General features: G+C 41.2%; 3 protein-coding genes across 4 annotated transcripts; 2 read left to right on the top strand and 1 right to left on the bottom strand.

Annotated features, from left to right (window-relative positions):
- The first annotated feature begins 11,180 nt into the window (after positions 1 to 11,180).
- ECHDC3 (enoyl-CoA hydratase domain containing 3) lies at positions 11,181 to 17,523 on the top strand. Its single transcript, XM_082280616.1, has 5 exons — positions 11,181 to 11,325; positions 11,412 to 11,533; positions 14,381 to 14,478; positions 15,331 to 15,531; positions 17,041 to 17,523. The coding sequence occupies exons 1-5, from the start codon at positions 11,198 to 11,200 to the stop codon at positions 17,365 to 17,367; spliced, it is 876 nt and encodes a 291-aa protein (XP_082136742.1). The 5' UTR covers positions 11,181 to 11,197; the 3' UTR covers positions 17,368 to 17,523.
- An 18,488-nt stretch (positions 17,524 to 36,011) lies between these two features.
- On the top strand, positions 36,012 to 61,918 carry PROSER2 (proline and serine rich 2). Its single transcript, XM_082280854.1, has 4 exons — positions 36,012 to 36,123; positions 45,317 to 45,532; positions 55,536 to 55,788; positions 56,681 to 61,918. Exons 2-4 carry the CDS (start codon positions 45,353 to 45,355, stop codon positions 57,664 to 57,666), a joined length of 1,419 nt encoding a protein of 472 aa, XP_082136980.1. The 5' UTR covers positions 36,012 to 36,123; positions 45,317 to 45,352; the 3' UTR covers positions 57,667 to 61,918.
- Positions 61,919 to 69,687: 7,769 nt separating this feature from the next.
- Positions 69,688 to 122,675, bottom strand: UPF2 (UPF2 regulator of nonsense mediated mRNA decay; the record flags this gene model as incomplete). 2 transcript variants are annotated; one of them, XM_082280395.1, is made up of 22 exons in its annotated part: positions 122,547 to 122,675; positions 117,385 to 117,764; positions 114,974 to 115,753; positions 111,005 to 111,165; positions 109,795 to 109,992; positions 108,400 to 108,549; positions 107,397 to 107,500; positions 106,991 to 107,076; positions 101,716 to 101,824; positions 100,411 to 100,524; positions 99,038 to 99,154; positions 93,907 to 94,092; positions 93,170 to 93,373; positions 92,276 to 92,551; positions 90,703 to 90,886; positions 88,469 to 88,608; positions 87,307 to 87,411; positions 86,318 to 86,416; positions 85,476 to 85,643; positions 80,864 to 81,005; positions 77,042 to 77,162; positions 69,688 to 70,864 (listed from the first exon to the last, which is right to left on the bottom strand). In XM_082280395.1, the coding sequence occupies exons 2-22, from the start codon at positions 117,744 to 117,746 to the stop codon at positions 70,855 to 70,857; spliced, it is 3,816 nt and encodes a 1,271-aa protein (XP_082136521.1). In that variant the 5' UTR covers positions 117,747 to 117,764; positions 122,547 to 122,675. The 2 variants fall into 2 exon arrangements, with proteins under 2 accessions (XP_082136521.1, XP_082136522.1); XM_082280396.1 differs by lacking the exon at positions 69,688 to 70,864 and having other exon boundaries at positions 77,038 to 77,162.
- Positions 122,676 to 127,422: the final 4,747 nt, after the last annotated feature.

Raw genomic sequence — 127,422 nt, 5'->3', positions numbered from 1 at the left:
GAGGCTGGAGGGCACTCAAAGGGCTGGAGGGCACAAGACAGTTCATTATACAACACTTAGAGGTGACTGGATCAATGCCACCCTAAGCCCCACTGTCCAGACTTTCATTGATTACACTGGAAAATTGTTCCATAAGTCCTTGCTCAGATCTGATCACCAGTGAGTTAGTCTGGAGCCCTCCCAAGCTAACAAGCCCCGGTGCCTCCTGGCCGCACCGGAGCTTCCACAGCCACCTCACAGGTCAGCACCTACATGCAGACACCTAAATTTAGGTGTCTTAATCTGCGTGCTGAGTCTAACCTTTACATTAGGTAAATGAATCTGCTTCCAGACAACTTGCTAGAAACACAGGTTTAAAATCCAGATTTGAATGACTTTGATGAAGTAAATGGAGAGAAGTGTTTGGAAAATATAATCTCAAGTGCACTGAGAACTGAATATAAACCAGTACAAAAACCAAACAGGAATCTGCTCTGTCTGTGTGGTATCGAGTCTTTAAATATACACTTGCCTCCTACTCAGCTGATCAGGTGCCAGAACTGGATCTGCATTTGTAGAAAAAGATCAGACTCATTAGTCCTTTTCAGGATTATAAAGTTGTTATCTATTTTTGAGTAGAAAAAAAAACACTTTGTTCATCCATACTCATAAGAAAGTGTTTACATTAAAGATTCTTAAAGAATCTTTAAACTGAAAGATTCTTGGTATTTCTGTTGCAAATAAGTATTGAGGATTTACAGATTGTAGTGTTTTCAGGTGGTAGCATTGTGTGTCCATGTGCTAAACACTTGGCATTTATACAGAGCACAAAACATTAGACAGTCTATTTTTGCCAGAGATGGGCCATGTAACTGCATGTTTTCAATGCTTATTAAAGCATTGTCATACAAGGACAATGAGTGTCAGCCAAATACCTTGCAATCAGGCAGCACTCCAAATCTGCTCCTGTGTTCACACTGGATATTGCTGATAATTATCCTCTTCCCAATCATATTATCATAGGAAACATAACTGGAAGGGACACTGAGATGGGCTCATCCACTCCTACCTATGCATTCTCCTACCCTCAGCTGGATCAGCTGCACCTAAAGTTTTTAAGTTAGTACACTTTTTAAAACTGTATTAAAATAATACCTTGTTCTTTATGGGTTTTGTTGCAGGATTGGACATTGCTTGATTTCCTTTTGGGGGATGGGAATTGGATCAAAGAAATAGGTCAAAAAAACCTCCACATTTTTTGGTATAGTTGTAATCTTGGACAGAATGCAGCTACAAATTACCTGCATATACAAAGAAAGGAGACTGTTTTTTTTGTTCCAGCTGTCATGTTTGAACATAACTGGAAAGGGAACAGTAGAACTTGAGGATATGGAGAGGAGAATTATTCTTCATCTAAAGCCTGCCTCTTCCTACAAAGAGTAATAAAGTCTTCTAATGATAATAACAGGTGTCCAAAAGCCAGAATCTATTTCTATGACTTGACAGAGTAATGTCAAGTCATGCAGGTCTAATAACAGGAACAGAACCAAATTACCCCCTTGGATGCATGTTAGTCTTTTTTTACAAATGAGTGGAAGCTGTAGGTGTGCAGCTGAGCAGGATGTAGTTCAGAGCCTGCAACATTCCTCATAACTGAACTCCTTCCCATGGTGAATCAGTGTGAAGCTATAAAAAGAAAATGGGGATTCCTCGAGACAAATTCTAATCCCTGCTTGAGCAGATGGAAGAAACTGACAGAGAGCTCAGTGTGTTACAGGAGAACTCCCTCAGCACAGGTCAGATCCTAAGGTGGCCTAGAGCTGATATAGTGAAGAAACAAGAGGGCATCAAAACATCTCATCAATGAGGCTGTGAGCAGCATTAAAACCAGCATTAGACTTGCTCCAGTTTAGCATGTGGATACCCACCTTTAGTTCCTAAACCTGAGATCTGGGGCAATATTTTCAACATAATATTGCAAATGTCCCTCTGTGTACTCTGTCTGTTTTACTCCTTAAATCTGCTTTAAAAGGAAGTTCAGAAAAAAGAAATTAACTATAGATGCTCTGGCTCACACCTATACTGAGAGCAATCCCCATTTCTTGGGGAACCAGGTCTCAGATGGGGAAGAAGCAAGCCATGAAAGCAGCTGCCAAGGCAGGAGTGACAGCCACCCCCACTCTGCAGTGCTGGCTCAACAGTCACCCATGTTCACTGGTTGGTTGTTCCAGCCCCTGTGCTCAGAATCTCTTACATCAGCTTCATTCCACTCCTGGGACTGTTACTCCAACAATCCTCTTTTCAGTGTCTCTTCTCATTTCTCTCTTCTTTCTGTTTTTATTCTCAAACTGACTCTTATATGACCAAGGTACTGCATAGCCTACGTGCTTGCTCTCAAATTGCAACCTGCACTTTACAAACACATTCAGCTGCTTTTCTCCAGCTCTGAGCTTTTTTTGGAGCAGGGAGTACAGTGTCTTCTGGGGAGAGCCTTGTACTTTCTCAGCCTTAGGCACTGGTGTAATAAACATGATTTACCTTCCTAATGTCTCTGTAATTTCACTTCTGTAGATTGGTCCAGATCTAGACAACTGATTAGTACTAATGTGCACTGAAGAAAAGTAGTTGGTCTTCCAGTATCAAAAAGCTGTGCGATTATGTACCTCTGTAATTTTGGGAGCATTGGGGACCCAACATGCTGTCTGAATTCCTTTTTGTACTTCCATGGCTCTGAGATTGCACAGATGATATTATCACAGAATCACAGAATGAGTTGGTTGGAAAGGACCTTAAAGATCATCTAGTTCCAACCCAGTTTGGATGGCACTGCATATCCTAAAGCTGAAAGTAGGTCTTCATGAACTGTCATGAGTTGCCACCAGCGTCAGTGCTGGAGAATTGCTGTGCCAGGTCCAGCAAACCGGCAGATGGAATCCTGATGACAGTGAAATCCATAAGAACCCAGCCACCAGCTTCAAATAGAACTGGGATTCAGCTGTGTCTTGGGGTGCCTTGCAAAGTCAGAAACTCTTCCATCCTCAGCAATTCAAATGAAACATTGTGCCACTGTCAACAACCAAATCTGTATGTTCATGAAAAACGTGAAGAACTTGAAAAACTTCACAGCCACAATTAATTCATATAATCATATTTCATTTGTCGCAGATGTCCAAATACATGCTGTTCATCTCCCTGAAGGTTTCCTGCTGGGAATAGTAGTGCCAGCTGAGGCACCCAGGTTCCTAGAGCTTAACATGCCAAGCACAAAAGGTACTCCTGCAACAAGAAGAAATTTAAAAAAAAATCACAGAATATCCTGAGTTCAAAGGGACCCACAAGGACCACTGAAGTCCAAATTTAAATGAATTTACTACTTAGGAATGGCCTTCTTTTGCCTCCTCCAAAACTACACATATAAACACTGATGAAGGAGAAATGCAGGTGGCCATGTTTAAAAATAAGTGATAAATTAAACTACATTATTTCAAAGAGACCTAACCAAACCCTCGTATTTTGCATACTGTTCAGATCTAATTGAACAAATCATGTACCCAGATTTAAGTAAATTAATGTCAGAGGGATTAAGCAGGATGTAAATTGAGGAAGCATTTGATTTCCTTGCCTCTGATGAGAAGAGAGGGGAAAATCAGCATGCACGTCTCTCCTGCTGTCTTGTGAAGCCCAAGCCTAAATTTCTCATACAAGTGGAGTGAAAAACTGAAAATAAAAACAAAGATAATCGAGTCAGTCAGCTGTTTAAAATAAATGAAACTCTAAAAATTCACTAATAGGATTAGTTCATTGAAATATTCATTGATAATTGGTAAGTCCATTGCCATATTAAGAACCTTTCCAGTACTAATTGGTTCAGCTTTCAATAAAACAGATGGATAATGATGAAAATCTCTAGTTCACTGTAGTGTTGCTGTTGTGCAGGAGGCTGTTCATGAAAACAATGGTGTAATTTTAAATGTAGGAGTTTAACATGATCGTGAAGGTTATTTTAGCCTGGTTTCCTGTGGAAATGTGATCAGACTGTCTGTCTCCTGCTACATTTAACAGCAGGCTGGGGTTCTCAGTGATCTTAAGTATCCACCTCTCCTAAACTCACTGATGGCCGGACAGCGACTGGAGACACAAATTACCACCTCAAATTAGAGAAGAACCACAGAGTTCACTGGGCACTGCTTTGTCTGTGCCCAGACTGTCAAAAGCCCGCATTCTTCCCACGGCAGCACATCTGCTTAGGGAACGGTCAAGAGGACTAAAGGAACAGAGGTGAAGTGGGAGGGCAGGCAACATGGAGTGTTAGGGATTTTTATCCAGTCAACTCGGTTCTTTCTTCAACTACAGGACTAGTAAACACTGTTGACAGCTAATTTTAATTCTGTCATGTACTGTCACAGTAACCTGAAGTTCCCCACATATGTAAATCCTCTCTCTCAGTGTCTCTGTGTGGCACAAACACCCCATGTCTCAGCTCCCTTGCACAGCCCATAGCTCCTGGCTGGGTGAGAACAGGGCTGGCTCTGAGCGCCGTGTATCGATTGGCACACTCGTGCCCATGGATTGGTCAGGAGGTCACACCAGAGAGAGCATCACTGAGCCTGTGCTGCAGCCTCTTCCTCAGGGCAAGCACTCATTTCTGTCTTTTTGTTCTGCTCAGCAATAATTTTCCTGCAACTTTTAACATCTCTTCCAATCTCTTTGACAGATCCAGGGGACTGGCAGACATAATTTCCTGAAGCTTTTTCTTTTTCCTTCAAAACTAAAATAATTCTTTATTATAAAAATGCCCCTTTCAATTTGTGCGTATTTCCTAAACACAGAATAATTTTCTGTGCTCATTATGTATTACTGCTTCCTCTGCTTGGAAACAGGAACCACGAGCACTTTGACACAGAGAGCTACAGGATGTTTCTCCACTGTATCAGACAGCTGTGTTGGATCAGGCCATCGCCCTTTCCTTTGTGCCAACACACTGTGAATTTAACATGTGTGGCCTTGATAAGATGAAAGTGCGTGGTGAGAGTATCGGGGCCAGCTGGATGGTCTGAGCCCAACCTGCTGCCTGGCATTTCCTTCCATAAAGAAAATGCACATGAGCAGTTGGCAGCTTTCCTGGTGACTCCTTGTCCTGCCTCCTGGCTGCCATGTCTGACACAGCACAGGGGAGACAAGATGTAAGATAAGGTAAAATATACACCATTAAGATATGTAAGTCACCACCAACCCGGTAATGAGCAGCATTCTGTGCCAAGCCCCTTGCAAGAAATGTTGCAAGGACACATAAAAGCCTCCTCCTCCTCCTCTTCCTCCTGCGCCAGTCTGGTGTGGACATGACTGGCTTCAGCTTCTGACTGAACTAATTTTTTCTGGGACTTTGTAAACTTTTCTTCTCAAGGTGGATGTTATTGTCTGTGTCATCCCTGTGCACCTCTGATGTTGGTGGTGCCAAGGAACAACTATTAGGATTCTGTCATTCTTGTGCTCATTTGTAAGATTCTGGTTTTCTTATTGGATAAAAATCCAGTTAAACTGGAAAATGAGCATTTTCCCTCGTTCTAATATGATGGTTGTAATGAGATGAAAAGGATTAAAAGAAAATGAAACAAGCTGAAAGTTGGTCAAGGGGCAGGAAACAGGTGAACCAGAAGAGTCCAGAAAATTCAGTGTATTTTGCTACAGTAAAGTAGTAACTGGCAGAGGCAGGGACAAGCTGGGTAGAGGGTGCAATTTTGTGGTGTGGTCATTTGCAGGAAGGACTTGGAGCAAAGCCAGGCCACAATAGTGTCTGTTCCCAAGTATGGACAACTTTAGGCAAACTTTTGCTCTTGGCCCCAAACAGCAGACACAAGTTACCTCACCATTCACAGCAACGATTTTGTCTGCAACCATAGCAGAGAGACACTGACATCTGGAAGTGCATCCTAAGATGCAGTTAGAGAATCATCAGGGTGAGAACATTCTGGTACTCCCTTCGTCCAATGAGGTCCTTGGGCTGAGGTCAGTATTGTACCTTTCCATGTGAGTGAGGGCAAAGTTCACATCCCCCGCAAGAGGCATCAGACCAGTTTGCCTTGGTTCCCTACTGAGATCATTTGGGCTGGGACAGAGTTGGTTTTCTTCACAGTATCCTGCATGGGGCTGGTTTGGATTTGTATTGGAATCAGTGTTGATAGATCAGGGATGTTTTTGTTATTACTGGGCAGGGCTTACACACAGTCAAGGCCTTTCATGCTCTTCGCCCCACCCCACCAGTGAGGAGGCTGGGGTGCACAAGAAGTTGGGAGGGGACACAGCCAGGACAGCTGACCCCAAGTGACCCCAGACCATACAGGGCCATGATCAGCACATAAATCTGGGGGAAGGAAGGGGGGGACATTTTGGGTGATGGCTTTTGTCTTCGCAACTCACCGTTACATTTGACAGAGCCCTGCAGTCCTGGGGATGGCTGAACACCCAACTGTCCATGGGAAGTAGGGAATGAATTCCTTGTTTGGCTTTGCCTGTGTGCACCATTTTTGCTTTACCAGATGAAGTGTCTTTATGTCAACCCATGAGTTTCCTCACTTTTACTCTTCTGACTCGCTCCCTGATCCTGTTGGGGGAAGTGAATGAGCGGGGCTGAGTCGCCAGTTGGGGTTAAACCCCAACACTGGTGCAATGAATGGAGGGCAGGAGGAGCCTGGAGAGACACTGGGAGCAGGCAGCTAATTTAGATGCCGACCAGCCCTGCAGGGGATACAGTGTCTCTATTGATTGTGTAGGGAGCCTTGCGGACTTAGTATCTAAACTGGGGACCTAAGGTTAGATCCTCTGAGGGAAGGAAAGAATATCACCTTGTTTCCAAGCCTGTTATAGTCTCACATATTTCACAATTCTGGTCATTGTTCACATCTTAAGAATCTCACATACAAAAAAAAATCTAATGTTAACGCTGGGGAAATAGAAATCACTTTAAAAGTGAGGACAATGCAAGACAAAAGATGAGTGTGGGGAGGGTAAGAGAAAGCAAATGAAAAGGAGCAGGAAGGAGTGTAGTGACAAAAGGGCTTTGGTCCATCACCTGGTTCACAAGCAGAAGGGAAAATAAACAGCACCCATTACACGGAGCAGTGCTGCCACACAGTGTCTGGGAAACAGCTCTGAGCAGTAACTGCAAAACATTGCAGCAGAAGTGACACCGGAGCTTTCTGTTTAATGTCAAGAGCAAACAGGACACTGGATTGTTTGCTGAAGGAATGCTAAATGTAAAGGCAGGAGGCAGCAGTACTGCCAGGTAAGGACCTGATCTGGGCCTGACTGGCAGGGGACTAGCCTGGTTCACAGGCTGCTGCAAATTCTCAGTAGTAATCATGGAGTGAAAACTGGATTCAAATCCTCTTAGCAGAATAATCAATATTTTTTTAAAAAATGTAACTTTCTCTTAAAGTACACGCTAAAAATTCTGATAAGTCTCCTATACATTAATTCTGTAACTGATTTTTAATTACTACTTCAAGTAATTAGAGCTTCTATAAAGAGAAGACATATAGAACTTACTTTTCTCTGACTTTTCAAAGAAAAAAACCCCAGGGCTAGGACTCAAAGGAGGTTTGGTTGCAAAGTCATGGGAATTCCAGGTTTGGACAGAGTAGAGAGGCTTCATGCCCTTAGAAAATCCCAGCACAATTACACATTGTCCTGAAGTTTCTTTGCTATTTCTATCTTAATAGCAATATAGAAAACACAAATTGTCTAAGGACACAGAAAAAATGTTACACAGACAGCACCCATCCTGTGGTGCTGGAACTCAGCTCAGAATCCTGGCTAAATGGGGACAAAAATGCAAAATCTTTTCTCATCTTTTCTTTAGTCAGTCCTGGAGGGTTCCACATCAGAGAAACCATGATGCACTAGGCTATCTCTTTGCTAGCAGAATTTACAAAGCAGGGAAATAAATTCTTTTCCTTGGCCTGGGTGCAAGAACAGGACCCTGCTCTCCCTGTTATCCTGGAACTACTACACACCTGACCAGAATTAAGCAGTCTTTGAGTTCTAAAGGTGCCAAAGCCCCCTGGCTCCCTGTGGGATTTGAATGCCTTCAGCAGTGTTGAAAATCAGGTCACAAGACCCTCTGGGCATGCCAACGTTTGACAAGAGATAATTTGCATGAAACTCTGCTAAGGATATGTCTACCTCATGTTCCAAAAAATAGTCCCAAGTTTTCATCATAGCATTCCAATTAATAGAAATGTCTTTATGGATATATTTACTAATTTACATATGTGTATGTGGATATGTTTTCAGCCGCATCCCAACAAGGTCTGCCTTTGCCCTGGGCTGACCTGCTATTTATAGCAGCAGGTGCTCCTGGAAGATGCATATCCCATCTGGGCTTGCTGAAAGCCAAGGAAATAAAGACCCAAATAAATACCTGTGCTTCATAAAGGAAGGGATCCTGTATCTTTATTGTCCATGCATGATATCTAGCAACATCACAGTGGAGAACACAGAGGGCTTTACAGCACCTAAGCACACCTGAATCTCAAAACATCTTTTCCTGCACAGTGTGATACCCTGATAGTTTCTGGAATGATCTAAGGATGAAGTTGCGTCATGTTCTTTGTCACTTCCCCTTTTTATATTTTATGAGGATCAATACAGGGTTAGAAAAGCCCTGTCTGGTACCTGCAATCCTGGCTTCTGGCTGGCTCCAGTTGAAAGTGTGAGCTCAGCCATAACCACAATGCTGCTGCTGGCAAATGCTATAAAAAGGAAATCTGCCTGAAATCGGAAAGTTTGTTCAGTACTTTTTCAGAGAAGGCAGCAGCAGGTCTGCTAAATGCATTGGGGAAGCTGCAGCCAAAAAACAGTCTGTAATGGGGGTGGGTGTGAAAGGAAACATGAGGTTGTCAATCAAAGTTAAAAAGAGCTGAATTTCCAGGGAGCTTGAAACACTATATAAAAAATAAGCTTTTTGGAGAAGACCACAAAAAAATTCTTTCCTCGGAGATGGACAGAAAAAGGACAAGCAGATGGAGAAGGAGAAGGAACTGGAAGAAAAATAATCAGGTTGTATTCACAAGTTTGAAAGAGGTAAGTGGTCAAAGTTTCAGGGGATTGGGAACTCCTCCCAGAGCAAGCACACAAGTTGTGTTCTTGGTGTGCTGGCCTTTGCCACACTGATCAGGGACTTTGAAAACTGCTGAGATCTATATAAGATGATCTCATTTGCTTCTAAATGTTTCTTTTTTTCCTTGCTACAGATTCCTACCACTTACTAAATTTTGGAAGAATTTTTTAGTGAATTGACCATGAGGTACAAACAACCATGAGAAAAAGAAAATGGTCAGGTGGGGAAAGCCCAGAGCAGAATTAGCTCTCAGGTCTAACAGTGACCTTCAACACTGAAAAGTGTACATAAATGTACATAAATCCACAGTTGCTCTTACAGCAGAGCCACAAAGCCCAGGAATCTGAGGGGTCATTGTGCTAGGCAACATAAAATCGGTAAACAGAAAGTAACAGCTTGGTGTGGGAATGCACTATCTGTGTAAGTAAATATGTTATTAATCACAAAACTCAAGTGGTTCATGAGGCTGATGATCACAACTGAAAAGCCTCAATTGTCACTACAGTCAAAAAAGCTGTAGGGGTTCAACAGACACTGATGAAAACTGGAGACACATCTGGGAACCTACAACAACTTTGCAACAACTCACAAGAACAGGGGGATCAGGAAGCAAGAGCACAGATTTACATTTACAAGAGTGTATGCTGGATATAAATCTATTCCACTTTAGGGTACCTGTATCTTGTGGAACAAGGCTGCTTGGTCCTTGGGCTTGTGAGCATCTCCTGGCAGATGAGATTTTTCATCAGCTGCCTCATCCACATGGCTGCCCCTCTTCTAGCTTGATTTTTGGAACACAGGTGACCAGAAGCATAAGCAATAATCAAGATGAGCTGTGAATGCATCTGTATGCCCCTAAAATACTCTGAATTCTAAAATCACATTTGAAGTTTAAAATCACCAAATCACCTCCTAAAATCACATTTGCCTTTTTTTTCTTTTTGACTACTTTTTCTTTTCTTTTGGACTACAGACTGACTCTGCAGAACCAATTAGAACAAAGAAGGCCTTTCCCATAACAATTTCCAGATTATGAGCTCCCAGTGAATAAACTATCAATTTATTAGTTCCCAAGTAGACTCCAAGCCCTGTAGAACTGAATTTCATCTCATGCTAGTTACTCTCAGCCTCAAAGTGATGTCATTTTCTCTGCATGACACTGCTGTCCTGTCATGATAGATCCCACCCCAGTGCCCCTGACAAGTTCACTCAGCACAGTCCTAATCTCCATCCTATGGTCATAGATGAAAATGCTTGGTGGAATCTGAAGAAATTATCACAAAAGTCAACATTTTCGAGTGCTCTTCAACACCCCAGCTACTCATTAATGATACCACTGCCCACCCAGGCCTTCCAGCACAGGAGTCAGGTCTGAGAGCAGGACCGAGGGAGGCTCTGTGTGGATGGTCTGTACCAGGAACAGTGCGTCCAGCAGCACCAGGGAAGTGATTCTTCCCCTGTACTGCGCACTGCTGAGGCCACACCTCGAGTGCTGTGTCCAGTTCTGGCCCCTCAATTCAGGAAGGACATCGAGGTACTGGAGTGTGTCCAGAGAAGGGAAATGGAGCTGGGGAAGGGTTTGGAGCACAAGTCTGATGAGGAGCAGCTGAGGGAGCTGGGGGGGCTCAGCCTGGAGAAAAGGAGGCTGGGAGGGACCTTATCACTCTCTACAACTCCCTGACAGGAGGGTGCAGCCAGGTGGGGGTCAGGCTCATCTCCCAGGCAACCAGCGACAGAGAGAATACGGTCTTAAGCTGTGACAGAAGAGGTTTGGGTCGCACATTGGGAAGAATTTCTTCACAGAAAGTGTGATTAGACATTGGAATGGGCTGCCCGGGGAGGTGGTGGAGTCACTGTCCTTGGAGGTATTTAAGGAAAGTCTGGACGTGGCACTCAGTGCCATGGTCTGGTTGACAAACTGGTGTTCGGTCATAAATCACTCGACGATCTCAGCGGTCTTTTCCAACCAAATCGATTCTGTGCGCCGGCAGCACCGGCGACTCAGGGTCAGGCCCGGGCCGCGTCGCCAGCCCCGGTGCCGCGGAGCTCCGCCCGCCCGGCCCGCTCCGCCCCCGCCCGGCGCGTCCCGACCCCGCAGCGATGGCGGCGGGGCTGTGCCGGCTGCGGAGGCACCTCACGGCCGCCTTCAGCAGCGCCGCGACCGCGGGAGCCGGGCAGGCCCCGCCGGCGGAGCCGCTGACGGAGCTGCGGCAGGCGGGGGGCGTGCGGTGAGCGGGGGCGCCGGGGGCTCCGGGACGCGGCCGCCTTCGGAGCTCGGTGACCGTAACCCCGCTGTGTTTCACGGGTTTTGCAGCACCATCGTCCTGAACAACCCGCGGCGGCGGAACGCGCTGTCGCTGCCCATGCTGCAGAGCCTGCGGCGGGACCTGCTGCACGACGTTAAGAGCCGGGAGCTCCGCGTCATCGTCATCGCGGGTACCGCGGCACCCGGCCGGGCGGGCGCGGGGCACACACCGGGGAACGCGGAGCTGAAACCCCAGCCTCGGTCCGAATTACAGGAAACGGGGCGGAAAGGGAGCTGCGTGTTTCCCTAATGCTCCCGTGGTCTCCTGGGGCTGCCGGCCCCCGGCAGACCTCCCTGTCACGCTGTTCCTGTGTACTCACCCCAGCTTCCCCGCTCCTGTACTTAGTTCCTCATTCCTAACAGCATTAGCGACTGACTTGGGGTTTGTTATGCTTTTGATTTTGGCCGACATGTCTAAGTATTAACACGTTTCAAAATGTCAGCATTTCAGTTGGGCTGTGGGGGTGTTTACACTCGGTGAGTTGCTTCCCTTTGTAAAAACAATCGGCAGTTCAGGGTTAGGGTTGAGTGGTTTAAAACTGTACGTAAAGAATACTTTAAACAGAACAAAAGTCAAACAAAAGTTCTACAAGTTAGCGAAGTAAAGCATTTAACATTCCCAGAAAGGGGTTTTGTGCAGGAACGGGCAGAGCTAGGATGACATTTGTTGCCTTCGTTCACAGGTATAGGCTGTAGTAAAAACCAGGGTTTCTGCCAGTCGGGTGCTCTGTGTCCCTACTCTGAGCCAGGATCAGCCTCGTTGTTATTGCCAATGGTTTGTCAGAACTATTTTTAAAACACTCCAGTGAAGGAGAGACCGTAGTATCAATACCACAGACACCCATAACCCACGGATGTAAAACAGCCTCTCTCAGAGCCTGTTAGTTTCCTTCCATTTATGTATTAACCCGTAGAGTCCTTAAAGATCGTGAAACTTGAGCTGTACTTAAACCATCTTTTTTCCCTCTGCTATTTTAAGATAATCTTCCTCTGCCTCCCTCCCAAACATCTCAGAGGAATTGGTTTGTTAATTTAGGATGATGCTGTTTCCTATACATAGGTGAAAACTGTGTGTGTAAGGGCACGCACACAAGAGTGGAAGTGAGCTGATTTCACAGGGGTGAGTTTAAATATACATATTCCTCATTTCAAACAGCAGTGACAAATTTTGCGAAACACTGAAGGTTCTCCTTTGGGAATGTGAAAAACGAGGTTCACTCTCCTGTTAGAATTTAAAGAGTTTAATATAAAGACAATAAGAGACACAAAATAAAGCAAAGGGATAACGGCCAGGTGCCTTGGCGCTCTGCCAAGAGCACACCTGATGCTCGAGGTGAGTCCTTTTTATACCATTTTTACTGTCTGTTCTCTATTCATATTAAAACTTTTCCAGGAATTGATCTGCATGGCCACTCCTTGGGTCCGCCTTTTTAGAGCATGTGTAGTCTTCTGCCTTGTAGTTTTATTTCTTTTGATTCTTGGGGTTGGGCCCGCTAGGTAAGAGTCGATGGTAGGGTGGATCTCTTAATTCTCCAGACAGTCAGGGCTGATTGCAGCTTTGGGCCTATTTGCCCCCCGGGCAGAGCGGTGATAGCGGCTCTCGGACCCTCCGGGCTGCCCATTCCCCGGGTGGAGCAGCCTTTGGGCCCTTTTGTTCTCTGGACAAAGTGTTGATCAGCAGCTCCTTGGGCCTCATCCTCTGCCCGCTTGGAGGTTCTCTTACTTGCTCACACTTGCTAACATTCTTTCTAAAACGAGAGAAAACTACATCCACACAGCAAAAAGCATTTCTAACATGATGTAATATCTACTTTAATACTTTGCGAGAAGCCAATACTATAATATATGTTTATAACAGGAAGACAGTGGCTCTGGGAGTTTGTGAGCACAATTGTGTTTGGTTTTTTAGAAATTGCATGTTCTTGTTTATTTCTAATTCCCCTGCTGAATAAAGTGCAAAAAAAGAAATTTCAAAAAAATAAAAGATTCCTCAGCGAACACTTTGGGCCTTTAACACAGACTTTGCCCTGGATTCTTCAATGAGGTTCAAATGCAGATGTAGTTAATCTCCAGATATATATTGCCAACCCCATGAGCTGACTGATGTTAATTGTGTGGTTATTTCTGGATAGGTTGTGTCTCAATAATCTGATCCGTAAGAAATCCATAGGTGAGGTTTGGTCTGCATAGGTGTAGCTGGAAATGTCACATCCATACAAATATCTGAGAAGTTCTGAGGGATTGAAAAGCATCACATTGGTTCTTTCTAATGGCAGCTATTCTCAGGACAAAGGAAAACTGTTGTAAAGATTGTGTACCTGTATAGAGTGTTCTGATCTTAGCAAATCCAAAGCTTAGTTCCACAGAAACCTCCTCTTTTGCTGCCCAAACCCTGGACATACTTTTGGGGGTTCTCTGGATGTCAGTTTAGCAGTGGAGAAAGCACCCAACAACCCTTCTGGTTCTCCTGTAGCAGAATAGCCTTTTTTCTTTCTTTTTCCATTGTGACCTACAATGCCATGGCAGAAAAAATATTGATGCTTATTTAGCAAAAGTTAATAATTAATTCTGGGTACAATAAATAGGGACTAAGTGTATTTATCAGTCTGAGAGCAGAGCCCTCCAATCTTGCTCCAGCTGACAAGTTATCGTTGCAGCGAGGAGCTGTTTTGAATGTCCTTACACAAAACTGGGCTCAAAGGTGTGAAGTGCATTATTTCTAACTGAGTTAAGTGGAATGGAAGTAAAATGAGATCTTGAAAAGTGATAATGGGTGTTATTGTGCTTAAATGTTGCACTGCAGCAAAGTTACCACAAAACCCAGAAGGTAATCTTTTGGAATTTTGTTTACAACTCCCTCCCAAACTTCTTTTTGAACCTTGACATGTCATTGACATCCCTTTAGCTGGGATGTTGATACACTGCTACCCCTGGTTTCTTCATTAATTCAGACTGACTTTTCCTGAAATTCTTTGCAGCTGAAGGACCTGTATTTTGTTCGGGCCATGATTTAAAGGAACTGTCAAGTGAAGATGATGTGAAGCATCATTCCCAAGTATTTGAATTATGTGCAGAGGTAAGCAGTTCTTCTTGAGTGCCTCTCCCTTTGCCTGGTGTTAAGAGCAAGCATTGGTTTAAGGAGGGACAGCATTGGTCCTCTGCTTGCTAAAGCAGACTGTTCCTACAGATTCCTTCAGATTCCTTGATTTTTACTGCCCTGCTATTTTAGTGCCTGATTCTGGTGAAATTAATGTTTTCCCTGGATTTCTTTACATGTAAATAGAAGGGCTAGAACACAAATGTGCGTATCTCCAACAGTGTGCAGAGTCAGGGTATGTTCCTAATTGAGTCAGTGTTCCTTGCAGCTGAGTATTTGGGCAATGTCTTTCCTAGAAGTCTAGGGATAACCACCTTCAAATCACTTGTGATCAAATGTTCCTTCCCAGTATTTAGTTAAAAGCTCAGGATCAGCCTATACATCAAGTAGACAATGTGAAAGTAAGATCTGATTCACTGGTTGTCCAAGTTCTTGTTAAAGACTCAGGTCAGGGAGGTGGGGAAGTTAAAATGAACCCTGGAGCATTTGGAGAGAATGGCAAAATCCCCTTTGATTGTGGTGGTGCTAGAATTTGACCCCTGATCCCGCTCAGTGTGACAACAGAAAGTCCTTTGAAACCTTTAGTTCTAGTTCCTCCAGTACTAATGATCTCTAAGACATTGCCAAGCCCATATTTAAGGAATGCTGTAAATGCCATGTCTGAAAGCTACAGCTGAAGGGCCCTTTGTCATCTGTTCATCAGAAAGGAGCCAAGATCCAGCAGTTTGGGGGGTTTTTGATAAATGGAGAGGAAGGTACTTCTGATGGCTTCCCAAACAGGATCGGGTCTTCCTGAATTTCCATACTGACCACTGTCTTTTGTGCATGCAGGTTATGACTTTAATCCAGAAACTTCCAGTGCCAGTGATTGCCAAAGTAAACGGCTTGGCTACAGCAGCTGGCTGCCAGCTCGTGGCAAGCTGTGACATCGCGGTGGCAAGTGAGAAATCTCAGTTTGCTACTCCTGGAGTAAACATTGGGCTGTTCTGCTCCACACCAGCTGTGGCCTTGGGCAGATCTCTTCCAAGGAAGGTAGGCTTCCTTCCCAGATACTCTTTGTAATTTTGCAAGAAGTAGATTCCCTTGTTGGAAGTTTTAGTTCCATTTCCTGAACTTTATTTTCCTGCGGTACAACATTCAAAGTACTTTATTTCAAAAGGCATCTCCATAACTCTTTGGACTGGGAAAAATAATAAAGGGTGAACTCTGTTTAGGAAAGGCAGCTTCCTACTGATGTGATTCCAAGCAGCACGAGCTCGTCCCAGCTGCCCACCAGCTCAGCAGTCCCTTTCCTTTCCAACAGACAGCTCGGGGCTTTAGCCAATGATGTTCTCCCCTGAGGAGGAAACCCCTGCAAGTTCAGGATAACAGTCCCACCGAGGCATCAATTCTTGCCAGGCAGTGACATTTCACTGCCAGCAGGATCTGCCTGGCTGTAGATCAAGATGCTTTAAATAGCACCTAAAACCCTCCTATACTGTCTTCCTGTTTTATGTCCTACTGATTGTGGCTGCACATCTCTCTGTACATAAAAAACAGTACAATCTGTAAAGCTTCCATAAGTGAGAAAAGAAATTTTAAGTTCTGATCCAATTGGATTCATGCAGACAGACAGCCCAAGCCCAGCAGGGCTTTGCTGAGATGCAGTGACTGAACTGCCCCCATCCCATTGCTGGATAAGAGCTTCAGCTTGAAATTTCCCATCTGCAGGGACATCCTGTTCAAATAGAGCCCATGGGGGATTTCTCCAAGTGTGCTCTTGTGTGCAGTTGTAGCTGCTTCTGAATTAGTATTTCTGGCCTGTAGGATCACCGTTCTAAAATGTGTGGGATATACTTTTCTCTGTGCCACTTTTCAAAGCAGTAAGAACATTCCCTACAGTTCCCAGGATTGATGATTTTTACCTTTTAACAAAAGAAGTGCTGCCATTGTTTGTAGCAGAGCAAAGATGCTAATGAGGATAATCAGCTCTTATGATTCAGGCATTGGTCAATTGCATCATGAGTCTTAGAAAACCGTCTTTATTGATACATAACATTGAATAGTCACTGAGTATTTGGGGGATTTTTTAGTTTCAAACCTCAAGCACCAGATGCTGAAAGCAGCAGGAGACTGAAATAATGTGGCTATAAAAAGTCCATATTTAAAACCACTCATACTAAACTTAAAACTAGGACAGGTGTTTTCAAAAACTGCACATACGCCCAGCTTAAAATACCAAGTTCAGTCATTTGACATTGTAGATGATCCACCTCTCTCTTAATTTGTACAGCAATCACCAGAGATTGTAGGCTTTTGAAGAGAAACCCAGAGGTGTCAGCCTAGGACAGCTGGAATCAGCAGGCAGGCTTGAAGAGATCAGCTTTAGACCAGTCCTTCTCTTTGCTGAGACCTCTTAACAGGTCCTTGGCAGTTTAAAAGACCAAAAGATTTAAATCATTTGTGAAAAGAATGACTTGAAGGAGGAGGCTGAAATACCCCAAAGAAAGCAAAGCACTAAGGCAGTTAGGTTGATTTAACACAGTATTCTTTCTTGTTCAGGTGGCACTGGAGATGCTTTTCACGGGTGAACCTCTCTCTGCACAAGAAGCATTAATGCACGGGCTCGTCAGTAAGGTGGTACCAGAAGACAAGCTGGAAGAGGAGACCATGAAAATCTCTCAGAAGATATGTGAAAGCAGCAAATCCGTCCTGGCCTTGGGGAAAGCCACCTTTTACAGACAGATAACCCAGGACCTCGACACTGCCTACAAAATGACTACTAAGGTCATGGTAGATAATTTGACTTTGAGAGATGGGCAGGAAGGTATCGAAGCCTTTGTTCAGAAGCGTAAGCCTGTCTGGTCACACTCTCAGGAGAAGAAATGAGCCCTGTCTCTAAACAAACCTTAGCTGTGCTTTATGATTCTTCACGCAGTTGCCTTTGGGAACCATATTTTTGTTCTTACTGAAAGTTAAATTTCTCTTCTTACATATGCCAGACACAATAAATTTACTCTAAGTATGTAATAAATGTTAAGAAAATTCAAAGACAATGGTTTTTTCTGAGCAGTGAATTTAATCTGTGGTTTTAGAAGTAACTGTGCTGCAAAAATCAGTTTAAGGTGTCTCAGGTTGCATAGGGAGTCACACGGACTGAGAGAGAGCTCAGATCACCCTGTTCAGAACCTCCCCCCTGTAGTTCTGGATGGGAATTGCTATGTATTGTTATTAATAGAGAATTGAAGGGCTTGGACACATTCCAGAGATGATGGTAGTACGTATCATAATGGATGTGTTAGTTGGGAAGTCCATCCTTGTTCTCATAGCTGGGCTTTTACCAGCACTGGAGCAATTCAGCCATGGATTTACAGACTTGACAACCTCCAACAAAAGGGATTCAGCTGCTCCCCTGGGTAATCAGTTACAACCCTCCAGGTTAATTTTTTATTAATGTCCAATCTGAGCCTTGAAGCAGCACTTTCTGGCCATTACTCCTTGTTACATTATTTGGCATTACTGAGAAAGTTTAGCTCCATTATCTCTGTAACTCTATTCAAGCAGTCACAGGCTACAGTTTGACCATACTTAGACTTCTCTGGGTAACCAGTTTGGCACCCCTCCAGTGGACCACTTCCAGTTTATCCACATCCCTTTTGTACTGGTTGTGCCAAAACTGGACTGTATCCTAAATATGGCCTCACCAGAGCTGAGCAGAGAAGAGCATAATAGCCTTCCATGTGCTGGTCTGGGAGTAGTGCTCAGTGTGTGTTTGGTCTGCTCTGTGACAAGAGTGCACTGCTGGTTTGGATTCAGCCAGGCATCCCCTGTGAGCCCATTTCCAGCAGGAATGTGCCCTGCCAGTCCACTCCTCCCTGTACTGGTATCTTGTACTGGTTATTCTTCCCAGGTGAAGAAACTTGCATTTCTCCTTAGATTGTGGTTGGTTTGGATTGAAGCCAGGCCATTTGGGGTGTCAGCCATGGCCCCAGTTTTGCAGAACCTGCAGATTTGCTGAGGATGTGTTATTGATGACAATACTGGATGAAAGGAGCCTTAGTATCAATCCATGGTGATCAACATGGGATGACCTCCCAGCAAACACATTTTTTCTGAAGTTCCACATAGCCAAATCATGAGGGCTCATCCATCTCATCCTTAAATAGACACCTAAGCCAGACCATGTGAATCACAGTAGGGATGGGCCTTTTTTCTTTGTTGACAGTAGAAGCAGCCTAAAGTGCTTGATGCAGACTCAAATGTCTTAAGTTAGATCAAATTAATCCTACCTATGGCTACTAAAACTCCAAATGTAGAAGTATCATTTATACATACACAGCCCCACAAAGCAAGTCCCTTTTCCATCTACAGGTTCAAAAGAACGAAATTTTCATTTCTGCTGCAAGTTTTAATTTTAAGAATGGAAACTTAAATTCACCATTAAAGTGTTTCCATAGAGATGTGAAAAATGCGTATCCTTGGCACTAGTTGCTTTAAAAATACAAACTTTTATTGTCACCACCAGGAAAGGTGGGTAAGTTTTTTACAAACTCACGTAGTTTATAAAGGTTAGAAACTGTTCTGCACAATTAAGAGATGGAAGAGTTAAATCTGGAGCCCAGTAACCTTCATCATGTCCTTTCCAATGCAGTAAGATGCTGCACTTAGACTCTGTTCCCACACGCTGCTCTAAAAGCATTAGGAAAGAGTAAATTGTTTTAAAAAATATTTATATTTAATGGCTGTCTTGAAACTACTCAGCAAATCTCAACTGGCTCTTTTGTTCCAGGCTTTTAGAAATGAGTACATTATCTGATTGTGGCAGAACAGTGCCCTTTTCAGCTAACTGCACTAATAAAATGGTTTCACTGGCCATCTAAAACCATGAGTGACAGTTTAGATGAGCACATTCTTTCATATATTTAGAAATTCTGCAGTTGATGGCCATCTACACAAGATAGGGTTTGGCATTATTATTAACTCCATTCAGATCTTAAAGAGAAAAAATATTTTTGTTTTAACTCATTTTTCACAGTATTTAAATAATTATGCAATTATAAAATCGTAGGATTATCCTAGAATGGTTTGGGTTGAAAGGGACCTTAAAGACCATCTAATTCCAACCTCATGGCAGAGACACCTTCCACTAGACCAGGTTGCTCAGAGCCCCATCCAGCCTGGCCTTGAACACTTCCAGTGATGGGGCAGGCACAGCTTCTCTGGGCAACCTGTGCCAATGCCTCACCACCCTCAAATTAAAGAATTTCTTCATAATATAATATAATATAATATAATATAAACCTATCCTCTCTTTCAGTTTCAAACCACTCTGCCTTGTCCTGTCACTAGTGCTTTTGTAATTAGCAATCATCAGTTCTAAAAATGTTGGCATCGCCAGGAACATTTCCCTCTTGCTTGAACCACTAGACAGAAAAGGTTCAGAAGGTTTTAAAACATCCTCACACTGGCCTCTGAAGACTGAAAAAACAACTTAATTTTTCATTTCTGTCTTGCATGGGCTTTTTATTTTTGCCCATATCTGCCCTTATTGTTTCATTAAATGGATTTACAGGCTATTCCTGGGAAACAGAGCAGTTCCAGAGTTGTTAATTAAGTACTACAGTCAAGAAACAGCAAACCAAATGATAGATGGGGAGCCTTACCACCATGGTTATCTGCTGCCTGAGGGAAGAGTTTATCCCAAAATAGCAAGGAGCCTATCCCTTGTCACCCCCTCCATTTTTATTAAAGAATCTCTCTGCAGCAAAGTCTGCCAGGTAATTAGCCTAGTTTCAAGCTATCCTAACAGCATGTGGCTCTGGAAACTAAGTACAACTCCAGCTGGATACAGCCTCTAGGATACAGCTTATCCTTGGAAATGACCAACATTTTCCATCCATATATACAGGAACAGCTGGAAAGGAAACCAGCCATGATAGGCAAGCAAGGAATTGCCAGTTTGAATGGAATGAAGGGGACTGCCTCAGAGTCCATGGAGGCCTTAGAGGAATGGCTTTGAGCCTCTACCTGGAAATTTTAGAAAAGATACATAAGCAAAATCTAGAGGATATGATCATATCACTTGTGATATAGCTTCAGGCTCCCCTCATGAACAGGGCAAATGAAAAGCCAGTGAGCAGTGACAAATAACACATGGCACAAGGTGATTCCGAGTTCATGGACCAGGCAATGACCTGCCTCACCACAGCACTTGGGGAATATGTACTGAAGGTAGAGTTAAACAGAGGATTTGGGTAATGGGCAAGGTATTTATACCCTCTGTGCTCCACAGAGCCCAAGAACAGTTTATATAAGCTTTTATATAAACTTCATGCAGTTTCCTTGAGGCCACCCAACCCAGAATTCAGCAGCCTGCATAAGAATTAGTTTTGGGTTGGTTTGAAGTAATCTCCTGTAGCTGTGGAAGAGAGAGCTTGAAAATATGTCCTACAAAGGCCCAAAAAGCTGGACATAGTTAACATTAAAAATACATGACTACCTCATTGGCAGGAGTCAGCACCAGAGTTTTTACCATCTAGCTCATGATTTCTGAGCATTTGGATGGCAGCACCGTGTCCTTCACAGAATTGCCTCTGGGTAATTCCTGTATTGCCATTCCTGTATTGCAGATGGGGAAATTGAGGCCAAATGTGCTGTGCCTGAGGTCTCACAGTGAGCCCGTGGCCCTGTAGCAGTGGCACTCGGAATGCTGACACCTGCTCCTTGTATTTCTTCAGCAACAAAGTTTTCAGTAAAATCAGCAGAAATGCAGGATGACGGCATGCCCTGAAGTGACTGCAAAGGCTTCTGAACAGGAGTTACGAGCTACTGCATCAAAGGCCTCTTGCTTGACATTTATTGGCTTTTTGATGAATGTTGGGGTAATTCTACTGTCAACAGTTTCTCATTAGGAGCCTGGCAATGTACTTTCTGACCATTATCTTTCTCAATATCACACTGGGTTGCTACAAAGAGCAGGGATTTTATGTAAAACCCATCTATCTCTGTAGCTGCAAACTTTTCTAATAATTCTACATTTAAATAATCTCATGGAAGTGCTGGCTGCCTTATCTGAGAAATAAGGAGACTAGACAAATGGTTAAATTTCCATGAAGACCTAAAGCTATCGGACAAATCTCATACTGCAACAAGTAGAATTATTTGTCTTGATTCCACTGGCATTGCACTTCAATTATACTAATTGTGAATTTCACTGCTGAATAATGCATTCCCATCCTGCTTTACACTTGCAAAGGAAGGAGGAAACCTTCAGAGCTGCACCTTACACTCTCCACAGTATGATGTACCATCTCCTTGCTGCTTATGGTCAATATTAGGAATTATTTTTGTCAAAACCATAGATTTTCTGAAAAGAAAATAGTAGAAATATACCACTAATACCACTGTGTATTTGGAAAGGGGAAAAGAGTTCATTCATCAAACTTTGATGTGCCCAAGTGTAGTAATTTTCATACAATGAGTTTTAAAACTTATTTTAAATATTGGTATCCTGGAGTCATGATAGTGGGAACATCACAGGGCTATTGTATATTTTATTGATTATGGTTGTTATAGACAAAAAAATTAAAACAGAACCAGATATTAAAATCACTAATGGAATTTGTACTACTAAAATGGGTTTGATTCATGACTAATGTTTACAGCTACTTAATATGAGATATTAACTTTCCCTCCTAGAGGTAGGATGATATTTTCAGCCTGCCGAAGCCAAGACTTGTAATGCTCTGGAGTTAAATGAAAATAAACTTTCCCACCAACTCTTTAACCTCACTTCCGTGGCAGTGCAGACTAACCTGTTGGATTGAACATGGGTTTAGGTATCGATCTCATCCACCATTTCTGCTGTGGGAACATCCCCTCCCAGGAAGGCAGCACAGGTATGGATGGCAGTGTCTGAGTCTGTCACTTGGCCCGTTAGAGCCCTGTCAGGAGCTCTGATGTAATAGGCCATGTCTGAGGGAGCAGAAGCAGCTCTGCTTCCTGAAGGAGTTTTTAAGGACACATTCCCTGCAATAAGGGAATGTTGACATTCAGGCTGCCTCAGCTGCTGATGACAGAGAAGGTGTGAGGTTTTCCAAAGTGGCACTCAGGTTTTATTCCAGACCTGTCCTCCTATAAACAATTACAGTGGATGAAATCATGTTTGGAAAGATGGGTGATGTTTTCCCTGTCAACTCTGCCCTGCCAGCATCAAGGATAATGTGATATATATACCTGCTTTGGTCTTCTCCACTTCCTGGCCCAAAATCATTCTCAGCGTAGACAGGGAGTGATGCTTCTGGACGGAAACAATAAAGAATTAGTAAATCATATATAGAACACAGGGGAAAGGAAAAAGGAAATGAATATATGAAGTAATTCTCCTAATGTGGTCTTCAGTCTAGATAAGAATATTTTGTTTCTTGTACCTGTTTAATGAAATACATCCTTCATGCCAATAGAACTTTATCATCTGTTGTTTAAGGGAGGTAATTCTATAACAAAAATCCCTATTCTGAGGGTTAGGATATTGTATAAATATAGACATGGTGAATAATTCTGAGTTAATCTCCCTTCTCTTTCAAGACCTCACTAGTGTGCTTTTTCTTTTTTTGTTTGTTGATTTAGTTTTGAGACCTCAGTGTGAAGTCAGAACTCTTATTCTGGTTTTCTCTCTCCCTCATTGGGGGTTAATTTTGTTTTAATGAATGCTGAGATTCTTACATGACTGAAGTACTCATTCTTACATGGGTCCACAAATCTGAGACATAACAGATGAAAGAGCAGTGTAATGGAAGAATTCAGCTCTCTGAAAGAAGGCCCTGCAGGAGAAACACTGAGGTGCTCTCCAGAGCACCCACACAGAGGACTGGAAAACTGACCTAATTTACCCCTTTTTCATTGGGAACATGCAAGGATGATCAGCCTCTTATTCATTAGCCTGAGATTATTATTAATTATCAATATTATTACTTATTTTTATAGTTGCTATAATTCATGCTATAATCTGTTAAATAAAATGACAGCACTAAAGTTCAGGAATTTAGATTTTGATATCTCCTCCCCACAAATGGGCTTGGAAACTGGTCCGAATCACTGAAATCAGAAGCCTTTGATGCTTGAAATGGGGAATAGCATTTGTCTGGCAGCAAGAGAAAACTTTATCCTTTCACAGAGCCTATGAAAAAACACATAGTCCCTACCATGTACTCATCAAAGTAAAATGGAAGTTGTCAAAGATAAAAGTCTTTTTTCTTTGCTGTCTGGATGTTCCTGTAAGCTTTTAGTCTTTTTCCACATGAGCATTTATTCAGAGCAAGCAGCCCAAGAATATTTCCACTGACAGCCTGAAATCTTTATGAGGTACTGGATGGTTGAAATACAACATCAATTTATTCAGCACTCATAACGAACCCAAACAGTCAATTTACTGCAGGAAAAGTCGGTAAAGAGCTCAGTAGCAGTTCATAGGCTAAAAAAATCCTGTTAAAATGTCCTAGACCTTTCTGTCCCATTCACTATAATATTTAAATATATTTCTATAAGTAATTTTTTAGATAATTCTGAAACATAAATAAAAAGAATAAAAGATTTTAAATCCCTGGACTAAAAAAAAACCCCAACAACAATAAAACAGACAAAACAAAACCAAAACAAATAAAAAACCCTGATTCACTTCCTGGCTTTCTCACAAAACTCCACTATGACCTTGGGCAAACTGACAGAGGCAGAAATGTTACTGTTCAGTCCAACCTTCTGTTTATCACAGGTCATTGCTTCTGCCTGCTTTACCCCCAAACAACATAAGAATTGCAGCTTTGGTTGAGCTAAGGAGTTGTCTAACCTTGTGATGAAAAAAAGTTCAAAATAAAAAAAAAAGAAGATGCTAACAGTGTGATCCATTCTCCTTGCAGTCAGGACTTGTGGTTTATTTCTGCTTTGAATTAATCCGACTTCCAGGCAGAGTACCAGAGCTGCATTTTGTGGGCTCAGGTAGACCTTTTAGTATCTCAGTGACTTACAGGTAAAATAGGGCTGATCATTGGATTTTTTTCACTATGTTTTATTTGAGTTGTCCCTGTACACCACAAACTTTACAGGGGAAATTTGGCTCTCACTCCCTGTACACGTCATGCCTTGCACAACAGCTTATAGTGGACTTGGCTTTGATGCGGAGTGATTGATATGTGATTGATTGATTGATGTGTAGCATCTAAATTACAACAGTGAGAAAAGACAAAAGAAAAATCAAGCAATAAATACTAAAAATCTCTGTGTGAGGGAGGATCCTTCAGTTTTCTGCAGATCCCCGGAACTCCTTGCTCGCCGTGGAGCAGAGAACCCTCCCTTGGCAGTGAGGGCACCGAACTGTCGGCAGAGGGCAGTGGCAGCTCACAGCTTGAAGCGGCTCCCGGGACCCGCGCCAGGCCGGTGCTGCCAGCCTTGTTTTTCTCCTGTACTGCTCCCAGGGAATGAGCCCCTGCTTTATTCCGAACAGCACGTGTGAAAAAGTACCCCCGGAGCCCCGCAAGTCAGGGGTCTAAGCTTTCTTCTTCTACTTTCCCTGCCCTTGCATCCTCACTGATTACAGTGGAGGACCAGTTGCAATCTGATTCAAGATAGACAACTCGGTACCAAATTCCAGGGAGATCTTCGGAAGCAAGAGGAGACCCTGTTCTGCTTTAAGGAATACACCTGTGAGAAATACAACTGTGTCTCAGGAGCTGGACCATTCAGCTGAGCACAGTTTGGGAAAGCCTGGCTGTTCTGGCTTTCCTGGGGAGTCTTAATTTTAGATCCAAATGGGTGGGTCTGTGTAGATTGGTAAGAGGTTCTGGAGGGAACATGTGATTCGGAAAGGCCTTCCAAGGGGGCTGTGTCAGCAAGCAAGGTGGAAGAGGTGAGTGAACTGTGACAATCCTTCATGCCTCAGGCTTTCAGGAAGAGGATCCAGAGGATGGGCCTCCCATCCAGAGCTCAGCCAGCCAGAATGTCAGTGCTGTCTCCCTCACCCACCTTAACAGGTGAACTAAGTGGCACCATCTCTTCTCACCGTGATTCAGTTTCCCCAGATGTAAAGGAAGTTTTAAAGTTCTGTGTGACACACTAAAAGCAGTGAATGATAAGAATTAATCAACTGTGCTACTCACTAGCTAGTTCATCATTAGTTATGAACTAATGTGCTTGTCACTGCTGGCCCAGAGTCTGCTGGCCAGAGAAAAAACTGCTGAAGGTGTTAGTCCAGATGGACTGTAAATGCCAAGGCACAGCAGGAGCTGTTGAAAGATAAAAATATTCTCTCAAGTCTTCTCCCAGCAGGAACAATATTCCAATTGTAATGCAGATACCCTACTGAGTCATTCCATCCCTTAGGCCAGGTGAGCACCCTGCAAGAGTCTGTGAAGGTAATCATTACACTGTTGTGAATATGAAGGAGTACAAATGCCAGGTGTCTCTATCTGAGCCTCAGTTTTACTCCTGGCTTCATGAAAAGTAAGAGAGCATGACCACCTATCATGATACTCTCAGTAATTGGAATTTCAGAGAACACTGGTTTATCAGCTGATTCTCCCCAAATTCCCATACAGTAGAAGAAGGATAGGGAGCACATGCACTGTTCAAAGCCACCACAGTGAGGGAAATCTACAACTTCAGACACCAAAAGAGCCGGTACAGTGGGCTGTGCTGGAGCAGCAGAGGAATTCAAATAAACAACATTGAACGACCAGCTGTGGAATGCAGTGAACCCAGCCAGGTCAACAAGAACACCGATAAGGTGGCAAGTGGGGTCCAGCCCAGGCCAAACCTGCAGGAGCCCTTGGCAATGGGGTACAGGTTATGCCAGCTTTGTGCCCAGCAGCTTCTGGACGACTCTCACCAGTGGACTGAGTGGAAGATGTAATTTAATTGCTTTGCCAGTTTTCACTACAAAGGCTCCACTCAGACTAGTCAGTCGTGATTCAAGACCTTTTCCACCAGACAGCCTCAGCCCTGCTGTGCAGGTGTGCTCCCACAGAGCCAGGACAGAGGTGACCTGTGCTCTTGGCTTTGTTTTCCTCTCTGCCACTTTTGAGCTTTCCCTGACTGGGAGAAGCTGGTTCAGGCAGGAGCCATTTCAGACTGTGGCCATCTGTAGCCACAGATATTGAACCACCACCAGTAACATCCCTAAAAGCAAACAACTGAAACTTTGGAACAAAAAGCAAATGTTACCTCAGAGTGATAAGTAGCAATAACAACAGACCTGGCAAGACAGTATTTTAAGCCAAAAATGTGCTAAATAAATACTTTTGCAGCCTGTTTTGAATCTTTTCTTCAAAGAAGTTAAAGTGATTGTTTTAGGAAAAAAGGTACAAAACATCCGTTTTAAGCAAAGGGGGTTTTTTCTTCTTAATTACAAACAAATTTTAAAAGGTTTAAATGAAAGTTTATGCAAGCATTTCCATATAAAAAAAAAAAAAAAAACCAAAACAAAAAAAACCCCACTCTTTCATGTGGACAGAGAGTTCCTGTTAAGGCGGTGGTTGGTTGCATGGAGGATGCAAAAATAGCTGGTAATGTAAGTGTATATGGGATGCCATTAAGAAATCAAGTGCTAATGAGACTGCTTGGGACTGAATCACGACTGCCTGTGGCTATTCCATGACAGCTCTTCCAGGAGGTGTCTCCAGCAGCCATGAGTCAGATCCCTGCCTCTGCAGGAAACTCCCTACAGAGAAGCTGCCAGGTATGTCCTTAAAGGCAAAGGAACCAGGGTCTTCCAGGTTTGAGCTCTCCCAACTGCAAGAACAGGTCACAGAGGCAGCTTGGAATGAGCATGGATAACAGCAGCCTGAGAAATCTCTGTGCACTGGCATGAACAGGAATCAGCAGCATTGTAAAGGTACAACAGATGGCTGTGAGCCAGGTGTGTTCCTGTTGGTCCTTGAATTGATGTTGGCTCTGACACTCTTGTGATCTTGAACACAGGCCTAGAGGACAGACTCTTCACTGCCTGAATTAAAATCTTGCCCTCGGTTACCCTAGGCAAAGTTAACGACTATAATTTATTAAAAGGTCTATAATGACTTGTTAAATGATGTTGAAAATGGTAGTTGCATGCAAACAAGTTACAAAATGTCCTGACAAACAAAATGTTTGCACATTGGAGCATAGCAGTTAAAAGTCATCCATTTGTCACCTTTGGGGGGCCAAGAACAATATATTAACTATATACATTTGCATCTACCATACACATCCAGGTGCCCTATACTGTTCTGTTTGTTGGTACCTCAAATGCAACTGTGTGATGGTTTCCTTCCCATGATCTGCATTCCACAGGCTTCACAAGAACAGCACCTACAGTGGAGTCTGCATGGTAAGCACCAAGTGAACCCACTGTGAACAACCTCTCTCACGGCTGTGTCTCTCTAGCAATGTGCTCTCAGTGAAGCAGCACCCTTCCTTGTGAGAACCAGGAAAGTATCCATAGGCAGTACCTCCCAAGAGGCAGGGCTGGTGAGAGAGGAAGGGATTCATGCACAGGTGACCTCACCTCTTCTGTGTGTACTGATGTTATTCATAAAACACTTTCATATCTACTAAAGAAAAACTTGGTATTACAGACCGGCAATGTTTCTTTGGTATTTAGCATTTGCAAGGGACCCTGCACGGCTGAAACTCAAAAAAGCCTCCAACATTCAAGTTATTTTCTCCTGTTCCCAGGGTCATTCTCTCTCACTACCCTGTTGCAAATCTCCTGATATCCTGTCTCTGAAGCTCAGGTCACCAGCCAAAAATTATATCCAAGCCCAAAGCTAATTGTCTAAGCTCCTTCTATAGTTATAAAGAGGAAGAAAAGCTTCAAAAGATGGAAACACCTGAAATGATGAGGGGTACAGAGCTGCCTGCCCACAGCTTGTAGGGAACGGATGTCTCAGAGCCCTTGACCCTCATCAGGGAACTACTCAGGATCTGGAGCCTGACCCGTTGTCCTGAGCATAGGAATATTTTCAAGAGTAGAAACAGACTGATGAAATCCATAGAAGTTTTTAGAATATTTTTTTCATGTTATTTGCACTTATATGTATGACTTTGCATTTATTTAAGGGCTTGAATATTGCTCTTATCTTTATATAAGGCTTATTTGGTTACTTCTTTTTTTCCTAGGCTGGGGAGGCCTCTCCCATTCCAGTTTGAGAGGTACACATGGTAGCAGTGTCCTGACCTCAGAACAGACCTGTTAGTGCAAGATGTGGTACTGGTTGTCCCACTGCTTCTTCCATCTGTCTTTGCACAGCATCAAGGAGGAAAAGGGAAAAAAAACAGCAGTAACAGATGTGCTTTCATTCCGCACTTTCAAGGGTGAGATTTCCTTTTTATGGAGAGATCTCTCAAATTATTTACTATTGGAGCCTGATATTTTTAATAGCACCTTCTTCCACCAAAGAGCAAGTTATTCTGTAAAAAAGCCAGTTCTTTGCCTCTGCCAGCTGCATGCAAGTACAAAATTACAAAGCACTCACTTAGATGAAGTGAATACTTCATTAAACAATTAAGCAATAAGGCAGAACAAAGGCTGTGGTTTCCAGGCCTTGTTCTGTAATTGTATCCTAGAGCATTAGGAGAACCAGTGCTCAAACACAGGGGTGCAATTTAGGTTAGGATTATCCTCTAATAGCCTTGTCCTGTGGGATTAGGGGATTGCCACAATGGGGAATTATTTTATCCATCAATGGCAATGTAAAATGCATGATTTGTCCCTGAAGATCTGGAGGTGAGGATTCCCATCCCTCTTTCCTCCTTTCATCTTCTTGTAACGCCTTGAGTAGAAGCTTTTATCTCTGCTTTCACCTTCTGAACCATGAAGGGTATTCCCCAGTCCAGTTTTTATGGAGGTACAGTCTCAGAACCCAAGTTCACAAGTAAATATCCCAAACACACTGTGGACACTCTGAGCTTGAGGGACGCTGAGGATGGAAAATGTGTGAGCCAGTCTGTTGGACAAGGTTAAGTTTGTGCTGAAGTTTTCTGTTCACCTCATATGCAGCCACTGGACTTCCATGGAAAACTGAGAGGCTCCTGAAGAGATAAGGCATAAGCAGGTTTCGATGGCTGATAAACAGAGACTGTTTGGATTGCAGATGGAATTTAAATGTCTAAAGTCCATCTACATTCTGCTACAGAAGTCTAAACCCCTTTCCTGGTCTAGTAAAGGCCTGATTCAGCTCATAATTAAATTACTGGGATTTGTTCTACTGACTTGAAGTTGACCCTGGGCAGAGCCCACAGCCCCACTAGAATCCCTTTCCAGAATATCCCGGATGACAGTGGCAAGTCCTTCCCTCAAACATGATCTACAGGGAACCCCTCCATCCTGCTCTCCTCCTCCATAAACCATTCAGTCCTGCTGAAACAGAAAATAGAGCTCAAATGCAAAATACAGCTCGCTGTATCACAGGACACCCTGTATTTGGGAACTGGAATTAAGATCATCCAGGCACATATCACGGGCCAATGGAATACCATTAGAAGAATTAACTTTCAGTTCTAAGAGAAATCAAACCAGAAATTAAAAAATTTTAAAAAAGAAAAAGAAAGTGTAAATAAAAGAAAAGGAAAAAAGCACAAACCACAAAACCCCACAGCAATTTAAAAAGGTTATTAATTAAAAACAGGTTTATTTCCAAGTATATGTATTTTATGTTCTCTTGGAATAAATAATTTTCTATATTTCTTTGATTCTAGTTGCACTTCTCCCCTTTGGAAATAATAGGATTAATATTTAATTCAATTCAGTGACATATGTCTCCATTCCCCACAGGAAAATAAGTTACATTAATTTTAAACTCACTGACACTGGAAAATAACCAGTTGTTTATACTCATTGGGAGTATGGGAGAACAAACTTATCATTAAATGTCAGAAAACATATGTTTTAAATAGCAGAAGCCAAGGAACAGCTATTAAAATCAAGCCACTTTTAACCAGATACTGCAACACCATTAGAAAGCTGTCCCACCCCCCTCTAAACAAAACACAGGAAAAGGGAAGTATTTGCTCTCAGAGTAGGATCTGCTGAAGGAAAAGATGAAAGATTAGATCTGATAGAGGATTTAGGAGCCGAAACTAGAATTTAAATGAAAGTGAAGTACTAAGTGCCCCAGCTTCCCTTTCTCTCCCCCCAGGTGAACTGCAGACAAAGCCTGAAGGCAGCACAACTCATTAGGGAACAACTTCTTCCTCTGCAGCCTTCTCCTAGTACCTGCAAATCTTGTCTCACCAGTGAGGTGCACTAACACCAGAAGTAAGGAGAGGAGAGGAGAGAAATCAGGTCCGACTTCCTAGACAACTCTCTAGTATGCCTATGAGATCAAGCAAGGAAGAGGAACATGGCTTCATGGAGAGTAGGCAGTAGGAAACCACAAAGGCAATAGAGAGAATTCTGCGGAACAAGGGTAGGTCCCGAGGCATGGGTGGGGTGGGGGTGATGGTGGGGGAGGCAGAAGGGATTGGGGACAGTGAGCTGGCCTCTGCAGTGCAGGGAGGAGATAAGGTACCAAAGAGGGAGGGGGCAGCTGGGAATCTGGGTATCCAGAAGGCAGAAGGAAGACCGTGAAGGTTGGTTGGAGAGATGTTAATAACCACAGCTCGTGATGCCTCCAGCTCTGCTTCTGTACAGGGAAAGAACCGCACTGGCCACAGCAGCCTCAGGGCCATTTCTCAATTAATTTATAACACAAGCTGGAAATTAGATATTCTTCTGGCTTAATCACAAACAGGGCTAAATGCTACAGGCGTTCCTAAAGAGTATATAACAAAGACTGTCTCTGCTCTCCACAGATCCTATCTCGACTGTTTTTCACAGCAAGTGACGGTATCTCAAGTGCTTGTCTAGGAAGTGCCCACCTAGAAGACTCCATTGTCTCTGAACTGCCAGGCTGTTCAAACTCAACACACACATACCCTGATCACCCAGGGGAGGGATGGAAGTTGCCCTCTGCAGCTCAGAAATATTCCTGTCCCTACAGCAGTGGATCTGCTTTCAGAGCTGTCTCCCTCAGCCTAAAGTTTTTGTCCCACAGCAGTTCAAACCAAATAAAAAAAAGAGATACAAGCATCTCCCAAAATGATCACCGAATCATAGAACAGCGCAGGCTGGAAGCGACCTCAAAACATCATCAAGTCCAGTCTCTCATGGAGGAGGGAGCCTTAATGAGATTATGTAGCATCCTGTCCAGTCACATACTGAAAACCTCCAGTTCTACCTGGTTCCTTGGGGAGTTTATTCCAGTGAGTGACTGTTCTCACCATAGAAGATGTTTGTCATATGAAGATGAAACCTCTCCTTGAGCAATTTGTACTCATTGCCACTTGTCTTCTCCATGTGGCTCCTTGAGGAGAGCCTCCACTCCCCTTGTAGTAACCCTTTAAGTGCTGGAATACTGTGATAAGGTCCCCCAAAGTCTTCTCCAAGGAGAGAAGACCTAACTCGTTCTTTTTCACAGGGCAGGCTCTCCAGCCTTTTGATCATCTTGGTGACCCTTCTTTGGAACCTCTCCAGACTGACTGTGCCTTGAATTGCATAGACGAGGACCAGAGTACTCCAGGTGTGGCCTGGCCTCTAATGGGTTTTTGGGTTATGTTGTCCCAGGTGCAGGATCTTGCCTCTTGTCTAGTTAAATAAACCTCATACAGTTCTTACTAGTGCACTCTTCCAGCCCATCCAGGTGTCTCTGCAAGATCGCTGTCACTTCTCACATGTCCACCTCACCACCCAGTTTAGTGTCATCAGCAAACCTGGGGAGTGAGAATTCAATCTTGCCCTGTTTGTTTTCAGCTGTTTCACTAGGCCAACCTGCCTGACCACAAAACAAAAGCCACAGAGTTGGCAGGAGGGAGACAGCAAGTGACATCTGGGCTGGGATATCTGACTGCTACTGAGTCACAGGCAAAGCCCCAAGTTTTGGTTACTGTAAGTTTATCTCATTGCTTGGAAATGCATTCTGCCAGCTAGGCACTGAAAAGCAAGGAGTGCTGTGACACTGAAGCCTTCCTTTGGCTCTGGCTGGAAGTGCCCTGCCAAAAAAAGGAAGTGGTCAATCACGGGGAAGAGCTGTATGAATCAGTCTTGGAACACATTTCGTGTGGGATTACTGATTGTAAACAATAATAGTGACCTGCTGTTGGTACAGTACTTTGTACAACAAGCCATGCTCTTGTCTGGAGGTTTCCTATGGCCACTCTTATGCAAATAACAAGTCATGATAATACCATGTTTATCACAACACTAAGTCAACCATAATGACTGTAAATGTAACCTGACCTTCACTTTGGCTAAACCCTGTTTCTTTCATGGTTATCTCATATCTCAGTGCATATTTATTTCCCTACTTTGTCTATCTGTTGCCTGTTCTTTTACTTTACATACACTGCCTCACACAAGGGGCGCTGAACTTTAACTGTAGAGCTTTCTAAGCCTACTGAAATTCAAGTAAATTACAGATAGCTTCCCATCAGTCTATGTTTTCTTTCTGACTGCTCAGTTCTACCAATTCTTATCAAATCCAGGCCACATACAGAGAAAAAGAAAAGACAGACCCAAAATGAAAACTATTTGTGAAAAAGTCCAAAACAGGTGAATAAAATCCTCTTTGATCACAGTTGTTTAGTTCAGTTTGTCTACTTTCAGCTATTTGCAGTAGCAAATACAGTGAGCACATTCTGTGAGAAGAAACATGAATTTTGGCCTGTAACACAAGGCAGAGGAGTCAGATTGGCAAGAGGAGTTTTATAAACTGGGCTTGTTCTCGCAGCTCTGTTTTGGGCAGCATTACCAGTGTACTGACACTGACAGCTGGATGTGTCACCCTCCACTGATGCTGGAGTATGATAGAAGAAATTAGAAACGCGCATAAAATACTGTTTTGCTACATTAAGTAGCAACCAGAAATGTCAGTATCACATGTTAATTAATGATTAATGCTGGAGGAAGGAGATGCATACCTCACATATTTTTAAACTGGTATAACAAGTTTTCACCAAGCAGAGGAGGGAAGTTCTCTATAATACACAGTAATGGGCTGTGTACTTGGAACTGTGCTCCATAAATTTCCCCACCTTCAGGACAGAATGTGTCAACACACAGTGTCAACACAGTCCTAGAATAAACGCGGTGCCAGGATTAGCAATCAGTAATGCTGAAGAACGAGGAAAGAGGGAAAAAACATACAAACGATGATCAAAAGGAAAAAAATTATTTTGGACACGCCTGGGGTAGAAAAATGTTGATAGGGCACATTTTTAATGTGAGACTATGTCTGATATTACAAGGTGATGAGAGTATATCGAGAAATAAAGAAAATAACACTGTGGAGCTGATAAAGCCCTGGAACTGTAAAATCTTCCTCAGTGTGATGTCCTACTTATTAAGGAGAATTTTAGCTCAGGCAGGTTGAATTAGCATATAATACATTGAAGTTATCTAACATTCCACCTTGATGAATCTCAAAGCACTCTCCATCTGTGTATTAATGTTCCCACACTGGAAATTGGTAAAGTACACACTTGCCTTTAATTCTTGAATTAAATGTTCCCAGAACAGAGATGCACTCCTTAGCTGGGGTGTCCATGCTATATGCTGTAGACACCACTCCCACTTTGCTCTTTGATGAAATAAGGAAATTTCCTCTCCTGTGCTGTTGTGTAGCAGTTGTTACACAGGACAGGCATGTGATCCTGTATCAAGTTGTTGCCAGAGCCAAGAATAAAAGAGAAAGGTGGGATTCATTTAGCCTAACATCAGCAAACTCAAAACTTGTCCCCCAGTCAAGAGAGACACATAGGACTCTGGTCAGGCTTCACTGCTACAACAACTAGAGACATGTTTCCTCACAATGTAATTTGTCCAACCTGACCTAGTGGAAAGTGGAAATTCGCTTTCTCTCTTGGCTGTAGAATGACCAAACAGCTTAGATTAGGCACCAGCTTTAACATAACCAAAAATTACATAAGGTAAATCTCTTCGTAGAGTCTCAATCATTTGCTTTCCTCCTGGACACTGCTCCTGTAGCTTTGGAGAATACTTGAAAAAAAAGTTATAGACTAGGATTGGCCTTACCCTTGTTGACCCTCACTGATCCACCTTGCAGAGCTCCCCCTTCCCTGTTCTGTTACACCATTTATTTGGGTAGGGTCACATCTTTTTGAAACATTTCCATCTTCCATACTTTGAGGAACTTCTTGCTTTAGGAATATTTCAGCCACCACAGCATGGGTGAAAAATAATGATTTCTGAGAGCAGCTTGAAATTTTTACAGCGTAATATAAGTCAAACTGTCAATTTGCTGGCTGCCGTGGCCTTGCACAATGAAGGAGGGAGAGGACACGATCACCTGATAAATACTTGTGAGTATGACGATATATTAGTAATAAATAAGAGTACAAATAAGCAATATTTGTTATTGAGCTGTTAAATATATGGGTGGCACAGATTAACAAGGCATGCAAACCTTTTCCCCACTGAGGAAGCAGACTCAGGCAGTTGTGACAGTAGCTTTTTCTCTTCTTTTACCTTCACCATTTCCCAGTAGTTTAGTGGAGGGACAAGCCCCTCAGATACCAGACCCAATATAATTTATGCCCCATAGAACAGTTTGGGTTATAAGAAGGCCTTGAAGACCATCCGATTCCAACCCCCTGCGACAGGCAAGGGCACCTTCAACTAGACCAGGTTGCTCAGAGCCCCATCCAGCCTGGCCTTGAACACTTTCAGGGACGGGGCACTCACAACTTCCCTGGGCATTATTAGGGCAGGTTTTACCTCCAGATCCTGTGGCAGTCAAAGGTGTCACTGTCCCCTCTCCCAGTGTGCCCACCATGGCACCCAGCCCTCTGCCCTCACAGGGTGGCTGTGGAGACCCATATCCCCGACACAGAATTACAGAATCAGTCAGGTTGGAAGGGACCACAGTGGTCAAGCAGGGCCATCCCAGAGCACACAGCACAGGATTTTGTCCGGACAGTTCTGGAATATCTCTGGTGAAGGAGACTGCACCCTCTCTGGGCAACCTGTTTCAATGCTTGGTCACTGCACAAGACAGAAGTTCTTCCTCATGTTCAGGTGGAAGTTCCTGAGCATCAGCTTCTGCCTCTTGTCCTACTGGATGGCACCACCGAGCAGAGCCTGGTCCATCCTCTGATACCCTCCCTTTAGATACTGATAGACATTGATGAGGTCCCCTCAGTCACCTCTTCCCAAGGCTGATCAGGCCCATCTCCCTCTTTCCTCACGAGTGAGATTTTCCAGACCCTTGACGAACTTCGTAGCTCCAACACACCGGGGTCCGCTCCTGGGGCGGGGCGGGGCGGAGCGGCAGACAAGCCCCTCAGCCCCCACCGCACCACAGCCGCCCCTCGGGCGGGACGACTCCCTCCCTCACGCCCTGCCCCGAGCGCCGGGACAAAGGCGACGGTCCCGCCCGGGCGAGGCGGAGCCGGGCCGCCGCCCGGCCGCTTTATCCGCCCGCCGTGGGTGGCGGCCGGCGCAGTGCGCATGAGTTCGGGGCGGCTGCTCGGCGGAGCCCGCGGCGCTGCTCCGGCCACCTGCCCGCCCTTCGCTCGGGCTCGTTCCGCCCTCGGCCGGGAGAGGCGCGGACCCCAAAGATGGTGAGTGCCGCCACCTCCTCGGGGGCTCCCCTCGCCCTGCGCGGGCCCCCGGCCGAGGGGGTCTTCGCTCCCACCCGGCTCCCGGACTCGTCTCCGCCGGGGGTCGGGTCCGCTGGCGTGAGGGGATGAGCTCGCACCGCTCCGCCTGCCCCCGGCTCGGTCTCGCTGCGGGGAGAGGCCGCGGAGCTGCGCGCCCCTGTCAACCCGCCACGGGAATGGTTCGGTGTTGCTCTTATTACTCACTAATGGATTTTTAATTATTCTTCCCTCCCGCTCCAAGAGCAGCGGCAGCCAGGACGGCGGGCGCTCCGTGCGCTGCGCGGGCTCTGGGCGCCGGGCGGGACCGGGGACAGGGACCGGCACAGCCCCGCAGAGCGCCTTTGGGCTTGGGTTAGTTTGGATACACAGGCGGGGAGCAGAAAAACTGTCAGCAAACTGCTGCCCTGCCGTGTGTGAGGCTTGGCTTCCCACTACTGAGTATTAAGAATTTTTTTCCCCCTGTGGATTTCTTGTTCTTCCCTATCATAACCTAAAATTTGCTTCTGCTAATCCGCAACTTTAAGAAAATATATTTAAGTAAAGGTTTGATACCCGTAAAACTTCGATGTATGCCGTTCCTGCCTAAGGGTGATGGGGAACAGCTGCCTTGTGCCTCCTCTTTGCTTTCCGACTGTCTGCAATTTAAGGTTCCAGTGGAAAAACTGTTGGTGTAAACAGTAGAAGAGTCTAGTTCAAGATACTTTTCCCCCTTCCCCCGTCAGGTGCCTTTTCCATCTGGAGAGAGTGAGCGTGCGATGGCTGGTACTTCTTAAGATCTTAATCTTAGGTGGTTCTGGGAAGGTTTAGTGCGTGTAAAGAGAAAGCACAGCCTTAAAAACACTCTCGGGATTTTCTGTAATCCGGGATCTCAAGGGCATGTTTCCTGAATAGTTTTTGTTTTAGTGTGGCAGCGAGAGGCGGTTGCTGGAAGTGGTGTAGTGCTTGGTCCTGTGCATGGGTGTAGCAAGAGATGATTCCTGTGGTAATAAGCATGCAGATAAAATAGCAAAGAGGTAAGACAGCCTCCTCTGAATCTTTCTAAACATTTTGCAAGGATTTTATAACAAGTATCAGAAATGTAACAGTTATTTCCTTTCCCCTCCCTTTTATGAAGGGCACACAAGGAAAGACTTCTTTGCAAACCCTAAAGCATTAAGTCTTAGCTTTAAAAGCTTTTGCAATTTCTGGCTTATGCTAATAAAAAGGTATTCTTTTAAGACTTTACCACAGATCCTTGACTAATGCAGTATTGCAGATGGCCTTCCTTGTACAGGTACTACTTTAAAGAATTATGATTGTGGCTTTTTTCGTGCCTTTGCAGGAATTACTGTTGTATAAGGGAGGAGCTGATGCTTAACAATAAAAGGGGGGGGGGTAGTAGCTTGGTTGGGTCTCTAAGAAATGAAGATGTTACTTATTTCTCAGAAATTGAATAGATTTTCCCAGCAGTGTCTTTCTTAACAAGGATTTGATTGGGGGTTTTACTACAGAGAGTGAATGAGTAAAATGAAGTTTTGTGACTGGAAGTGCAAGTAATGCCTGGCATTAGAAAGGAGCAGGGAGATTCTTTATTGCATCTCTGTTTTGTCAGTAGTAAAACTCTTCTGTTAGACATAGCTGCTTTTTCTCTGCATGCCTCTGAGAGAAATATTAACCAAGAATGTTGGCAGACAGATTGCTGGTTGGATATAGTAACTGGAACAACTTAACTCCTGAGCAGTTGACAAGTCTCAGGCTGACTGACCTTCTGAAATACTGGAGCATGAAAATAAATGAGCATATGAATGTGGCTTTCAAAGCCAGCCAGACAGGCTGTTACTGTTACCAAGTCCTCCCTCCTCCTTTTTTTTTAATTAAAAAATAAAACCAAGTTGTTTTAATTTCCAGTATAACTAACTGCTTAAATATATTCTTTTCAATTGGATGTCTATGGATTATCCCTGTACCAAGTAAAGTCCAGGGCCAAGACGCTATTGCTCTGTTTTGCCAGTGCTGTTTTCAGCTTTGCTTACTTGGGCAGGCAGACCTTTATGTACTTACACAGGAATGAAATGTCCATAAATAAGTTAATTTTTAAAGTAAACACCCCTGCATTGTGCTTCAGATGTCCTCTGCTTTCTTCCCTACAGCAGCACAGCAGTCACAAAAGGAAACATAGGAAAGCAGCCTAAAATCCAGTTTTGAGACTGTGACACAGCTTTACTGGGGCTGAAAATTGTCTTGCTATCCTAAATACTCTGTAAAACAGGATTTGGCTCACCATTGCTATGACTGTAGCAATAGTTACATAATGAAACCCTAAACCCCAGCAATGCTGCACCTGTAACAAGACAGAAGTTGACTAATTACAGAGGCGTCTGTGCCTGAAATTGTTTATGTACACTTCATGGTTCTAAAGTGTTGGCTGTCACAGATAGCACCACCCTGATGTTAACAGGGGAGATTTAAAAAGAGTAACTTGAAAAGAATGGGACATTTTCCTTGTTGAAATTTGCGTAAGGACGTTTGAAGTCAGAGAAGAGCTCAGCTGTCACCTGGATGTGTTTAAAGCCCCATATAGGACTGGACTAAGCAGCCCTGGGTATCACTCATAATTCTCCCACTGAGCAGCTACTGGTCATCAAATCTCAAGTAGAGAGTTCCACTGAGAGCCTTATCATTATCCTTAGGTATGACCCTAATCTAAAGAAAAGTAACTACTTCTCACTGGCTGTAGTTTTATTTTTAGTTGGGGCAGGAAGGGATTCTGTCACTGTAAACATGTGGGGAATGTGAGCACTTCAGGGATCTTTGGTGGTTAATTCCACGATGTTGCCTAGGAGCCTTTGACACTGGCCTTCATTTTGGGCATCGAGATTCAGCTGATGCTGTTGCTGTTGTAGTGCATTGGGAACAGAGTTTATTTGCAAGGGAAAAGGCAAAGATGTGTGGGCATATGCCTTTTCTTACCCCAATAAATTCTGTCTTGAGGGTGGATCCAATGGGCTTAGCATCATCAAAACTTGCATTGGTATTCCACTGCCTTAAAAGAAGGATCATTTCCCAAACACTGCAGAGAGGAGTATGTGTGAGTACTGATGAGCTATGCCCTTGGGTTGGCTTGGTTGTAGGTAACAAAGTGTCTAATGTATAGGGTCTCAAAACAGTAAAAAGGCTGTTGTTGGAAATCTAGAAAGACCAGTTAAGAATGAAGCACACAGTATGGAATCCTCATTTTCTGGTGTCTTCAGGCTTGGATTAACATGGTGTGACCTTAGGCATTGTTTCTGGGCAAAGCATGATGTGGAGAATTCAGTGTAGTAATTGAATTATTACTTAGGTGATGAAAATGTTGGTTTGTGATTGTTTCCTTTCTTTTTAAGTGGTTGCTACATTTAATTTGAGATCCAATTCACCCAACCATTTAAGCATGTGATGGAATGTCCTGGTGAAGTCAGACAGATTTAAGTTCTACTGAATGGGTGCCTTTCCCATCTAGTTCTTTCAGAAATGTGTGTACACAGGATTAGTTATTTCACTGTTGGCAGCTCTCACAAATTCTAGTGTGAGTTGTATGAATGACATTCAGTGTGTTTCTTGAGGCTCCAGATTTAGAGGACTGAGAGAATCTTTGTTTTTAACTTTAAAACTAACGGATTTTGTAGCTCCCCAGCCTCTAGAGGAAAGTTTGAATTGTCACAAGTGTGCCACAGAAACCAGAAAATTTAAGACAAAATATCGGGGTTACATACATTGAATTCTGGGACTCTTGCATGATTGTTGTCACTCTATAATTACTTTGATGTAGTTGCATCTCTGTGATGGGCTGCCATGAGAGCCCCCTGAGTTCACACTTGGCTAAACATTATCCAGTCGTACTTGTCACCTGTTCTGCAAATCAATATTGATGTCCAAGGAAGTGTCTATAAAAATGCTGTTGGCCTGGCTCTCATTTAGCTGACCTTACTATCATGGATTCTGTGTCTGTGTATTTTTTTGTTCTGTTAATGGTCAGCATTTCTATTTGTCTGGCCATACTGTGGTGACAGTCCCTCTCTAAACAAGGGCAGGAACATTTCCAGGTTGCTGGATGTTAAATAGCCATGACTGTTTCGAACACACAGGATTTTTCATGAGCAGATAAAGACTGTGAATCATACTAAATGTTATCATAAGCTTCTATGCTTACGATGTGGAGAAGAAAAGTCAGAATTTAACCATGTTGGCCAGTTTTGGTTTGCCTTGGTTCCTAAACATCAGCTGTTGTCTGTTGTTACTTCAGTTTTGTTTTGTTTCTTTCTGTAAAAACAACTTATAAATTTACTGTCTGATTCTGTGGGGATTTTATGTGTTCAGCAAAACCTCATCAGCTTATCCTGTGTACTCCTAGAATTAGTCAAGTTGCCTGCGAGGTTTGGCCTCTGTAGGCAGTACTGTTACTTAGTCAATTCTTCTACCAGAAACCTTCAATCTTACTGTGTATCACAAGAGTAGGGTTACCCCTAAAGCTCAAGGATTTACTCAGTATTTAACATACTGAAGGAGGTAGAAGAATTCAGTTGCTGCTAGCCCTGTTCAGAAGGAGGAAATGTGTCCACCATAACTAACCATCAGTTTTGAGGAGTTCGGAACAGCAGTGGCTCAGTAAAGACATGTCATGGGCCAGCTGGTTTTGTTCAGCTCTGGTCTTGTACAGCTGGTTCAAAGGTATGTTGCAGGAGCACTTAATACAAGGAAAAATTCATGAGGTTGTTAGACACGAATACCTGACTTGTTTTGGGAAGCCCTGTGGTCTCCTGACCACAGCACGCAGGAATCTGAACGAATTCCTACTCTCCTTTGCCTTGTTTTACTGCTTTGCTGCCAACTGACAGAGGCTGATAGAGATACAGGTCTCCAGTCTGCCCCTGTACCATCATTTTTATAGAACCCATCCCACAGGAACACTTCTAATGACCACAGAATATTTCCAGATGTTTTTTCCAGATGCTTAACTCTCCAAACTCAACCATTGCCATGGAGTGCAAGGTGACTGACAGTGTGTGCAGAGCTGAGTGTGTGCATTGCTGTGTCTGTACACAGCTGACAGATTAAACCAACCTTGAAGTTCACTGACCACTTCTTCTGTTTCAGTTGAATCACTGAGAAAAGAGCTGGTTAAGAACAAAGTGTGTGTGATGCTCAGTACACTCAAGGCTTAGAAATCTATCTTGAGAAATGTTTCGTGCAATTAGTGTTCTAGAAATTGTATGTATAGTGAAAGGGACAGACTGATCTTGTGCCCTTTTAAAAATGTATGATAATTTTCTAAAAATTGTCAACTCACCTTAAGTATGTTGTGCAGTTAATGGCCTGGTGCTGTCTGCTGTCTTTTGGCTTCTGGCTTACGTAGCAGTTGATTTTTAGCATTTAAATGTCTTGCACTTTTGTGGGATTGATCCTCTTGCCTATTAAGCTAGTCTTCAAACAGGATTGTTAATAAAAAATTCTTCCAATCTCCTGCTGCTATAGAAACAGTCCCTTGTAAATGCTAACATTGAGCTTCAGTGAAGAAGCAACCTTAGTCAGCAAAACTATAAAAATATCCTTTTTTGAAAGGATAGACCGCACCTTATCTTTGATGGGAACTTAATACAATCTCTCTGAATTATTTGCCTCTGTCAAAGCAAAATTAAATCTTTGGAGGTGAAATTCAGTTCTAACTTTAGAATCTTTCAATTTCCTCCTTCTGCCATCTGAAAAACATGCATGATATGTGACTTGTATTGTTTTAAATATCTCATGAAGGCTATCTCTAGTGTAACCAAGTGATTGCCTCAGATGATAGAATCATAGCTGCTCTAGGATGCCTTTCTGGTTTAATATCTGGGATCTTCTCTCCAAATAGTACTGTTCCTGTCACACTTCTGCGCTCCTGTGTCATGGTCTGATATTTTTTTATTATTAATCCCTAATGGTACAGGCACACATCTCTTAAGCCAAGCTGAAAAATACCCAGCTACAATGACTGAACAACAAATCCCATTGCAAGCAACTTTCATATTTAATGCGTCTCTGAAGGTCAGGAGGAACAGCCGCCTGTTGTCCTGCTGCTCCTGCTTTCTCTGAGCTAGGTTACCTTATTTTTGAACCCTGCTTGTTACCTTGGCAATCCTACTGAAACAGACAGTGGGGCCTGGAAATTCATTAGATTCTTGACTATTTCTATTTTAAATCCATAAAGTCTTTCACTTAATAGTGATGACATAAAAAGGGTGAAGGGACTTCAGTGTTAACCATGGTGAGAAGGGGAATTTGTAAAACATGCTCTACCTATTGTAGCAGTGCCAGGCAGCCTCACATCGGCTCTTGCTGCTCTAGGCACTGTACAAAGGTGTAGGAGTTTCTCAAAGCATAAAAAACAGAGTGAAGGGGATAAAAAATAATGTATATGAGTGGATTATGATTTTATTGACATATACCTTTGATGTGTTAAAGATGATGTAAAAGAAGGGGGAAAAAAAAAATCTTCCCCCATACCTTTTCTGCAGGCTCACAGGCCATTGCACAGCTCTCAAGCTTATCTGAAATGAGTAAAACTCCCAAAGAAGCCACAGCTTCCAACACAAAAGCAGGACCAGTGCTGTAATGTTTGATACTGGCTCTTGTGTGGGTGGCTCTCTGAACCAGTCGCACTCACTGCCTTTAGTCATTGTTCAGGAGCTTTGTGAAACATCTGAACTGGAGCTCCAGAATGAGTAATGGGAGCTTGCTGGGACCAGAGTTACTTGTTATTTAGAATTCATGGCTTTAATGTTTATTGCTGTTGAATCTGGGTGTTCCTGCTCTCCTGAATGCAGATAGCCCACCATGAAACTTAGTCCTGGTTAAACTAAGGTATTGCTGTTGGACAAAGCAGAACAGTACTCTTAAATACTTCTCACTCAAAATTTGGGCCTCTTGATTGGTTTCTTGGTAACTTGGATTAATATCTTCTTCTGGTTAGTCTTTAAATGTGGGTCTCATTTGTGCTATCTATTGTAATCTGTAGCTGGGACCTCTCAAAATATAGTCCATAAAATGTTCATCGTATAGAGTGTAATTCTAGAAATCTCTTATATATAGTTGTCTATAGCATCACTGAAGGACTGAACAAACATGGGATGTTCCGTTTATATTTGGGACACCTGGATAAAAATTTGATGCTGCAACTTAAAAAGTGCTGATGAGAAATAATATTTGCCTTTTGTTGGATTAGTAGTAGTACTCACCTCTTGCTGGTCTCTCTTTTCCATCTGAACATCACCTTGACAGTCATAGGATGAAATCTGAAGTCAGTGGGAGTTTTCTGTGAATTTCAGAGGTGTCAAGATTTTCACTGATAATATTGGTTTCCAAAAATTGCATAGATTTTCTTGTGTGGGTGTGTTTGTGTGCGGCTTTTCAGCACCACAGGGTTTGTTGTAGATGAAGCTGCTGTTGCAGGATATGTTCCATGCTCAGGCTGCTCTTTTCCTGTTTAGCTTTCTGCAGCACCCAGCAGTACAGCAGCTGCCTCAGTGTTCTTGCGTCTGCCTGTCCTGCGAGTCTAAAAACCAGGACCACAAGCATGTTTCTACCTCTGGGCATCACTTAGCCCATTATCCTGAGGATGCATTGTATCATTGGTAGCTAAAGTTATTAATAGAAAAAAGGAAGAATGTTCTTTTTGTGTAAAAGCAAGGCTAAATTTGATCGTTAGACCTAATGTTCATAAGAAGGGCTATGAGATGTTTTTGTTGTGTCATGCCAGTGCTCTGGATTATGGGTGTGCTTCCAAGACTTGCTGGACTGCAGCCTAGCTGCATTGTGTGGGAGCTTTCCCACAGGACACGTTGGTGCTGCGGCGCAGGCAGTGCACCTCTGGTAATGTCATAGCCCTCTCCTGGGAGGAGGGCTCAGCGGGATGGAATTGTTGCTCAGTATTGGCAGATGTTATCTCACTGCTATGAAACACTAATCAGCTTACCAGAAGGCTCTGGTTTCTCAGCCCACAGCCATGGGGAGCAAGGAGAAGTAATCCGATTGAATTGGAAATGCAGGCTTGACTTTGCTTCTCGTGTCGCCTCTTGAACCGTAATAAAGGGAGAAGCACTTGGGAAGCAGGACCATCTCATTTAATTTGTGCAGTGTCAGGGGAATGGTGTCCAGTTCCCAGCTGGTTGCATATGACATGGTACCTCAGAACCAGCTGTTTGGAGGAATGTGTCACTGCTGTTCATGGGTCACAGGCAGGGTGGGTGAAAAGATGGACTCTTAGCAAGCAAGGCAATTTCTCATTGCAGAGAGGGGTTTAATGTATTGGAGTGAGAAATGAGCTAGGTTCTACTTTTCGCTTACCCCCGTTCATGCTGTTAGTGCACTGAGATGACTTTTGCGTTTGTGTCCTTGAAAAGAAAAGTTCTGCCAGAGTGCTTGGGGAGATGACAATAATTCAGAGAGGTTTTACAGAACTGGACATTGGGAAAGCTTAAAAAACTGGGGGCTTTTGCTCCAGTGAGTGCTGGTGCATGCGTCTGTTTCAGTAAGTGTCTTCCAAATGTACAAGTACTGTTTCTTCATGGCTGAGTGAAATAAAAGCTCTTGAAGCTTTAAAATGTAATTTGTTATGCGCTGGTGCAAAAGTGGCACCGAGTTCTGCTCACAGATCTTTCACCAGAAGCAGGCGGCGTAGAGCTGCTTCAGTAACACAAGTTAACTGCAGCAGTGTTAGGAAATGAACAGGGTTCTGTTTCCCTCATGTGATCCCATAAATAGAATTCTTGTTTAAAACCAAATAAAGGTACTTGAGCTGGGCCAGTTGGTATCTCAGCCAGTGGGATTTTATTACTGTTAATGATGTGTCATAATGGAAAACACAAACTGAATTTGTAGGACAAGGATTTATGCAGGGTCCTTGCTTCTAACTGACCATAGACATCTGGTTTAGAAGCATGAGAGATGGGGTACAGAACCTTTCTGTGTTGGATTTTTAGTCATCTTTTTGAATAAAACCAGTTTTTTAAAAGGTGCCCATAAAGTGGTAGATGTGTTCCAGGGCATAAAGATATGCCCTTTATTAACTTGTGTGGGATCTTTTTTTGCCACTTATTTTCAATTCCTTTTCAAGTGTTTTAACAAGCAGATCTAACCAGGCCACGTTGTTCTCTGTTTCCAGTCATGAAGAAAGCAAGCAGCCCCACGTAACACACTGATGGCATTCTGTGCTGCATCGGGATCAATCAGTCAAGAAAGTGTGATGCCTAGGAATCTCCTGGCAGATTCTCCTGAAATGGCATCTGAAATCTCTCCAGAGCACATGCATGGGAGCATGGAGAGGGCTGGCAGCGTGGAGAATCGTGGCAGCCAAGCTAGGTGCAGAAATCTTGCCTTGGTAAGTGTTTAATGAGCCTTGTGCTTAGTGATACAGATTACATTGATAGCTCTGTCCACATCACACGATTTTTGTTTTATTAAGATTGATTTTTGCCATTTCTAATCCTAAGTGGTTGCTGGTGTTGTCTCAGTTGTTAAACTCAAAGGCCGGAAATAACTTCTGAGCTTTGGTACAACAGCTTGTTATTCTGGTCTGATTGTCTCTGAGAGCTTGGAGAGTGCTACTCTTCCCAGAGTAGCCCTTCCTCCCAGAGAACCAGGAATGGCAGTAAGGGCTGCTCTGCCCTTGCTTTTTTAAATAGCTCATGAAGGAATTTAAGGATAGTGGTTGTTCTACATGCTGCTTTTTGCTTAATCTCTTTGTTGACACTCCTGAATAAAGGTCTCAGCTTATTCTACCTTAATTAGATGAGTAACAAATATGTCACCATAAACAAAGCCATCCTCGCATTAGTGAGTATGAGTGTGTGGCCATTTAAATCGTTGAGTGAGTAACTGAGGGAGTAGGATGCACTTCTGTGTTTTTCCCAATTAGCAGGGTGAATCAGGCAGTGAACTCAACAGTACACTTTGTACTGTGACAGACTAAGCCTAGAAAGCAGGTATGGTTCCTTCCATATTTTTTTTATCATCACAACCATTTGAAAAGCATCCATTTTTAATTGAGGAAAGAACACTCTGGTAAACATGCTTGCCCTAAGTGGAAATCTAAATCTCTGTCTTGCCTTAAACATAGAATTAGGCTTTCTGTCTCTTTCCTTCTGCCCTCCCTGATAGTTTCCTTTTTAATGTGGTAGTTTTCTGTGGAAGAGTAAGTGGCAAAACCTGTATTTACCTGTATACCTCAGGCACACTCATGCTTTTGTGCTACTTTCTGAGCTTTCTGACACCTGGAGGCAATTCTAAAGCTGTTCCCTTTTTTTGTTGTTTCTACTGAAAATACTTACTGTTAATATGGCGCTGTATCCTTCAGCTTGTGTTGCTAGTTAAAACACAAAACAAGTATTATGGAATTCAGTTCCTTAACTGTTTCCGATCTGTTCTAGAAAAAGTTGTGAAGGATCAGGAGGAGGTTAAATACACCATTTGGACTCAGGAAGTTAGTGTATATTGTTTATTTTATGAAAGCTGCTTGAATTTTAGAGAATTACAGTGGAAGTAGTACTTCTAGAGAATTACAACTTAATTTTAAACAGAATTGCAAGTTAATTTTGCTCATTACCACTAGTTTCCCAGGTTATCACAGTAGTAGTCAATCATGTTCCCCCTTGGGTTTTATTCTTATCTGCAGTAGCAGGCATGAGACTAGACATTTGGAAAAACCAGTATATAACAAAGCAATGTGTAAATCAGTCTGTTTGTACAGTCGTATCCTGGGTCTGCTGTGTCAGAAAATGAAAACTAGATCCTGCCATGTGATAACCCATATGATGATGCATCAGCTAGAATTGGAATCCCTTCCTACTCTGTAATGCAGTAATTTATAGATTTGGCTGCAGGCTTAGGCAATTCCCACCAGACCTGTGAATTAGCAGTTCACAGAGCCTTTCATTTCTCTTGTTAGAGTTTGTGCATGAACACAGTGAAGTGTGTACCAACAAGTTTTAACTGTGATGCCACAGATCCCCTTCCATGATTTTTCTTCCAGCAGTGTAGTAGGTGGCATGTCCAATAAGGCTGACAGCTCACATGTGTGGAGTAAAGGGTCGGACAATATAAACTCTTCTCAATACAGGCATAATTTCAGTTTCTGAATTTGAGAAGGGGTCTGTGTTAAACTGAACATGAAGGAAATTCTGCCTAATATATCATATATATATATAGAAATATTATATATATAATATGTATATATTATATATAATACTATATATAAAAAAAATATATATTTTTTATATATACATATATATAAAATATGCTCCTAGAGACTTCATCTTCTGGCTTCAGTAGTTCTATTATAAAAGTTCAGAAGATACAGAAGCTTTGATGGCTTAATGAGAAGAAAGGAATAGGCAACTTTGTTTAGACAAAGAATTTCTTATTATACCAATTCTGAGAAAGGAGGGGATCTATTTTCAGGCACACTGCACCTTCACAGCCCCAAAACAGAAGCAACTAAAGACTTAACTGCCTCTTCATTTAGCCCTTTCCTGGGTCTGTTCACCTAGAGACATGGCAAGGAAGGTCAGGGTTGGCTTTGATTATTTTGGGTTTTTGTAATGGCCTTGCAAACTAAAGAAGTGTAACAGTGCTTCTTATGACAGGCCTGTACTGCTGCAGGTTTCTTCCTATCTGATTGTAAAAAAACCAGGCTCTTAAGTTTCTCAGTGTCAAACTGCATTAGTCACTAAATATAACCTTTATATTGCATCTGTGGAATTCAAACAAAACCAGGGTTGTGATAATAGGGACAAGTACTTGGACTGGCTTCAGCCTTCGCTGACTGCTCACAGCTGGTTTGGCTGACTTCTGGCTGGTCCTGCATCCTGTGTGTCTGTGCTGGCATCACTTGCTGGGGAACTGGTTGTCAGTTTAGGAATGACTAGGAGATGGACATTAATTGCCATGTGCTAAAAAAGTCTTAAAATTCTGTATGTAGGCCCTTTCCCAGTCAGCTGTTGTCATTTCAGTTTAGTTTTGCCAGATTCCTCAGCTTCTCTTACTTAGACAAGGGTGCTTTCAGTTAATCTTTGACAGCTATAGGCCTTCAAGACAGATTTTTTTTTTTTTTTTTTTTTTTTAATGGAAAGCAAGGTGCTGCCTTGATTTTTAGGAGAATTTAGGAGAATTTCCATAGAAATCGTAGATATTCAGGTCTGGATTTATGCTGTCAAATCTATCACAGCAGGCTGAGTTGAGATGGGAGGAATGTATGCCTTGATATCTTCATGTCACACAAATGTTTGTAACCTTAAAAACTGTTACATATGAGGACATGAATTTGCACATATATTTTGGTTTCTTTGTTAAAGAGAGGTATCCATACATCTACTTGAGAAAAGTGTATTTTCTCGATGCATGGAATCAGTTGCACTAACCCAAGGGTGAGGGCAAACAAAAACACTCTGTTCTTGGCAATTCTATCTTCCAAAACCCAGTCTGGAATGACACTCCCTGACATGTGGTATAAGAATTAACTTGCCATGAAATACAGTTGCAGCAATTTAGGGACACTTAATTCAAAGATAAAACTAGGTCTTGGGGTTTTTTTTGAAGCAATTTGTCTTGTTCCACTGACTGAATAGGCACAGACCAGCTTCTTAAAGCCAATCCTTCTTTCAGTGCTTCTCTCTGGTAATTGGACTGGGTATCTATTCTCAGCCATGAGTAACTGCTTTAGTTTCTGTGTGTGAATAATGTGCTAGGACAATCGTGCTACCTATGAAAACCATGGCAGAGGTGCTGGTTGTACCTGAAGTGAGCTGTGCTAATTGGAACTGCACTGATAATAAGCTATGTCAGTGCCTTGGATCTGTTGCTATAACTTCAGTACTTTACCATCTGTATCTGAACGTCTCACTGAGTGATAGCTTTGAGGGATAGTGAGTTCTTGTGGATCACACTGTGTTTTTTATTTCATTTTTTGCCTTTGGATCAGACAGATCCTTGGTTAATACTACAGTTCACCACCACTCTCTTTGGGGCAGTGGTGACCTCCAGAATTTGTTCAAGTGACTATTTCATTTGAACACTAATCAGATGGCTTAAACTGGGAGAGGCCATGACTCTAAAAAAGAGATTTTGCTAGTTCTGATTTGTTATTTTTTCAAACAGGCTTTCTCTCTGCCTCTAACAAGACTTGATAGCCAGTCACTGAAGATGATTTGTCACTCCTGGATCCCTTGTATAGTACAGGTGACATTCTGAATGTTGGTTACATAGACATGAGGAGCAAGTATGCTGTGAGTAGTCTGAGGTGGCTCAGGGTTTTGTTTCACACACTCAGCCATTTAACTCAGGGGTGACCTGGCTGTTTTGTAGTTATGGTGTCTCTCGTAGCCTAACAAATCATTATTATGATCCTTATCCCTTTTGCATCAGTACAGATAATTCAGATGCAATAGATCTGGCATTCTAAGTGCACCATGCTAGTGTCTCTTTACACCAACCTCTCTGACGAGAATCCACTGGGAATCCAGTGTAGATTTAGGGGTTCTGGAAAAGGACAGATCATGTGTCTGTTACCCCACTGCCACCTTTTTTCCTCACAGTTTGAATGAGTCTTGTGATGCCGAGTTGCATTTCAGGTACATTCAAGGGAAAGTCCTGAGAAAGACTCCTTTCATAAAATTAATGTGTTTTTCCCCCTTGACACTGATACTCCACAGGCTTTACTGTACTACAAGACCTTTCACTCTGTCCAAGGACTTTGCCAAATAACAATACACAAAAAAATGAGAAGAATTTTTAACTGTTTGCTTTGTATGGATACAGCTGCCTTGGGGCAGGTGGAAGCCATTCCATACAGGGTGTGGAGAGAGCTCTGCTATGCTTCATCTGCTTTAAACTGATGTTAGTATGACCTGGAAGCGTATGCCTTGGAAAAATAAGAGCCTGACTTCTAGCAAGGAATGATCTTGTTGTAAAATGTGCTAGTGAGAATATGGATCCTGAAGGCAGTTTGGGCTCTATGCACAAACTGCATCATTCTGCATCAAAGCAGGATCTGCTGGATAGATTATTCTAGCAGGTGGGCAAGTCTGCTCTTTAAACCACACTGATAAGCATTCCTGAATTTCCAGAGTGGGTTTTTTTTTTTGTGTACTCCATTACTTTTCACAGAATACTTGTATTAGAGTTTCTGTAATGTGAAAGCCAACTTCTGTCTCACCTTCAGTGCATGTAGAGAAGATTTGTTGTGATTATATGGGTGGTCAACTTCTTATAAATTAAAATACACACAGGGCTGCATCTGCCCACCACCCTTTCATTCTCTCCTGTTTTAAATATAACATGCTCCATTATTTGAGCCTTCCTGTGCAGCTAAACTCGCAGCATTCCATGCATTGTTCTGGACCCTGTCCAGCTTGGCTGCATCCTTTCCAAAGTTCAGCAACTGACTCTGAACTCTGTGTTCCGAATGAGGATGTGCTGTCATATCATCACCCTGGTTAATATATCCCAGAATGAGATCTGCATCCCTGAATAGCAGATTTTTTCCCTCTTTATGGCACTTAAACTGACAGAGTCACAGATCGTGCAGGTACCTTGCAGTAACTTCATCTCAGCATCATTTTTTAGTTCATCTGTGAGTGCATTTTTGGGGGCCACATCATAAAGGCTTCAAATCAAGGTATGTGACATTTTGTGTTTGCACCTATTGGTCAAGTCAACGACCCTCTCATGACAAATTAGCTTGGTGTGAAATTACTTGATTTTTTTATGGAAACTATTTAGTGTCTTTCGCCTGAAATGTATCCTCAATTTTCTCAATGTTGTTCTAACACAATTTCTTTTTCCCTTTAATTTCTATGAGCTGATCAGCCTTATTTTGTTTATCAAAGAGATGTCTTTGGGGTTTAAGTAGATATTCAGCTTGCTTTCTTTAAAAGTAGGTTAGGAGTAATTTAGTCAGTTTATGACTTTAGCTCATCTAGTTTATCTTTTAAGTACTTGTAGATAATTTGTTTCATCACTTAGGACCTATTGATTATATGCTTTGCTACCTATTATGAAGCACACGGGTACAATTATGCTCGTAAACTGAAGAAAACAACACTCAATATTATAGTCTTCTTCACCAAATGAAATGGTATTATCAAAACCATCAGATAGTGGGTTGTAGAGGAAGCACTTTTTGACACAGCACACAATTACACTCTGGAACTCCCTGCCACAGAATGCTGTGAATGCCAGTCATTTCCATGGCTCAAACAATAAGATGAATTCATGCTAGAAAAGCTCATTTAGGGCTGTTAAATATGCAGATGCATCTGGGAAGTCCTTAAGACATGTATTGCTGGGAACTGGAAGGATTTAGGGGAGAAAAAGATATATCCATCCAATATACAGCAACACCCCCACCAACCTCTCTCCCTTGTCCTGTGTGTTCATAGTTGCTGAGGGCTACTGAGCTAAATGAGCTTTTTGGTCTGCTCCTGTGTAGTAGTTCCTGTTCTCAGCTGTAATTCACTTGCTTTCAGCTTCAGTAACACAGCAGTACAATCCATTCTGTCTCCCTTTTCTGTAAATCTTGTCAGAGGTACTTGACTTCTTCTGTGCTAAAGCTTTTATGCCTGTTCTGATACAGTTCCTGCATGTAGGGCTTTCCTTTTCACCCCTTCTAACAAGTAAAACTGCCTTGTTGTTAACAGACTGTGGCCCAAGTGGTGCTACACTGGCCTTTGTACTTCATATTGGAATAGTTTGCTCTTTCATTTGAGAAGCATCCAGTCACTTCTCTCCCATGGAATTGTGCCTATTAATTCTTTGTCACTGTCAAGTGATTGATAAATCAGTTGAATCTGGCATTCTCCTGGTGTTTTGCTAATTGAGGTTTGGTTCCTTAGCAGTTTTTAGAAGGTTGTTTGTTGTTTTTTTTTTTTTTTTTAAGCGCTGCAGATGTCTTGGGATTTCCTGTGCTGGTCTGTTTCTGTCAAAGCTGTGCTGGTCTTAGGATTTTAGACCTGGATGTGATGTTCAGAATTTCTTAAGATGTATATGAAAAATTGTGGGCCTCTGGATATTAAGTCATTGTTTTATACAGGTAGGAAAGGAATCAAGGAATCTTTTCTATGAAACAGATTGTATTCTTCTTTTCTTTCTCTTTTTTTTTTTTTCCTCTTTTATACCAAACACTGTTATAACAGACTCTTTCCTGTTTGGCATAAGCAGGAAATGTTTGGCTGCACAGAGATCTAAAATATTAATGCCAGCTGAGCATACTCAGCTATTTCAGCTGTTTGCATCCCAAATTTCTTCTGTCCAAACAGTCTTTTTAATCCTCCTAATTTAATGTAATTTTAAGCTGAGGCACAGTTACCAAGTTTCAAATTCAGGCTGTCTTTTTAGTAAGTAAAACAGTAGTTTTAAAGTTTGCAGTGTTAGGTGTATGTGAGATTTAGTTTAGGGAGGTGTGTTTGTGTATCAAGAGTAGGGAATAGATGGAAACTTTGAGGTGAGTAACTCAAGTAGCTGAAAAGACTTTTCTTTGACTATTAAAAAACACAGATTCACCAAGAAGAAAGGAAGCCTGGAAAACCAGCCTGGAAAGAATATGAGCTGTTCCAGTACTTGGAAAATGTACTATGGCAAATGAATTAATTGCAAATAGACTTGGTAACTTAGTTAAAACTGGTACCTGTTAAGTTACAAAAGTTCCTCCCAGCTTTCTGAAGGCTTTACTATAATACAAGTAACAGGTGCAAATAAAGCAAGTCACTGCTTGCTTCACATCTCTGAGCTCCTTTGGTTTGACCAGCCTGAGTAGGTTTTTTTTCCACTGTGATTGTGTGTCTAAAATGGGATTGTTTCCTTGGCTGGCAAACTGAAACATGCCTTGCCTGAGGGAGTTTCTATCCAGACTGGATGCCTTGCATCTCAGTACAGTGCCCTGACCTAACACTGCCTGTTCTCCAGAGATGTTGGTTTTGGGGTTTGTTTGTTTTTTTTTTTTCATGATGAAATGTGACATTGATCATCGTGAAGGGAAACTGCACAAGGAAACAGATCGAAGTGCTAACAGAGATGAGGTTGGCCTTTCACATCTTGGTATGCCACTTATAACAAATGTGTTTACAAAGGGATGATTACTCAATTTAGATCCTTCACCTGAAGGGACACTGCTCATTTCAGCAAGATCCATGAGGGATGGTTAAATCAGGCAAAGCTTTCCTGCAGATCTTACTTTGCATGGAAAAATGCTCAGTCTTACAGCACAGAAAAGGATGGAAGGAAGTGCTTCTGGAAGTCTTTGCTTCCTTGCTTTATTCTTTGCTCTGCTCTTGATTAAACAAGTTAAGCTCAGGTGGGAGCAGTTTTTTTAGGTGCACAGTGTGGTGCAGTAATTCCTGTACCACACTCCGGATTTGTTGCCACTATGCACTTCTTAAACACCACCCCCTCTTCTTTTCCTTTGCCTGTGCAAGTCTGGCTCTTGCAGTGCGCTCACCCTCTACAAAAGGTTCTTGGAGTCTTGTTCAGTTCCAGCTCAGGGCTACCTAACAAGGGCTCCTTTCCTGTCATTCTCTCGCCTACTACACATAGCAGGCCTATGAGTATTTGGGTGGGGAAGGAAGGAGATTGCAACATCCATTAAGGAAAAAAAAACCAACCAAAAAACAAAAAAGGAAGGCTTGTCTGTCTCTTGCTTTTCAAGTGCAGCTGTAAAACTTTCCTTGGCCTTTGAAAACTGACATGTGGTGGGTGCGAGCTGTGGAATACGTCAGCCTTTGAAGTTCATCTTTTAAAGAGGCAGTGGCAAATGGCATCCAAATTTCAGCCTTTGTAGCAGTTTTTCTACAAGCTGGAATAAATTACTTATTCTGACAGTACACTGTGGATAGTAAGATTAAGTTAGAAATAACCACACCTCTGTACATCTTTCCCACCCACCAAATGTTCTATTGGCCACACAGGAGAAGGCAGTTAAGAGCCCCAAAGCTTTTCTTTTCTGATCTGTAGTGTTCTAGGTGCTTGGAGACCAGCTGCCACTGTGTACAATGCAGCACATTCTATTTCTTAATCTATAGGCATTACTTTCCTACAGAGATGTGTTGTTCTTATTTTTAATGCTGAGAATGGGGATAAAAGCTTTGTTTGTGCAAGGAGTAAACAGGTAAAGCTGTGTGCAGGTTTTTTTTAGTCTAATCTAATGTAAGATGATCTGAACAGGCACAATGAGTTTGAAGCAAGTTGTGCTGCCCTAGCAAGAACGTGGCTACCTCTTGAATATTTGGACTGCATACCTTTATGTATTTACCTAAATTCTCCCAGCCCTCCACTGAGAAGTAGCCTTTTTACCCTGTCTGCACATACAATGAGGTGTCCTTGGTGCTTTTTGTTAAGTTACTGACAGCAAAGTTTCCAGTATATGCTTGGCAGGGGAGAAATTCAATCCAGAAAAGGGAAAACCTCTCTTGCTTTTCAACAATATATACTTACATTCCAGACCTTACACAGTTCTCTTGGGAAATGTCTTTCCTGTGTCCATTGTCTTAATGCAGTACCTTTCTTAATCATTCTTTGTCATCTCCAAGCTTCTGGAAAAGTGAGTGTTTCCCAGGGTGTCGGGAAAAGAGCTAATGCATTACTGTCCAGCATTCTCATAGTGATAATGTGTTAATCGAGTTAATCAAGAGCAGTGACTCAGAGAAAATGAAGACTGGATAAGCCAAGTGATTATTTATCACTTCTGTGGTCTACAGGATTGTTTCCTGCTGAAGAAAATAGCCTAAGGCAGTATACTGCTGCAGAGCATATCTTCATATTTATTCTTGGGTTTTCCTTTCTGTAACTCAAAGGTAAAATCTTTAGAAACCTGCTCCCTCCTAACTATTACTTCTTTGTAATCTGTCATGTAACTGGATAATTTATACTCTGTGGGGGTAGAGACACTTCTTAGCTCCAGCTTTGCTTTCAGAAGCCAAGTCCCACTTTGGACTAGACCAAAAAGGAAATCAGTCTGTTTCTGGGACTGTCCTGAGTGCACCCTTTCCCTCCCATGTTGTTCCCCAAGCCTTGTCCCTGAATCTGACACAGAACACAGTTTAGCCCAGTTTGGAACCAGAAGAAGCCATCCTAACCCTTGCAAAGGCACCAGTGGGTGCAGGGCTCTTTTTTTTGCCTTTTTTTTTTTTTAGTAGCTTTTATGGCTTTTATGATCTTTTAGCAATTTGTTCTGTACAACTCAAACGAAGACTTCTTTGCCAAACTAAAGGATGTAGTATACCAGTTACTGCTCTTTGGATTTTTAAAAAAATTTTTTTGTCCTCTAGCATTGTAATATCTAAATGTCTCTTTGGGAAGGTGTTCATCTTTCTGGTTTTTTTCTTTTTTCCTCACAGGATGATGAAAGTTTGAAATACTTAACTCATGAAGAACAGGATGTTCTCATGTTCTTTGAGGAAACCATAGATGCCTTAGAAGATGACTTGGAGGAGATGGCCCTACGTGACAGTGGCATCCACTGTCAGTCCCCAAGGTCGACAGAAGAAAATGTGTCCAGTCATTCAGAGACTGAAGATATCATTGATTTAGTACAGTCAACACCTGAGAGCAGTGACCATGAAGGCCCTTCCAGCAGAGATACAGAACCAGGTAGTTGTGTTTCTTGCAAGAGTGGGTTTTCCCTTTGATCAAGCCCTGACCTATTCCAGTTCTCCTTAGAAACAGCTAAAGAAATTCTGTACCTTCCTTACTACCTCAAGATAAATTTGTTACACATCAGGAGCTCTAAGGACTGTGATTTTAATTTGCCTTGGGGTTTTTGAAATTCTTGCTGCTACTGTAAGTTTTTTTCTAATTTTTCAAATTTTTCCCTCATGGGGGTCGTGCGTCTGATGAAGTTTTTGGTCTGCTCTCTCAGTCCTCTGCCTGGAGACTGACTTGTCACTGTTGTGCACAGTCATTACAAGGCAGACAGTATTCACCAGCCTGTTCACACTCTACTTTTCTCTAAGACTACTTAAGATTTTCTCCAAGAGTTTTAAGATAGCAGATTGTTTTCAGTGTTACTTTGTGTGGGACTGAAAGGCACACTTTCCTATCAGTGAGTTTGTGACAAGATAGCATATGGCATGTTGTTTTTGTCACCCTGTAGAGTGTGTTCTCTCTGTGTTTGGAGAATGAATCTATCAGCTAGTACACACAGTGGGATGTAATGTGTCCTCTCCTGGCTGTTTTAATGAAAAATAAGAACTGCAAAACTCTTATGAAAGAGCAGCCATTGAAGCACAGTGGAGCAACACACAGACTTTGAATGAGAGGCAGAGAGAGGGCTGAGGTAGTGACACAGTGTAAATGTGGTGATTTGAGCTATGGCACTGCCTATGAGATGCCATTGCTGGGAGCTCAGTTATAGTTTCTTCTGGCTATGTGGGCTGAGGTTGAGTTGGAAAGGTAGGGAGAGGGGAGAAATGATGCTAAAAGAAGGTTTTGCATTCTGCTCTGTGGGAAGACTTAATGACATCTCTGCTGCTTTGCCTTTTAGTGTTGGATATTACCCGGAGAGCCGAGAGCCCTCAGCCAGCTGTACCTGCTGACCTTCCCCCAAACCCCCCTGCACCACCACCAACGGTGTCAGAGACACTTCCTCCTCCACCCCCTCCTCCAGTGCAGCACCCAAAGCTGCTCCGTTCCATCCCCACTCCTCTCATCATGGCCCAGAAGATCTGTGAGCAGCAGGCGGAGAGCCGGGCGCGCTTCCCTGGTGCCCTCAAGGAAGGGAATTCCGAAAGGAAGAAAGTCCCCGTAGCCAACGGTGATTATTTCACAGCACCCAAGCACCCTCCTGCCCCCGCCCCCAAACTGCACCGGTTCCCAAGCAACATCAACATAACAAATGTCAGTGGCAAGGAATTCAGCGAGACGATTTCCAAAGCAGCGGTTAACGTCCAGGAGCGGCGGGCTCAGGTGCTGGCCAACATCAATGGGGGAGCCCTTCTGGCAGCTGAACTGGAGGAAAAGCTGCACAAAAACGATTTCTTGTCACGTAACAGAAGTTCTTCTTTACGGGATCTCTCCTCGGAGCAAACACGCTATGAAGCCCTGACAAAACTTGGCCTAGTTAAGGGAAAGCCAGCTCAGGACCAAGTGGACCATGCCCCAAGCACTCAGCAGCGTGATGTGCAGCCCAAGCAGGCAGAGGCTGTTACCAATGGATATCAAAACATCCATGAGATTTTAAAAAGCGAGCCCAGCCCTTTCCTTCCTATGGGCAAAACTGTAACAATCAAACCAGAGGTGGCTCTTGCCACTAACAAAGTCAGCAGCACACAGCAGAACACAGAAGAGAGTTGTAGTGATTATAAACAACCTGGTGTAAGCCTGGACATGCGGAGGAGGTCGGGTTCGCTGCCTAGACCTTCAGGATTTCGATCCCAAGGGATAACGGTGAAGTTTTCTGGCCGTGGCTCAACTGAAGAAGCCAGGAGAGAGGCACTCCGGAAACTGGGATTGCTGAAAGAGACTGCTTAACTTGGATGGAAATGTTGTGGCAGTGAGGGGAAAGTCATAGCACGGCTTTGTGCTAGAACAGTCCCAACAGGATTGGGATCAAGTGGTTTGGAAGAAAAAAGGGAAAGTTCTCTGCTTCAGGCAAGCCAGGGTGGTACTAGACACTGTGGAATGGCCACTTGTGTTTATCCCAGAAGGCCTGGCACCATGTAGGGTCCTGTACAGCAGTGGGTTTTGGCTCTCCTTCCTACAGAGATACTCATCTGTTGCTCTTTGTGACTAAGAGGAATTTTATTTAATTAATGCTGGACTGTAGCAGGCAGCATCTCATTAATGAAGTGTACAGTGCAGTATTGTTGTACATAGCAAACTGAACGGCAAATCTTGCTTTTGCTCTTTCTGAAGCCAAAACCAAGAGCTCTGTCTGTCCTGTCCACATGTGTCTGTCTGTCTGTGGGAGCTTGAAATAATGTCACAGCCGAAATTTCTGACAGGGTGACACCCTTCTGTGACTTTTTGTTGTCGGTGTTATCTGGCTTGGCTTCTTTCCCTGCCAGTGGTGGGGTCTTCTGCTCCCTCTCTCTGCACTTGACTCAGAACTGTGCACAGGGTGGCTTCTGCTTCGACCTTCTCCTGGACAGAGCAGCCCAGGCTTTGAATGGGTGACTGCCTCACTCTGCTGCTGCACCTGGAGTCTCCCATCCCTTCCCAGCCACCTGCTTCTTGGTCATGCCTGAGCAGCCCACATGTCCGGGGAAAGGCACCAGGAAAGCCTCAAGGATATGCACCGAGCACCAGATTTCGCACTGACAGCCAAAGAGTCTCCTGACAATCTGTGACCCCAACTGCTCTGTCCCAGGGAGGATCTCACAGCAGAAAAGCCATAGGAACAAGTTAACTTTGTACCAAAAGCAAGACCTGTATGTCAGAAGTCTTGTCTTTTACATTGGGGTTCCTGGGAAGGAGCTGTTACTTTTTGAACAGTAACTGTACTACCAAATTATAAGTTTCTGTTACTTCTAAAACTGTCATTGGTCTTCCTGTAGTTTGACAGCCCTAATAATCCTCTGTTCACAGCCTTATTTGATTCTGCCCTGCCAATGCATAACAGAAGTTACAGCCAAAATTCGTGCAGGCTAAGTGGAGTTTCAGGAGAGCTGCATGTAAGAGCACATCATTCCTGAATGGTCCAAGTTGGTGGTATTTTACCTTTTTTCAATAGACAAGCTGGTAAAGATGGTCCCAAAGTATATTTGTGTGTTGGTATGATTTTTTTTTTTTTTTTTTTAATATGGCAAAGCTGCCCTTCCACATTGAAACTCCTTCCCTTTTTGTATTACCTGAAAACATCAAGAATAGCCACTTTAAAATCAAATGCCAAACTCACAATTTTTTTGTTGTTATTCCTTCATCTTTGATTTCTCGGTGTTTTGGATTTTTTTCTAAAGGGAAAAACTGACTTATTCTCTGCACTTTCTAAAGCCTCGACCAACCCACTCCTCCTCCCAAGCAGCTGAGCGATAAACCTTGGAGAAGAGGAGGGGTGGCTACAGCAGAAACTGACACACCCTTTGACGAGGAGCTCTGACATAACTGTGATAAACAAGTTTTTAGTGCTTGTGATAAAGTATTTCAAACTTGCTGAGCTGTACTGGTAAATGAAGCTGTCACAAAGGGAAAAACCTTTGTGTCATTCTCAACCTGCCTCATAAGTTAAGGGGGTTTTGGTTTTTTTTGTTGTTTTTTTTTTTTAATTATCTGCTTGCTGCTTAAATTTTTAATTGTGTTGTTACGGTATCTAGCTGGTTCTGTTATGTAGTTATTCTTTTCAGCCTTTTCACTGGGTAAGTGATCATGTTCCTCATTGTGACAGGCTTTCTATACATAAGCAATCAGTAATTAAAATATGTGGCCATTCCTGGGCTGGCAGAGCACTTGGGCATGCATAATCAAACGTGAGAGGTGCTGCTGAAACAAAAAAGGCTGCTTGTGTGCTGCAAGTAAAGCACAGGCTTGTTCTGCTGGGCTCTGAGTCTGTAGTCCTAAATCAGAAAGACAAGGGGTCACATAAAATACACCCAAGCACGTGCTGCAGTGCAGGCTGGAATAGAGGCCAACATGTGGATGATGCATCATCATTTATTAACATAACCTGATAAGTAAATTTAAATGTTTCATGGCCTTTGTGCTTTTAAATCCTGGTAAAGCAAATTCTTCATTATGAATGTGAAGTGAGTACAAAGCAATCTCCACATCTAATCATTTCTTGCCAGCTCTTCTTTGAGTTGTTTACAGCTGAGAGTCCATGCTAAGCAAACGGGGGGAAGAAACCCTGACACTGCTTCATTGAAATTCAGTCCAGTTCAATAACTCTGTAAAGTCACCCTACTTAAAAATACCCCAGATGTTTAATATCTAAAGTTGCTGTATGCTGAATTAGCTGGATCATGTTCTCTCATCCTTTGTGCTGGGCTGTGTCCTCAACTGGTGGGAAGTGAGAGTTAGATCTTCATTAGGTAAAGCAGTTTCTGCCCAGGGAGGACTTGGAACGAGGTATTCATTGTGGCCCTTCATCATAGCAGATAAATCCTTCTCTGTGCCTAAAACTGTAGTCAGTAAAGCCATGTACTAAATGAAGTTAAGTCTAGCTGCTAATAACCTGTATATAAATTTAGCTCTATTTTGTGTATCTTGTTTTGTGTGTATATGTTGCTGTGATTTTACTTTCTTCCCCTTTGTGCTAGAGGTAACTGTCTTGCACAAACCTGATAATCATCTATTAAACTAGAATAAACCCAATGAAATGATGCCTGATGAGAGGTGCCATTGTGTTCTTTGCCACCCAGTAGTATGACTCTTTCTTGGACGAGGGAGGTGACTTCTTCTTAATGGCTAATATTGATTTAATAACCTTTCATTTTGCAACTGTGGATGTGTGTGAGCCAGAGCCCAACCCTGTCATGTCAAGTGGTGGAGGAGGGACAAAAATAAAAGGTTATGTCTGACAAGAGATGTGTATTCTCACTGCTGGGCTTCGGCAGCTGTGATCAGGGTCCTTGCTGGAATGAAATTCATCCTGAACAGTGAATTAGACAAAAGCCCCTCTCTCACACTGTTCTGCATTATTAAAATGACCTTTCCAAGAGGAACATTTTACATGTGAAAGAAAAATAACATCTTTGTTTCCAAGGCTGTAACCATGAGTGAGGGTGGTCCTGCTGAGTGTGGAAGTCTTCCTTGTGGCACTGGGCAAAATTCCCTGTCAGAGAACATTCCTACCCATCCCTTCTGAGCACGTGCATCTGTGTTTGCTGCCTTTCTGTCTTTTGAAGAAGGGTTTCGTGATAAGTATTCAGGTGTTGTTGAGCATTTGTCCAAACATCATGTGTCATGAAAGAGAGAACAGAAATCACTCTAGCAAAAAGAAATATTTCCCATTTGCTTGAGCTACTTTTTTATCCCTGAGGCTGGATGTGCTGGTAGCCAGAAAGCATCAGCAGATGCAGCAGCCTTGTCTCCAAGCTTTCCGGGACTGCCTCAGGGCTCAGCTACGAGTCTCAGCCACGGCAGGGCAGGTGCCCTTTTGTAATTGTGTCCAGCTCCAGCCTGGAGCCAGAGGGAGAGAATATAACCTGGCTCAATCTGTAATGAAACTTAAAGGAGGCTCCAGTGCCTCACCTGTGCTGGAGGTGAAACTTCACAGCTGCCCAGCACCTGCAGCCTTTCAAGTGGCTGCAGCGTGGGGATGAAGCTTTTGATGTTTTTACTCCTGTTTTATACACACAGACACAGAATTTGGTTTCTCCCTTTAGAACAGACAACTTCAGAGAGTGTTATCCACAGAGCGATCAGGGAAGGCTGGAGGCTGAAGGGAGGTGGTAGTTTTAACCCAGCAACTTGGGCAGGTTTTCAGTCCTGTTTGGGCCTGAGCAGGAATAACTTACAGCTCTGCTGCACAAGCTCAAAGTGTTGTATAGGTCAACCCAAAAAATCACAGCCCTTCCTTAGCTGGCAGAGTGGGAGCCACAGAGGCACAGCAGCACCTGCTCCAGTGGGATTGCTCTGGAGGCAGCTACAAACAAATGGCCTTGGAGCAGGGAGGCGGTGATGCCTTAGGTTTTAACCTTTGTATTTTTCAAATCCTGTACTGCCTGGTGTGTAACTCTGAAGTTTCTTGTTAACTTCTGTTCTCTCGTGCTAGGTAGACATAACAAAGCCTCTCCAGGCCTGCTCTCCAAGGAGACCCAGACTGTCCTAGGCCCAAAATGTAACCCAAAGCCTCTGAAAGGGGAGGGGGGGGGAGAGGGGGAGGTGGGCAAGGTTGGAGAAACTACATCATTAACGAAGCTTTAATTGGAGAATTAACCCTGATATGCAAATGAACCAAACCTATAAAAGTGCAAAGAACTCATGACCTGTTGTCCATCTTGGGGTCCATCTTGGCAATAGCCTCTGGCTCCCCAGGGTGTACCTTTGAAGGCCTTTCAAATAAATACCTACCTTTATTCCCTTATTCTTGTCTAGTCTTTGTTTTTAGGTGGCCTCTTCAGGCATCAGCAGCAGTGGGACAGCTCAGCCCAGGGAGAGCAGAGTAGCCCATCCTGGGCACCCCCAGCTCCCTTTCCAGTGGCCACTTTTCCAGCCACTCATCCCCCAGCCTGGAGGGATCCATGGGGTTGTTGTTCAAGGGCAGGACCTGGCACTTGGTGTTGTTGAATCTCATTCCCTTGGCCCATTGATCGAGCCTGTCCCAATCCCTCTGCAGAGCCTTCTTACCCTCCCTGGCACCAGCAAACTCCCTTGATCTCCCTGTCCAAGTCATCCATAAGGATGTTAACCAGGGCTGGGCCCAGCACTGAACCCTGGGGGACACCACAGTGACCGGATGCCACCTGGCTCCAGCAGCACTCTGCCACTCCCTGGGCCCAGCCATTTTTTTGGCTTTTACAGCAGTAGCCAGATTAAGTTCCAGTTAAGCTTCAGCTCTACATAACCCTGATACCCTCGTATTCCTTCTGAGTTACCTGCCCCTTCTTCCAGAGGTCATATGGTCCTTTTTCCCCTGAGTTCCAGCCAAAGCTCCCTGTTCAGCCAGGATGGTCTCCTGCCCTGCTGGCACATTTTTTTGGCATGTGGAATCATCTGCTCCTGTGCCTTTAAAATTTCCTTCTTAAAAGCACATCCAGCCTTCCTGAACTCCTTTGCCTTCCAGTTTTGCTGCCCAAGGGACTCTCACAACTTTTTCAATGAGAGGAGGCCTTTAATTCATCAGCGCTCCACCTGCTCTTGCTTTCAGACAATTCCTGCATCCCATAGAGGCAAAGGGAGACAAGTCTTCATCCTGGTGTTGACTCCCAAACTATAAATATCTTTTCCTCTGAGGTAAGGAAGGTCCTTAGACTGGATGGAGCCAAACCCTTCCAAAGGAACACGCCCTTGTCTTGTGTGTTTTGGTTTTGTTTTGTATTTTTTCTTCTCCCAGAACGGGGCTTCTCCTCCCATGTGAGGTGACTCCTCCCTGATGAGGAAATGCCTTCCCTAAAAAGTCCTCAGTGCATCCCTGACTACATCACCAAATGATCAGACGTGTTCTTACCTCAAGGGAGCTGCTAGGAAAGATTATTTTCCATTGGGCCATAACTACCTGCTGCTACTTCCAACTGGCTGAAAAAAGAACACCAGGAGAGGCTTCAGTAACTTTGGGATTAAACTGAGCAGGCACGAGGAGTGGTAGATAAACCAGCTGGCAGGCTTGAAGGTGCGGCTTCAATTTCTCTTTTGTTCATGGGTCTTTGCACCTGCCCCCGAGCTTTAATGAATGTTTCACAGAGCCCCAGGAATCACAAACTAATTTTGAGTGGCTCCCAAAGCTGTTGAGGCACTCTTACCCAGGGCATTATTTTCTTCTCAGAGGGGTGTCTCTGTATCACAAACAAATGCAGCTGCTACAGTCTCCTCACCTGAAGGGCAAAGTTTTATGACTGGGGGGGGGGGTCCATATCATTTTTTTTAAAAAAGGTATGTTAAAGGTTTGAATTTAAAAGAAAAGAAATACATAAAATCCTTGGCTTGACCACTGTGTCAGGGAGCAGCTCCAATTCCCAAAGCCTGTGCTACAGCCAGCCAGGGACTCTGCTGAGCTGCTGCTCAAGGTCCCTCAAAGATTTTGGCTTTAGTCCTCCCCTGGTGATTGCTGCACCCAGTTCAGCGTCCACACCGATCCCACAGCAGCGTGACCCTGTCCACCCTCTAAACTCGCCCTTCCCACCAGCTCAGCCCCTGCCACGTGTCCCAGCAGCCACCTGAGCACTGAACACTGCACTGGGCAGAAGGAAAGGGTTGTCTCACCTTATCTATTGCAGAGTTCTCCTGGTTTGTTTGCTATCAGCCCCGTGTGAAGTTCAGAGGCACCTGGAGCAGGTGGGGGTGGGAAGTGCAGCTCAGCAGTGCCTTTCATCCCACTGAACAGTGAGTCTGCCTTCCCAGGGCACTGCTGTAGCAGAGGAGCCAGGACATCCCTCCTCTCCCTTTCCTGTTTTGCAAATGGAAAAATCACAGCAGTTACTGGAGAAGCCTCTGACTGACAGACCAAGAGCCCAAGGCTGGGGCTGCCGAGGGATGTTTCACCCAGACACCAGCCAGAGCTGGGGCATGACTGGTTCAGGGGTTACTGCTGAACATCACACTTCTCTGTGAGGTAATGCACAAAACCACATCCCTGCTCTCCCAGTAAGTGCACACCTCCCTCCCAGTGTCTCCACGTTCCCTGCCAAAGCCCCACACAGGCCCTTGAGAGGTCCCATGTCCTTAAGCCAGGCCTTGTTCAGCCCAGGAGGGCTCAGCAGCTCAGTGCAGCTGTGTCAGCATCCTGTGAGCATCCTCCCTGAGCCTGGAGAGCCAGCACGGAGCTACACAGAGCCCTGGAGCCCCCATTCCTTGCTGGGCACAGCCCAACTCGTGCCCAGGGCAGCTGTCACAGCATCCTCCTCTCACTGCTGGCTGGGGCTTCCCATGCAAGTCCCTTCCCTCTCTGATTCAGCCTTGGAGCTCTCTGTTAGGACAGGATTGCTCATTTCCTCACAGGGCTGGGGAGGGCAACTTCACCCTCAAATGTTCATGATGTATTTTTTCCCATAATTTCAAAGGAAGCTCTTAACTCCCTGAGCTTCTGTTATTGGCAGCATCAGAAAATTGTATAATTTTTTTATCTGCTCTCTGCTTGCTTATCCATTCCCACAAGGAAGGGCAAGGGCTGCATTTCCCAGCTGGGAAACAAGGGCAATGACATTAAGCCAAGGAAAAAGAGCAGAGATGAGCTTGACCTTCTGGTTTCCAGGCTTATGGAGTAATCCTGAATCACCCTTCCTCTCCCACCACCACACCTGCCCCTTTGGTAGCATTTCCTTGCCAACCTAGGAGAAAATCCAGCAGCCTGGAAGCTCAGACTCACGTGTGCCAGTTGTTGTTCATACTCTGATTAATGAAGATAAGCCATCTATTGTACTGATGCTCAGAGGGTGGAATGACACCAGAAGGAAAACAGTATTCCTACAAGCTGTTGTGGCAGGAGGGGAGATTATTTCTTCATACTTAAACATCTATTAGGAAACAGCTGTCAGCACATTTCTACTTCCAATATCCAGCCCTGCACAACAGCAGAGGATCCACAGGGTCTTCAGGCTTCACAACACAAACTTCATTACAGTGGAACATTTCCTGCCTCCTAAATGGATTTTGGTTTGCCTGATCAGGTTTAATTTTTATTTATGGCATGAGTTTTCCAGCAAGCTTGAGCCCAGGAAATGGACACTGTGTACCCAGCATGGCAATTCCTGGTGCATCCTGTAACAAACTCCTCAGCTCTGTGCCGGCCTCTGCAGTTTGTCACCCTGCAGCAACAGTGAGGCCTTCTCTGAACCCAAAAGCTGTTTACATTACAAAAGCTTTTACATTAGCTAAGACTCACAGCCAGTACTAAACCCCTGGTTTTCATGGGTGTGGGATTTGGGACCAACCTGAATAATAAACTTGGTTTATTGACCCCTCTTGGGCATTTCAGTAGGAAAGGGGGAGTTAGACCGTGTAAGTCCTGCTGCTGTGTCCATCTTTCTACTGGAAAAGAAAGTCTGCCACAGGAGGGATGAGGAACCGGCATCTGCCGGGAACAGCTCAGCTGAATTCCCGGAGAGAAGTGGATTGAAGCTGTGTCTTCCTCCCAGGAAAAGGCTCTTCCTGCCCTGAGCCCAAGGAGGCAGCCAGAGCTCCCATCACGACTTGAAAAGCTGCTCAGAGCACAGATAAGAACAGCCAAAGCTGCCTCTGAGCTCCCTCTCACTACTTGGGTATCTTCACTTCCATCACTCCAGAGAGGCAACTTCCAGCAACTTGTAGCAATTTAATTATGGGATTAATAGAGCAGCGAGCCCAAACCTCCCTCCAAGTGGGTTCTGAAAGCCTCACTGACACGTTCTAATCTGGCTTCCCAGGAAGGAACTTCTGATTTTTAGCTCACCATGAACAGATATGTGCCAGTATGTACCTAATCTATATAAATAATTAAGAATTTGCAAAAACCACCCCCAAAACAAGGGGTAAACACAGCAAAGTTTTCAAGCTCTTGGGCTGTCAACTATGACTTGCTCCCAGCAGCAAACATCACTCCCCTTTATCCCCTGCACAACAGAAACTACTTTCATGCAGGTAAATGTCAAAGAACAAATAAACATTAGCAATAGCTAAATGTCTTCTTCCTTTTTGAGTGTCTCAACCATTTTTTTCTGTGCTTGGATCCTGGTAGTGAAGGGAAGGAAGGAAGGAGGGAGGGAGGGAGAGAAAGAGGCTTTTTTACAGAACGCTGTTTGCTCTTTTAACAAGGATCATAAACACCAAGTATCATAAATTACACCCTGACAATAATAACTTAAAAGCAAAGTTTATAGTTCAAACAATGCAAGTAAATATTTTGACATTTGCTCATTTGTTTGATTCCTACTCAAATAGTTTCCTACTCCCAGTATACTGGGATTTCCTTAGCTGGAAAAAACCCTATTTATAGTGGAGTTCTGAGAACAGATAGCCAAGTGTCACCTCAGAGGAGCACCTTCAGCAGGGCAGAACAGTGCATGGCTGAGGAAAACCTCAACGTGGAGCAAACTAGTGATGAAGCTCAAAGAAGGGAAAAGAGAAAAAAACAGATGTATTTATCAAGGGGTCAACAGCAGGCTCCTGGCATCATAACTGATGGATTGATTTTGAAAATATGCACTCACCTGGCAAGGACATGCAGTCCTCATACTACAGCACCATTTTGGGGGACAACAGTAATTCATTTTCTAACTCACTTTTTCATTTATCCACCTTCATTTACACCTCCTGACCCACCGTGGTCCCACCAAGCAATGCAGATCCCACATGGATCTGCCGGGCTGGGAATGCCAACCCAGGGCCGTTCCCCACTTCTGCTCAGCTCTGCATTTACTGGAGTCAAACGTGCTCCATGTGAGGCAAAGAGACAACCGTGTCAGCAAAGCACCCCAGCTGGACACAGCAGCTCCTCACAGCTCATCCTGCTGCCCTGCCAAGCACACAGTGACTGCTCTGCTGGAACAGCCAAAGGGCAAATGCTGAGAGCTTGAGGAAAGCAGGCAGACTCCACGATAGAGGTGGTTTTCTCAGCCTGAATATACATAAGATAGTGTGTGCTGTGGCACATGTGCATCGATGTGCTTTATATTTGTATCTGCATAACAGAAACAGCCCCACAGATTTCTTATGCTGAAGGCCTGGGAAGTTGAGATTACAGTAGCAAGTCTGCAAACTCAGCAATTCACAAAGAAGATTTATATCTTATTTTCTTTTATCACATTACATCATTGCGGGTAGAGAAAGGTGCCCGATAGCACCAGCTGGAGTTCAAGGTGTTGCCTGTGAGTACTGATATTCCTGGGTCAAATTCCAGTTTCAGAGCTTCCCAGCCACCCTGGCTCCATCCCAGAGCAAGGGCCAACACAGCACCTTAGCTCCAACAGGCTTTCAAGTGATGCACCATAAATCATCGAATGGTTTGGGTTGGAAGGGACCTTAAAGCTCATCCAGTTCTACCCTCTGCCATGGGCAGGGACCTCTTCCACCAGACCAGGTTGCTCAGAGCCCCCTCACAGGAGCCTGGGATGGCCTCAGACCCATCGTGTTGGGTTACAGGGATTCAGGCACATTTAGGTTCCTCAGGTGGTCACAAACCTCTCTCCTGTGATAGGAAGGACTTCATTCCCCCAAGTCCCTGCCTTAAGCTTTAGAGGCTTGAGAGATGTAGGAAGAGAAGTTACCATCAAAAACTGAGGCACAATTGTTGAATACAAACCTACAGCACATTTTGTCTGTCAGCTCCAGGAGCCTCACATCAGTGACCACAACTCTGAATGCCACGGCCTGACTTTAGCCCAAATTCTTTCCACACAACATTAAGATAACAGAAATCTTTTACGTAATCAAGGACATGAAACAGTTTCTCCTTCATCTACAAATGTTTTCCTAGACTTAACTCCTTCTTGTAGGCAGTGATCCTCCTGCTGAAACGCTCTTTGCAAGGGCACCTTCAACAGCATCCCATGAGAAAGGCTCCCCAGAGAACATCCTCTGCCCCATCCAACAGTGCCACAGGCTGAATTTGGGACGACTTCCCCAGTGACCTGACACACCTGTGGGTCACTGCACTGCAGGGAAAGAGAAGCAATGACATTAAACATAATTTCATTAATTAAAATAAACATTCTGTAATCTGGATAAAGCAGCAATATTCATAGGTAACAGACACTGACCAAAACAGAGGCTATTCCTCCATTCCAGTATCAATCCCAGGCTGCACACCCAACAAGTTTAATTAAACACCCTCTAAGGGAAGGCAAAGGATTCTAAAGACATGAGAGGGAGTCATGCAACCCCTGCAGCAAGAGCCTGCACGTGGATCAGGCGGTGAAACGCTGTGTAAGAAGCAGGACCAGCATCCAGCCACACCACGAGGTGTGGGGCTCAGCACATGGGAAGGCAAAGAATAAAGAGGACGCAAATTGGGTTTTTTTCTGTACACCATGGAATGGTTTGTGTTGGAAGGGAAGGGACTTCTAAAAGTCACCCAGTTCAACACCCCTGCAAGGAGCAGGGACAGCTTCAAATACATCAGGTTGAAATATTGCACATTTCCAGGCATGGGGCATCCACCACCTCTCTGGGAAATCTGTGCCAGTGTCTCATCACCCTCACTGTAAAAATTTTCTTCCTTATATCTAATTTAAGTCTAACTTAACTCTTTTAGTTTACAACCATCACCCCTTGTCCTACTGCAACAGGCCCTGCTAAAAAGTTTGTCCCTGTACATTCAACCCTGATTATTTCACTCACAATGATCTTTGAGGGTTTTATTCAGTACAACATTAGAATAATTAATTTTAAGACTGAAATTCAAAAGGTTCCACTGAACTGTTTTTTGATTTCAGCCTGAAGTCAGTAAAATCCTCAGCTGACCCTAAACTATTTTTAGCAAATAATTTTATAAAGACATTTCTATTGATCCCAATTCTATCCAAGGCATTGGACTGACACATACCAAACAGAGCTAATGTTTTATTTTTATGCAGTTACTCAATCTGGATAAATTAAATGCTTTTGAAACTAAGCAGCATGTTGAGAAAAGGAAGCTGACTCTAGCCTGAACCACAATTAGATGCTTAATTTGCTATTAGGAATTGGTAGGCATTGTTCTTTGGGGAAGTGGAAATTACATCTGACCAGTGGATATTGGTGTAGGAGACATTTCTGGAGGAGCTTGGAGTCACAAATGTGATTAATAAACATACCTATGAATTTCATGTGGAAAGAAAACAATATGAAAAAAATCACGTAAGACTTGAATCAAAGACCTGGGATTCCTGTCCAAACTACAGCCCACAATACACCACAAACCCTTCAAAACATCATTTCCAAAGAACAAACTGAATGTCAAGAGGCAGACACAGACTCTAAATTACAACACTTTATTGCAGCATTGGCAAAGGTCAGATTTCTGAAGCTGGTGAAGATCGGGCGGCATTTCTGTATGAAATGTTACAATTTTACAAGTCTCTCTTCCTACATGCAGAAACCAAAACCAGTGGTAAAAAGGATTTTAAAAGAGCTAGAAAAAAGAATTAGTAGTAACATACAGATGGGCTCCTTAACTCAGTGAACTACCTCTATCTGAAAGCAAACAAAATCCTATGCTAATAAATAACAGATTGTCAGAAACAGACCAAGAAACCTCATTTCTACTTAGAAAAAAATAAAAATTCTACTTGTTTCCAGACTTAAATTTTTTTTTTAAACTTTTTGTTTGTTTCAATAGACACAGAGGCTTATCAACCCATGAAGATCAACAATATATTTGGATCCATTCCTTGCCATCCTCCTGTTATGCTGACTGGCACGTTTTGGTTTTCAATGATACATACAATGGGCTCAACTATATCCCTGTCCTTAGGCTGGTGTCAGGCTGTTCCAAGCAGTACGAGTCAACACCCTGTGTTCATCAACTTCACTTTCTATTTCAAACCTTAACAGACACTTTACCTCCTTGGCTCTTCAGTTTTTCACCCCTCCCCACCCCCTTTCTGGCACATCTGGCAGCAAAAGGCTCTTCCTTAACCAAGAACGTCTTTGCTGAGGAGTGTTTGAGAAGTTATCCTACTCGGCAGGGTTTTTTTCTGTTTGCTCTATGCTTTTCTACTGTAGATTTGCAGCCCCCAAAGAACATCCTTCCAACACCAAGTGGTCGAGTCGGAGACAACGTAACTTGCGGCGAGTTCAGAGCTTTGTTTCCCTGCACGCTGCGCTGCCAAAGGCCTTTCCCGTTCCAGTGTCATCGTCTGAACTCCAGGCTGCTCCCGGCTCTCACCGAGCTGCTCGCAGGTCAAGTTCCCCATCTCGCTCGTTTGCTTCTGCTCCTATGAGAAGATTAACCCTCAACACGGTTCCCATAACAAAAAGCTTTTTTTGGGGGGGGTGGGGAGGGAGAGGGGAGGCTGCTCTTCACGCCCCACGGCCCCAGCCTGTCCCAAGTTTCGGTTCTGAACGCTCTAGACTGACATGCTGAGATGTGTCCACTGCTCTCGTTTAATCGCTGGAGGACTCCACAACACCAGAGATACAGGACCTAATGAAATGACACTGGCGGCTGGATCAACGTCTCCTGCGGGAAGAGCGGAGAGAGGGATCAGTTCAGCCTGTGGTGCCCAGAACTCTGTGGGTGAGCAGCCCCTGAAAGAAGCTGCCACTCATTCTGATACTCTTTTACCCTCTAACAGAAAGTTACATATTTCTGTTTTCTGCACAAACATTTCAAAAGGCCACACCAGACAAAAGCAGCGGGATAATCTGCACCTTATCATCCCAGATGAGATGCAGAACTATTGAAGCACACAGCTGAGCTGTGAATTTGTTGAAAAAAAGAGTTATTGTAAATAGTTTTCATCTTTCTGTGCAGTTTCTTAATGCTTAGAAGTTCTGCAAAAACGTTACAAAGGGCTTTCTACAGGTAAATTATTGGTTAGAACCTTTGTGAAGGGTCGACAGGTGCATTAAAATCTTCCACCATCCCTTGTTCATGAAACACATCCCTACCCACAAAAAGTCACATTTAATTCTCTTAAGAACATACAAATGCATTTAAGAATGACACCAGTTTGTCGGCAGGGGATTCAACAAGACCAGGGCAATGCAGCAGTAAGGCTACCCCAGCAACACTAACTTTAGCACAACTGCTGTTACTGTATCTGGGCTCATTTTCAGCTGATTTTAGGCTGCAAATTAAAATTAATAATACACAGTAAAATAAAACTTCAACATTTACAATTCCAAGAAAGCTCCAGGGCTGCACACCCAGGTTTTTCACCATGTAAACACAATAGCTCATGTTTCTTTACAATAGCGCATAAACCTTCAGTGTTTGCTGAACAGTCATTTCATCTAAACCTGTTTTTTACTGAAGATCTTGCAAGAAAAAATTTACAGATATGTTAACTGGACATAGTAACTTCTGCATCTCTTGTACCAGATGAAGCTTTCACACTAATTTTGTATTTGTATGTGTTGCTTTGTTCTAATATCCAGTATTTACATAAAAATGCTGTGTATTTTTGCCAGGAAGTCCAAGCCAATGGATCACTAGAACTCACTGCAGCACTGTTTCTATTATTTGGTTTCAACCACCTTTTAGTGTCATAAAATGTAATATTCCAATTCTTTGTGGCACACTCAGTATCAGGAGCACTGGATATGTGCTTTCAATAGAAAGGAACTTAAATTTTTATTTATTCAGTAGACTAACATCTCACTTGCAATATGTTACAACCGAGGAGAGACATCACTGAATTGCAGGATCATGCTTTTACCTCTCCATCTCCTCTTAAAAAAATAATTATACTGCTGATGAGGAGGGAAGGAAAAAGGCTGGGACTGTCTGCATGTCTCCAGCTTGGTCAAAATGACTCTCACTCCAACCAGCAGCTACCAGGGCACACTGGTAGCAGATCCCTGTTTCAGGGGAGTACAGCAAGGTGCTGTTGCCAAAAATAGTAGTAGTAGTTTTTCCCAACCCAGGTATTTTGCACTTGAGTCCAAACTAGTATACTTGATCCAAACCTGTATTTAGCAAGGTCAAACTCAGTACACAAATCAGATTAAAACCATCTTGAGCTCCATGTGTAAAATGAATCAATTCTTTGCAGTCTCCTCCCACACTCCCCTTCCTGCCACTGACACAGTTATTAATTTATATGAAATTCATACAGTCGGCTTCTCATGCCACTGTTTAACATTAACACTGCCTACCTATGACTGGGAAATACACAGAACATCTGCAACAAACCATAGCTGGAGTAGAAAACTGGAAGCCATGAAAACACAAACATCACACCACAAGCTATGAAATAATCACAGATCCATGGCACGGGTGAAGCTGGGAGAGTTCAGTCAGGAAGACAACATTACAGCTTAAAGAGAAGTGCCCAGGAGAATATCAATGATCAACTCCTTTCTGCATGTTGCTGACATCACAAGATCACAAAAATCACTTTATTTCCGGACATGTGAGACCTCTGAAGTTGGATTTCATACTTGTCCCTAATCCCCTCATGTCCTCCAATCCACAACACCCCGCATTTCTGCAGTGCTGCATTTCTTCACAAATCTCCTCACAAACTTTTGGCTCCAAACACCTCCTCTCCCAACTCACTCCCTGCTTTGCTTTTCTCAACTAATCTCAGCTTCGATGCTCTTTGTTCTCTCTCTCTCTCTCTCCCCCCCCAATCACCCAAAACCATGATCAAGAAACAGAAAACACCAAAGTGCCCATTAAAAACCTATCAAATCTGACTTACCACATTCCATACTGTGAACATCACAAATTCAAATAAACCACAAAAGCTGGACTCACCTAAGTAAGAGAATCTTAACTTCTGCAAGTTATTTTATATTCTCATCTATCCATCAAGAACAAAATACTCTGACAAAGTGAAATCAAAGTCAGTGTGCAGAGTGGGTTGGGAGCAGGGAGGTGTTTTGGGGACTGGTAGTTGGTTTCCAGAGGGCCACAAAGCTGCAGAGGTTTTTGGTAGGTAGTTGTTATTTATTTATATTGAAAGAACTTTTTAAAATACTTTCTAATTGAGCATGCCTAATAAATACAATTGTGCCTTCCATTCCCTCTTAAACTGAACTGTGACCAGGTGTCTCTCCAACTTTGCTGTCTGGGTTAGACTCACACCCAGCTTGCAGAGCTCAACAAGCACCGCTCTGCCAAGGCAATCACCTGAAGCTTTTCTTACTCTTTTTGGTTCAGCTCTAGTGCAGTCCACCAGAAGAGGCAGCTGCAGGATTTGGAGCACCCCCTGCTCCTGTATTCCTCCCTTTGCTTTCCTCCCATGAAACAGCTGAAAAGGGAGGTTGCAATTCCTTAGCTGTGTTTGAAAGGCTCATGTCAGTAAGAAGTGAATTCAAAGCTTCATAAAACAGTATTGTCAATGCATCAGCTTCATGACAGGTGATGTATGAATTATGTTGGTCCAGTACATGAAATGGGAAATCATGTTAAATTCATATTTCTCCTTATTATCCAAACTCTGATTTTTCAGCATTAATGCAATACTCTTTATGATGAGAAAATTCAGCTAATAAAATCCCAGCATCCTGTTATTAGTGTTACGCTTCATTTTTCTTTATTAAATGGGTTAAAGAGAAATAAGATGTAAACAGGAGACCTAAAATCACCATTTAACTTGAATATGATTTGGTTTGCCAGCCTGTACCTGCATCCCGAGGGGAACTTTGGACACAGGCAGGCCCTTCTTTACTATACTTTCAAAACAGCAACAAATTTTGAGGTTACTGCTTTTAATAAGGAGAGGTTTAACAAGATAAAATCCTTGGTAAGGCCCCGCTTCTGAACACAAGACATAATTACAGGGAGAAACTTGACTTTCTTGATAATCAATATGTTTTTAAATAGATTTTATATAATGTGGTTATTTTCATTTCACTTTTAAAACCAAGCCATTTAATGGATCGCAATCATCTTAAACAAAGGAAAACCACTTTATTTTTTAAGAAGCTGTTAATAACTATAAAATTCTGTTTTTATGATAATCCCATCACCCAAAAAAATTACTTTAGTAAATTTTGTGTTTCCTGAAGGTAGCAGTTTAATAGCCTGAGAGCCAAAGGCCTCTCTTAACACACAAATGCTACAGAACTGGAGGCAAGAGAGAAAATTGTTTTCTTCCCAGTTCTGCTGAAGCAAATCAAGGAACTGTACTTTAAATGGAGTCACAGTAAATTATCTTTACGGCCAGTCAGCCTTAAATGTACGAGTCCCAGAAAGAACCTCCTCCTTACAGGATTAGCAGGTCTCAAAACCCGAGGCAATACAAGCAGGCAATTCCAAACAAGCCGGAATAAACTCCCATTTTTGATCCAGCATTTTGCACATACTAAATAATAAGAAATCTGACAAAACCTGTAAATCTCACCGCATTTACTTTACAGAACAAAGACATTAAGAGAGGAGAAATGAAGTTAAAACTGCAAAAGATTTATATTTTTTTAAAAATTTATGGAGGGCTAATTGCTTAGTGATCAAGGCCAAAAATATATGGAAGAACCCAATGCTGCCTTCATTAATATCTGAAATTAACTGTTAGAATAGGTAGATTTGGATTTAACTTCCTAACAGGTTTTCGAAACACAGTGCTTAGGGCATGTTTAGCAACACAAAAGCAAAGGTAAAAACAACAAATCAATTTCCCTGCTCTTAACACTACCTGAAATGCAAGAAAGGCCTCATCCCTACACCTCAGCTATCAGAACCTGTCACATTGTACATTACTGTGGAATCAAACAGGAGATTTATTTGCTCCGATTATCCCTAAACTCAAGAACTTTAAAATAAAAAAGCTGCATACCTTAAAGAAAGCAGCAAACTATTATTTCCAGTAAGTTTGAGTTATCTTGCAAGATATTAACATTTCAGTTGTGCTCATGTACAGAGAAGCAGCAACAATACAACACAGTGTACTTAAGGAGGCGAGACCATCTGTGTTGCACACGTTGGTTCTACGAGGTAGGAACGTGAAACCTTCTCTAAACAGGTATTAAAATTAACAGCTCAGTTCCTGTCTGCTCTCAGATAGATCCTCCAGTATCCTCAGAATCCACAGGGTAATTTTTAACAAAGCATGAGGGGGGTCTGGGCAGAGATGGCAGAGCAACCTTTAAAGTCAGAAGACAATTTTCAATATATCCTATAAATCAGAAGCTCTATAAAAATGTAGGCAACAGACAATCTGTGCTAGTGGGAAGCCACTGGTGGACCCACAGCCTCCAGTAAATAAATGGAGTTGAGAAAAGTACTATTCCCTTACTGCAGGCTGAGATGGCTCAACCAATGCATGACTGCCCAGCAGAGCACTGCAGTACACAATAAATAAATACACCTGCTCAAACAAACCTGGTCTCTGTTCCAAGGAGCTTATGGATTAAAAGGAACAAAGAGTAAACTCCATCACACCAAACTACATCAGAACTGCAAGTCCATGGCACTTGAGTAAGCAAACACTACTCAAACTGTTTGCTGGACAACATCTGACCTACTTCACAGAGAAATCCTAAATGATATTTTCCCTATAACATCAGAATATAAAAAGTTTTCTAAAGAAAATAATTTAAAAGAAATCTACAGATGTCACATCTACTGGTCTGGCTGCTCTATTTAAAGAATAACTGCAGCATGCAGCTCGTGCCTGAAAGAACAAAAGGCTGCAGCTATTTATGAAACACCTGCAAGTATTGTGGCAATTCAGTGTAACTGAACACTTTGTATTCCTAAAACAGCATTAGGTCACAGTGATATGAAAAAGCTAAATGGAAAGCACTGCTCATTTTATTGAGTTACATCTGGTTCATTTTTAAAAAACATTTATTTTGAACTACAATCTTTTTAAAAAAAATTTTTTTTGTACAAGCAGTGTCTGTATGAGGTCTCAGTGGAGTGAGTGATCATCAGGACATTATCAAATGATCATAAATATGTACCATGAAGAAGTTGGAAATGCTACTAGAACACAGAAATAGTACATTACATTAAGTTACTTGCAAAGACAGACCCATTAAGAGGTAAACTGTCCCTTCCCAGTTGCTGCTCCTATCAATCCACCTTCAAAATGAACTTGCAAAGAAAGAGAAACATGAAAGCAAGTCTGCATTTCACCCAAAACTCTGTCTATTCAAATGTGTGCTACAGGGCTAATTTAATGGTTTACTTGCCAGCTTACTCTGAGTGAGAAAAGACACATAATAACACCTCAGAACAACTATTAAACAAACTGGAATGACTCTTCTCATGTTAATGCTGGTTTTAGGTACGCTCCTGCACACCATAAATTGAAAGTTCTCCTCCCCCTTCCCCACCTTTGCTATATTTACTTTCCTTTCAGAGCATCAAATACAGAGGAACAGCTGTCAAATTCACAACAGAAAGAGCATAAAGGGAATTTCTGCAGATACTTAAAAAAAAACCCCAAATCTCTCCCCCTCTCATAGAGAAAAGCAGACTTGCATCTTTTCCCCTACAAAAAGAGGCTCAGATTCTGCCAGCCATTTCACAATTGAAAAATAATCTTTTGGCTTCCAAACTGTCAAGGAGATACAGACACTGTGTCAGAAGCACAAAACACTGGTGGCATTTTAAGAGAATTCTTTAGAATAAAAACAACTGCCCAATGCATTCAATACAGAGATCATTATCTGTTTCAATTATGAAGGTAATTACTTGCCTAGAACCAGAATTACCACATTTAAAGGAAGATTGTCCTACCTCCCACCGGTTTTAAAGATTAGATCTGCATTAGGTGCTCCCTTCGGATGCTGGTAACGAGGCCGCCGCTCACGATTAGTATTTGCTGGAGCTGGACGCTGTGCCAGAGACTGCAACATTTCTGGATTTCAGGCAGAAGAAAATTAAATGAAGAAAGTTAAATATATTTTCTGTGCATAATTTTACAGAGGAATTTACACAAAAACATTTCACTGTCATTTATACTTACACTTTGCTATAAGAGTTAACACTCCTCAAGTTATTCCAAAGAAGTTAATTACAAAAAGTTATTAAATTGCATCGACAGCTTCGATAAACCCAAGCTACCCCACAACATGAATTTGCATTTCCAGATGTTCCTGCAGAAGGAACTTCCAGCAATGGTTTTCATCACAGATGCTCAAGAAAGGGCCTGTGACCTTTTCTTTCTAAATACATTAGCCACCACTTTCTTCACCAATGATCAGGAACAAAGACTCACAAGCAGTATGAGGGGCCTCTACATTAAACCTCCCTGGAATAGTAACAACTGGACAATGCTGCTGCCAATTAAGGACTCAGCAAGAAACCTGTCCTAAAATTAGGCATTGCCAGTCAGGTATTTAAGTCTAAGCTTGCCATAATTGGATCCTTTTCCAGGGAAGACAGGCACCTGAAGAAGGTGACTCAGCTGACCTACATTGCACCAGCTGTCCCATGGATGGAGTTTTTCACTTTATCAGCAGTAGGAATAACTTGGTGGGTGCAGAAAGCAGCCCACACTACCCAGTTTAGCCCTGGACAGCCAACTTCTGGGCAATTTAAGCTATGGTAGTATCGTATTTTGACATTTGGTAGAACTTAATTTCTAAAATTTTATTTCATTTTTTTCATGACAAAAAAAGGTCTCTTTACCAGGCTAAATTAATGGTTTTAAGTAGCCAATATAATTACAGATACATCACAGGAACTGCCAGGTAACCTCTGCCAATCTGTTAATTCATCTAATGGAAAGTATTCCTGACAATCCACCTGAGCGAGGAGCGAGGATCTACATTACTCAGCAAACAGACAGATGGGATAAATGAAGGGGAAAAGTGGAATAAACTGTTAAACAGATTATGGTTGAAAGTCTGCTCTGTCTGGTTCTCTAATCTCTGGTAATCTCATTGGAGACACACACCCATCACCTGCTACACACGAACTTCCACTGCTCTCAGTAGGGCCAAACTAGACACTAATGAGCTTCCCTCACCATTTACAAAATGCAGGTGAAGCTTTCAGTAAAGGTATCCACCCAGTCTTGGAGAAACTGGGAAACTGTGACTGATTTAATAAACAATATCTGTGTTAACAGTCAATGACCCTTGTATTCATGTTTTGTACCCTCCCCATTCAGCACTTGGCAAAGGCAAAGGAAGCCACTGAACACATTGACAGTCCATATTTGTAAACATCACGAAACATCATCCTTCCTAACAATCCCGTGTGCCAGGAAGGGATGTCTGGGGGCAATGAGGAGACTCAGGAGGAAAACCAGATGAGGGTACCCTGCCAGCCAGGTATGAGCAGCAAGCAGTGAATGAACAAGTACGTGCACATCTGCCTCTTCTGTTTTCCACACGGGAGGGGCCTCTACATTAAACCTCCCTGGAATAGAATTTTCCACATGGGACTGGAAGTTCAGTACTAGAAAAGGTAACAGAAGGCAGAGATGGCAGGGGACCACAGCGTGTTTTCTAGGCTGAAGGCACATCACCAAACCCCCTTGATTTTTTAGTGAAGAAAAAAAAATAATCTGCACAGAAAAGTACCAGTCTAAACTAGAGAGCCACCCAAGTTCCTAATAGTTCTTTAAATTAAAAAATGTTTGTAATACAATAAGCTTTGCTGAAACATTAAATCATTATCTGACACTACTTTGAAGTACATTGGTGAATTTCCATCTATTAGCTACCCCATGCAGATGAAAAGAACAACAAGCCCATGTGCAAACACTGGGACAACCCTGAGGCATTCCTCCAGAAATTGAGAATTCTTCCTCCCTCGGTAACTTCAAAGCTTGAAACAGAAATTTAAACCCAACACTTTCATTCAGTGGGTAGGTACCAACTTGTCACAGACAGGATGACTCTTCAGAAGTAACAATCAACTGCACAAAAGCTAAATAAAAAACTATTCCAAAGGAAAATGTAATTTGGCCTGCTTAATTTAGCCTGATTAAAAGGTCCTTCTTAGTTTGGTTTTACTCTGTATATTACCCAGGTTAGTAAGATGCATCAACAGATGTTTTAAAACGGGATGCCAATTATGGAAAACCCTTTTTCTTTTGTGTTGACTTCCTTCTTGTATTAACATTTTATACACAGCAACTAAATAAAAATCTATGAGAAAATAATTTTTAAAAATGCCTATTACCATGTGTCAGTTGGTATTGGTTGTCTGATTTTGTCCAACAGAAGTGAATCAGTGTGATCCTTTTTCAGATAAAAAGGACAACTGCTCACAATAAAATCCTAGATTAAACAGGTTCATTTTATAGATATCAACAAAGTCATGCAACAGGGCATAAAACCCTGTTGCCTTGACCAGTAGAAATATCAGAAGTATCTAATGAAGAGAAACCAGCAAAATGTCTGAGGCATCTAATTCTAGAGTCTTAATCTTTCTCTTCCTTTTTTACAAGTGGGCTTTTTAAGAGCAGAGTGTCTCAGAAAAGCTCCTGAGCTAATTACCATGTTTCACACTACGAATATATTGTGTTAACATTTCAGAGCTCTGCAGACACTCACTTTGGAAGATACTTCTTTTTACAATTACAGGTTTAGTTCTGGTACTATCAAAGTTCTGCAAGGAGTACTGGATTCCATAGTGGTTTTAAATTAGAACTGCTTTAATTTAATTATTTCCCACTTCTTGATGAACAATGACCTTTCACTAAATACCTTAAATGAGATTTCCTGCTAATTAACTACTTACACTGTGATTAGCACCTGACTACAACATCTTTACAAAAGAAAAAAACCAGAGCAAAAACTTTTGAGATGTTAAATGGAAACAGTAACATAACACATAAGTTTTATTGGACTGGCTTTGTTTACCATCTGAGTAACCAAGGGAAATTGAATCTGAAAAAAACCAAACGGAAAACAAATCACCCAACTACTAAACACATCAAGTGCACCTGTTTGCAGACTGTATGATCTGCTGCATTCACTGCTTGCTTCCATCTGTCCAGATTCCCAAATGCCTCACTTGCATGTCTTAAAAGACCAAATTAATCATGTAACCCGTATGAAACTATTTTGTTAATACATGCTTATGCTCCAGATTTGAGGACTCCTAGAACCTTTACAGTGTGAAGCTGAGGTAACATTTTGTAATTCTCTGGTGAAGGTTACCTCAGGACTTGCAAGTCTCAGCAAGACTAATAAAGAGTCTAAATACTACTGATATCTAAAACACCTATTAATAGCTTAAAAGCAAAGTTTAAATTCACCTTGTATCCAACTCAACAGTCTTGCAGTAAATATCAGATTGATTTTGTACTACCTTAATTTAAAAAGAACAATCTCAGTTCTTCCCCTTTCCCAAAATAAATGGAAATGCTGAAATTTGAGACCCACTTGAAAACTCCCTTTCATGGAACAGCTACAAAAACTTCTTCAAGTATAAAGACCAGGGAGGAAACAATGAATGACTAGAAGCAAAAAGATAGGTTTCCCATAAGTACTGCAAATCAATATTTAGAACTTCAGCGGCTAATCATCGCAAATAATACTTTCTGCAGATCCACAAAGGCTCCCCTGAAAATAAAAATTAAATACATGGTCATTTTCTTACCCTGATAGTCCTCTTGTTCCTGCCGTTCATTGATATCCAAAGTGAGCTTTTTCATCCTCATTCTCTCCTCCTGTTCTGCTTGCTGTTGGTTCCAATGGTTCGCAGCAAGTTGGGAAGACATCGGTACATTTAGGATCTTAAACTGCAAATGAAAATAAGTTTTTAAGTGCCCATCAGAGAAAAAACCCCAACCCATACAAAACAGTCCACAACACAGAAATGCTATGGTTATTTCTAGGTTATTTCAATGAGATACTTTCTACAGAAGTTTCTGTGAAGTGTGTTTTTTGTTGGTTTGGTTTTAAGCTATTTTCACCTAAAGCAGCACGAGAAAATGCAAGACCTCCTAAAGACACAGAGAACACACAAAAAAGGCTGAGACCAAAACCGACTACACACAGTATTCATGGGAACAAAACTGACTTTCTCTAGGAAGGCATAGCCATATGCTTTATTTCCTGTTTTCATACCAGCTGATATGCCCACAGAGAATTGCACTGGTCTTGAGATAAAAGCACCACAGCTGGCTCAGAAAGCTGCATCTCCCTATTCAGGTCTCTTCCTTCCAAAGAGATGAAGCCCCCTGAGTAGAATTTCTACCACTGAAATGTTCTACCAACATTTCAAGCATTCTAGACATTCCCTGGCATTCCTTGGCCAGTACTTTTCTTTTTAAGAATAATTCTGGCTCCCCAGTGCTTCTTATTAGTCTGGAGACAACCACGGTGTCAGACTGACCTTTTCCTCCTCCCCCATACCCAAAGGTGCCCACCACACATTCAATCCATTATCTGATTCGCCATAAGGTACACCAGGTAAGCTTGGCACTCCTACAGAAGTACCCTCTCTCTGGAAATCCAGTTGGTATTTTCAGGAAGGTGTAAGGAAGGCGATTTTTTGTTCCCCAGACTCAGAAAATCCAAGTTGCTACAATTTTTTTTTTTTTTTACAATTGTTCCAGAACAGAGAAATAATTCTTAATCTTATCCCCGACTGAAACAACAGTTCTCAGAATACCCTTAATGCTAAAGTTTGCAAACATTTAGAATAATCTCACTTCCTCCTTCAACTCCATGTCCATTAGAAATAAGTATCTGTGTGCCAAAAGAAGGGTAATACACTTAAGGATAATCAATCTCAATATTCCATTAACTACTCTGAATCCTGCTGCTTGTTCTCATCATGGAAGATCTATTTCCAAAGAAATAGAAGCAAATTCCTAAGTGTTCTTTTCTGTTACACTGCCAAAAGCTGCAGAGAGAAAGAAATTATCAGAACCTCTGTTGAGAAGGTTTAAAGGAAAAGCAAAATCCTCACCACCTGCGGTTAGTATTTAATGCAATAATCCTTAACGAATCTCAAGGTATCTCAGAGAGTAATGCCCCACTAGCAGCAGAGTGATGAGTGTGAGAAGACTCCAAGTACTTAGATGAAGCATTTGAAAATAATGTGTTTGAAACAATTAAGACAGACTCTTGCAAAGACCCAAGAAAAACCTGGGTACAGTAAATCCCTAAACCCTACCAAATACAAGATAGATTCAGATGAGTTTTTTTGTGGCTGGGAGTGAGAGTAACAGCATATTATATTGAATATAAAGATGAGCTTGTTATTAAGGTGTGCAGGGAAGAATAGAAATGGAAATTGAAATTTTAAGAACAAAGAAAGCTCTGGTTACTTATTGCTGAGTAGGCTGTGCGTGTTTCCAGATATCATCAAATGAACTTCATGTAAACTACACAAATAACTAATCCATTAGCAGTATTTCATGATAAAAATCATTCCTAAGCTTCACCATTAAGCTCCTCATCCATTTTAATATGTCCTTTATATTTTCTCTGTTCTATGGATTTATCAGCTTAATGGGATTGGTGTTCTCAGACAGGATGCTTGAAGTAGAAAAAGAGAAGTGAACTATAGAAGGGTGTAAATGAGAGAAACGGATACAGAAAAACAACAGCCTGGCAATTCACCACTGAGTCACTATCTCAAGGCAATCAGCTGCCACCTGAAATCGAGTCACTGATGACAATTACTACAGGATATGATGATTACTGAGCAACTGAAACATTTCCGATTTGCAAATAGTGAAGAGGTGTATCAAAAACCTCTTATTAAATCTGTGAGATGGGGGCAGGACAGAGAATTACACTTAAAAGATGTCAAACTGAAAGAAGATCAAAAATGATTATTCAGAAGACTACACTACAGATTTTATAAAAATGCCATGAGATAAAGATATGAAGACATAAACGAGATAAAGAATTTCACATTCAGGGAGAGATTTGACAATTCCATGGATATTATCATTCTTTTATGGAGCCTTGCTAAAAATCTTTCAAAGGGAAGGAAATCTTTTGTCTCAGGTTGTAACCAAATTTTTTTACTTTCTTTTTACTGTCTATACCTCATTTTAGTTCACACCTACCTGGCATAAAACTTCTGGGTTCAGAAACACCAAATGGTATTACGTAGAGAACAGCTCTGATCCCTTATGATGACAACATTATTTCCCCTTGCTCTCTCATGGCTTATGGATAAATCACAATGCTAACATCTTAATTTCAAATAATCATGTTAGGTTCTACTGCTACTAGTTGTCTAAGTTTTGAGGATAAAATATGGTGTCCTTGGCACTATCAGCCTGCAATGACCATTAATCTGGGTATATTCAGCTGCTAAATACCAGTCAGTTGTTCTATTACTTCAAGAAAACTACTCGTCAATGCTGCCCTAAAATCTGGGTGGACACTGACACATGAATGGAGTATTTGGCAACTGGACCTCCACTACCAAATGTTACCCTCGGGAAGGAAGCACAGCATGATCCATTTTCCTAACACTGCTTGTTTCAGCAGCACCAAAGAACACAGAGACCAAAACCATTACTAGCAGAACAAGCAATTAGGCTGATGTCATTTATCACTCTGGTGACTGTGCAGATGAATTTACTTACAGCCTGCCAGGCCACTGCAAACTCTTTTGGCTGTTTTTAAAAGCTGAAAGCTTACAGCTATACCTTCACAGTGAAGTATGCATCCAGCACTTCAAAACTCTGTGCACATTCTGCTCATGCAAATTTAAAATAAAGCACCGTAAGAAGAAATAATTATTTTCTTTTCAACTCCACCTCTTCTTTCCTGCTTATTTTTCTATTAAAACTCTGTACCAAAATACATTTTTTTTTCTGAATACAGAACTATGGACAAAGAAGCCTTTCATTAACTCAAGAGCTGAAGAAGTCTATAAAGCAACTGTTTTCTACATTTCTAGAAACACTGAGAAGAGTTTTGGCAGGAAGAGCCTACTCCCAAAACCAAATATTGGGGGAGGAGCAAGGAAAACTCCTGAACAAGTTCTGCTTTCTTTTTAAGTCACATGTTTGCAATATTTTCCCCTTTACATGGAATATGAAGATCCCAAAATTCCTTGTAACTACAGATACTCCTAGTAAATTATCCTAAAAAAGCTAAACAACATTTTTTTTAAAATTGAGTTCTCTTAAACCCTTTCTCAGACCAACAACCACATTTAAAAATCTCCCACTCAAAGCTTTTGTAGAACTTTGTACACCACATTCAAATTCCAGGAAAACAGAAAAACCACCTCCTACATGGATTTTTGAAACGTGTTTCATATGAAAGAAGAGAAGGAGCCTACTTCAGGTTTATACACCTCAACTGCTACGCTACTGTCACAAATTCGGTAACAAATGTAAAAACCAAGCAGTGACATGGATCTAAACACTTGAGAGGCTCAGATGCATGGCATGAAACAATTCCTTGGGTATGCTTTCCATATGAATTCAGAGTAATTTATTTTCATCATCAAATTATACAACCAAAATGAAAAAGTTTCTTTAGAACACCTAAACCATGACGAGAAATACATGTGGAATGTGTTATGTAAAGATTTGTGTACTATGGATTTGCTGAGCTAGGAAAATTCAAACACACTGGAGAAAAGAGCCAAGACTAACATACAGCTCAGCTGCATGAGGCAAGGAGTTAGTTTGTTTTATCAACCTGATTTCCACTAAAGTTCCTGCAAGAGATTCACTCAGTGCATTCTGGAATAGCCCCCTATGAGTGCCTTCAGAGATAATGACTTTTTTTTTTTTTTTTTTTTTTTTTTTTTGCAAGTTGAATAAATTCAGCCAAGTGGCAGTTACTTAGGAAATGGAATTTAGCAATGACCATATATCTTGACTTGAAGCTGAAAGTGTTTTCAGAAAAACATGTAGAATCTTAAAGATTCTGGAATATTCCTTTTTCTTTCTACTCCTTTCAATGTCCAGTGGCAGTTCACCAACCACACCTCTTAATCTTCCACAACTATATCTAAAATACATGCAAGACATACTACTGTCCTACTGGTATAATCACCAAATGTAAATAGTAATGGTATAATCTGACCATAGAATTTTTCTACAAGAATTTTCTACCAAGAATTCCAAGAAATTATATATGGTATTTTCTATTTGTCAAAATGAAGTTGTCTGTATCCGATTTGGAGAAACGAAAGAAGAAATAAAAATTCCTTTGTTACTTTTTTTGAAGTGAAAGGCCTTATTTTTTTTTACACGGTATCTATACCTTACATAAACTCTTACCTGCTGTTTGTTGCCTTTTCTTGTTAACATGACAAATGGCATTGTGTCCCCAGACTCTGACTCTCCTTCCCCACCTCCAAGTGGGGGGCCCTTCTTCAGCTGACTTTTGAGGTGCAGAGGAATAGCAACATCCAACTGATGCACTTTAACAGATTCACCACTCCGTTGCTATTAAAAAAAAGTGAATTCTATAAAAGATCAGATGCTGACACAGTCAATTAGGCTGGAAACAATCTGATTTTCACAAGTGAGAAAAGGTTTAACCTTCCAGGAAAATGAAGGAATATATAAATACATTTATTAGGCTTTATTATATTTTCCTTTGGTTTTCCTTGCTTGAGAAGAAAGTTACAGGGCAATCTCTTAGGCAAAGAAATCTAGAGACCTGATGAGACACTGTGGAATGTCCATTCTTAGTTCATGATTTTTTTGGTACATTTTACTAGTAGATTTATTATACAGGGCTTGCTGTACTCAATACTTACATATTTACCAGATGTGACTACAAAAAAGGGTACTAAAAGGTTATGCAAATTTAAATGTATCTGCATTTTAAGCCTATTACAGCCTAAGATAAAGGCAGAAGTGTTGCACAGTATCTGCTGCAGTTATTACTCATTCTGTAGAAGATATGTCAGTATGTCATTCACTGGACAAACAATACAATTAACAGCTATTTTACTAAAAGCCAAACACCAGCTGCAGAGAAGAGGTCAAAACAAAGAAAAAAAAAATCTTAATTCCTTTAGTATGGTAAGCTAAGCATTAATCACTTATTTAGTTTAAGAAAAAAATCAACTACAGTTAGCTGTACATTAAATTAAGAAAATAACTATTTATACCTGAAGATTTTCCAGCATCATTTTATCCAAGGCCTGAATGAAGTCCTCATCCTCTGCACAAGGGACATGCTTCAGTCCTCCTCCTTTAATCATTACTTCCTATTGCAATGGGGAAAAATCATCCATTATTAGTTTCAGAAATATGAATATTCAGTCTAGAAGTAAGTGGCAAATATCCTTATTGCTTCTGTATCATACACAATCAAAAGGTTTATAAAACCAAATTGTTCAAGAAAGAAGTTTTCAGCCTTGATTATTTTCTTGAAAGGCGTATTTCCTGATTTATGGTCACTCATAATATGGTCACACTGTTGTGTGTGTGTGTGCGTGCAGGTGCATGGACACATTCAAGATGTGGCAACAATACAAGTAAAAGTCTCTATCCTTAACACACCTATTTTAACTCAATTTTCCACTAAGTCCATAAAGGTAAACGGTATTTTCAAGACAAAGACTACCTTTCAAGTATTTGGAAAGCAAAACATGACAACAAAACTGTCTGAAGTCAGCACTCCACATATTGTTCTATTATGTTCATTATTTCCTTACTATGCAACGCAATTCAAGGTAAACCAGATGAGTTCTTTAGTTACAAATGCTGTAATTTGCCAATCCTAGTATTTTTTTCTGTTTTGAGAGCCAGTGGAGGGTAACTAGTTTACCTTTTTGTATCCTATCAGTTTGCTACTATTGCTGGCATTACAAAACCATCATTTACACCGTATTTTCCAGTCTAGCTACCTGTGAAAGCTCACAGTCTGGTGAAAACATGTTTTAGTAAAGTTGACAGCATAAATATTTTCAAAAGGTAATAACCAAAGTTTGCAAACATGAAAATAAGCGATAAAATGTATTTGAAAGAATAACAGGAAATGTCCTTGCTGTATTTTCCCAGATACGAGGAAATATGAGCAGCATTGGCAAAAAACATTCAGTAAAGAAAACCAAAGATGCAAATTCAATTCACTTATCTCCAGCTCAATACATACTGTATTCTCCTCATCGGTTTCATTTTCCTTATTGGAGTCTGTAAGATAATCTGTGTTTTCTTCCTCCTCTTCTTCACCCTCTTCTTCCTCATTGTCAGAGCCCTCCTGAAATATTCAATTTATAACTGATGACTGTTTTAAAACAAGAAGGACAGCTGGTTTCTCAAGCATTTTCTGCACCTTTTCTAAACTCTTCCCATCCAAACTTGCTCAGTTCAGTCTTGGTAAATTTGTTATGGTTTTTATTTAATGTTTCAGTCTGAACTCACTCAGCTTTACCTGCTAATTTCAGAAATGTACAGCAGAAAATGGAGTAGTGGCTGATACACCAGATGGTTGTGCTGCCACTCAGAGGGATCTCCACAAGCTGGTAAGAACTCATGAAGTTCAAAGAAGGGAAATACAAAGATCTCCAGAGGTGCCCTCTCCACCCCCCAACTGTTTATGGTTCTATTGGTACTAATTTATGGGTGAAGGAATAAACCCAGCCAAACTTCAGGACCTTTAGTGCTGAGAGACATATATTGAAACAAAGTTTATTAGTAAATCAACCAGCCTAAGCATATGGAGAAAAACTGTTCTCTATTTCCTTGATGAACTCATTTTCTTGTAACAATACCATTATCATGCCAACTTTGCTGTGTCACAGTGACAAGTCAGAATTTCTACGTACTTGTGGTTTTTTTTATTGGCTCCACCATTTTTGATTCAAAATATTATTAGTACAGTAAACAAGGAAGGTTTTTATGCTCCATAAATCTTTTATTTATTCATATTGCATAGGCATACCCTGAACACCTGTTATCTTTCCTAATGACTGCTTTGACATTTAGTCAATGCATCTGCTTCTACAACAGAAAAAGAAAGTCATCTGAAAGTGGTTTTTTTCCATGCCAAAAGCTGAAGGTATCTCTTTGTTGAGAAGCAGCACATACCCCGAGCAAAGCTGTCAGGTTCAAGTTTCTGCCAAAATAAGGAATAAGCCTCGGACACTCAGTTTTCCACACACACAGAACTGGGATGGGAATATCCTCACAGTGCTGACTGGGTTGTGCACACCCACATTTCACCCACTAACTCTGTGACTCAGAAGGGCTTCAGAAACTAACAAGCAATCAAAATCGCTTCTTTTACATGAGCCAAGGTAAATGATTAAGTTCACCTCTTCTTCTGGGTCATTTACTTCACTTTCATTTCCAGATTGTTCCTCTGTCTCTGCTCCACCTTCCTCCTCTTCTTCATCCTCTTCCAGATTCTCCCCTTCCGTAATGGAATCTTTGGAATCTTTGTCATTCACAATTCCTGAAATTTGGAAAAAGAGAATGATTTAGAACATCAGAAAACATATAACCACTCAAGTTATACGTGGAAGATCACTTAAAAAGTCCATTGTTACTGAGCACTGAAGCTTCCCATTAGTCATAATATTTGACTTCCGAATGAAACATTTCCCATATAGTTAACTTAGTCATAAAGGGTAATAATGTCCTGTCAGAAAAGGAGGAAAACATTAAAGAGAATGCTTAAAATCTCCCAGACAACAGAAGAAGCTGTGCAAACTGCCCCAGAACACCCTCAAACCGAATGTGGACCCTACTGAAACACGTACCAAAGCCTGAGTCCAAACTACAGAGACTACAAAACCAGCAGAACCCAGAGACATGAAGCCCCTGCAGTCTTCTCTGCAGTACTTCCCACTACTGTCAACTAACAGTTTTGAAACAACAATTATCTCAGCCTGTAATAAACCTTTATGATTCTCTCCTAATGCTCTGAGGCTGCACTTGAACCTATGAGGATGTAGGTGGCTTTATGAAGTCTCTGGGAAAGCAAAGTCTCTTCTAAAAGCATTACATAGTGTGCTCATCCTCCTTGCTGACATGATTGACAATTCTTACACTTGTGTTTTTAGTTCATTTTGCAGTTTCTCTTCCTGACCTGCTTGTCTTCTGCCCCTCAAGATGTTTTAGTTTACTCTGTCTGTAAAATATCAAACATAAGTATCTCCTTTCTTTCAGTAAGGTATCCTTCAATGTAATACCATTATTTGTACCATTTCCACGGAAGTGAAAAATAAGTTTTAGCTTTTTTTCAGTGTTTCAGTGTCCAGTCTTAGATACAGATTTCAATCAGAATGTTTTTAAGAACTGAGCATGGTTCTGATTCAGGAAAAAAAATAAGATCTGTTTTTAGAGAAGGACTATAGCAGTATTTAAGTCATCCAATGCAAAAGCCCTAAACTTCCAGGATATGCTATTGTTCTCATACATTCTTTTTTTCCTTTCATTAATTTACAAAGCCACTTAATCCTCCAGAGGGATTGCTGATGTCAGCCTTCTAAGCCACTAATTTTTCTAGGACTTTACTGAGGAGTCAACACAGTTTCTATGCAGGTTGTCATTCCTTTTTTGACATTACACCAACTGCACTTAAGGTCAGCCATTAGCGTAAAGTTTTGTGAAGCTCCTATTATTTGTAGGAAGTGCTGAATATCTTACAAAAGAATATTACAGCTTATATAACTACTTGTATATTTCTTCCTGGTTATCATTTTGAGAACATGAAAGCCATGAATTTAGATCATACCATAGGGGAATTCTAATCTGCTTTTCAGTTACTACATAGGGAATTTTAAGGCATGTCAATTAAATAAACAGCGTATTTAAAAAAAGTTCCTCCTAAAGCAGAAGTTGCAACATTTTATGTAGCTATGAGACACATTCATCCCACTGAATTAAAGGATTATTCTTAAAAATTGAATTTTTCCAAGTAGATGAAGTACTATTAAGGCTCTAATTAACACTTAATAAGTCTAAAATTTACATATAAAATCTTTTAATGAACAAGGTTGTTTTCAAATAAAAATAGAAGATGAAAAACAATTCCATTTAACAGGTAATGAGCATGGTAGCATCAAATATTTTCTAAGAATGGATATGTACAAGAGGTTTAAAGGTTACTATGATGGTTACAGTTTTAGATACTCACTAATCAGTATATTTTCAACAGAGCTGTGCTGCCAGCCCAACTGTTTTCTCCTGAAATTAGTGTGCTTCCTATATTTTTCTGATTAAATTAATAGTTTTCTTCCTCATCATTTGCACCATGTGACTGCATAAATTAATACACAAATATATACGCTTCTGCTCTCCAGATACTACTATATTAAGAGTATTCATATTGACTATTTTTTATAACATTCAGTACTTCAGAATTATGGAGATTCTGTGTGATATCCATGGTGATTAGAAACATGCAAAGAAGTTACAAAAATATTTCCATCATGAGAATAAAACAATCATAACAATACTTACACCTGCTACCATCATAAAGAGAAAATTTTAAGAACTACAAGAATTGTAAAAAATACCTAACTTCCCTTGCACATTTTCTTACCCAATTTTATTAAGAATTCTCGTTCCAAGTCTTGCACCTGTCTGACAGCTTCTTCCAGAGAATTGCAGAGTTTTATCTTTGGTCTCAGCAGTTCCAGTGTATCACTGATCATATAGTCTATGTCTATAGGAAAAGGGTGGTCTTTCGTCCAAACATCCAGACTTTTTTTCCACCACACATACCGCTAGAATACAAAATATTCAAGTCAATTATATGCACAGATGTTTATACACCATTAAAGCCACGAAGTTAAAAATGTCACGTTTGTACAGTAGAAAGTGCAGAAGATTTCACATCACTCGTCCCCTATTTCATGCAACTAATTAGATGTTCTTGTATCACTAAAAACTGTTTGATGACACTGGATATCACAAACATTAAGAATGTGCTCCTTCTATCCTGACTACTGTTACAAGTCTGAAGACTGAACAAAAAAGCCCTGGCAAGAAAGTGCCTTCTCAGGGTAAACTCTTTCTACAAGAGATGAGCACTTAACAACCAGCCAGCTTCCAATTCTCTCCCCCATGTATTTTCAAGAAAATTAATTCCCCTGAAGGCACATGATGGGCAAAAGGGGGGGAAACATCACAAAAAAAAATCTTTAGACTGCAGCCAGCTTCAAGTGACTTACCCAGTTTGCTTTATAACAAATTCGCATATACCTCTTACATTAACATTGTAAAAAATAAATGCTGATTTTAAGTGAACCTAACAGTAGAACTTGAGAACTAAGGGGCTGCAAAAACTGCATCTGAAAACGAAGTATGAGGACAGAATCTTACTTAAAAGGTGACATGCTCAAGAAGAAGGCCTGCTGAAATTACTAGGTGGAAGAGAAATATAATGATGTCTTCCCCAAAACATTTATTTTTGCATTTACATTGAACAACCTGGTCAAGTGGGAGGTGTCCCTGCCCATGGCAGGGGGTTTGAACAAGGTGATTCTTGAGGTCCCTTCCAACCCAAACCATTCTGAGATACTATACTTCAAAACATCATTTTCCACCTTGCATACAGATGAGGGATTTGATTCCTTAAAGTTTGAAATAAGTTGTTATCACCTTAATTTTTATTTTTTAATCCCCTTGTTTTAGTATAAATTATAGAGAAAAGCAGAAAGAAAAAGAAATTAAATCAACAAGTTTTAGCATGAATTCAGTGGTCTGGAATTCCTCACTTCAGTGTTTCAACACTCATTATGAAATCTTTTCCCCACTTCAATACATTTATTGAGTCAGAACTTTCTTTGCTTCAACTTGTGCCCATTACCTCTCATCCTTTCACTGTGCATGCCTGAGATGTATCTGACTTCTCTTTCTCTATAAAAACCGTTAGCTGAGGAGAGCAACCTAAAAAATCTTCTCCAGCTGAGCAAACCAGCAGTGTGAGCACTGAGAGCCTCCTGATCATTTTGGTATAACTCAACATACACATTACTTGAAAATAAAACTGCTACCAGACAGACAAGATTCTTAAAATTATAGTGCTAGAGAACAATGAGAGAAATACGTACTAGACTGACTTACATTAGCTTGCTAAAGAATTCTACAGAACTGCATAAGATTTAGAATACCTGAAAATATACAAGGAAGCAATCAAGTTTTCGTTTGCTGGATCCTCTGTCAAAATACTGCCCACAGGTATCGAGGATAGTACAGACGAGTCTGATTCTGAAAAGATGTTCTGGAGGGTCCAGTGGACTAGGACTGCCATCAGGGTTCACACCAAACGAGGTGAAGGAATACAGAGTTCTAAATATTACAGCCGACTCCACCATTCGATAATTGTAAAGCTCCCCCAAAAACTTAGCACTGCTGATCCGCCGTTGGTTAAACTTTGGTTGATTAACCTTTATCAAAAAAGAACAAGAAAATTCACTCTATCATGCAGACAATAGAATATTAAAAGACCCAAACCCAACAAACCTTTTGCAAAGAAAAAAGGTGCATTAAAAAATTGATAGAATTGTTTATAATAAAAGATGGTTATTTATGGCTACATACATTATACAAAACTAAACATTAAAAATTAGTTATGAAAGCTGGTTAACTAGTATTTAAGTTCCAATACATTTAGCATACACTCCACCTTAAATCTATGATGACTTTTCATCACTTGGAGAATTAGTGTAATTATAGTAGCTATTAAAATATGGACTGGTCTCCAAAGTTACTTGAAGTTGTGTAGATCTGTCTAGACTGTGAAAGAATAAACTCTATGCCCTTACGATGATAACGGAGGCTAAACAATTGTCTTAAGTAATGTTGTTAGTTTGGTTTTATTGGTTTTTTTTTGGGTAGGGTTATTCTATTAATTGAAATAAACCTATACAAAGCAAATAACTGAGGTAGAAGGTCATTATAAAAAAAAGAGAATCCAAGGATTCCTTTCTTTAAGCAAGATTATTTTAGTTTTCCTTTCAACATAAATAGATGAATACAGCTAAGCAAGAATACTGGTTGTTTACCTCCATTCCTAGTCGAATATCCTCTAGCACTCCATCCACAACATGAATTCCAACATCTTCCTGGTAAAGGACCAACCCTGCTAAGAGGTTGGCTACACAGTGAATACTATTATATTTCACATTCCAGATGTTGATCATACAGCATATAACATAGTCCTTAACTTCTGCATCCTGCCAAGGCAGCTTGCGCATCTGTCTCAGGACCTAAATCAAATTTTAAGACAAGCTTCACATTTTAGCAGGTAAAATATCATATATGTTCCCTGTCATCCCCCATCTCTCCTGGCTGGGATGAAATCCCTGCCTGCAAACAACCTCGTTCTCCCTTCCAGGCATTCTCCAGACCTGCAGTGGCTATGGAAGACTTTACGTACATAACCCAACTGCTGTCCTCAAGCTACTATCAAGGTGTCCAAGGCTGTTCCATAATTTCCTTGCTTTTACTGTCAGTATTTAACTGAAGCCTTTTTTCTCTTACTCTCCCATCACAATGCACAAAACACAACGATTTTCATCTCATTTCCCTTTGTTCAGCACTTGATGCTGTTGAGAACACAGGTCCACAACTGGAGCTTCTACGTATTCCAATAAAAGAAATGAACCCATCTTAATCATTGATACAAAAATGATCCCTCTTCCTTGCAACTGAAAAAACCATAACCCTCCCCAAACCTTTTCCAAAGTTACTACTACACCACTTTCAGTAAAAACTGTATTAAAGATTTGAAAGGATTTACCTTCTCTGTGGTGACCTTGGAGAGATCCTTGTAAAGAAGCTTACGGATATATTCCTGTAAGGGAGGACGTTTTTTCTTCACAGTTTTTTCAGCTGGAGGGGGATTACAGTAGTAATAGGCATTTTCTACCATTGTAACATAGCGTGCATCAAGATGCATTGCTTGTTTTTTCCTCATCATTTGTTCCTGGAAACAAATGCAAATGATCACTGAGAGATGCTGACATACCACATTTTCAAGCCAAAGACTTTTAGAGTTACATTTGGGATACAGTAAATAAGAAAGGTTGCAGAAAAGTAAGTTAAAAGCTTGGGTAGAGAGAAAAAAGGACAAAGTACATATATATGGTTCTGTGTTGCCCTTTCCATGGTCATTTTTCTTTATGATCCCTATTTTTATAATGGCTCACCTGTGGTAAATAAAAAAGGTTTCAGAAAAGTATTTAAAATTTAACTCAAAATCTTAATGCTACTGTTCAGATAAATGGTTGATAAGATTACAAGCAACTCCGTTTAAAACATTATTTAACTAGAGTTTACAAAGTAGCTCAAATACTGATGTCTTTGCACAAACACAGTGAATCATCATAAGACTGGCAATCTACTTTTTACATCAGCATGTAACTTGAGAGGTTTTGATAGTTTTGTATGAATTTCCAAAGGTTTAGACAACAGAATTTTCCTTATTCCATGCTCCATTGCTGCTGTTTACCCAACCAGAATCGACTGCAAGAGACAGTATCTACCATAAAGTAATGTTTCAGGAAAAAGCAGATGAGTCAACACTAATTACTGTGCTTAATTGTCAGGACTGTCCTGCTTTTCCTCACTTAATACAATCTTTTCTCCATACTTCATTTTAGATATGTAAGCTAAGGTTTATTTTGTGGGGTTTAAAAATATCTTTTATCTAAAAATTCTGTACGAGAACTGAAATAGCAGTTCTAAGCTGCTGATTTTCACAGTTGAAGATGAGCTTAATTCCATTATTAAATACTTTTTAATATGCAACTGTGTATTTATAGCTATATAGGTGTAATTCTGTAAGTTGCATTCAATTTTTATGTACATCATATGATCCTATCTATTTTAAATCACTCTGTGGTGGTTCATCAGGAAACTGCACTTGTTTGAACTTTAATATTTACTAGAGATAGGCTACACAGTAATTTACAACTTCAAACAGATAAACAAAATTAACATGTAAGTACTGTTTCATCCCATCCCATCCCCCCCTCCCCATGTTAGTATATCCATTCATGCAGTCCAGTAAACTAACCAAGAGTTTAAACCTCCTTTCATTATAGGTGAGGAAGCAGTATTTTTCATGCTGGTGGACTTTCCACTAAACTCGAATAATTTAAAATTTTTTTTGTAAGGCAGTGATTCAGTTCAACTGAAATGCCAATGTATTCAAACAACTCCTTAACCCTGAGTTTCAGCTGCTAATTCAGTGGGGAAGAGTAGCCGTGTGTAACATAGTAACCCAACAAATAATGTCATTTTCTTCCTGGATTTTACTCATCTATCACCAGGAAGGTCTCCATTTGACACCAACTGTAAGGCATTTCATTCTTAACCTTTTCCACAACACAAATGGTCTTTCCTTTGATTCCCTGAGACTGTTCCTTTCCAAATGGGAAATTTCTGTCAGTAGCAGCACATTTTCCTACAGGCACCTAACAGATGCACAGCACTTAACGACTGAGTACATAAATTGTTTTATGTGGGGAAAAGCCACTTAGAGCGGAAGATTCTGAAACCTTCCCATGACATATATGTTAATTGTTACCTTTGAAAGTTTTTCACCTTTTCTAGATAGATCAGGAGAAAATACACCTTTGCTACCTTTATAGTATAAACTATAAACTGAAAAATGAAGTGGGCCGAAGTGAAACAGAACAGAGAACATGGCAGAAAGGCTTGCAAATAACATTTAAAAATCCCTAAACCTACATAATTCGTATACTTTCCTGTTATAAAAAGTTGTACATTATACTGTAAATAATAGTTTATAATTAAAATGTTTCTTCCCAGAAGAGACATTAGGCACTACCTGAAGTCTCAACATCACTGTAATTTATTGGGTTTTGAGCAGTCCTGAGCATGTATTCTAACTGTAAGTGGATTGTATTAGTCTTAATCTCTAGTCTATTAAAAATCCTCAGCATTTCAAGAAACTGTTTCAGCCCTTTTTCAGTTAAGGCAGGAAAAAGAAATCATAACAACACATTGTCTATAGTAACAAAAACCTTCTTGCAATTCAGAAGAAAAAAGCAAGACCTGAGGTCTAAAGTGTTTTAAGCTCATCAACTACTTTGGGTCTTCATTTTACTAGGCTAAAATGAAGAACTACACAGGTAAAGCATTACATTTGAAGATTAGGTTCCCATTTTTCCTCTGATAAAAACAGACCATGAACAACATTAAAAGCATCCAGGTTAAAATATTAAAATTGTTTGGATTTTTCTTCTTGGTGAGTGACAAAATCTCTCTGCATGTAACATATACTGCAGAATCATTTCAAAAGAAAATCTGGTGACCATTAAGAAAAAAAGAAGAAATAAGTAATTAATCAAAACCTAAGCATCATGAAAACTCCAATTTAGGAAAGCATTTCAGCATGCCTGACATTTAAACATCAGATCATAGTGAGATACTGAAACTGTTCAGCTTCTCCTTCCCTTCACTACCTGCACTGCTCTGCCCTGCTACTCGTTCCGACAGTTCAAAATGAAAATTTCTAATTTCCTGAAGCACATTACTGCTATAGTGAATTAACAAAGCTCTACATGAACTGCATTTACTTTGCCACAGCCTCTGCCTGTACAAACATCTCCCACAGTTTCAACATCACCTATAAAAGGAGTCACACCAAGAAGGAAGCCACCGTGTTGCTTAAGTTCTGTATATTTACCAACACAAGTGATCTGGCCCTAAAGCTTAAGACAACTGTCTAAGTTAAATAGTTAAAAATGCATCAGGAGGCTTTTAATACCAAAATTTCAAGTATTCTTTTAGCAAGACCACAAAAGCATAATACAAGAATTTGACATTTTAACATGATAATATTACATAAACTTAGATAATGATGAAGCTGATCTTCCTTTCAAAGCTCCAATTCAAATAATCCAATTCAAGTAATTCATTTATCAACAGACAAACCCTAAAGCCAATCTAGTTTTACATTTGTATTACAAATTTCATAAAGGACACTCAATTTGAAAGATTTGCCCAGAAGACAATTACCAGAAATAAACATTGTCCTAATAAAAGAAGAATCTCTAAATAATTGGGAAAATATTAAGTAGTTCCACAAAACCAGGATATGATTACTAAATGTTTCTCTAGAAAAAGTTACTTAGTGCCACTAAATTTGTGATGCTCTTACAGAACACTTGACTTCTCAATAATTAATTTTCTCTTAATTACTTTTAAAATCCATTCTTAACTATGACTTTCTTCCACACCAGGACAAAGCAACATTGTCTTTAATACAAACATGCAGCTGTTTGGAATCTTATTACGAAATACATCATCAGCAGTAAAGATTAACACCAGTAATTATTTAGAGGATCAACAGGCCTTAATTCTGCCCATAAGAGTCACTGAGTAGATCAGCTTTACAATTGCTTAGATTTTTACCACAAGATTGTAATCAGCTTGCTTTGGGAGAAATCTTTTCCACAGTTCACACCAACCTGTACCATAAGACAATGATTCAATTTGTGTAAGACTATTTAAGTCAAAATTAATCTCTGTAGGTTTTTAGGGGAACGTGAGAAAACACAGCTATTAAGATGGGATGCAGAATATAAACCTATTTAGCCTATTTTACATCTTAAATAGATATTCCGAACTTATTTGCCATCTTCCACCTTCTCCTGGTTCCTCAATGCATAAGAAAAGTCTATTTATCCAATACCTTGTGAGGCTTTAAGCCTCAGTAATTCAAACAGTGTTTGGTTTGTCTTACACTTCACAGTTAAGCCATGTTTAGCATTCATCCAGCAGATTCCAGAAATCCAGCTAACAATAAGCATTTTTGTAGTGCATAACACTAAAAGCAGTCGGTTACAAAAACAGCTCTGGTAAAAGCATTTAATTTTTCCTTATTTCTAAAATTTCTATTAACTACCAAAAAGTAATAGCAATGAGTAAAATGTCTTTTAAAGATAATGGAACAGTGTTTTTAGGGGAAATATACTTGGTTATGGAAAGGAATATATTTCACAATACAACACATCAGCTGGCATACCTTTAGAAAATTGAGACTCAAACCTTTCAAGATACAAAGTACACTACTACAAAAAGCAAGAGCCAAGGAACTGGCAGTTAATTTGCCCATCTCTTTCCTCTCATGATTGCACCACCTCAACAGATGTTCTGACACTCAAAGAGGTTCAGAGAAAAACAGTATTTTGTGGAAAAGAAATTGTACAACAATATACCCAGGTATGCAACTGCTGCTCCATTAACTATAGCACGAGAAGAGACACTACTGGTTTAAGAGAAAGTGAATCTATCTATCTTTGAAGGTCTTCTTCAACTATGTCTGACTCTGTCTCTTACCTTGGACACAGTTTTTGGATTGTCTCTCAAGTCAGTAAATACATTATTCAGTTCCTGTTACTTTTAAGTCTTTGCCAGTACTTCCCCAGACTTACAGATCCCAATTCTAATCTTACTTTAATTCCCAATCTCTATTTCTAAAACTGCTTCTCTTAGTGTCTTTATCATAAACTTTTTCTTCACATTTAGAACCTTAGATCATTATACAGGGCATAGGAACCACCTCTTGCACAAACATCTTCACCTCCAGTTGAAATCATGTCTGGCTCCACTCACTATTATTTTCCCCCTCCAACAGCATTTCAGGCATGCTCAGGTACAGCTACAGTATTCTTTCAATCTCGTCCTCTGGGTTTTCCCTCTCTCTGAATTACTAGTTCTTGCAGTTCAAAAGCAAGAGCTTTTTACTTCAGAAATTTAATTCCTTTTTTTACATTTTCTTTCAAGTCATGAAGAGATTTTTAGGTCAACTGGAGTTCTCGAGAATAGTTTCAAAAAGAAGTAATTGCTTTAAGTCAGGACATGACATCCTCCCCATAAGACAACAAGTTTTCTCTTACCAAAAGAACACTAGTTCTTAAGTGAGATTCTGGTGATCTGAAGAGGAATCTTCCACAGGTTTCCAGCAAGGTACACGCCATTTCAATATGGTGATGAGAGAAGTCTGACAGAAGCATCTGGTATGTATTTAAATAAAAGCACAGCTTGTTAAACATCTTTTTCAGCTGCAGAAAACATTAAACAATATCTACCAGACTGGACAGTATGATGGTGTTCTGAATTCTTTACAGAATAAATGAAAATGGATTTCACTGATCAGATGTTAGGATTGGGGAGGCCCTGGCACGGACTGCCCAAAGAAATTGTGGATGTCCCGTCCCTGGAAGTGTTCAAGGCCAGATTGGATGGAGCTCTGAGCAACGAGGTCTAGAAGGAAGGTGTCCCTGCCCAAGGCAGGGGGTTGCAACCAGATATCTTTAAGGTCGTATCCAGCCCAAACCATTCTATGAACATTCAAAAGATTAATGCCATTTTTAAATTCTTGTAAGAACAGTCTATGGACCCCAAATTCAGGCTTCACAAAACCAGGATGCTTTGAAAGACTGGCATAAAAACCCCACCTAAACTACCCAATAAAACTGCACAAGGGCACAGTAACCTCAGAGCACACCCAACTGCACTGTTTTAAGTTAAGCAATAACTATAATTAATACAGCTTTGCATTTTACAGCTTTTTATACACAAGAGAAGTGAAATTGTGAGTGATTATGATTTTTTTAGGAATTCAGCTTTGATATCTAACAAGTCAATAAATAGAAACTTTTCACACAGAAAGTGATCTTAAGCTGCGAGTCTCAAGCACCCTTTATTAAAGGCACTTTTATTTTTTAAAACCTATTTTTAATTCGCAACTTGACAACAAAGTTTGAATGTTTATAGGCAAAGTGAAATGATGTGCCTAGAGATTAATGCTTTCCAAAGATGTTTTGTCCCTCAACAAACAAAAGCACCTGCTAAAACGGCATGAAAGCCTCTCCTTGCATCACTGAAATGCTTTTTGCCTCCAGTCCCTCTCCCTTACTGTTATTTTCTCCACAAAAACATTCATTGAAATCAAGAAAATGAAAGTTTTGCAGTGTACAGCAGATTAATAAGTATCAATGTCTGCCATATTAACCAATAAAAGGATTAGCAGTTTGGTTACATCCAAATGTAGAAGTTTATTTTAATATATCCCTCCCATTAGAAGAGGTAAAACATTTTAACTTCTAGAGCAGCTATAGAAGTCTCCTTATAAACAGTAGCCACAGACACCAGGGTTTAAAACATCCCATGTAATGAATTCAGACAACATCAGCAGCAGGTAAGTGAAGGGGAATAGTATGGGGACACATTATCATACACAGGAGTACAGGACTACCACAACACCAACCTTTAAACAGTGGAGAGTATCGTTTTTGGAGAACATCTTAAACTTGGTAAGCTCACCAATAAATCTCACAGTTTTATTCTTTGTTTCAATGTTGATCTGGTCCTTTTTTCTCACCTAAAAAACAACCAAAAAATTGATTGTAGGCCCTCAAAAACACCCACTTCTTCTAAATTACTTTGATCTGAACATGCACAAAATACACTTGGGAATTCAGTAGTGCTCGCTATCAGTTTGGTTCCTCAAGCTCCACCTTTACTTTTCACTGGGTTTCCTAAAACTCTCCCTATAATCTTGTTTCTTCAGAACACTTTGAATTCTCTTCCCCATATCCCCACTCCCCAAAACAGTTAATTCCTGTAATGTATCTACAGCCATAGACCCTCCTCCCTTGCCACAGTGAAGTAGCGATAAAGTACTCTAGATTCTGTATTTTCAGAATCAGTAAGAACTCTCTATGGGAATAGGGCCACTTGCACTGTCCTCAAGGAAACATTAAACACTGATGGCTTTTCAAGTCAGATTTAGTAATGTGCAGAATTTTTCTTTTAAAATTACTGACATTCAGCATAAATTTAGGAATGAAACACAAATATGTATCTATGTCCAAACATAATCCACAAAATAGAAAACTGTATTTCCCCAACAGAAAGAGGTTTTTCTGAGAAAGTTTACTTTACATAGTTAAGATTCAAGTAAGTCTGAGCAAACTATACACATTTTTAATATCAATATTAGAAAAAAAATTGAAATCTGTGCCACAGAACTCAGAAAATGGTGAAGGAATCATTGCTGTGCACCATAAAAAGTTTGATTACAACACTTAAAAAAAGTGAAGGAAACAACACTGAAAAATACATCTGTGTGGAAAATTTTTATAGATGAAAATTGTAAAATCTAATTTGAATTAAATACTGTATGACAATAGCAATCACTACAACAGTAACCTTCTAGTGGGAAATGTTGAAACAGGTCAGGTCTCATTTTAAAAGCAAGTTATTAAATTATAGAAAACTCTTAATGCAGATGGAACACAGTTTCTAATTTTTGTAACTTCTGTTGTAACTGTTGTACAGTTCATTTATATAAATATACAAGCATATATGGAAAGCTGCAAAAACTTCTCTTTTTCAAAGACTTATAAAGTTACAAAAACTTATTTTTTCTAGAACTGCTGACCTGACAGAAAAATATTCACTGGATTTTCAAAGTATTATCTACACAACAAAAAATGGGGGTTTTTTTCCCCAAAGGATAACTTATGAGATTGGTTAACCTGAATGTAAAATCTAAACCACCAGAACATACATGGAATCTGAAATCCCCTTTCAGCATGGAACAGAGATCCTCTGCTACATCAGACATACAGGGATGCAATGTGGCAACCAGTCTTGCATAAAATGGTAGCAAATCCAATCTACAAAGGAGAGGATAAAATAGACAATTTATAGACAAAAATGTATTTATGTGTACAAATATGGGTACCATTTTAATTGTGAAAAGAATCAATATACTGACAGAACTACACACATGCAATTTTTTTGGCCCACTTCAGACAGCAATATAATTTAAAAATAATACAAGAAAGTAAAAAAACATATCCTGTTGGAATACTTCATAGTTAAATTCCTTTTTAACTACTGCCATAGGTAAAATGCTAAATACCACCAACTACAGAATTTGACCTTCAATAAATTACCAAACAGAAAGAAAATTCAGATCCATCTCAACATGCAAAAAAAGGTTCTTACAGACAAGGCCATGGGTTATTGCAACGTATTAATATTTTTTCTGAAAAGCAGCAGACATAACCAGGGAGGTAGAGTATATCTTTACTTTTAAGGTGGGAAACTTCTAAATGAATGTAGTAGTTATTACATAAAACAAAGATGAGCAGATGTGATGTGGCCACCCTTTTCCCCAAAACTCTGCTAGTACTCCCACAAATGGTAATATTTCCAAGTTTGCTATAGAATTTCCTTAGTTCATTTTCTCTTTCCTTAATTACATGCCTTCACACCCATTTCCTTTGCACATTTATGCAAACCAGCTGTGTATATATCAGTTTTAAATGCAGAGAAACCAACTGCACTCTGAGGCCTCATAATATCATTTAACAAGCTGAAGGAAGTATTTTCGGTTTATTTTCAGAATATTAAGTTAATGCAGTAAACAGATGAACTCTAGAACAAGCCAAAGTTTTTAAGCGGAGAGAAACATCCTAAATTTACATGCTTCTACTGAGAAATTGCCTGTAAGGGAAAATGTATCTTGAGTTTATGAAGGATTAAGGTTTTCCCTGCTGCTCAGGAAAGGAAAAGACAAAAAATGCTGACAAAAAAAATCCAAAAGCACAGTTGATACACAGAGCTTGCCCTGGCATAAAGCATCAAGATGAAAACCCCAAAACAAAGCATCCACAACTGCCTCCTTTCTTCTTTCTGCTTCTATGTCACTGGAGCCCATTTCCAAGATATTTAATACCTACTTACAGAAAAAGAGACAATTATGTATTTAAATTGTGGATTAGAAGCATCAGAATATACTCCCACCAAAAAACACAACTAGGCAGCCTCCTGATAACACACAAGACTCCTGGTGAAACATTGTGGGTATCTCAGTTACCTATTTAACAGTTTTTATCTCTTTTGTTAATCAATAACTGAAGCAGTATTTACATTTTTCAAGCTTGTTGGAACACACAGTCAAGGCTGACTACCCACAGCAAATTACTACCATGTTATTAAGCATTTAGCCATTAACTTTGAGGGAAGTGAAATTATCACTACTTCACACACACCCACAAAAGCTAAACTAAGAGAGGACTGTGGCTGAACTAAGAGGGTGTATTTAACTGAGGGGATTTCTGTATGGCAACTCTTTTAAGACAAATACCAGAAAGCTTTATTCTGGTCTCAACAAGTACCTGCCTGCTGAGAGCTAATAATTTCATCTCTGTAAACTGAGCATACCTGGGGGAAAATTAAAGTCTTAGAGTACACTGTTGTTATTCTCTGACAGGACACAAAAGGTTTCTTCATGGGGAAGCATACTAAGACTGGGTATTTCTAAATAGATGAAATATAATAAGGAAAAGCCTTGGGTTAATTACGCTGAAATTGGCAGTCAGAGATTTAGTTCCCTCTCAGGGGAGACAAAAATTCATGTTCAGCAGTGGAGACATTCCAGTATCAGTGGCACCATCTACTGGTACGTCCAGTGCTTTGTTTCCCCCAGAAGCATTTATTTCTCTTGAGAAGGGGGGAAGAACTTAACTAAACCCCCACAAACCCCACAGTATTGCTTTCTCTTCCTGCTCTTTTGCATTATGAAGCAAGATCTGGCATCAGGGATGAGCCAGTCACTCTAAAGTCCATGTTAAGCACCCTGAATATACACCACCACAGTAAAAAGCACCACTTCTGATCACTGCCACTTAGACCACATACCATGGACCGAAGCCTAATCAGCTCTGGATCTCAGGGTCACATGAGCTGCACATCCGTAGAAGATCTAAGAGCATATATTTTTTCTACCATTTCAGATGTCAATTTATTTTAAAAAAGCCCAAACAAAGCCAATCATAAATCAACCCACACAAAAACTTTTCTCCAAGTCCTAATTGCTATCTCTCTAAAATGGATGCATCCAGAATTTTATGCCCAGGAAGAGTGAAGGGGGCATTTTGCGCATTTCCTAATTTCTGTGATTCTACAAGAAAGACAGCTTAAAGAATGGAGCAATGGAGCCAGGACTCTTGCCTCCCAAGCATAATCATAATGGATAAAAGCAGCGCATTCACAGGGCCTGAACAGGTACCAAGTGCCACCCACATTGCTCAGTGGGAAGAGAAGGATGCTGTGGAATTGGAATGTTACCAGGGGAGCACTTTTGTCTTTTATTTCTTTGCCAGGACATAAAACTCCTTGATCTCAAGCACATCCCTCAATTTATCCTCAACTGAAACAGGCCACTGAAACACTGATAAGTCAAGTTCAACTGAACAAAAAGGACCTTGCTGCAGAGAAGTCTCAGGATGAAAAGCTGACAGTAAATACACAGGAGGCTTGCAGCTTTTGAGTTAAAATGTGCCCAGCTATTTAACATTTAAGAAGCAGCTAACTCCTGAGTTATGAACCAATAATAACACTAAAAACTTCTATGTGAACAACTGATCTCTTACTGCTTGTAAACTTGCAACTTCACAGATCACCATAGATGGCAACATCAAAACATACCAGAAGCCACAACAGCCCCTATATACTGCTTAACATTTGTCTAGAATTGTTTAGAATTTAAAGCCTAAGAAAAGATTTCAGACTTCTCATGGTGAAGTCAAAAAAAAAAAAAGTTACAGAATTGCAAAACTAAATAACTGTGTGTACAGGAAGATAATGCAGTTAGACAGCAAAGAACCACACAAAAGTCCTAAAGCTGTGAGCAGTATGGGTTAAATCACTGTCTACAGTTCTGGATTAAAAGGCTAATATTTAGTTTTAAATCAATCCTCCAATGCAAATGCGAAAGCCACTCATACTGGCATTGAAAAATCTTTTTAAAAGGCCTTCTGTTCTATTGGGTTGGAGGTTCAAATCACAGCTGAAAATGCAAATGTGATCCATTCATCTGTATTCAACTGAGCAGGGCAAAGATGCATTCTAACACTGATCTACAGTGAGTTGAGGAAGAAATGGCCTTTTTTGTCAAATTAAGTTTTCTGTCTTGAAGAATCCTAATTTGTCCCAATCTATCCAACCCTAGTGGTAGCAATAAAGCTCCCTGGCAACACTACATAACGACCTTGATTTCACAGTTTCTGTGTTACTCTTCAAACACAAAACCAGTTTTACACTTTCTTGATAAAACTGTCATGCCTGCACATTTCCCAAAACTGATCTCAGGAGAAGAAACAGAACTTATTCTGTTATTGAAATACCTCATTATGGCTGCAAAGAAAGCAGCTAAACATAGACAGCATTAGTTGATACGCTTGGAAACGAAATGCTTTTGGAAAACATACTGCTTTATCTGCAACCTCAAGGACATTGTTCCTCTGAAGTTTTCACAAAAAACCCTCCTCAGAAACATAACCATAACAAGCTTTCTTCTCCTACAATATCCTGGAGAGATATTGCAAAAATGCCGGGATTAGGAAAAACAAGCGTGGAACAACAATAATGGAAGGTAAAGCCGTATCATTATGGCTCAGCGCAGAGATACGCAGAGCAAAATCATCATTAATGCACAGTACACAAAGCCTTGGAGCAGGGTGTTATAGAATATATAGAATTTTCTACGTCAGAAAGGATTTTAAATGTTGATTTCAAGACACACAGCAGAACTGCTCTTTTACCAACTGCAGCAATACAGTTTACTTAAATATTGGGATAGTTTGCCCTTTCAAATTGTCTGCATCTATGGGCAATTCAGCTGGTATTTACATTCCAGCTGCTTGTGTTCAGAACAAGCAGCTCAGTCAACATCCTGATTCTCCAGCTGAGTCGCCCAGAGATGGGGTCACAAATGCAGGCAGATAAACACAACTGAACTTAAGATCTTAAAAGAATCAAGGTAGCTTAAGTATTCGTTAGTCAAGCAGGTCCCAGAGCAGACAGCAGGAAAAGGAATTAAAAAAGAATTGTACATCAAATGTTAATACTTCTTAATATTAGGAATAATTCATATTTATAATTAAGGATCAACAGTGAGAAGATCAGCTGAGCCATTCACTTCAGTGTTAGTTCCAACTACTGGAGACCAGAAATGTCACAAAAGTAGCAGCTCCTCAAGGCAACCCCACTATCTATCCTGCTCTGTTGATTTCTGTGAGAAAAGTTAATATTTTTAAGACTATTACTTTTAATACAAATCTGTAGTACCACTGGGAAGACAATAAATCAGTGGCAGTGTGGAGACTATACACATTTCTAGGAGTTTCTTAACTGTGTTCATAGTACTGCCTGGTCTGAGATACTAATTTTTTGATAGTGCAATACATCAGGAATGTAACTTTTGCTTTCATGCCATCCATGAAATCACACTGCTGAATTTACAAGCCATCATGCTGTTCTGTCAGAAAGGATCTCCTTTTGCTGTGCACATTTACGAGTTCCTCAGGAGCATTGTCATCTAGCCCAATTTAGCAGATTATGCAAAGAGAATAATGGATTTTCAAAGAGGTTCCTCCTTCCAAACTACACTGTGCTCTAACTGTCCACAGGCTCTAACACAAAAAAAGTGCAACTTGTCCTGAATTAAATAAATGCTCCCTTTTTGGTATCAGGTAGGTTTTGCTGTTGTTTTCACAGTTAAAAAAAAGTAATGAAAAGAGATCTGCTATAAACACCAAGTACCAGAAAAAAAAAGAAATTCCTTATTAAAAACCTTAATTTTTGGCAAAATATTGTGGTGTGGATCATTGATCCTAAATATTTCTTTGGTGCTTCAGTATAAGCCACTCCAGAAGTGCACATCAGGAATAAACAAAAGCAACTTGGAATATACACTGGTTTTAAAAAATACATGCAGATGCTAAATTAAATAACAAATGGGTGGATCCAGCTTGTTCCCCTTCCGTTCTTACCTTTGTCTAGGAACTATGAAAAGTGCTCGTACCAGTTTTCTTCTGTTGGCTTTCGTATTCATATTCATGCAAAAATCCATTGCTGCCTATAAAGAGGAAAGTTAATGCAGTACTTCCCCTTTAATAGAGTGGATTTTAATTAAAGCAACAGAAAATGGTTTTTAAACATGGCTTTTATAGAGCTATTTCTACCACATGCAGCTGCTTTAAAAATAACCATAAAGAAAAATCTTCAGTTTTGGCTGGAACTGACATAGTTAGAAAACATGTCCACTGAGAGGAATACAGACTGATTAAAAATTAATTCAGCTACTGCCAGACTCCAAAGCTTAAAATGCTTATTTCTTATCTATCTGATCTTGCTTTATGGCTTTTAAGATGGAAAAAACTAAAATTATGACTGTACCTTGTCTATGAGGTCTCTGTTGACACAATTTGGAAGCTGCTGAAGAAAAGCATCTACTATGAGTTTTAAATGAGATCCAGTACTGGCTTCTTCATCCTCTTGTTCTAACAGAGGGAAATAAATAAGCAGCACACATCTTTAAGCTATAAGATATAATCATTTATGAAGATATTTCCCAAACAGTGCATTTGTAATGTTTAGTTGTTAAGTATTCACCCCCATTATTGTAAACACGAATATAAAATTCTGATTTCCTGACATCAGCTATGAAGATCTCACCAGATCAATACCCCTACTGTTATCTTCTAATTGCAAAACCTGTGGCATGCTTCAGAAATTTTCCAGACTCTCCTCTATGAATTTGGCACTTAACACCAGATTTTGCTTTTCCCACTATTTGGTACCACGAAAAGAAACCTTTGAATTCTTAAGAAAAATTCTTAAGAAACACAGTGCTGCTGTTTCCCCTAGTCAAACGAACACAGCTACACTTTTAGAGGTGCCAAGGTGCCATTTGCAGCCCTTCACACATAATTAGAGGTTAGAATTGTTAAATTATGCTACGTAAAGCTGTAACATAAGAAAAGCCTTTACCAATTCAAAAGGTAGAGCTGAATCTTAGATTTCAAGGAAAGTTAGAAACAGAAAATATTTTATTAGCACCCTAAGCACATTTGATGAGAAAAGTAATTTATGCACTGAAGTCTACATTCCTTTTTGTAGTCACTTTTCAGGCAACTGCCTTTACATTTGCTTACTTTTAAAAACTGTGTGAAGGAATCAGTAACTTTCACTACATAAACAGCTTTAAAATAATTTTCACTTGTATCTGTATGACTTGTTACAAAAACATTCATCACAATCCTAGCAGTTTCTAGCAACTAGTTTCATAAATAAATAAATAAATTCCCCTGAATGCACTCAACAATCTACAAACTAAAACAATCAAGTTCAAAAAAACAAATCAGGAAGAAAAAGAATTCTTAAAACCAATTCTCTTTACCTTGCTCATCAAGAAGCTTCTTTGTAAGATCTTCTGCCTCATCTCCACAGTCCAACTCCAGTGCATCATCATTAATATCCAGGTTCTCCAGCTCCAATTCCAGGTCCTCATTCCCACCTGCTTCCTTATTATCTTTGGCATCTTTTGAATCTGTTTACAAGTTTAGTAGAAATACCAAATAAATACTAATAAATTGTTAAAGATACACAGTCATGATTAGAATACAGGAAGATTAATGCTGCTAAACCTGCATCTCTTTAGTGCCTTAATGGGAAATCTTTTACACAGATGAAGGAGAAAAAGGAAAAAGCAGAACAGGAGGAAGGTGTTGAAGAAATAACATGCTATTATAAAAGGTCACATAAAAATTATTAGGTTCCTTGAAAATAGTATCTGAATCTGATAAAGATTCAGAAAAGAATAGTTAATATTTTTCTCGGACCATGACACTGGTCCAACACTGAACATTTTTCCAAGAGATTACTACCTACAGAATTTTACTGTTCTTTCAGGCCTCCTTCCAATCCCATTTCCAGACAATGCTTCATTTAAAAAAAAAAAATTCAAGGCAGATAACCTTATTAAAATTCTAAAAATTTTCAAAGCAGAGTGTGACAACTTCTAAACAGTGCACACATCATATGGAAATACAGACTCACAAACAAGTAACATATTTAGGATCACAGACAAAATTAGTCTGGAATGGACTTCGGTGATATCTCCAGTTCAACCTTTTGGTCAAAATGGATGAACACTATTCATACCAGATTTCTCAGGTATTTCTCCAGTTGTTTTAAAATATTAACACAGAGATTCCAGTCTCCCTGGGCAAGCTGCTCCAGTATCTAAAGATCCTTACAGGGAAATTTCAGAATTATCCAAACATCCGTCTTCTCTTACACCTTGAGCCAGGGATGGTGACTTTTTATCCCATTGTACCTAAAGTCTGCACATGCCTGGTTGTGAATTGAGGGCTGTGTCAGAAGCGAGGAACCAGCCAGGTCTTTTAAGCTAGTGAAATTTTATGCTGACAAAGCCACCTACCATTAATAACTTAGTAAGAAAGTAACAGTGAAAAAAACCCCAAACACTAACATCTGCAAAAAAGGGAAAACTTCCCATTTCTCACAGAAAAGTTTGTGTTTACTCACACTGGTTAACCTCCAATTACTTGAAATTCAAAATTCTAACAGTATTAAAATGCATTTACTTTTTCTCTTCCTTAATAACCAGATATAATCCCTACGCCATCTAGTTTATTCCCTAAAAATTCACCCAAACTGGTGTACTGTCCTGATTACCACAAATTATTTAATTAGAGACTCATTACTTCCATCAAGTTTGTTTATCTGATGGACAAGATATGTTAAAGAAAATACTGATCAAGCATCCTACCTCTTGATTCATCTTTGCTGGAATCCTTGTTCTGGGAATATTTTTCATTATCTTTAAACAAAATTGCTGGCACAAAAGCCTTCAAGTCAATGAGATTCTCATAGAAGTTTCTAGCATCTTCATCTTCCCAGATACCCCCCTCCAAGTCATATTCTCCAGGCTTTCCTGGTGTGAAAATATCAATACCAGGTCCATGCTCTGCAAAAACAGTGAAACCATAAGAAAATTATTTACACAAACTTACAATCTTCTATGAGGAAGCACCTTAGAGATTAAGAGTCCTTTTAGGAAAGAGTTCAACTATTTATTACTACCTCTGTTTTCACTTAAATACTGCAATGCATACTTTAAAGTGTTTTTAACAATTCAGTCTTAGTACTAGACATATCAAGAAATTATCTTAAAATTGTAAATTTCATTTTAACTGAAAATGCAGACAGAATCAGAGAGGAAGTCAAATCAAGTAAAACTAAGCAGCTCATTATGTGGTATTAGAAAGGAAAGTTATAACAGACTTTAATAACATTAGCATTAAAAGTAATCACTTTGAATATGATGAACTGTACACCACTGAGTTTTAAGAATAAAGTTTAAAAAGAACAATTTAAAATTTAGAGGCACTCAAGAAAAACAGCTTTTTAAGTTCAACATCATTTAAGGCAAAAGATACTCACAATTTCAAAAACATCTCAACAAATCTCAAAGTTTAGATTTAAAGGCATTTAAAGCTGCACTTCTGCTCAAGGGGCCAGACAGCTACACCTACTGATGTATTTGGCTTAACAATATGATCCTGCCCATAACACCATGACCCAAAATGGACTTCAAACATATTTTTTAACAGTATTGGTTTTTAAAACTCTAACAGTTTTTAAATACTAAAAACTGCATAATATTAAATGGGAAGGATCAGGTTAAAAACATTTTTAATTTCCCACTTATCACTCTATTCCCAGAAACAAATCTAAAGAGGTATTACTTAGGTTACCATAACTACACAGAATACACAATAGTTATGGTTACATATTAGGCATAATTACTTTAACTTAAAAAAAATAGATGTATTATTCATTAGCTGATATCCTTCGGGGGAAAGGCTGAATGAAATGAAACCAGCAGAAAGAACACGTTGTAAAAGAGTTTTGTTAGTTTTCCCACCACATCCAAGCCAAGTCCAGGGTTCTGTTGTCTTGCTTTAGAATCTGCTTACCCTCGGGTGTTGGTTTTTCTTGGGGGAGGTCAGGCATGTTCTCATCCAAAAGATCAGCCAGAGACTGAGAATTGGCCAACAGCTTCTGATACGACATTGCAAATTCCTCATATTGCTTGTGTCGATCTTCACTCAGCTCTCCTTTGGAGTGGAGAATGCGTCTACAAAAATCAAACTTACAGTAAGACCACCTTTTTCCTTAAAATATATTTGAGCTATACTGAACCATTATGAATTTCTCTGAGCAAACCTAACCTGCCCTCTTTGAGGGAACTGTAAGAATTCTAGTTTAGACTGCAATAGCAAAGATTTAAGTGACACTATTATTTTTTGAAACCACACTGAATTTCCAACTTCAATCCCGCTGAAGACAGTACAGCCACAGAAGCTCCAGCATCCATGTCCAAAGAGAAAGGCCCACTTACTCTTTGCCACAATTAAGCTGTAACAGTAGAAAAAGACTTGAATAGTAAAATAAAACATTCAACTTAGATGAAAGCTGGATGAAAGTTGCTTTGCACCTGTAACAATCCATTTCCACATTGCTTTAATGATTACATGAGCTATTATCACCTAATATCAAAAAATTTGCAAGCAGCCCACTGACTTTCCAATAAACCAAGTTATTTCAAGGCTATTGGTCCAAATTATGAGCAGTTACATTTGTTTCTTCAGCTGCTCTTTATTTTCTTTTACAAAACTGTTCATACTTGTTTTAAATAACAATTTTTAAAACTGAGGTCTGTTGTCAAAAGTAACTTGCATTTGAAGGAACCTAATCACTACTTACAAGTGCTGGAACTACTGACCAGGCACCCAGCACTGAGATGAAAGCATCAGAAGTCTGAAAAAAGGTGCAAATGCCACAATTTCCAAAACAAGTCGTATCTTTACATTATCATCTATAGGATTCCATTACCATTACGCTTTCATTATGCAATAGGCATACGGTCACAGTCTTGCCAAAAGATGCAAGCATTTTGTGGCATAAGAATTCTGAAATAGTTTAGGCAATGTCAGTTGAGGGATATCAGTCTTCTTGTTCCAGGTTAGCTGCAGAACAAGTCATCTTTGTACACATTTACAGGGTGAGCAACAAGATCCCTTATGCCTGCCCAGAACCAGAAGTGGACACAGGTGTCTGGCTAAAGGGCAAGAAGCACTAATGCTGGCAGAAGTTCTATTTCTCTGACAAAACACACTTATTTAACATGTATTGCCTGCTCCTGCAAAGTACAGCAAAAAAGAATTAACAAATTAAATAACCACTGACAATTTGTGAAATGCAATAGTTCGGTGTGGATTCAGGAAACACATTAAGTGCAAATTCATTGCTTTTTCATGGAGACCACTGTCCACTGCATACATATTTTAAACTTAAAATACACCAGCAGCTTTATAAACATGAGCATTGAAGCTTTGTGCTATTATAAAAAAACAAAAAAAGCAAAGTGCTGTAACAATAGTACAAGACTTTCAGTTCTCAATTTCAGTTCCAAGAAGACAAGTGTTAACAAATTCAAAGAAGCTAAAGCAAATGAAGCAAACTTTAAAAAGCACGGTTCACCTCTGAATACAAGTACAGCACACAGTACTTGTCTCACTCGATGTCACTTCAAAGCACCATGAGGCAAGTTCAGCACATCTTTAGACAAAAGAAGTTTCTTCTATAGCTAACACTTATTTTTGAAAACTCTCTTTAGAATTTGGGAATCAAGTTGTTACCTTCCAATGACACAGCCTGTTAAGTTCTGTTGTGCCCTCAGCTGTGTAACCAAATGACCACCAGGTTTTATGTTATGTCTATATCAAAGTCACAGCATAACTCAAGGTACTTTTCCTAATTATCCACTTAACCAGCAACACTTGAGTCTGCTTTAATTTTACCTAAGCGATTCCACAGGTAACACAGCACTAAAGTATTGTTAATTTAGCATAGTAATTTTCAATTAATTCAACCAATTTGTAAGGCTTGAATCATTTCACAGTCGCTCTCCTGACACAGATAAATTGATGAGTTATTTACCTGACAAAATATCATAACCTAAACATATGACACAGTTGATGCACTAAAGGGAACAGTTCATTCCCTACTCACTTCAATGATTCTGGAATAACAGTGTGAATAAAAACTACAGCAAAATGGATCAGATTTTTAATACACAGAGAACTGTTTTAACCAATAGAATAATTGGTTGTTTTGTTACAACAAAAAAAAAAAACCAAACCAACCAACCAAAAACACCCAAAAAACCTGCCACCCACATTAAAAAAAAAAAAAAAAATCAAAAGCAAATAAGGAACCAACTGCACACTCACCTTCCCAAAATCCACAGTTTAGGAAGATTTCTATAGTACTCAAACTTCTTACTAAGCAAATTTCTGTCTTGCCCTCCCTGATGCTTTACACTTCATAGCGGGCAAACGCCAAGAATTTGTTACAGATGTTGTAAACAAACAAAATTTGGTAGGAAAGTTTTTTGATGTCTTATTTAACAAAACTTACTCCTCAACTTTTATTAAGGAGTTAAAACAAGCACCTCGAAGTTCAGAGAGAGAAATAACCGAGTTCTCTTAATCCACAGTTCTTCACATTCCTTCCCCAAAACAAAGCTCAGGGATAACTCAGATGATGAGGTGCTCCAAGAGGTCCCTCATCTGCCCTTGTCTGATCTACTCAAAGCAGGCTCAGTGATGAGGTCAGACCAGGCTGCTCAGGCTCTGTGCAGTCATTTTTATCCAGTTATACAAGTAAATATTAAAGTATATTTCTCTCTCCCAGATCACTTACATTCTTTCTTCTTTTTGGTTTCTTACCATATTTTATACCTCTCAGAAACTTTTTTCACTTTATTTTCTGTCATATCATTAGGCTTTGTAACACCCACTCATTGAAACACCAGACAGAACCAATGTGCCCAGAACCAGTCATAATTGTGAAAGTATAAAGGTTCATATTCATTCACTTTGAAAGAATTACACCTAAGTCAGTAACACACTTTAAACTAGCAAGGTACTTGCAGAAATGACAGTACCTCAAGTCAGTTTATGATCCTGTGAAATTCAAAACTTGGCTGAGCACAGATAGGACTGCAGCACAAAACCTATCAGCACAATGGATCCTTGCTTTGGAAACATAAAAATTTAATGCCTTCCAAGCATACATTTGGCTCTGGATGGATGTCCAGCCTTTTAGCTGAAATATGTGACTATACACAGTAATATGTTCGTTTCTATGTGACTGGAATGCTTCCAGAAGGGATTAAGAATTAATGTTTTAAAACCAGCATTTGGGTTTAGGCTGGCTCCAATAATGAGAATTCAGGATGCTTTAACCCAACAATTATCAAACAACGTGAACATGGCAGAAATAAAATTATTCAGATCTCAAGGTCTGCATATTTATACCCTACAATATTAGTACTACATACAGATATTTAAGAGGACTTTTATCAAATTGTCTACAACCTCCAACATTTTAATACATTTATTTAATATATATTTTTCCACCTTGGAGTATAACAGATACCTTGTTAATTTAACCTATTTTTTCCTTCATGCTGGCACACTAAAAAATGTAAACAAGCCAAAGCAATTGTGGCATATGCTTCGTTAGATATATGTGGGTGGAAAGGGAGAAATCAGATTGTGCCAACTGGAAAAGGACAGCACCAGCTGGGAAAGCAGCATTGCTCTCCTGCTGATAAGGAAACAGCACCAAAGAGAGTAAAGAGAATTACAGCTAAAGGTCAACCTCCCTTTTCTTTAAAAGATATTCAAAGAGTCTGTTTGGTCTCTGCTTTTTAAGCATTCAGAACAAATTTAGGACCTTTTTTAGAAACACTGCAGAACACACTTATCTTCTACACACTGCTAACAGACTTTGTTTATAAATACTGCAACAAATCTAGCCATTTCATAAATAAACTATTTTTTATTCATAAGGAAAAAACAACATTCAATTGTCACCTGTTTTGTCTTTCAATATTTTGTAGCTCCCTGTGGTCCCTTTTCAGGTGTTTGGTCAAAGACGTAAAATATTCCTTCAACAAATTCTGGAAGGGCTGTTGCTTCTCTGGGCTAATTATCTCACTAGGAGGAAAGCTCAAGTTAAACTTCTCTGCAACAGTTTTTACTTTCCTTGGTACCAAACCAGCAATGTCATCTCCACAGTGCCGACAAAAGCTGATAACCACAGAAACATGAGTGTGGGATTCTCGATCAGCATTAATAATATTTTTAAGCTGCTCATAGATTAAAGACAAACCTTCCTTGTCAGTGAAAATCCCAACTATTGTCAATTCTGCAATGAAACGCAAATCAGTTCTTAACTTGGTAATGTTGGGAGTCTTCTCTTCTTTCCTTGCTTCAAAATGTTTTTTCCAGGCCTGCAGTAATGAAGGAGCAAAATCAGCATATCGCTGGTGAAAGAGGGAACACAAGTGCACAGCGCAGTTCACGTCTGATATTTTCAGTTTGGCCTCCACAATAGAAGCTACTGCTTCTGCAATGTATTTGCTTAAATTCAGGCTATTAAAGTCATGGGACAAGGAGTCCCTTTGTTGCTCTGTAATGGTTTTTAGCTTCTTAACAAAAGCCGTGTTCTTCTTCAGACTGGAGTCCAGTCTGCTGAAGAAGTTTTCCTCGGGACGACTCTCCGGTGCATTCTGGTTTTTGCTGCGGAGCTCCTTTCTTGCCTGATGGCGCTCCCAAGCCTCCTGATGGAGCTGATGTGCTTCCTCTTTCTCCCTATGAGACATAAAAGTTAGTAATTTTTGTTACAGAGCCTTACTCTCAGGGTATCAGCTCAAAGGAAAAAAAGTCACAGTTGGAAAACCTTCAGCAGTTCTAACACAGTTTCCCCTTACTCTTTTCTTAAATATCTACCAAGCTAATCCTAGAAAGCTAAAGCATCTGCTTCAGAAACTCTGTTTAATTTTTGTGCTGCAAAGGGCAAGCACTACTTGCTACAAAACAAAATTTCTCAAATATTTCTATGCAGAACATATTAATCCAAACAGACTTCAAAAATATAAACATAAAACTCCATTTACTACAGATGGAGATTAAATTCTTACAGATGAGGACAACAGCCTTTCAACAGGTTACTATATTCCACAGTAAAGGAAAATCTTTTATTGCCAGGCTATTGAAATTACACAGAAAATTTGGAATAGGTGAAATATATCTGTCCCAGGTAGAATTTGGCTATGACATTGCCTCGATCTTAAAAGTGAAATATTTCAGACCTAAGGATGGCCAAAACCTTAGCTTTATTGGTCTAAAGATGCCACCTTCAACACTGTAATACCTTTGGATAACATACTAAGAAACATGGTCTTGGTAATATCACATATTAAACTGCCAGGTTACATTCTGAGTTTGCCATCAGGTATCAACTGTCTGTGATTGATTACAGAAATGACAGTCATTTCTCACTGCAGATTTGCTCCTGGTATGGTCTGTAGACCTGTTAAGAATCTGTATTCCCAATATTTTGACACTAACACTTCATCTTAAATGCACCTGCGCTTTCTTATTGTTCTGGTTTGGGCTGGGACAGAGTTAATTTTCTTCAGAGTATCCTATGTGGGGCTGTGTTTTGGATTTGTGCTAGAATCAATGCTGATAACACAAGGGTGTTTTCATTATTACTGGGCTGTGCTTACACAAGGTTAAGGCCTTTTCTGCTCCTCACCCCACCTCACGAACAAGGAGTCCGGGGGTACACAAGGAGCGGGGAGGGAACACAGCCAGGACAGCTGACCCCAACTGACCCAAGGGATACTCCAGATCATATGACATCATGGTAAACATATAAATCTGGGGGAAGAAGGAAAGGGAGGGATTGTAGGAGTGATGGTGTTTGTCTTCCCAAGTCACTGTTACATTTGATGAAGCCCTGCTGTTCTGGGGATTGCTGGGGAACTGGGGCATGAATTCCTTGTTTTGGTTTGCTTGCCTGCACAGCTTCTGCTTTACCCACTGCACTGTCTTTTTGTCAACCCCTGAGTTTTCTCACTTTTACTCTTCTGATTCTCTTCCCCATCCTGTTGAGGGGAGGGAGTGGCTGTGTGGCCTGATGCTGGCTGGGGTTAAACCACAACATTTACTCAAGCATAACTGTGCTCTCCATGGTCATCACATGCAGAACACTATCAAACCCCCACAACAGAGACCACAGTAACAGAGGTTACAAGTGAAAACACAAAATCTCTTAGAAGTCATAAAGCACAATCAGACAGCCACATAAAATTGATAACAGTACATGCAACTTACTAAAAGTAACTCAAAACAGTTCATCTTGTGTAACTCTGACCACAATCCTGATAGTAGAACTCCAGCATTTGGCACAATTAAACCTTTGAAAGACAACTTACTTCAGTTGAGCAGCTTCTTCTTCTTGTTTCTTTTTTTCTTCCTCCTCTTGTTTCTTTTTCTCCTCTTCTTCGAGTTTCTTTTTTTCTTCTTCTTCTTTCTTCTTTTGTTCCTCTTCTGCCTTTACTTTATCCTCTTCTTTTTTCTTCCGCTCCTTGTCTTCCTTCTTTCTTTTATCCTCTTCCATTTTTTTCTTTTTATCTTCAGGAACCTTTAAAGTCTCTCTCTTCATGCCAACCTTGACATCCTCTTTTGGCTTCTCCCTGGTGCTCACTGGTCGCCTTTCACTAAATTCTTTTTCTTTATTATTTAACTGAGATTCTTTTTCTTCCATATTTGCTGGCTTTTTGCGCTCAGCTGGCATTGTGTTACCCAGGCAAACCTGCAGAATCACAGGAGAATAAATACTTTTAAATTGCTGTTGATATTTTAGCCATTTTTCACAGTCCACCCATATTCACCTAACTCACAAATGCGTGACTCTTCAAAATAAAGGTTTAAGTTTTCTTGAACTAAGGAATGGACCTGTCAGGTAAAAACTAATCATTTTATAAGCATGTTGTTCTGCAAAGCTATCTTGAACATAAACACGTCCATCTGAAAAAAAAAAAAAATTCAAGACTGATGAAAACAAAGTACCCCCAACTTAAAAATAAGTACATGCTTGATACATCAGCATGCACTTGCATCTCACTGACTTTTCTACACATCTCCTTCCACTACCACTACTTAGGATCATAGGAGAACGCAGGTTAGATGGGACCTCAAGTAATTCAACCTCCTGCTCAAAGCAGGGTCAGCAATGAGTTCAGGCAAGACTGTTCCAGGTTCCAGTCTTGGAAAGTGTCAAGGAAAGAAACAGCACAACCCCTCCAGCCAACCTGCTCCGATGTCCCGTTATCCTCACTGTGAAAAGGCATCAACTCACTTCCTTCTTTCCTCACCCCTCCCCAGATTTCCCCAGCATCTCTGCACTCAGCATAAGAAGCAGCTGAAAAGCAAGCAGTGCTGACTAAGCTGTATGCACAAACCTCCCTGCCAGCAGAGCAAACGGAAATATCATCAGAAAGGCTGCAATTATCCAAACTTAACGAAGGATAGAATTCCTCTCTCCTTCTACAGAACCAATATTTTGTAGGAGCTTTAGCCTCTTTGGTGTTTCCAGCACCCTAAGCTTTGGCATCATTTGGCTAAGGACACAAAAGGTAACATATACTGAACACAAAAGGGTAAAATCACAGGACAATTTTGATTAGGAGGAAACTGTGATGAGCACCTAGTTCAGCCCCCTGCTCCAAGCAAATCCAATCAGATCAGAGGCTTGGCTAAGGCTTTAGTATCTCCAAGAACAGAGAAGCAATGGTCCCCTCCAGGTACACTGAAAAAAAACTTTTCCTAATACCAACCTGGAAATTGCCATGCACATACTGTGTTTGTTTCTTTCCATCCTGTCCCTACACAGCTTCGAGACGAACCCAGCTTCATCTTCTCTATGCTCTCCCATTAGGTTGTTTTAAGACAGTAATAAGATTTTCCCCTCTCTTCTTACAGATCAATGTCTTGGGGTGACAATCAAGAACCCAGTTCTGTTTCTCTTCAGGTATCAAGTCCTCCAGCCTACCTGTGTTCTTGGTGATCTTCCGATAGACTTATTTCAGTTTGCCAATGCCTTTCTTGGGAACAGAGAATCCACATCTGGATGTGGCAAGCACTGAACAAAGGGGGAAGACTCACCTTCTTCAGCTTTATGGTTAACTCCTGGTACTACAGCCCAGAATGCAAGGGCATTCTGTTGACTCATGTCAGGGTCAGATGGGCCAGTCAGGACCACAAGAGGCAGTTAGAACCACCTAGACTTTATTTACTTCAGGCTAAATTGATTTCTTAAAACCATAAGTAATTTTCAGACATTTACATGCTTCAAGTTAAATGCATATATAGGTGAGATTGATAGGACACCACTGCATGTGATGCCTTCTGATGAGCCATCATTTTTTTTTATTAGTAACACCAGTTTGATTCCCAATAGCCACCCCTACTTTTGCCTTTCTAACATTTTACTCTGGATGATGAAAACATGCTAGATTCACCAATGCCCTGCATCTACTCAGAGTGGATAATGAGACACTTGCATTTTAATCTAATGTAGAGTGCTTCTGGTATTAACTATTTTGAAATATGTTTATAAATAAGACTACACAATAAAGAAGATATGTTTTTTAATAAGCATTGCACAATCCCTCTGCCATCTCCCAAACAATAAAATGAGAGATTCATATACTGTTTATCCCACCCAGATGAAACTCTGTATTACAATATTTAAGGTGCTTGTCCAGGGCTTCTGAAGAAAAAATGGTTTGCAGAAATTTACAGTATCAGTATTCACAGATGTGCAGTGACAACTTATCAATGGGGAAACTATTCAGGACTTGGCCTCTGGCAGCAACTGGCAACAGCACCAACGGAGAAACACCTCCGACACTGATTTATGGAAATCAAATCAGCATTGCTTAAACAAGCAGTAGCAAATTTGGCTCCCTAATGCATGTCTACAGCTATAAGATTTCGGAGCTCAAGATCTCAGAACTACTTGAATTCCAAAAACGCTGATCTTAAAACAATATTATTATGAAATCCGTACTTAACCAAAGAGGGAAGAGGTTGCCTATGTTTAAAGAAATGCTGGAACAGCATGTCACAATTCCAATACTCTGAACAAAATATCCAGCTACACATGTAACTTTTAACAACACAGTCATTTACCACAATCATTATGGTACTTGAGCGCTTACTAAATTTAGGAACTCAGAATTCTGCTTTAAAGACGTATCTGATGTTTGCTTGTATAAAAGCAAACCAGAGAAGATGGGATACAAAGAAAAGGGATGGAGCAGAAATGGGCGCGTTATGGTTTTGACCACAAGGCAGTACTATCCACTTTTTCCCAGTGAACACTGATGACCAAAAAAACCCCAAAAATCTCATTTTACAATAGGTTTTTGTTCTGTATGCCAGAACAGGTATGTCGCAATACTCCTCACTACCTGCTACGTGTACAGCTCCTTATCTCCCAAACCTTTCCGATGGCTCTGCCAGCTCGTTTGTGCCGACACCAAACACCCTCGGGCAGGAGGAGGAGGTGCAGCCACTGCCTCCAAGCTACACCCGGGCTGATCCAGCATGGAGCTCCAGACGGGCTGATCCGGCGTGGAGCTACACAAGGGCTGAGGTCTCAGCCAGCACAGAGCTTCTGTGGCAGGCAGAGTAGAACTGTCCCACAAGCAACTTTCCCAAAAGTTGTGGGAAGCATGGAAAAATGGGAACAGGCAGCTGGCTCACCTGTGTCTCCTTTCCACAGGAAACAAGAAGATGGTATGGAAACATTAAGAGAAACTTAAAGATTAAGACAACTTCAATTTAACACCTCACATTTACATGAATGTACTGATGAAAAGGCACAATAATGACATGAACTCCATAAGCCAACAGACAGGACAAACCAGCACTCATACCTGAAAATTAGGAAGGACAGAGAAAACAGAGACAAGACAAACATCCCTATGCCTTTGGACTCCTGACAACCCATTTCTGTGGAGACCCTTACATGCTTTAACATTGCTTCTTAGTTTCAGCACCTACACATAATATTTTTTCAGAGGGAATTATTTATCTTAATTTTTCAATATTTGACATACCTTGACTCATTTGCAGTTAAGACAATTTTTATTGTACTTAAGTTTCTACTCTTTTCTTTCATAACAAGCTTGGAATTTGAAAGAATGGGACTAGGTTCATGATACTCTGAGCTCAGAAACTTAAGAAATAGTCTTGAAATACAGAAGTAACGTTTAAAAAAAACCATCTATGTATTTACTCTTGAGGAAAGAAGAGAGTACTATAAGGTATTCAGCATCACAAATCTACTCACAATTCAGAGTAAAAGAATAAACATCAACACCTTGGCCCTCAAAGCAATCCTCTCAAGTCAATAAAAACTGTCTATTCTCAAAGCCTGCAGTAACATGATCCAGAATCCCCAACTTGCAAACACAAGTATGAGAGAAAAAAATACAGTTCTACTAAACTAGACACATAGAGATTTTTCACTAGAAATCAAATGGATCACATAAGCAGTCCCTTTTGCAGCTACTCAATTTCAAAAGATATGTGGCAGATAAAGAATGCAGGCAAGATGTCCCACCTCTGACTGGCTGAAAAATCTCAAAGAGCAACAAACTCCTCCACCACTAGTTACCACACCACTAGAAGGTTGTAAGTTTCAAGAACTGAAATGCAGTTAAGGTTCTCTTAATGCAGAGGGAAGGTGGATAAGAAAAATACCCAGGTCAATGAGGAGAAAAGAAACTTAGCCACACGTTTTGGAAGATGAGACACAGTACACAGAAAAAAAACAGAGTACAGAGAGAGAGGAGTCCCCCACACAGTGGCAGGGAAGGTTCACAGAATTACAGAATATCCTGACTTGGAAGGGACCCACAAGGATCATCAAAGCCCAATTCCTGGCACTGCACAGGACACCCCAAGAGTCACACCATGTACCTGAGAGCATTGTCCAAACGCTTCTTGAGTTCAGACAGGCTCGGTGCTGTGACCACGTCCCTGGGGAGGCTGTTATAGTGCCCAAGCACCCTGGGGGTGAAGGACCTGCTCCTGATATCCTACCTAAACCTCCCCTGACAAAACTTCAGGTCACTGACACATCGTCTAGTCGGCCTGCCGAACAGCCGGGCACTTTTACTTTCGCTTCTGTACCTCTCGGGGAGAATGTTTTGCTGCCAGACTTGCAGGAACGCGCTTTCCACCGTGAAACAGAGGCCTACAGACAAAGCACTAAATACAAAAAGACTCCTTCGCTACCACCCCAATCCCCGCTCGCAGCTCTCCCGCAGCCCAGGCCCTTTTCCGGATGGAACCAGCAGCTCGGGAACAGCAGCTTCCTGTCCTTTCCCGGCCTCCCTCTCCCTGTGCCCTCAGGCACCGCCACCCGAACCTTCCCTGCTCCGAGCCCCACGGCCCCTCCACCTCCGGCACCCTCCTCCCCGTGCCCCTCCCAGGCCCCTGTGCCCTCCTCCGGCCCTCCCCGAGACCCCTTCCTCACACACGCCCCAGCACCGCCCTCCCGTCCCGTCGGTGCCCGCGGTACCTGTGCCCGGTGCCGACATGGGCCCGCCCGGCGCCGCCGCCGCCGCCTCCTCCTCCTCCGCCCCTCCGAGGCCCCCGAGCGCTTCTCCCCTCACGGCCGCCGGGCCGCCACTGCGCTGCCTGACCCACGGCGCCGCCCCGACCGAGCCCGCCGCACCCGCCCCGCCACGCCCGGGCGCGAAGGGAGGAGCGGCGCCGCTTCACGGCGGCAGAGCCGCAGCTGCGGGCGGCGCGGAGCGGCGCTTCCCGAGGGGCGGGGGTCAGGCAGCGCGGAGGGCAGCCCCACGCGGGGCCCTGGCGGCGGACGGGTTACCGGGAGTGCGGAGGCGGAAGGGGAAGAGGAACGGGAATGAAAACGGGAATGGAAGTGGAAAAGAGTTCAGCCCCGCGTCCCTCACAGCGGCGGGGAAGGGGGAAATTGGCTCTGAATGTCACGTCCTTGGTGGCCCCAGCGCACGACTCGCCTTGTGGGCCCGCGGGACGTCACTGCAGTGACGTGTCTGTGCCCGCCAGGCGTCACGCCAGCCGTCATGTAGCGGGTGGGGCCCTCAGGCGTCACGGTGATAAAACACTGGGGGTGACAGTGGCTGAACACCAAATTACTGCCTAAGTGGTGGTTTAGTGGGCGTCCATTACTGTGCTCAGTTCTGGGCTCTTCCGTGAAGGGAGACAAGGAGCTATGCAGAGGGTCCAGCGGAGGACACACAGGTGAGGAGGGCTCTGGAGCATCTCTCGAATGAGGAAAGACTGCGGGAGCTGGGCCTGTTCAGTCTGGAGAAGACTGAGAGAGGATTTCATGAATGTATCTAAGTATCTCCAAGGCACGTGCCAAGAGGATGGTGCCAGGCTGGTTGCAGTGGTGCTGAGCAACACAGCAATGGCCATGAAATAAAACATGGAGATTTTACTTCAAATGAGGAAGAACTTCTTTACATTGAGGGTGGCAAAGCACTGGAACAGGCTGCTCATGGGGTCTCCCTCTCTGGAGACATTCTAAACCCACCTGGATGTGTTCCTGTGTCAGCTGCTCCAGGTGACCCTGCCTTGGCAGGGGTAGTTGGACTGGATGATCTCCAGAGTTCCCTTCCAAACCCACTCATTCTGTCATTCTGTGATTCTTGATTCTGCCACTGGGTGTGTTTTCTAGTCTAAATTTGGTCTCTCTGTCCTCCTGCCCAGTCACTGTTCCCACATGGACATTGAGGGTATTTTACAGCGGTGAATTTAGTGGCACAAAACTCTGATCTGTTGGAAGCGCTCCCTGCCTGCGCGTCTGGGCACAGCATCACCTCTTGGGCAACTCTAAAGCTGCGTGAGCTGGAGAAAGCTGGCACAGCCCAGAGCTGCAGAGTGAGAATCTGGTGTTTATTTTACATTTCAAATCCAGGTTCTGACAAGCTTTTTCTTTGGGTTGGGAAAGCGTTTACACCCCCATAGGCTTAGAACAAGCCTTCAGCAATACTGGACTGTGACAGCAGGCGCAGGCCTGGGTGTGCATAATGAGATTATTCAGCTGTTAAAGCCGCTTTTTATTCCGAGGCAAGAGTCGGCCCCAACAGAAGACACTGTTTACTGATGCAGTTTTAGGTGTGCTCTGCCAACTGGTACAGGACTAGACAGGTTTTTTTTTTTCCAGGGAAGACCTCTCCTCCCTGCTGTTTAACTTCATTGCTGATTTTGCAGACGTGTCTAAAAATCTCTTTTTGGACAAGTTGGAAAGGATGAAGTCATGCTTGTTATTGACACAGATCATTCACATGTCCCTGCTCACAAAGATCCCATATGCTTGCCAAAATATCTTAAACTACCACGCTGATTAAACTGATTCACTGGAGTGGAGAATATCCATGGCAGAACATAGTAAAAAGGGGGAGAGAAAATCCATGTTAGTGTTGGCACTTTATTTTCCAAAGGCACCAATCCTTTGGCCTGTCAATGGGTGGCTTTGGATTACTCTTTTCAGGGGAGATTGGGTTATACTAAGTTAAGTATCGGTGGCTCTGGCATTACATCAAGAGATGTTAGCTTGTTTTCTTTTGAAGCACGATGTTGCTGGCCTTTCTAACATGAATAAAAAGCATGATCACTGCAGCTTTGAAAGGAAAGCAAAAGCTCCTTCTGTGTTTATACCACACTCCCATATCTACAACTATGTTGGAGCTCTTCTCTTGTAAAGGCCATGAAAGCAAATCTTGTTTTACCTTTGGTAGCTCAGGAAACTTTTCCTCCTAAAGTACCTGTTTCATTTGTGCACACACTAATCAAGCTTTTGTATTGATTTACCAAAACCAAAACCAGGTAGATGTCGTTTCCTGAATCTCAGACATAAAGCATGCCTTTTTTTTTAATTCGTGAAGCTCTTCTTCCCAAATTTTTTGATATGTTTCCTCAATTACTGGCACCAGGTTTTCACACAGTATCCAAATTGTGCCAAATACTGGCCTAATGTAGAATCTGTCTTCTATTTCCCTTGTAGCCAAATCCAGCAAATTATCTTCTTTGCCGAGTGAGCGGATATTCACATAATTTTTTTAGACCCATCTGGTTTTTTCTCATGATTTTTGGATATTATTTATAGCCACTGTTTCCTGGAAAGGAGCTACATTTTAGTGCACATACTCTTTCAAGCTTTCACCTCGTCCTGTTAAAATAAATCGTGTTTGCTTATCTCCATCTTGACATTCAGCTTCAAGGTAACCTCTCTTCACCACTTAACCTCCAGCTGACAAACTTCATCAGCACTCAAGGTGTGGGCAGTTTTTGGGGGTTGATGTAACTACTGAAGTGGCAAGGGGGATCATTCCTTTAGAAATACTCCCAGTGCTCCCCTTTTCCCAGGTAGTCAGACACTTACTATTTAGTATGTACAGCCTTAGTTTTGGAGCATTTCAAGTTTTTTTAGCAAGAGCATCATGTAGTACTGAATCAACCTCGCACAGCAGCCTTCTCTAGGACAGGCTTTGCGCCAGAAGAGTCAGGCTGGGAGAGTCACTTTGCATACACCCTCAGCAGTGGTGTTTCTGCTGGCACAGGTACCACCTTCTCACATTTAGACATGAACCGAAGTCAACAAAACCTTTCCTTGACCTAGATACAGCCACAGCAACACTTGTGTCACATGTTGTCATGTTCTATGCAAGATGATTGAGCTGGCAAATCTGCAAAGTACTTTAAATCTTTATTAACTGGATTTTGATTCACGTAAAAACCCCAACAAGTTGACTTGATGAGATATATATTTCATAAACACCTGCTTAGACTTTATTAAACCCTTACTAAGGGAACTTATATATCCAAATATTCAGTTAGTTCCCTGAGATCCACATTGTGTGACTGAAACATCTCATTGGAGAAACTGGAAAATGTTTAATGTTCAAACCTATTCCTATCAGTGCTAATTGGGAAATATTCAACTAAGTACCTATTTGATTCAAAGCAAAACCATATTGATATCTGCTGTTTGACTGGTATTTGATTAGGAACTGTGGAAAAGTATTTCATCATCCTGTGATGTGCTTGCAATATTTATCTTTTTCCCCAAGCACTGAATGGAAATATTTAACTGTATCAACCTTTTCTCCCTCTCTATTGTCAGTTTCAAAAAAAATCACATAATCTTGCAGCATTGTTTTCAAGGTTCCTTCATTCTAATTGAAAAAAATACTAATATTCACAGCCACATTTCTGCTACACTTTACTGTGTTGGCCACATGTCCACAGTCCTTCTGTAGCTGTATCCTTTTGCCTTCCTTGCAGCACTAGAGGTCATTTATTTTTATTTTTCTTCCAAATTGGGTTTTATAAATATGCATAAACCCAACCATACAGGCCTCAAGGAACACAAGTGACTCCTCTGCAAAAACTGTGAATATCATAAAATCCCAGACTAACCGGAGTGTCAGAATTGATTCAGTTCTGAAATCCAGTTCCACCTGTTCCAAAGGCAAATACCATGATTTGATCTGGACAAAACATACTCTTTGATTTCCTCATTGTGAAGGCAACACAAGCAAAACCAAGCCCACAGAAAGGGAGCTTTCCAGTACCCCGGGCCTGCATTCACACAAAGTATACAGAATCACAGAAAAGTTGAGGTTGGAAGGGACCTTTAAAGATCATCTGGTTCCAACCCCCTGCTACAGGCAGGGACACCTTCCACAATTCCAGTTTGCTCAGAGCTCCATCCAATCTGTCCTTGGACACCTCCACAGATGGGGCACACACAACTTCCTTGGGCAACCTGTTCTGGTACCTTATCATGCTCACAGCAAAGAACATCCTCCTAACATCTAGTCTAAACCTATATTGTCTTGGTTTGAAGCCATTCCTCCTTGTCCTGTCACTACATGCTCTTGTAAAAAATCCCTCTCCATCTTTTCTTGCAGACTCCCTTCAGGTACTGGAAGGCCACAATTAAGTCACCCTAAAGCCTTCTCTTCTGCAGGCTGAACAATCCCAATTCTCTCAGCCTTTCCTCCTAGGAATGGTGCTCCATCTCTCTAATTGTCTTGGTGGCCTCTGGATTCACTGAAACAGGTGTAACAGTCCCTCCTAAGCTGAGGACCCCAGAGCTGGAGGCAGCACTGCAGGTGGGGTCTCACCGGAGTAGGGTTGAAAAGGACCTCTGGAGATCATCCAGTCCAACCCCTCTGCCAAGGCAGGGTCACCTGGAGCAGGTGACACAGGGACAGATCCAGGTGAGTTTGGAATGTCTCCAGAGAGGGAGACTCCACAACATCCCTGAGCAGCCTGTCCCAGTGCTGTGCCACTCTCAACAAAAAGTTCTTCCTCATGTTGAGGTGGAACTTCTTGGGTTTTATTTTATGGCCCTTGTCCTGTCGCTGGGCACTACTGAGAACAGTCTGGCACCAACTTCT

The sequence above is a fragment of the Coloeus monedula genome, assembly GCF_965178545.1.
Source record: "Coloeus monedula genome assembly, chromosome: 4".
Lineage (NCBI taxonomy): Eukaryota > Metazoa > Chordata > Aves > Passeriformes > Corvidae > Coloeus > Coloeus monedula.
This window is presented reverse-complemented; position numbering and strand designations above follow the sequence as displayed.

Coding starts and splice junctions, on each gene's coding strand:
- ECHDC3 (XM_082280616.1), top strand. CDS start 11,198: ATGGCGGCGGGGCTGTGCCGGCTGCGGAGGCACCTCACGGCCGCCTTC. Junction 11,326..11,411: donor CGGCAGGCGGGGGGCGTGCG/GTGAGCGGGGGC, acceptor CGGGTTTTGCAG/CACCATCGTCCTGAACAACC. Junction 11,534..14,380: donor CCGCGTCATCGTCATCGCGG/GTACCGCGGCAC, acceptor AATTCTTTGCAG/CTGAAGGACCTGTATTTTGT.
- PROSER2 (XM_082280854.1), top strand. CDS start 45,353: ATGGCATTCTGTGCTGCATCGGGATCAATCAGTCAAGAAAGTGTGATG. Junction 45,533..55,535: donor GGTGCAGAAATCTTGCCTTG/GTAAGTGTTTAA, acceptor TTTTCCTCACAG/GATGATGAAAGTTTGAAATA. Junction 55,789..56,680: donor CAGCAGAGATACAGAACCAG/GTAGTTGTGTTT, acceptor TTTGCCTTTTAG/TGTTGGATATTACCCGGAGA.